The sequence below is a fragment of the Berghia stephanieae genome, chromosome 3 (assembly GCF_034508935.2).
Source record: "Berghia stephanieae isolate SIO BIC M18660-M18661 chromosome 3, UCSD_Bste_1.3, whole genome shotgun sequence".
NCBI lineage: Eukaryota > Metazoa > Mollusca > Gastropoda > Nudibranchia > Aeolidiidae > Berghia > Berghia stephanieae.
Window position 1 is genome coordinate 60,957,004 of NC_088362.1, and position 105,000 is coordinate 61,062,003.

At 36.4% G+C, this 105,000-nt stretch overlaps 4 protein-coding genes across 13 annotated transcripts in view; 1 reads left to right on the top strand and 3 right to left on the bottom strand.

Annotated features, from left to right (window-relative positions):
• Positions 1-16,789, bottom strand: part of LOC144968123 (uncharacterized) — a 71,400-nt gene extending 54,611 nt beyond the window's left edge. For 3 of the 4 annotated variants that reach the window (XM_078906130.1, XM_078906128.1, XM_078906127.1), the window contains exons 1-2: positions 16,489-16,684; positions 9,795-10,799 (exon numbers count right to left, since the gene is read on the bottom strand). In XM_078906130.1, the coding sequence (XP_078762256.1) occupies positions 9,795-10,334 (540 nt within the window). In that variant the 5' untranslated portion in view covers positions 10,335-10,799; positions 16,489-16,684. Of the gene's footprint in view, positions 1-9,794; positions 10,800-16,488 lie in introns of all 4 variants that reach the window. The other variant, XM_078906129.1, reaches the window with a different exon arrangement.
• Positions 16,790-23,321: 6,532 nt separating this feature from the next.
• LOC144968124 (uncharacterized) lies at positions 23,322-36,270 on the top strand. 6 transcript variants are annotated; one of them, XM_078906133.1, is made up of 5 exons: positions 23,322-23,390; positions 24,852-25,388; positions 30,929-31,089; positions 32,289-32,559; positions 34,151-36,270. In XM_078906133.1, the coding sequence occupies exons 3-5, from the start codon at positions 30,937-30,939 to the stop codon at positions 34,783-34,785; spliced, it is 1,059 nt and encodes a 352-aa protein (XP_078762259.1). In that variant the 5' UTR covers positions 23,322-23,390; positions 24,852-25,388; positions 30,929-30,936; the 3' UTR covers positions 34,786-36,270. The 6 variants fall into 6 exon arrangements, with proteins under 6 accessions (XP_078762259.1, XP_078762260.1, XP_078762258.1 ...); XM_078906134.1 differs by having other exon boundaries at positions 23,358-23,384; XM_078906132.1 differs by having other exon boundaries at positions 23,385-23,560.
• A 3,463-nt stretch (positions 36,271-39,733) lies between these two features.
• LOC144968126 (mediator of RNA polymerase II transcription subunit 14-like) lies at positions 39,734-83,047 on the bottom strand. Its single transcript, XM_078906137.1, has 40 exons — positions 82,912-83,047; positions 79,280-79,452; positions 76,867-76,893; positions 75,621-75,726; positions 72,176-72,270; positions 71,444-71,522; positions 70,909-71,038; positions 70,021-70,061; positions 69,116-69,203; positions 68,278-68,306; positions 67,644-67,722; positions 67,030-67,073; positions 66,409-66,497; positions 65,501-65,541; positions 64,862-64,974; positions 64,354-64,422; positions 63,436-63,475; positions 62,709-62,834; positions 61,853-61,931; positions 61,114-61,273; positions 60,278-60,473; positions 59,674-59,717; positions 58,331-58,462; positions 57,995-58,071; positions 57,157-57,268; positions 56,525-56,573; positions 56,151-56,288; positions 55,540-55,631; positions 54,813-54,962; positions 54,464-54,538; positions 51,796-51,872; positions 50,430-50,547; positions 48,992-49,279; positions 48,279-48,462; positions 46,792-46,974; positions 46,155-46,372; positions 45,458-45,581; positions 44,032-44,201; positions 43,104-43,223; positions 39,734-42,421 (listed from the first exon to the last, which is right to left on the bottom strand). Exons 2-40 carry the CDS (start codon positions 79,411-79,413, stop codon positions 42,164-42,166), a joined length of 4,374 nt encoding a protein of 1,457 aa, XP_078762263.1. The 5' UTR covers positions 79,414-79,452; positions 82,912-83,047; the 3' UTR covers positions 39,734-42,163.
• Positions 83,048-92,713: 9,666 nt separating this feature from the next.
• Positions 92,714-105,000, bottom strand: part of LOC144968127 (zinc finger-containing ubiquitin peptidase 1-like) — a 22,303-nt gene continuing 10,016 nt past the window's right edge. Inside the window, exons 3-10 of one of the 2 annotated variants that reach the window (XM_078906139.1) lie at positions 103,255-103,461; positions 102,760-102,872; positions 101,554-101,710; positions 100,481-100,672; positions 98,561-98,732; positions 97,946-98,073; positions 97,018-97,235; positions 92,714-95,052 (exon numbers count right to left, since the gene is read on the bottom strand). In XM_078906139.1, the coding sequence (XP_078762265.1) occupies positions 95,017-95,052; positions 97,018-97,235; positions 97,946-98,073; positions 98,561-98,732; positions 100,481-100,672; positions 101,554-101,710; positions 102,760-102,872; positions 103,255-103,461 (1,223 nt within the window). In that variant the 3' untranslated portion in view covers positions 92,714-95,016. The remainder of the gene's footprint in view (positions 95,053-97,017; positions 97,236-97,945; positions 98,074-98,560; positions 98,733-100,480; positions 100,673-101,553; positions 101,711-102,759; positions 102,873-103,254; positions 103,462-105,000) is intronic. The other variant, XM_078906140.1, reaches the window with a different exon arrangement.

The window sequence follows — 105,000 nt, forward strand, 5'->3', positions numbered from 1 at the left end:
CTATTCACTTCAGTATCGACTTTCCATCAATATCGAAAAATGAATACAGGTGGGGTGTGCGAAGTCTCCCAGATTTGATCTTTTTTTTTTTTACCAAGATGAGGGTCATTTTAATCTGCCAAATTTTTTAATTGCGTGTTTTTCCAGAGTACGGAAGTTAACTGGTCAACGGCGCTTCAACACTTAATAAATATTATGGTCATTCGAACGCTCTTCGACCAATGGGACAGCGTGGCTCAGCGGCACGGTCTTTGCTTTGTACCCGAAAGGTACCGAGTTCGATCACCCGCTGCGCTGCGTGGCCTTGAGCAACTCACCTCGCCTTAGCTCAGTTTGCAGCGCTGCACTGCACTTTTAAAATTTGTCCAGAAAATTAGTCCTTCAAATATCGATCAATTTTGAATGACCCTCTTCTGGCAAAAACTCTCAAACCTGTAGCAAATCGACATGATGGGTCACAATTATCAATATCTATTTTAAATATAAACTAACTGATTCTCTTCTTAACAACAAGAAATTGATGTTCTATGTATAACAGACTTGCCAACAATTACGAAAATTTCGTAGAAATACGAATTTTTTGGGTCCTCATCGACAATTATAATTATATAAAGGTCTTTAATTCAATAAATTTCTTCAAAACGAAGTTTTCTTGCCAGAGCTAGTAAATAAAGGAGTTAAAGCAATAATTTAATGTATTTAAACAGAAATTGATCATTTTTAATGGTAGGTAGTTGAAATATCTACTATGGAATTACAGATGAAAACTTCAATTTTTTTCCAATTCTAAGCAGGCAGATCTGGTGTGGCTATGTGGTCTTGTGGTATGACACTTGCTTTCGGATCGGAAGGTCCTGGGTTCGAGCCTCGCTCGGTGCACAGTTGAGTCCTTGGAAAAGGCTCTTTACTCACATTCTTTCAGCGTACTTAGGTGCAAAATGAGTACCTGGCCGTTAACAGTGTTGTCTTTGTCGGAAAACAATTGTAATATCACCTAACAGGCATCATGTCTCGTTCTACATGTTATGTGTTGCTGTTGGTTTGTACTCAGGTGTAAAATGAGTACCTGGTCGTTAACAGCATTGTATCTGTCCGAAAAATTGTAATTTCGCCTAACAGACTTAGTGTTCTTATTAGCCAGAGACGCACTGTGAGCGCTTTGAGCATGTTTATTGGATATTACGCTATATAAACGCTCAAGTTTTTTGTTTGTTTTTTAAATATTTTTTAAAAGGCATGTCTGGTTTGTATTTTCAAAACTTGAATCCTGTGTCATCGTACAAAGACTTTTTAGATAACCGGAATAGAATGATGGTGTCGTGTTCTCTACATTTCGTAGATAAGCCTCGACATTCGCGATATTAAAATATTAGTTTACCACTTAAATTACATGGGTCGTGTTACAGTGGGCTATCATATAATAACAATATGATATCGCTGCCTCATATGGCCAAAATTCACCAAAAAAAAATATATTTGGCAAGAAAATGTGTTCTTATATAGAAGGAATGAAATTGACCTCATTCAGATTTTTGTTCGTGTAGTTTATTTATAGCCATTATGGGGACGACTTGTCATTGAATTCTGTAGATAGAACGAAGTTGACGTCACTCAAGTCTTTGTTATTGCTTTTTGCCATCCATTTTTATGAGTCATTCTCACTTAACTGTATTATCCAGACTATAAAAAGTTCATGGTTACACAGAGTTTTGTGTGTTGGTCCGTTATACTTTCGGATGGCAATGTTGTGAGCTTCTTGGTCAAGCGCACATTATCTATCAATCAGACTATAGATGTTTAAGGTTACACATAGTTTTGTGTGTTGGTACAATGTATCCGGTTGACGTATGCTATGAGTATTTTATTTAAACGCATAGTATCAATAGTGTATTTCCATGGATTGATCACGTTCAATGCGCTTAATATTGTTTATTCATTAAACCTCCAGCAGGACACACGAAGACATATTTCCATATCTTACAGTACCAGTCGCCTCTTATGTGGCTATGTGGTCTGGTGCGACTTTGTGGTCTTGTGGCATGACACTCGCTTTCGGATCGGATGATCCTGGGTTCGTGCCTCGCTCGGCGCATAGTTGAGTCCTTGGAAAAAGGCTCTTTACTCACATTCCCTCACCCTACTCAGGTGTAAAACGAGGACCTGACCGTCAACGGCGTTGTCTCTGTCGAAAAAAGTTTGTAATATCGCCCAACAGGCGTCATATGTCATTCTACGTGTTATGTGTTGCTGTTGGTCAGGGACCCTGTGTAAAGCGATTTGAGCACGTTTAGTGGATATTGCTCGACATGAATGTTTAAGTTTGTTTGTTTGTTTGTTTAGGTAAGTACTAGCACTCTTACAATTTCCAAAACTCCCTATAGAAAGGTCCTCGTCACACCTGAGTCGAGTGGGGTAGTGTGTGCAAAGCAACTGACACAACATCGGGACCAGAATTTCAATGATTGTGGTGATAATGGAGATGAAAAATTGTTAGTGTGTATCAGTTTTTTTGGTTATGAATGGACTTCAGCATCTAATTCACCCCGACATGATCGTGTTTTGAATCACTAGGTTACGTCATATAGATTTGATTAAAACGAGCATTTATATAGCGCAATATCCACTAAACGTGCTCAAGGCGCTTTACAAGGGGTCCCTAGCCAACAGCAAATCTTTACATGTAGGAAGCATGCCAGACGATAATAGGCCTACAATTTTTCCGACAGAGACAATGCTGTTCAGGACCAGGTAGGCCTACTCATTTTACACCGAAGTACGGTGAGATAATGTGAGGAAAGAGCCTTTTTCCAAGTACTCAACAATATGCCGCCAAGAGGGGGACTCGAACCCAAGACCTTCCGATCCGAAGGCGAGTGTCATCACTTTTCAAGTTCATCGGTCAACGTCTTTATATGCAAAAGGCGAAATTACCCGTCACTGCAGATTTTGCGTGCTCAAGTCGCTTTATAGTAGGTCCCAAGCCAGCAGCAACACTATATATGACGACTGAAAAACGATACTTCAGTTTATATTCTCGACAATTATGTGGTGACTTTATCCATTATTGTGTTATTGACCACATAGCCACACATATTTATATATGAACCGAAAACAATATTAAAAACAAAACCCACTCAATATTCCCAATTTATTATACCAAATTCCAACATTTTCCTTGACGTGATAATAAAATATCGACTGGGCTGAAATCATTGTTTGACTCAAGTCGATAAAAACGAGAACGATACCCAAGCACAAATAATATTAATTTTAGTAATCCGATCTTGTGTCAGCCGTATCGCCCAGCAGGGTCAGTATCGCATTGGCACGAACATGTGACAGACGATACCCGTCTCCGATTCCAAGCGAGATGGCTGGCTCCATACATAAACCCAGGTTATCAGATAGCAAATTTCCTCTTCGTCTCTTGTGGCAAACGCTCACAAAACACTTTTTTTTCTTCCTCCTTTATGGTCGGGGATTATTTAAGTAAAACAAAATTAATATGGACATTAATATAGATCATTTCTATGGATTTTCCGTTTTCCATAGCTGGATGTGCTTCAAAATGTTTCATTTATTCCCTCAGCAGACTATAGTGAATGATATTTCCATTTTATACAGTACCAATCGCCTTTAAGGCGTTCTTTTTGTATTAACACTCCTACAAATATCCGTCAAATAGCCTGGTATTCATTCAACCTGAGTCGAGTGGGATAATGTCACAACGTAGGACAAGAATTGTGTATGATCACTGTCACTTATCCAGCCATTTACCATGGTAAATATTGCTTGACTCATATGACAAGACGAGACAGTTTACCAGCTACCTCGCCACATTTCACACATTGAAGAATGGAAAAAAAGGGTTGAAATCTATACAGAGCAATATCCACTATGTTGCGCGCTCAAATCGCTTTATAGCAGGTCCCAAGCCAGCACCAACACTGTACATTTTCTCCACGGTGACAATACTGTTATTGGCCAGGTCCTTATTTTCCTCCTGGGGTACAGTGAGAGAATGTGAATAAAAGAGCTTTTCCAAGAATCCAACTTTGCACGCTCACAGCGGGACGTACGGGTCGAAGACAAAGAGTCATTCCACAAGACCACAACGCCTTATAAGATTCTATCTTTAAAAAAAAAAGAAGCCAAAACATAGGCTTGTTCAACCGCTTTACAATAGTCCCAATTGAACAGCAACCCTTAACATAAAGGACCTTTCTTTACATCACGACTGTTAGGCGCTATTACAAATTTTTTAATCGATAAAAACAACCCTACTGACGACCAGGTATTCCTTTTAGACCTGAGTAAAGTGAGAGAATGTTAGTAAAGAGCCTTTTTCTAAGGATTGAACTTTACGCCGCACTGAGCAAGACTCGAACCATGGATCTTCAGGTCTGGAGAGGAGTGCTATGCCACAATATAACAAAAGCCTTACAGGATTGTTGCTATCTTACTCAAAGGTTTTTAAATATGAAGTTTTTAAAAAGTCTCAGGTTTAAAAATTCTTGACAAGTTGGCGTTCATATCAACACGCAGACATGGTACCAATTCTACCACTGATCCTATGACATACACAATCAACAGATCAAACACAACATATTGGCAACAGAGCTATTTCCCACGAACCTAAAAAAAATTAATTAAAATTGAGGTTTTATATAATAGGGCAATGTCCATTAAAAGTGCTCAAAGCGCTTTACAAGGGGTTCCTGGCCAACAGCAACACTTAACATGTAGGACGAGACATGACGCCTGTTGGGCGATATTACAAATTTTCGGACAGAGGCAACGTTGTTAACGACCAGGTACTCATTTTACGCCTGAGTACGGTGAGTGTCATACCACTGGACCTCATAGGAATGGAACAATCTGACAAAAGATTTTTATAACAATAAGATAGTCAAGAAGGGTCTTTTTGTGTTCAAAACGGAAGACTTTAAACTCCTCAACATAATTGTGATGCTGAAGTTGTGTCAGTGCGGTAAATAAATTGCTTCTTTTCTTTCTAATCAAGGCGCGCTCTCACGCGTTGTATTATTTACACCAAAAGGCAACGTTCTATAGAGAAAATAATACTCTATGTGTATATTAAATCTATGAGTAAATGTTAATTCATGGATATTGTTCCAGTAGTTGTGGTAAAACCTATTTTTAAAAATACAAAATTTGAATTACGGCGTTTTGTCAGATACGGTAGCGTGTCTATTTTAGTTCTTTGTTTTCTTGTAATCGACTCTGGTATAGAAAGATGCCCAATGGAGGGATGGTTGGGTGGGGCGTGGATTGTTGTTGTCTTACTGAAGTATGTACTTATCGTTGCTGTTGTTGTGATGGTGGTGGTGGTGGTGGTGGTCGTGGTGGTAATAAGGATGAGGATGACGACAAGGATGATGATGATGATGATGATGATGATGATGATGATGATGATGATGATGATGATGACGTGATAATGATGAGGAAGAAGAAGAAGAAGAAGAAGAAGAAGAAGAAGAAGAAGAAGAAGAAGAAGAAGAAGAAGAAGAAGAAGAAGAAGAAGAAGAAGAAAAAGAGGAGGAGGAGGAGAAGGTGGAGGAGTATGATGAGGAGGTTGTTTGTTTGTTGTTTTTTTAAAAGGGTTTTATGGCGCTTGCAACACATATCAGCGCCAGTAAAACGGAATAAAATGGGATAGTAAAAGGTTCTAGAATTACAATTAAAGTACCCAAGAAAAAAGTGAGGGAAAGGGGAATTAGTTCAAATAGGGAACAGATGTAGCTTCCAAGAGCACACTATCAGTGTACTTAGTTTGAGATCACGTAAACGTCTCATTCTGACATAGGCTCATGATCCCACTAAGAGGAACACACTCAAATGTTTACAAATAATATATTAATATTTAAAAAAAAAAAAAGAATACAGCGCAAAACAGAGAGTCTAGAGAAGACCAAAAAAATATAATCTCCCAGAACTATTCTATAGATTTGAATGCTTCCCTCCCAACCAGGGTATCCAGCAGCTAGGGCCAGAAAAAAACAAGTAATCTCATTTCAAGACAAAGACAGAAAGCATGTTGGAAAACAAATATCAGGAGATAGTAATAGGAGAGACAGTAGGTGCCTCCTTGCCCGCTATGGAGGAGGAGGAGGAGGAGGAGGAGGAAGGGGGAAATGATAAGTATGAGGATAGGTGATACAAGTGAATGAAAGCTCCAAACGTTTGGATTCTAGATGAAATATCAAGATATACGTAACTAAATAAGGTTCTTTCCAAACTGTAGTTGTGGTGAAAGAGGAGGAGGAGGAAGAGGAGGAGGAAGAGGAGGAAGAGGAGGAGGAAAAGGAGGAGGAGGAGGAGGAGGAGGAGGAGGAGGTCAGGTGACGAAGAAGACAAAGAAGAAGAAGAAGAAGAAGAAGAAGAAGAAGAAGAAGAAGAAGAAGAAGAAGTAGAAGGGGAGGAGGAGGAGGAGGAGGAGGAGGAGGAGGAGGAGAAGAAGAAGGAGAAGGAGAAGAAGAAGAAGAAGAAGAAGAAGAAGAAGAAGAAGAAGAAGAAGAAGAAGAAGAAGAAGAAGAAGAAGAAGAGAAGGGGAGAGAGGAGGAGGAGGAGGAGGAGGAGGAGGGGAGGAGGAGGAGGAGGAGGAGAAGAAGAAGAAGAAGAGAGAAGAAGAAGAAGAAGAGAGAAGAAGAAGAAGAAGAAGAGAAGAAGAAGAAGAAGAAGAAGAAGAAGAAGAAGAAGAAGAAGAAGAAGAAGAAGAAGAAGAAGAAGAAAGAAGAAGAAGAAGAAGAAGAAGAAGAAAGAAGAAGAAGAAGAAGAAGAAGAAGAAGAAAGAAAAGAAGAAGAAGAGAAGAAGAAGAAGAAGAAGAAGAAGAAGAAGAAGAAAAGAAGAAGAAGAAGAAGAAGAAGAAGAAGAAGAAGAAGAAGAAGAAGAAGAAAGAAGAAGAAGAGAGAAGAAGAAGAAGAAGAAGAAGAAGAAGAGAAGAGAAGAAGAAGAAGAAGAAAGAAGAAGAAGAAGAAGAAGAAGAAGAAGAGAAGAAGAAGAAGAAGAAGAAGAAGAAGAAGAAGAAGAAGAAGAAGAAGAAGAAGAAGAAGAAGAAGAAGAAGAAGAAGAAGAAGAAGAAGGAGTAGCAGGAGGAGAAGTAGTAAAAGAGGAATAGAATGTATTCTCATTTTAAAGTTTATAATCGTTCTTAACATTCAAATCTTAGACGACATAGTAAGAAATTATATATAACTCCATAGGGTTCTTTATGAACTGCTGTTGTGGTGTCGGCAGTAGAGGATGAGGAGGAAGAGGAGGAGGAGGAGAAGGGGGAGGAGTATGATGAGGTGGAGGGGGTGGGAGGTAGGAGAAAGAGGAGGAGAAGGATGGGGAAGATGAAATGAAGGAGGATGTAGGCTACTGGAAAAGTAATAAAAGACATTATGGTGAGTGTTCTCATTTTCAAGTCAATTGTTGTTCTCAATGTACAAATCCGAGATGACATTTCAAGATGGATTCAAGGGTAATCAAATATTGGTAAATTAATGGATTAATAAACTGACATGATGTAATACCTCAGATCAAATTCAGTTATATTACAAATTCATTAACTCGTTGTTTAACGAATTGATTTTTTTCCTCACGCCATCAGCTAATTCGTGCTCGTGTTATTTAAATTTGTAGATCTGATGATAACCGAACTGATATGAGTTTGTTTTAATAACAATATTATTGAAGACTTAGCGGAGTCTTAGGTTTGAGAGTTTTTGCCAAGGTGAGGGTCATTTAAATCGGTCGATATATGAAAGACGAGTTTTCTGGCCAAAAAAAAAAGGGGAAAAAAAAAGTATTTAGAAAGGGTAATATCCACTAAACATGCTCAAAGCGCTTTACAGGGGAGCCCTAGCCAACAGCAACACTTAACATGAAGGACAACAAATGACGCCTCTTAGGCGGTGAGAGAATGTGAGTAAAGAGCCTGTTCCAAGGACTCAACCAATGACTCAGCCCAGAGCGGATCTCGAATCCTGGCGCATAGTTGAGTCCTCGGAAAAAGCTCTTCACATTCTCACACCGTACTCGGGTGTAAAATGAGTACCTGACCGTTAACAGCATGTCTCTGTCCGAAAATGTAATATCGCCTAAAAGGCGTCATGTCACGTCTTACATGTTAAGTGTTGCTGTTGGATAGGGACCCCTTGTAAAGCGCCTTGGGCATGTTTGGTGGATAGTTCGCTATATAAAAAACTCAAGTTTGTCGTCACATTTATTGTTTTACATGATACCCAAGGAAAGGGGGCGTTTCCTCTCACCGGACGAATGGTGTCTAATGGCGACTTCCCGTTTCCGGTCGTGCTCAATTAAAGCGTCTCGGATCGGGTTCTTGAAAATGTTGAAGTCTTTGTTGAATCTCTACGGAACACGAAGCCAATCCGGGTCTCTTTGAGAAACCCGATCCAGTTTTTGATTGGATGAAAGATATTTTATTCTTAATCAACGTGGAAAGACTTGGATGATTAATTCTCGTGGATTAAGTCAACAACAACAACATCTGATTACAAGCAATATGTGACCCAACCTCGCTATCCGGTAACACGTGACCCAACTTCTCAAAACGGTGAATAGTAACCCGGAATGCGAAAGATTTAGTTTCATATTTATGGTTGCACAATCAATTTCCAGAATGGCTCAGGGGGACCCGATGACAGTTGGTAGAGCACTGGCTTCACAAGAAAAGGGACCGAGATCGATTCCAGGTGCAGTCGAGATAATTTTTTCTCGCCCCCTTGTCCACCCAGCAGTTAATGGGTAACTGGATCTTTGGATCTGGCGGAAAGTACATTGCAAAGGGTAGTAAGCAATTGCTATTGTCCGTTTCACGCTTTAGATACCGGATAAACTCTGGCCCCATGAGCCTCTGAAGGACCAATTTACTCTCTGGAAAGACACGTCATTAAATTTTTTTGCCAGAAAACTCATGCTTTAAACAATATGTATCGATTTAAATGACCATCATTTTGGAAACAAACAAACAAACCAACTCTCAAATCTTGGACTTTCTCGAAGACTTCGGGAAGTCCCAGGTTTGAGAGTTTTTTACTCTGGATGACATAGTCTTATTGTTTTACATGATGCCCAATGTAAGGGGGCGTTTCCTCTCACCGGAGGAATGGTGTCTAATGGCGACTTCCGTTTTCCGGTCGTGCTAAATCAAAGCGTCTCGGATCGGATTCTTGAAAATGTTGAAGTCTTTGTTGAATTTCTACGGAACACGAAGCCAATCCGGGTCTCTTTGAGAAACCCGATCCAGTTTTTGATTGGATGAAAGATATTTTTTTCTTAATCAACGTGGAAAGACTTGGATGATTAATTCTCGTGGAGAGTATTTCCATTATAAAAATGAGCTCATAACAATCTGGGTTATCAACTAGTAGTACTAGTACTAGTAGTAGCAGCAACAGTAGTAGTAGTAGTAGTAGTAGTAGTAGTAGTAGTAGTAGTAGTAGTAGTAGTAGTAGTAGTCGTCGTCGTAGTAGTAGTAGTAGTAGTAGTAGTAGTAGTAGTAGTAGTAGTAGTAGTAGTAGTAGTAGTAGTAGTGGTAGTAGTAGTAGTAGTAGTAGTAGTAGTAGTAGTAGTAGTAGAAAAGAAGAGAGAAGAAGATAGAAGAAGAAGAAGAAAGAAGAAAGAAGAAGAGAAGAAGAAGAAGAAGAAGAAGAAGAAGAAGAAGAAGAAGAAGAAGAAGAAGAAGAAGAAGAAGAAGAAGAAGAAGACGCTTACAGTATTGATGGAGAATAACAAACTTATGAAAAGCGTTACAAACCGCCCCTACCTTAATATCATCTGGTGGTTCTTGCTTGATCCCGACGCCTTTACGGCCGTTTGTTGTCGTGATGCGATGTGGATCATCTCTTGTAGAACTGGCGGGCTTGGATGCTTGATGGATGGGTGATCGAATCGCAGACTCCAACCTGGAAGGCGGGAAAGATTCCACCGTGGAGAGGAGCGATGTTGTCGTGTGACTCGTAGTTACGTTTTGTGCCGCCAACTGCGATGATATCGTTACTGATTCCTTTTTGTGCGTTGGAGTTTCTCGCCCTTGACTAGGTTGCACCTGATTGGCTGACGGTGTTATTGTGTCACCTTGACCTGACGGCGATGGTGATGAGACAATAAAGGCTGGAGACTGATTAGCATCGACGTCTGAATTTGTTAGACTAGGTTCAGCAGCCATCGAGTCTCCACTTGCTGTCGAGGAGTTTGGAATTGTGGCGTTGTTGGGGAATCGAACCAAAGTCCTTGTTAACCCTGATTCTACCACTGGTTCAGATGTGGGGATTTTCAATGTGTTATTTTCCTCCGTGTTTTCCATAATTCCCAGTTTCTTTGTACTTTGTTCGTCTTCACAATGAGGTTTTTGTTGACGCCTGTGATTGTATTTTATCTGGAGTCATAACTCTTGTAGTTATATAAAGTTTACACATTTTAGGAAAAATAAAACATTAGGAAGTCAGACTTCATCTCAGGTTACGCCTCGGGTGTTTCTCTTCCCTTTTTTTAAAAACAAATTTTAAAAACTCTTTTAACTGAGTGCATTTGTACTGATTTAGCAACAAGCTAAATTGTCATACCAGAAGAGCACAAGCTGCACACGAAAGGTAACGCGTTATAATGTTAAGTTTACAAAGACAACATTTATGACGCGAAATTGTCAGGAATTACATATTTGCAAATGTTTACTGGATTACTGGTATCACATCACATCTCCAATGTTTTTTTTTTTTTATTACGTGTAACTAAACACTCCTCAGTGAATCTCCTGTCGGATGTGAAAGTTCTGAAAATGAAAATTTATAAAACAGTAAAAGATGATTAAATATGTAAATTAATGTAAATCATAACTAGTAAACTACCATTTCTGTACTTTGCCATACACCATGTACAAAATCTATTTTGTATGAAAGGTTGATTGCAGAATAATATTATCTTTTTTTAATCTGGAGCTTATATTTAGCGCAAAATCCACAAAACGTGCTCAAAGTGCTTTACAAGGGATCACTATCCACCAGCAACACGTACCAGACTATAGTAATTGATCGTTTTAGTTTTACAGCTTTGATGTGCATGACATGGGTACATATTTTCAGGTCCGATAACCCTTCATATCTACGGGCTTCGTTTAAAATTGTTGACATACCCTTATGGGACAGCGTGGCTCAGAGGTATGGTCTTTGCTTCGTACCCGATAGGTACCAGGTTCGACTACCCGTCGCGCTGTGTGGTGTTGGAAAAGGCTCTTTACTCACATCCTCTTACCATAATCAGGTGTAAGATGAGTACCGGGCGTTAACAGCATTGTCTCTGTCCGAAAAAAATGGTAATGTCGCCTAACAGGCATCATGTCTTGTCCTACATGTAGAATGTTTACTCCTGGTAAAGCGCTTTGAGCACGGTTTGTGGATAATGAACTATATAAAAGCTCAAGTTTGTTTTTTTGGGTCTTTTTTTAGCAGAATATTTTTACTTACGCTTGGAAGAAAAATAAATTGAGCTTTTATAAAGCGCAATACTCACTAAACGTGCTTAAAGCGCTTTACAAGAGGTCCCTGGCACTTAGCATGTGGGACGTGACATGACGCCTGTTAGGCGATATTACATCTTTTTTTTTTTTTGACAGAGACAATGCTGTTACGGTCAGATACTCATTTTACACCTGAGCACGGTGAGAGGAAGTAAGGAAATAGCCTTTTCCAAGGACTCAACTATGCGCCGAGCGAGGCTCGAACCCAGGACCTTCCGATCCGAAAGCGACTGTCATACCACAAGAACACACAGCCGCACGCACAGAATACCGTGTAGTATCATCTCTCAGGAATTAACGTGAGGGTTTTTCTCATAGAAAAGCAATATCACTGCATATAGAAGGAACGAAGTTGGTGTCACTTAGCACTTTGTTATTGTTTTTAGACAGCCATTTTAACGATTAGCTCTCACTAAATTTTATCAATCAGATTATAAACGTTCAAGGTTACACATAGTTTTGTGCGTTCCTACGGTATATCCAGCAGGCAGATGTTGTGAGTATTTTACCTAAACGCATAGCATCAATTTACGGAGGTTAAACAAAGTACCACCACTCTCTGCCGAGAGAGACTTATCTGATGTGCGTGTAGTATCACAAGAGTTAAGTTTCCTTGGAACGCAAGCCTGGAGAGAACAGGTCGGAAACTGGATCTCGTCCTAATTATGTCCGTATTTTGCTAGTAATGTAATATTTCGAGTCCGCGCTTGTATTATTGACAATATCATCACGTTATGACCCGCAGGGACATATGACTATGGTCATGTCTCACCGGCCAAGGATGTTTTTTTTAAACAAGTTAACTGCCGGACAATGGAAAAAAACTCGTGTTTAAAAATTTGGCCAGAAAATTCGTTCTTTAGATAAAGATTGAATTAAATGACCCTCATCTTGACAAAACTCTTAAACCTGGGCCTTAAAAGAAGATTTCTCGAAGTCCCAAGTTTGAGAGTTTTTGCCAAGACGAGGGTCAATTAAATCGATCGATATTTGAAGGACGCGATTTCTGGCCAAATTTTTTTTATGCGAGTTGGGTTTTTTCCGGAGTCCGTCACTTAACGGGGTAATTTAGGATCAGCTTACAGATTGACTTGTCCGTAAATGTCATAGAATACAGACCTGCCTGCTGCTACGAAAATTTCGTAGAACTGCGGATTTTTGGCTTCAACCCGACAATTATATAAAGATATTTGATTCAATAAAACTTCTTGAAATCAAAGTTTTGTTGTCGTCATCACCATCATCATTGCCTTTTTCACCCTGGGTCAGGATATAGGCCACAGACAAACAGTTTCAATCCTTCTCTAGCCTGAGCTAACTTTTTTTTATCTCGTTCCACGTCTTATCACTTCTCTGTATATCAGCTTCTTTAATTCCTTAATAAAATCTGTCATTGCAGAAACTCTTCGGTCGCCAAAGCTAAAAAAAAGGATTTGAGTTGTCCGTCTGCGTTTCTGTAACGGTTTGAGTTGCCATAGTTGTCTATAAGGGAGTTGAAAGGCAATATTTTAACATATTAAAGACAAATTGGTAATTTTTACTAGTAATTCTAGTGTTTAATATGTTAAAACCTCTGAAAACTACGATTTTTTTCAAGTCCAGGTTGGCAGGTCTGTGGAATTAATATAACCTATAATGCGTTAGTGACTTGACTAGGGTGTGTGTTTGTGTGTTTATATGTTAGTGTGTGTGCATGTATGTATGTATGTGTGTGTGTGAGAGAGAGAGAGAGAGAGAGAGGGAGAGAGAGAAGGAGAGAAGGGGAGAAAGAGAGAGGGAGAGAGAGAGGGGGGGAGGAGAGAGGGGAGAGAGAGAGTGTGTAGAGAGAGAGAGAGGGTAGAGAGAGAGAGAGGGTAGAGAGAGAGAGAGAGAGAGAGAGAGAGAGGGGGGGTAGAGAGAGGGAGAGAGGGAAAGAGGGTAGAGAGAGAGAGAGAGAGAGAGAGAGAGAGAGAGAGAGAGAGAGAGAGAGAGAGAGAGAGAGAGGTAGAGAGTGGCTTTGTGGTTTTGTGGTATGACATTCTCGATTCTATTCTGACCTGGAGGTATCTGGTTTGAATCCAAAACTGGGCGGTGCAAAGTTGATCCTTTGGAAAAGGCAAGGCTCTTAATGCACATTATCTCTTCGCACTCAGGCGGAAATGAGTACTGAGTCCGTAACATGGTTGTCTTTATGAAGAGATAAATTGTGATAGTCTTACAAGCATCATTCTCTTCTTACATGTTAAGTGTAAATGCTAGTTTGGGACGCCTTGTAAACGACTTTGAGCATATCAGTAGATAATATACTATATCAAAGCTGGTTCTTTAAATGTAACTTTTATATAGATTGAACGAAATTGACGTCACTCAACTCTTTCTTATTGTTTTAGCCAGATTTTTTTTTATGTGTAGTTCTCACTAAATTGTATTAATCAGACTATAAACGTTTAAAGATACACATAAAAATTGTGTGTTGGTACGTTATATCCGGCTGGTGGATGTTTTGAGTATTTTAACTAAACGCATACCATCAATATATATATATATATTATATATATATATATATATATATATATAATATATATATATATATATATATATATGTCTTATTACAAATCATCGGCCATCGACTGAATCAAAATTAATCCCTGCACCCTTACACCTCAGTTCATCTCACTACCATGCTCTCATGAATATTAATGAGGCATTTTGGAAATTCTAAACCATTCGATTATCGATGTCCCAAGAAATTCAACACCGCCAATGGTATTTATTCTAACGGTTGCTTGCCTGATATGGGGGGAATATTGTATGACAAGTCAAATATCAAACCATGGAGAATAAATAGAATTGGAAACCACATTATTCTGAGGGTTGAAATTGGCATGATATCAAACGACGTGCACATTTATTGCAGGTCTGATAACCCAATTCCAGACCTGACTAGAACTACGAAAAATTCGTAGAAATACGAATCTTCTGTCTCCAGCTTTACAGAGCTGTATAGATCTCTTTGACTCAATAAATCTTATTGAGAAGGAAAGTCTAGATTCTTAGAACCTATATTCAGGACTTTGGAGCATTTTTGGACCATGCTGAAAGCAAATTGTTTAATTCTAAAGCTATTTAAAGTGAATTTGTTTCTTTTTTTTTCCCTTGGAAACTACGATTTTTTGAAATTTCATGTAGGCAGCTGACCAATTCCTTACGGGCTCATTGTTGTAATGGAAATCTCCAAAAAAGAGATGGAAAATATTGTCCATTACAAGGATGTTAAACTAGGCCCATAAGTGGGTTCGGGTGTCAGATCTACATATCTGTCCCACTCGGTATCAAATCATGAAAATTTATTTCCCTTTATTCATCCCATAGGGGAAATTTGTCTCTCGATCTATACCAAGGGAAGACTGGAATAACCCAGGCGTCAGCCGCAGTGCAGCGCCGCAAATCGAGCTAGGGCGAGGTGACTTGATTAAAGCCACACAGGTAATCAAACTCGGTACCTTTCTGGTATGAAGCAAAGACTGTACCACTAAGAAATTAAATAGAGTACGGAAAAGCACTGTCCTAGAGGTTGCAAACTCTATTATTATGTGCGGCTATGTGGTCGAGTGGCATGACACTCGCCTTCGGATTGGAAGTTTCTTGGGTTTGAGTCCGGTTCGGAGCATAGTTGAGTGAGTCCTTGGAAAAGGCTCTTTACGCACATTCTCTCATCGTACTCAGGTGTAAAACGAGTACCTGGCCGTTAACAACTTGGTCTCGGTCGAGGGAAAAAGTGTAATATCGCCTAACAGGCGTCATGTCTCGTCCTACTTGTAAACCAACATGTATTTGTTCACGAGTCTGATGCCCCAAATTGTTTTATAGTCTTGATAATTTTAATGGAAATACTCTTAAACCAACGTGTATTTATTTACAAGTCTGGTAACCCAAATTGCTATGGTCTCCTTTTTTTTTATAATGAGAAGAAGAGTAGAAAAAGTAATAGTAGTAGCGGTAGTAGTAGTAGTAGTAGTAGTAGTAGTAGTAGTAGTAGTAGTAGTAGTAGTAGTAGTAGTAGTAATAGTAGTTGTAGTAGTAATAGTACTAGCAAAAGTAGTAGTAGTAGTAGTAGTAGTAGTAGTAGTTGTTGTAGTTGTAGTAGTAATAGTACTAGTAATAGTAGTAGTAGTAGTAGTAGTAGTAGTAGTAGTAGTAGTAGTAGTAGTAGTAGTGTAGTAGTAGTAGTAGTAGCAGTAAGTAGCAATAGTAGTAGTATTTATTATTATTATTATTATTATTATTATTATTATTTTATTATTATTATTATTATTATTATTATTATTATTATTATTATTATTATTATTATTATTATTATTATTATTATTATTATTATTAGTAGTAGTAGTAGTAGTAGTAGTAGTAGTAGTAGTAGTAGTAGTAGTAGTAGTAGTAGTAGTAACAGTAGTAGTAGTAGCAGTAGTAGTAGTATTTATTATTATTATTATTATTATTAGTAGTAGTAGTAGTAGTAGTAGTAGTAGTAGTAGTAGTAGTAGTAGTAGTAATAGTAGTAGTAGTAGTAGTAGTAGTAGTAGTAATAGTAGTAGTAGTAGTTAGTAGTAGTAGTATAGTAGTAAGTAGTAGTAGTAGTAGTAGTAGTCGTAGTAGTAGAAGAAGAAGAAGAAGAAGAAGAAGAAGAAGAAGAAGAAGAAGAAGAAGAAGAAGAAGAAGAAGAAGAAGAAGAAGAAGAAGAAGAAGAAGAAGAAGAAGAAGTGGTGTCATTGTAACTACCAAGACACAAAACTATTTGTAACCTCAAACGTTTACAGTCTCATTGAAGTACGTTAGTGAAAACAATCACCCAACTGGCAATCTAAAAAAAAAAAAAGAAAAACAATAATAAAGAGTTGTGTGACATAAAGATTTTTTTCATTATAAACGAGCTTATTCCTTTCAATATTTACATATTTTCTCAACATACCTATAAATCCATTAAATTATCCATTATCGTTTGTTGCTTTCTTTGGCATATCTCGATGGCAACGATCTACTTTCTCCGAGAAAACACATCTTTACAATGATACGCATATTATATAATATATCCTTGGTACCTTGTAATATAATCAGGATATTCACTTTATGTGCTACAGACAATAACAGACGAAATTCACTGGAGTGCAGATTGCAAATTAACTCTCACAGTCCCGCCGCCAAGCTCTCACCTTTCGCTCAGCTCAACGCGAGACGTGCGTGAGGGCGTGAGATGTGGGGCTTCGATAACTAACTAAAACAGACAAGACAGCGTTGTCTGTTTGACGCCCGCCGCCCGCCACTGTCGATGAGAAACACGGAGTGCGGTAGAATTTCACGGATGTCTTTTGTGTCGCTGTATTCTGTTTTCATAATGAGACCTACTGTATGTCTTGTGCTAAATGTTAAATGTTGCTGTTGGACAGGGACCCCTTGTTAAGCGCTTTGAGCACCTTTAGTGGATATTTCTCTATATAAAAGCTCAAAAAAAAAAAAAAAAAAAAAAAAAAAAAGCTCACTGTATCAACCGGGTGTTGTGGTGAAGTGGAACGGCCTATCGAAAAGTAAGAAACTCACAACATTGCCATCCGGAAGTATAACGGACCAACACACAAAATTGTGTGTAACCTTGAACGTTTATAGTCTGGTTAATACAGTTTAGTGAGAATTACTCATAAACGCGGATGGGGAAAAAAAAGCAATAACAAAGACCTGAGTGACGTCAACTTCATTCTATCTATTGTTTAAATTATAAAAACAAAACCGATCCAATGAATAAGTTTAATCATAAAAAGAATATATTGGCAAGTATCTTTTGGGGCACTAAACACAAATAATAAGATATCTAACAGTGCGGCTATGTGGTCTAGTGGTATGACACTCGCTTTCGGATCGGTAGGTCCTGGGTTCGAGCCTCGCTCTCGGCGCAAAGTTGAGTCCTTGGAAAAGGCTCTTTATTCACATTCTCTCACCGTACTCAGGTGTAAAATGAGTACCTGGCTGTTAACAGCGTTGTCTTTGTCCGAAAAATTGTAATATCGCCTAACAGGCGTCATGTCCCGTCCTGTTGACCAGGGACCCCTTGTAAGGCGCTTTGAGCACATTTAGTGGATATTGCGCTATATAAAGCTCAATTTTTAATTTTAAATATTTTATTATGGATTCTAGGAGTTTCATATTTATGGCATTCTTATTAATTATGGTTACTTGACCAGTGTGCTGGGAGAGTATCCACAGTGGAATGTGAATACAACTTATAAGCTTGGGGAAGGCTGGTTGCGGCTGGAAACAAAATATAAATAAAAAATAAAACTCCCTTTATTCATCCATAGGGGGAATTTGTCCCGAGGATCTATTCCAAGGGAAGACTGGGATAATCTAGGCGACAGCCGCAGTGCAGCGCCGCTAACTGAGTTAGGGTGATGTGACTTTCTCAACACAACCTAGCGGGTATTCGAACTCGGCAATTTTCGTGTCTGAAGCAAAGACCGTACCACTGTGCTACGCCACCCCATTTTATTTTTTCAGTTTTTAGTCAATCGATTCAATACCAAAGAAACACAAATGTCATAATGTTTTGCATCTTCGTCGTCTTTCGCTACGAGGCATCAAACGTCATTTCTTTTGTCGTTACTTATATTATGCTGAATGATTTCCCTCACAGGCTTCGAGTTCATGAACCCAAGGGACGTAATCAATATAAACATTCATTTATAGAATTAAAGAATGAGTCGTCTTTCTTGCAGTTAGTTGTCAGCAGCCTAAAATTTTAACACCCTGTCCAGATCGAACACTTTAATTAACAATCATTGACACGCGACAGCCTTTAAAACAGAAAGCAAACACATTTGAAAACAAACAAACAAAAAAACACAGTGAAGTCTAATCTGCTAGAAATCGTAGACTGTAAAAAAGTTATGTATAAAAATAAATAGTCCATAACAGCTTCCAAAAAACAACAATAATATAAAAATTGCCAGCCAATCACAGATCGTTACGGGTAAAGAAAATAATTTTAAAAACAAAAACAAAAAAACAAACAAAAACAAAAAACAATTGGATAAAACAAAAACAAAAAAAAAAAAACAACCAAAAGCTTCCTCAGCTTTTAGCAACTTAGTTTTTTTGTTGTTGTTCTTTTTTATTTATTTTTTTTTCTTCGTCTTTTTTTTTCCTAACTTTTATATGGCGTAATGTGATCAAAGCGCTTTATAAGGAGTCCTAAACAAAGAGCAACACTGGACATAGAGGCCGAGAGATGACGCATGTGGTGCGCTTTGATATTTGGTTTCTAGAAACAAGACTGTTATCGGTCAGATACTCATCCAATGCCTGGGGGAAGTGAGAGAATGAGAGTAACGGCTCTTTTTCCAATGATTTAACTTTACGCCTCTCACAGTGGGACTGGAACCAGGGACCTTCGGGTCAAAACCCGAGTGTCATACTTCAAGACACAAAGGCACGTGATCAATTTGTGTCAATAAAAAAATGTCCTTCAGAGCCATGAGTCCCATGAAGCCGGGGTTTATCCCAGTTTCTATGGCGTGAAACGGACAATTGCAATTGATCGCTATCCTTTGGATAGGTCGCTAGTCAATCGCAAAGTAATTTCCACAGATCAAACAGATCCAGCTACCCAATCACTGCTTGGTGGACAGAGGGTTCAGAAAAAATCTCGACTGCATCCGGGATCGATCTTGGTCCCTTTGCGTGTGAAGCGAGTGCTCTACCAACTGAGCTATTGGGACCCCCATTGATGTCAATGGTTTAGTAGTTAAGTCTTGTTTTAATTTCAAGCAATCTTGAACATAATCAGTAAGACCGATTGAGGCTACAATGATCTCAAAACTCTGATCCTGGTGTTTTGATTTTGGGAAAGGCACTTTGTATACTTTACTAACTCAACTCAACTATAAATGAATACCTGGTTATAGGTACTGACGATTGATGTTGTGCGTTTATCCAAAATGCTCACAACATCCGCCAGCCGGATATAACGCACCAATACACCAAACTATGTGCAACCTCTTCATATAGTTTATAGTCTGTATGATATGAATTAATGAGAACTAATTATAAAAATTGTTGTCTAAAATCAATAACAAAGAGTTGGGTGGCGTCAATTTCGTTCCATCTATATAAAGGAGCGACACAAACAAAGAATGATTACAAAAAGTCACGCTTTAATACCGAGCATAATCTTTTGGAATAACAATGTCAAACGTTCCACTGTGCGACTTCTTTCCAGACCACAAACAAAGAGATGAAATCTTGCGAAGAGTTTGACAGTGGCGGCTATGAATGAATGGCATGTCAGAGAGATATGCCTCCTCTCATCTTGTGGTGGAGTAAAATGATGGGGAGCTTGATCAGCTACAATGATTTTAGAACTCTGGGACGGTGATGTACTCGTATCATTAGGTAAAACAATTAAACGAGATTACCCCCACTCGACTTAGTTGTGAATGTGTCCATTGCATAAGCGGTTTGAGGTTTTTTAGGAGTGGTATATCAAATTAGTCCTTCTTCTTCTTCTTCTTCTTCTTCTTCTTCTTCTTCTTCTTCTTCTTCTTCTTCTTCTTCTTCTTCTTCTTCTTCTTCTCCTTGTCCTCCTCCTCCTACTCCTCCTTCAAAAAGCAAAGAGCAAAGAGATACACATTACCAAGAGTAAATCAGTGGCAGCTAGAGTTGACATACTAGAGAGGCATGGTGTCTTGTCCTGGGTAAAAGAGTCGAGTTGTAAGTTGTAAGTGTTGTCTGTTACCAAAACGTAAGATGATAATGCTTGCAGAACTCTGACACAACAATGTGTCTTTTAAACACATTAACTCACTCGACTCAGTTGTGAATGAGTTCATGGATGTCATAGGCATCTACAGATTTGTTTAAGAAGGCTAAATCATATTAGGCATATAATAGGCGACATAAAGCATCTCTCATTCGTATTTTATTACATGTATGGCTTGATGGCGATATACAGGGTTAGAACTGGCCGGTAACAAGATCTCTCTGTGACTCTTCTCTCCCTCATTTTCTCTTTCTCCCCCCCCCCTCTCTCTATCTCTTCTCTCTCTCTCTCTATATCTCTCTCTCTCTCTCTCTCTCTCTCTCTCTCTCTCTCTCTCTCTCTCTTACTAAAAACAAAAAAAAAAAAAACAAAAAAAAAAAAAAAAACAAAACAACAAACAACAACAAACAAAAATGAATGAATAAATAAATAAATAAATAAATAAAAACTAAATAACGATTTAAATGTGTTATGTCTCATCCAACACCGTTAAGTGTTGCTGTTGGCTTGGGATCCCTTGTAAAACGCTTTTAGTTTCGCTATATAAAAACCCAAATTTAGAACTAATCACGAACATGGACTCCCACTCTAAATATTTGGGATCCCGACTAACTGCGCAATCTTTTATCATAGAAGAAAAGTAGAAAACGGTAAGGGCTGCCTCTTTCGTTAGTATTGATCTTTTATCATACATTTTTGTGTTCCATTGTCTTGCCTCTCATGGTTTTGGTCCTGAGAACATTTCATGGAAATTGCGCTATCTATCTAAAAACAAAAGTCTAAAAAAAAACACAAATCAAAAATATATCTAACTCAGGAGAGAATTTTGAGTTCCACTTATATTGGGGTAGATATAGACACTTAGATAACAACTCTCGGACAGTCGTCATAATGAAAACAATGGTAGTGATTGGTAAACATAGCAAACAACACGGATTTTACTATCGATGGTATGTGTTTAAGTAAAACATCCGCTATTCTACTATTTGGTCAAAAGAACTAATACAGAAAACTATGTGGAAACTCAAAACTTTTTTAGTATTATGTGATAACTAGTCACTCATTTGGTGGTATAAAAAACAACAAAAATTATCAGAGATAGGTCGATTTCATTCACGTTATAGTTTATGAACAACCAACTATGTTTGTCCGTGTGAAGGTGAGTCAAAATTCCATGTTTTGATTGGTCAAAAATCTACTGGATAATTGGACTATATTACAGATCATGGTTTAATTGCTGGGATCCCTGGGCCGTGCCTATCATAGTCATAGAATTTCTAGATCCAATTTCTTATCTTTCTATGGTTTGAATCCAAAGGACATTAAATGAAAATTGCGCTATATAAGAGATATCCCCGACCGTGCATGTCAACAGCATACAATTTTGAGTTCCCATTCCTTGCCTGGCATGGCTTGAGTCACGGCCGATTGACTTACCCAATGAAGCGGCACCGGACGGACCCAAGCCTTCGGTGTGCTACAGACCAACGACTTAATTCCACTGTAACTTACTGTTCTGTTACACACAATGACAAAATGCATTTGTAACATTTTGGCCACAAAACTTCAACCCTCAACATCAATTAAAATTAAGTTTTTAAAAATCTTAATCCCGGGGACTTCTAAGTAACTGACTCTTCAGCTCTTATATAAAGCAATTTCCATTTTTAAATAAAAATTTTAAAAATATTTCCTGTATTCATCCTATAGGCGAAATTTGTCTCTTGAGGTTTATTCCAAGGGAAGACTGGAATAACCCAGGCGTCAGCCGCAGTGCAGCGCCGCAAAATGAGCTAGCGCTAGGTGACTTGCTCAAGGCCACACAACGCAATGGCGGGTGACCGAACTCGGTACCTTTCGGGTACGACGCAAAGACCGTACCGCTGATCCACGCTGCTCCCTGAGCTACGCGGCACTCTATTTTTTAAAATGTGCTGAGGGCTCAAGTCATGAGAGACAAGGAGTCCCAAGCCAACAGCAACACTTCATTAAACATTTAAGAAGACAAGTCATGACACTTATGTGGGGAGCTAATATGATTTTCTTTAAAGATCTTAGACAGAGACAACAGTGCGACTATGTGATCTTGTGGTATGAAACTCACTTTAGCCATCGGAAAGTCCCAGGTTCGAGCCTCGCTCGGCGGATACTTGAGTTCTCGGAACACATTCTCTAACCGTATTTAGGTATAAAATGAGTATCTGGCCGTTAACAGCGTAGTCTCTGTCGAAAAAAATTTTTGTTAATATCGCCTAACAGGCTTCATGTCTCGTTCTACATGTTACGTGTTGCTGTTGGCCAGGGACTTTTGTAAGGCACTTAGAGCACGTTTAGTAGACATTGAGCTATATAAAAGCTCAACTAATTTTTTATTTATTTATTTATTTATTTATTTATTTATTTATTTATTTTTTGTGGCGTTTTTTCGGCATCCCCCGCCTGGCCAGGAGAAGGACGCTCTATAATCAATGTCATCCATGAAAGACTGTAAGGGCTAATGTGTGAAAAACGCTTTTTGTCAGTTGAGGCTGGGAATCGTGATCTTGTGATCTTGATGGTGGCTGACTCGGATTAAAGCTGCGGCGTCGTCAATTGATTTTTCTTTTTTCTTGTTATAGCCCAATAACAATACATACAATCATGTATAGAGGTTTTGTGGTACGCTGAAAAAAAAACAACACATTAAAAAAAATTTGGTCAGAAAAATTGTCCTTCAGATATCGATCAAATAAAATGACCCTTGACTTGTTTAAACTCTCAAACATGGGACTTAATTCAAGACTTTCTTGAAGTCCCAGGTTTGAGAGTTTTTGACAAGATGAGGGTCATTTTAATGGATAGATATTTAAAGGACGAGTTTTCTGGCCAATTTTTCAATAAATGTGTTTATTCAGATTTCTTCAGTTTTTTGTTGGCATTATTGTATTGGTGCATGCATGGTAGGTCAAGAACACAACAATATAATATATTATAATTGCTATAACGGCAGGTGGAGTCGAAAGATTATACAGATAAATACGTTGTATTGTGGTGACACTTGAGTAGTGACAAAGACAGAAGTCTGTGTGAGTTTTTATTAAGTTGTTGAAGTCAGTGATCTTTATATTATGTGTATGTGTATGTGTATGTGTATGTAGAATTTAAATTGACAACCTGGATTTTTGCATTGGAATTATTCAATAATTATATAATTTATTGGATGATATGTTTAAAGGTGGCCTCTCATTTCTAAACGGTATTATGTCATTTCGGGTTATGTCATTTCGGGATGATTTAGATGCTAAAAACAATTATTAAAGTCCAAACTGTATAACTTAGGTCAATAGAGATTCTACTTCATTGTCGAAATGTGAATATTATAGTGTTTTTAACCTGTTGACTGTCGTACTCTGTATAGACACGTATTTAAAAATTTGGCCAGAAAACTCGTCCTTCAAATATCGATCGGTTTAAATGATCCTCATATCATCTTGGCAAAAACTCTCAAACCTGCGACTTCGTGAAGTCCCAGGGTTGGAGTTTGTTTTTTTAAAAATTTTACAAAGAAGAGGGTCATTTTAATCGACGGATATTTTGAAGGACGAGTTTTCTGGCCAAACTCGTTTCTTTTGTTTAAATACAACCGTTTTGTGGTGACACGTTCGTGTAGTACCTACCATTAAAAAAAAAAAAGATATAATATAATGTGAATTTTTATAATGTTGTTGTCGGAGTTTGAGTCACCGGACCTTTAAACGAATAATTGACAGAAAAACATGGAGTTTTGTATTGGAATTGTTCGATATTTCAATCAATATTATAACAATTCCTCAGATGAATAATCATCGTCAATCGGTGGCATCTAATCTCAAAACGGTGTTATTTCGGGATAAAACTGATCATTAAATTAATTAATTTTAAGCTCACCTTAAAAGAGCTGAATTAAAATTAATGCCTGCACTGAAGTTAGTGAGATTGAGTTTTCTTTCTCATACTCGAAAAATAATTAATTAATTTTCTAATTTTCCCAATCTGATCCTTTTGACCCGAGTCTTTAATGGATGGCGTTGATTGTAGAGTGTCCTTCTCCTGCCCAGGCGCAGGGTACCGAAACAGTCGGATTCTCAGTTCAACTCACCATCGGCGCAAACGTTTTTATTCTTCATTGTCTTCTGACACTTCCCTATTCACTTTATGTCTTGTTATTGTCAGTTAATTTCTATATCTGGTTTATTCCGGCATTGGACACCAGGTCGAGAGAAAAATAAAGGGAGACAATGCGACCCGTATAAAAGGGGGACAACGCCAGACAAACAACGTCTCGGCCCTGGGCCTTAAGTCAGGAGACAAACGACGGCCAAGGGTCGAAACGTTGTTTTTCTTGTGTTGTGTAATATTCAATCAATTTACTTTTAAAGCTGTTGATTAGAAATACATTTCGAGGGACAGGATTCACTTCCTTTATAATGTTATCCGAGTAACATTCAGATTCAGTTGTTGAGATATAATAATATAATATAATATTCAATCCTTTTTTTTTTTTCCAGTTGTTGATAAAAATTGAAGACTTTGCAAGTGACAGGATTCACTCCCTTTGTGGTACTAGTTGGTGGTGAAATACAGTAAAACCTAGAAAATTCAATCCATGTTTGAGATAATAATATTGATAAGAACTCTGGAGACCATCAAATTTGCAAGTGACAAGATTCGCTACCTTTGTGGTTCTAGTTGGTGAGATACGGTAAACTCTAGTATATTAAATTAATTGTTGATTTATTGATAAGAACTTTGGAGGCCATCAAGTGACAGGATTCACTCCATTTGTTGTATTAGTTGGTGAGCTACGGTAACCCGTAGGATATTCAATCAATGGTTGATTTATTGATAAGAACTTTGGAGGCCATCAAATTTGCGAGTGACAGGATTCACTCCCTTTGCGGTGCTAGTTGGTGGTAACGTAATGATAATAATGGAAATGATAATAATGAACGCTACCGCCAGCGAAGCGAGATAAGGAACGAAGGGAGGTTAAAGGACACTATTTTACACATTTCACGGAGTGCACAGAACAAGGAGTGAAACGGGTAGGTATTGTGTGTAAATGGATTTCTGATAACGGAGATATTATGACATATTGTAGTGTGGTGTGGGAAGTATTATGTATTGAGTTATAATATTTATATATTTTTATCAATGTGTTGTGATCAGTGACGGCAATTCCGGGGCGACAGGGTAAGTTTGAATAACTAACAATAAACTACAAACTTTAAAAACTTATTAACTTGAGCGTTTCTATAGGCAGTGGCGTGGCTATATTGGTTGATTTGGTGCCTGGCACCGCTCCATCTTTTAAAAATGGATTACAACATTAAAAAAAAAAAATGACTAAAGGTATATACCGCCTCTTACTTATTTGAGTAAGTCTTTTCTTTATTTTTTTTCTTTGTATTTACGAATATAGCATGTTTTAAGTAATTTTCTCCTGATTCTGGCACCACCTTATATTGTAAGCATACCACGCCACTGTATATAGGGCAATATCCACTAAACGTGCTAAAAGCACTTTACATGGTGGGGGGGGGGGGGGGGGTGCATGGTCAACAGCAATACGTAACATGTAGGACGACGGGACATGACCCATGTAAGGCATGATACAATTTTTCGGACAGACAACGCTGTTAACGACCAGGTACTCATTTTACACTTGAGTACGGTGAGAGAATGTGAGATAAGATAAAAGCCTTCTCCAATGACTCAATTATGTGCCGCTCAGAGCGGGACTCGAATCCTGGATCTTTTGATCCGAAGGCGAGGGTATACACCATAATACCTCATGGCCGCACAATAATAGGGATTAAAACGACTCGAGCATAGAAATCGAATACGATTTATAAGGAAACCAAACAAAGTATACACTGTAAAAACTAAACAATCATAAAATATGTCAAGGTAACAATGATATAACATATCAATCATTTTTTAATACAAAACCTCTCTCTGGGGAAGCGTGGCTCAGAGGTACGGTCTTTGCTTCGTAACCGATATGTACCGAGTTCGAATACCCGCTACGTTGTGTGGCCTTGAGCAAGTCACCTCGCCCTAGCTCAGTTTGCGACGCTGCACTGCGGCTGACGCCTGGGTTATTCCAGTCTTCCCTTGGAATAGACCCTAGGGATAAATTCCCCTGTAGGATGAATAAAGGGAATTATATTTTATTTTTAAAATTTAGTTTTTAAAGGGATTTTTGCTACGTGTACTTATTAACAAGTTTAACTCCCATAATTGTTATGATGTTTTTGGTGTAATGGAAATACTCGCAACTCTACGAGTACTTATTTTAAAGTCCGATAACCCAAACAGGGATAAATAATTTGATGTCAAAATACTGTTTCCAATCCCAATGGAAGTGTGAAACCAGTCATCCGGAGGACTGGATACAAACATTGTAGAACTGATCTTCTGGTTTCAGAGTGATGGCATCTTAGTTTAGTCTAAATTAAATATATGCTGGTCGTCAATAAAGATCATCCATCCTCGCTCTTTTACGTCCCGTAATCCTAAAAACCTTCCTATACATCCTGCTACTAAAATAGTTATGCCACCTTTTGATTCAATATGTAAACTATTCATTTTTTATTCATTGTGCGGAGGACTGGTTATACACTTCCAATATAAATTAACTAAACGTCTAAATGGGCCCTTATAACCCAAATTACATCGTCTAATTGTTGTCATGGAAATACTCGTAAACCAAGGTGTAGTTATAAACAAACACAATGCATACATCTTCAGAACCATGTCATAGCAGGCCCATTAATAAGGTTTTGTTACCAGACCTGCAAATATGTGGTCCATCGCCCCAAAACGCTAACACGGCGAGTGATACATATGCTCAAAAAATTGAAATGATACTAAAAAAAATATGTATTATCTATTTGGCAATTGGATTTTTTTTGTAACACGAAGGTTCCGAAACCACAGGACCATTCGTCACCAAATTTTGAATGGTTTGTATGTATTATGAGATTGATTAGGCATCGAGATGATTTAATCGAAAAATCAAATTAGTTTCGTCAAATTCCAACGAAAACAGACGCTATCGTATTTAGCACGTGGGTTGTGTGTCAACTTGCGAGAGTTATAATGAGGTGGGAGTACTTGCATTGAATCGATACCAATTAGTGGTTCCTCTCAATAGAACAGTACAGTTTGCTGCCCCAAACGTAAACAATAACAAGTTGCTAGTGATTTCCGTTAGGGACCGGAATAATTTACGCACAATATAGGTCTCCCAATTTTGTAGTTTGAGTTGTAGGCAATACACTTTCAGTATTGAAAATATGTTTACATAAATCTAACAGTTGCAGAAATAATAATATAAGACTAAATTATTATGAAAATCAGGCTCCGAATAATTCTCGTTTTGTTCATACCAGCGCAATAATTTGCTCTGGTCTAAAAATAGATAGATGTAACTTTTGATAAATTTTACCTTTTGTTCCATAAAATATCCATATCTAGACATTATTTGATGCATGATCGAGTATTTATGAATATGTGTTTCTTTTGCCACCTAACAGCCAAATTTTAAAGGTTATTTTCTTTCTATTATTTACATTGGAACGTGAGCTGTCAAGACAGGAACATGTGGTTTGCCACGTGCTTCTCGACCTTTGTTTACGTTTGGGGCACCTAACTTTACTGCTCAATATTTTGAGTAAAATCGATTTCTTAAAATTTATATCCACCATTTTACGTTTCTTAACACCGAGAAAAATTCTACGATGAGTGAGAGTGAGCGAAATATATGAGATATTAAATGCAGAAACTATCTCTCCGGATGTTAAATGCAGAAAATAAATCTCCGGATGTTAAATGCAGAAAATATCTCTCCAGATATTAAATGCAGAAAATATCTCTCCAGATATTAAATGCAGAAAATATCTCTCCAGATATTAAATGCAGAAAATACCTCTCCAAATATTAAATGCAGAAAATATCTCTCCGGATTTTAGATGCAGAAAATATCTCTCCGGATGTTAAATGCAGAAAACATCTCTCCAGATATTAAATGCAGAAAATATCTCTCCAGATATTAAATGCAAAAAATATATCTCCAGATATTAAATGCAGAAAATATCTCTCCGTGTCCAAATAAAAAGCTCCACGTCAAAAAATGAAATATATTATCTATTAAGAGAATAGAAATTGAGTTAAAATTTTATTTAAAACTTGAATCAAAAATTGTGTGTTGAATGGACAGCTAGATATACTTGTAATTATAATAAATACTTTTTTTTGTTAAATGTGCACGTGGGATGTTAGCTAGGGTAAGTCTTTCCAATGAAGTCTTACTTTACTTCTACCTACAAAAAATGAAGTCTTTTAAGTTCATGTTCATTTTATTAGCTTTGTTGATGTAAAGAAGGTCGATGACAAATGAGCATTAAATGTAAGATTTGTTCTTAAAAGATGGTGAGAACCAAATGTAAATATCTTCAATGGTTTTTAGAATAATACGTTTTTGAAATCAGGGAAAGACTTTACAGATACCCTGTACCAGACCTCTCTACAACAACGAAAAATTCGTAAAATTACGAAATTTTGGCTCCAATTTCAGAACTTCATGAGCATTTCTAGGTCATTAAAACGTACTGAAAAAGAAAATTGAAACCAGAGTGCATACTTTTTGGAATTTTGAAGTGTTATTTAATCAAAATTGTTAATCTATAAAGTTAAATAGAGCGACTTTTATCTTTATTTCCTAAAAATTACGAATTTTTAATTTTTCAAGAAGGCAGGTCTGTCGTACATAGATACATCTGACACGTCATCATTAGAATTGACATAAATAACATCGTTTTGAGATGATGAATGACAATTACAATTAAAAATAAATAAAGAAATAAAAGTCTTGAGCACGCCAGGGCGTGAACACGGTCCATTAACCAATCAGATGGAATATCATTAGGCAGGCAATGTGTTATAACTGTGGGATTTTACAAGGAGTGAGAATCCTATGACGGCATAGTTGTTGGGATTAGCTGTGTAATGATCGGTCCTAGCGTTAATCCCACTCTGACTTCCCATACAACCAATGATATCATTGTGGTGTTAAGTAATGATTGCTGCCACCAACGATAAACTCGATTTTGTTGATTAGAATCTAATTGGTCAATCCTAAAAATATTTCGTCATGATATGCAGGACGTGTTTACGGAATAGAGTGGAGTGGATATACTTTGGTCTGATCAAATAGAGAAATTAAGGAGCAGGCACCGGTGTAAGATATAGATCTGAACAGGTGTGTAGGAAAGGTGTCAGACAAAGCAAGAAAGAAAAATACAAGAAAAAAAAAACATCCTAAAAAGGCAGTCGATCTCGACAGGGGAGGAAGACTGAATTTTTGGGGGATTTTTTTTCTTGCATTTTCTTTATTGTTTTGTCTGGTACCTTTTTTCATACACACTTGTTTAGATCTCTGTGTGGTCTTGTAGTATGACACTCGCTGTCACCAACAATAAATTCGTATTTTTGTTGATAAGATTCCTGTAGAAGTTGTCAATCATCTAAACATTGCATCATAAAGGAAAATATAAGGCGTGTTGACGGAATAGGGTAGGTATAAGTCTAATGTACAGTGTGACTATAATATTATGGCACTCAATCGGAAGGTTCTGGATTGGGGTCCCGCTAGCTGAGCGGCGCATAGTTGAGTCCTTAGAAAAGACACTTTGCTCACATTCTCTCACCGTACTTAAGTGTAAAATGAGTATCTGGTCGCTAACAGTGTTGTCTCTGTCGCAAAAATAAAAAGTGTGATATCCACTAATTCCTCATGTTTTGTTATGCAATATTACATTTTATTTCCGACAGAGACAACGCTGTTAACGACCAGGTCTCAATTTGCTCCTGAGTAAGGTGAGAGAGAATGTGAGTAAAAAGCTTTTTTCTAAGGACTCAACAATGATCGGGTCTCGAACCCCAGACCTTCCGATCTGAAGGCGAGACCAAAAAGCCGCACATGGAAATTGTTATAATTTCATTGAAGACGAAGAGTTCGTCGTTTGCTCACCGGTATAGTTTCAATGCAATGTGTTTTATTTTGAGCGACATGTCGTCTACTTATCGATAATAAAGATATGTGCACGTAGGAGGTTTTGGAATATTTCTCTTTTTTTCAGTTTTAGTTTATTGGTTGTTTGTTATGTTTGTTTTAAATGTATTTGTTGTTTTGTTAATGGTTGGGTTCTTTTATTTTTCTTCTTGTTTTTTTTTTTTTTTTTTTTTTTTTTTTTTTTTTTTTTTTGGGGGGGGGGGGGGTGGGAGGGGGCTGGGATTTGTTTGTTTTTTTGTTTTTTGTTTTTTTTTGGGGGGGGGGGGGGAGAGAATTTTGTTTTTGTTTGTTTGTTTTCGGTTTGTTGTTTCTTCGTTTGTTTTATTCTTTTTTTTTTAAAGTCTTTTTAAATTTGAGTAGTATATTTTATAACTGCGTGTTTGCTTGTTTGCCGTATGGTTTACTATTTACTGTTTCAATTTGATATCTTTTTTACAATTAATAAGTAATCAATTTTCTTTCGTAGTTTTGACTTATTTATCACATATTTTAATTTCCCATTTACAGCCCACAAAATGAGGTTGTTTTTACCTCAAAGCGTGGAGAGGGATGAGGAGAGCACGCCCCCTTTCCTGACAGACAGAGAAGAAGACTCAAGATTCAACCTACTCCGGGAGTCCACCATCCACGTCAAGGAAGGGAAACAGCGACTTCCAACTCCTGAAAAAGTATATCCAATGCATTATTTACACTCAATTATAGCTTTAAAGCGTGGGGCAGCAGGAGCTGTGGGGGAAAAAAAAAAAAGGGGGGGGGGTGTATTGAGAAATTTTTTCTTAAAAAAAACAACAAAAAAACTTGAGCTTATAAATGACGTGTTGGGGGTCCAGTTAGCTCAATTGGTAGAGCACTCACTTCACCCACAGAAAGACCGAGATCGATTTCGGGTGCTGTCGAGATTTTGTTTTTTTTTGGACCCCTCTATCCAGCCAGCAGTGATTGGATAGTTGAGTCTGTTTGATCCAATTGCTATTGTCTGTTCCACGCTACAGAACCGGGTAAAACTCTGGCTCCATGGGTCTAATGGCTCAGGAAGACAACTATTATTTTTATAAATGCGCAATATCTACTAAATGTGCTCCAAACAATTCACAAGGGGTTCCCAAGACAACAGGAACACTTAACATGTAGGATTAGACACGAGGCCTGTACAGCACTATCATATTTGATTGTGTTGAACCCGTGACCTCAAGAAATCGGGGGGAAATGGCTCTAAATAGACTAGAATTTGAAGCGACTTTTTGGTGGTCGTGGATAGCTCATACTACGGTAGAGTCACGATCTCCCCGTCCAGGCGGAGTTGTCGTACCAGTAATGTCGCGGGTTCGAGCACCCATCGCCGCCCCTAAGTTTTTATTCTCTGTTGTCTTCTGGCACTTTCCTATACTCACTTCATGTCTTGTTTTAGCATTTAATCAATTTTTCGACAGGAATAATCGCTGCTGCCTGCTAGGTACTCCTTTTAAACGTGAGTATGATGAGAGAATGAGAGTAAAGAGCCCGCTCCTCACGATTTTATGAATTAGATGCGCCATTAAAAAACGTTAGATCCGATTTTGAAAACCGCTCGAAACAGTGTCATAACGGCATTATGACAGATGGATACGATGTTTAAAATTCAGTTATAATCTTTTTAGGTTGTATCATTTCAGTAACGAGGATAGAGAGGGGGGGGGGGGTTGATCAAATTTGGTTTTGCACGAAGAGGCAAAATGTTTCTGCTTTAACGTTTGCTTCATATCAGAGCCATGTGTGAAACATGTGTGTCAAGCAGTGACAAATTTGATGGCCTGGAGGGCCAACAAGAAAATAAAAAATGGTGAGACTCATAATAGTATATTTTAAACTATTTATTTATACCTACCAGAATGCAATCATGGAACTCTCTACAAGTTTCGAGAAACGACGACTGGGCAAACAGCAACAGATTTTATCGGAAATGACGCAACGATGCCGTATTCAAGAGGTCAGTGACCTCTCATCCAAGATGTCGGCCAAATGTGACCTCAAACTACACGCACGCGGCCCAAATTTCACCCAAGGAAAAGACAACCTGTTCTACCCCAGCACAACTAACACATTCAAGGGAAATAAACACAGATTGTCTGAGGTCAACTTTGATCAAAATATCGAACCAGGTAAACTAAATTTGGTTGAGTGTGTTTATCGTAAACATGAAGTATTTCAGATCGCTCTCGCCCCCCCCCCCCTCTCTCTCTCTCTCTCTCTCTCTCTCTCTCTCTCTCTCTCTCTCTCTCTCTCTCTCTCTCTCTCTCAATCTATCACTCAATCAATCAATCAATCAATCAATCAATCAATTAATCAATCTATCTATCTATCTATCTATCTATCTATCTATCTATCTATCTATATATTATATATATATATATATATATATATATATATATATATATATATATATATATATATAATTTAACTATGTATTTATATTGAAAACATCCTAATGCAAGAATTCTAACATGAGTATCATCGACACATCGTCACCATAATATATCCGCTTGTTGTTCAACTGTACTTTTTATGACTTTAAATTTTTTTTGCTAATGTTTAGTTATTCTTTACATTTGATATTTCTTTTATATATATTACTGAATTGTGTTGTGATACATAAATATAATTTCCATACAAGGATGAATAAAGTAATATCTTATCTTATCTTTCTCTCTCCCTCTCCACCTCTTCCATAAAATGTGATGTTTGATATAGCGCAAAATCCCTATAGTATGTGAGCTAAGTGCTTTAAAGGGTGACCTAAGCCAACGGCGACAACAACCATGTAGAACAAAACATGACATGAGGTCTGTCCTATAACATGTTATTTGTCACTTCTATTTTTCCTTTCGATAAAAACAACGCTGTTACCGGTGTGCTCCAAACACTTCACAAGGGGTTCCCAAGACAACAGGAACACTTAAAATGTAGGATTAGACACGAGGCCTGGACTATAATATTTGATTGTGTTGAACCCGTGACCTCAAGAAATCGGGGGAAATGAACGTACAAACTTATTTTACACACGGTGAAAAAAAGTATTGGGAGCAGTGTGGATCAGCGCCATGGTCTTTGCTTCTTACCCGGAAGGTACTGAGTTCGATCACCCGCCCCTGCGCTGTGTGGCCTTGAACAAGTCACATTGCCAATTTTATGGCGTTGCACTGCGACTGACGCCTGGGTTATTCGAGTCTACTCTTGAAATAGACCCTTGAGAAAAAAAATTACTCTATGGGACGAATAAAGGGATTTTTTTTTTTTAATTGTGAGTGAAACGCTTCTTCATATGAATCAACTGTTGTGTGTGTGTGTGTGTGTGTGTGTGTGTGTGTGTGTGTGTGTGTGTGTGTGCACCAGCCACAGCAGGAATCAAAATCGGGACATTCATGTTAAGACAAGTGTCAAATTGAGAAAATAGGGAGCAGGCACAGGTGATAAGATAAAGGTCTGAACATGGTGAGTATGAAACGGTGCCAGACAAGACAAGAAAGAAAAATACAAGACCCCCCCCCCCCAAAAAAAAAAAAAAAAAAAAAATCCAGAAAAATCAGTAAAACCTGTGTCGGTTAATTTGAAGAACGAGTGTGTATGAAAGGTGCCAGACGAAGCAAAAAAGAAAAATAGAAGAAAAAAAAACATCCTTAATTTATTTAATTTGATATTGTGAAAAGTACATTTTATTTTACTTATTAATCACGTTTCTTTCCTCCATCTCAGGCAATAACAGTCCAGCTTCCCCCAGACGTAACAACGTTGACCAAGCTTATAAATCTTTCCCGGCCCGCAGAATCATGAGACAGCCCACCAAAATACACGTCATTTCTACAAACCTACCAAAAGTCAACAGCATGAGCAAGCATCGGAACGGTAGATTACCGGGTGAAGCTTTCGCCGATTCCTACCGGTCACCGAGGTACACGGACCGAATGGAAAACAGTAATCGCCGAGTGTCCCATCCATCCTTCAACACGCCTCAATACGTCCCGCATTCAAAAGCAGATCCCCTAGCGCCCATGCAACTACCACGACTCAGTATCGTCGACGCAAATTATCGAGACAGAATCGATTCTTACATATCGTCGAGTCGAGTGGCGTCCTTCCCTAGAGCAAAAACATTTTTGGACACAGCTTCAACGAGCGGACGCAGTTATAAAAGTTTGCTCAATTTCAACGCCACCATCAACAAAAACAAATACAGCCACAACAATACGAATGGTATAAGTGTTAATAGCAATAACAACAACAACGGATACGATCGATCGGAGTTTGACGTCATTCCAGCGATACCACGTGTTGGTGATGACGAAATGAATAGCTTGACGTCAGCTGCTGGAATCGGAATGAGTCAATAATGTATTATTACGTGTAAATATAAAACGAAAACATTATATTATCACTGCAGTCAACACATTTCAGGACACTGTTTATAACGCTGTAACACTATCTTTATGACGTCATCTTCAAAGTAATCAATTCTCAAGGTCATTTGAGCCTTTGGAAGTTGAAATACATGACTTCCTTTGAAATGGCCTTCAATGCTTTCTGCAAATTTTCTTTTTAACTATTTCAGTGCGTGGAAACGTTTTATTTATCAATGTCATTTTCGTACTTTCGAGGAGGAAAAGGTCGCATATGGAAAACCCGATAAACAATGGGGAGTTATGGAGGACAGTTATTTCAGCCAATTAATTTTACAAAGGCAGTGTTTACTTTTACACATTCTCTCCTTAAAAGCAACCTTCAATGATATATTAGAAATAAGAAACAAGTTATGTGTTTAAAATTCGACAAAAACGTATTTGATTTAATATTTTTGACCCTCTATTAAAATCAAACGAGTGAATTTTCTAAATTCCCGTTTTCTATCCAAAATTTGAAAAAGTTTCAACTTTGTGAAAAGTATATGATCATAACAATTTGGTTGTCAGCACGGATGCAATGGAATCGATGTATACGGGTTTCGGTGGGTTTCGTAAAAAAGTAATTGCTTTTTTACGAAACCCGCCAAAACCAAGTCACATGTTCACTCCCCAATGCTGTACACTTCCCTGAGTCCCAGGTTCACTCCCCACTGCTGCCTACTTCCCATAACTTTGTCGGGTTTCGGCGGGCTTCGTAAAAAAGAAACATCGTGAAAGTAGATTGTAACATAAATTTATTCATGTGTCTCTAACAAGACCACCCAACCCATAGATGCGGGATATGTTTGTTTTCAATGACCTGGCATGAATTTCGTACTGTATGGATTTAAAAGAAATTCAGAATTAATTGGTATGTATTGTTTTCTTGAGAGATTGTGAAAGAACAAAGGTTAACAAGACGGCCTTGTCTCATTCCCATCAGGATATTAAATTCGGCAGAAAATTTTCCATGCGAATTACTTGGAAAGATAAATATTCATACATTGTTTTGAACATGTCTATTAAATTATTTGAAGTTCCATAATAAAGAGGATTTCTCAGGGGCGTTTGCATATGGAAAATGTCAAAAGCTTTCTCGAAATCTACTGAATACTGGAGCGGATATGTGATTTTGGTGTGCACAGAAACTTTTAAAAATTGCAACTAGGATTGTTTTGAGTACGCTGAATTCAAAAACGGAGGAAACAAATCAGTTGCTCAATACTTTCCCGCCTAAAATAAAATATTCAAAATGGCCACCATCAAAATAGGATTTATTGTAATCTAGTAGTATATGCCCCAATTTAAAAGATTCTGGTTTCTATAAACATGTTTATGAGGTCGAGAAATACAATAACCCACATTTCAAATGTATTACATTAATAGTTTCCTATCATTATATAAAAATAACACATTAAAATGTTTTAAAATCCACAACCACCACTGTTCATCGTTCTCAACTGATTACTATGACCATGACTTTAGTACTCACTAAGGCAAATACATAAATTTAAAAAAAAATCCCTTTATTCATCCCTAAGGAGACATTTTTCTTAACTTAAGGGTCTATTCCAAGGGAAGACTGGAATAACCCAGGCGTTAGCCGCAGTGTAGCGCCGCAAAGTAAGCTAAGGCTAAGTGACTTGCTCAAGGCCACACAACGCGGCGGGTAGTCGAGCTCGGTACCTTTCGGGTACGAAGCAAAGACCATACCGCTAGGCCACGCTGTCCCATAATGTTTTAACTCTTCCATAATTAGTTTCGCTGTTCTCGCCCTGGGGGAAAATATTTCGATTTTGGTTTATTGTGAAGGTTCTTATCATTTCGAAAATCACAGCAATCTGAAGCCGTGATGTGTGACCTCACAGTTCGACCATGTAACTGCTAGTACTGAAAAACTATTATTCTGATTTATAGCTACTTTTTTTTATATATTGAGAAACAAAACTAACTCTTCTCAACAAAGATGATGAGTTGAACTAATAATATTATAAAAGCAAAACTTAAAGTTCAACCGACAGCATCAAGTTCACCCTGAGATATTTCCGTTTTGAGGTGATCGGTCACATTTCTGTTACAATTCGACGAAAGCCTCAAGGAAAATTGTCTAAGTAATATTTTCCCATAAAATCCACAGTGAAAGACATTAAGAAAGGGAGAAAAAAAAGGATAGATAGAAAGATAGATAGATAGATAGATAGATAGATAGATAGATAGATAGATAGATAGATAGATAGATAGATAGATAGATAGATAGATAGATAGATAGATAGATAGATAGATGAAAGTATAGATAGAGAAAAGACAAGATAAAGACAATGTTTAAAAAACAACTCCCTGACAACTATAGTCTATGTTGTTATGTCAAGAACAGAACCCACGGCAATTCACATAGAACACAATAGGACATAAGGGTGGTAATAATTGTAATAGGGGAAAAACTTATGTGAGCCACTAAGTTGTAGGTAAGACCACTTCATCGTTCCTTGGAGTGTGTTCCATTGTTTACGCGCCCACTTCACACAAAGCGACATAAAGACATTGCACTTGTTCTCTTCTCTTCCTAATGCACAGAATGCTATGTGGTGCATACCACGCACTGCCGCGCACACTAAAAAACGCCATTACTAAAAGCATAACAAGTGCGTCACATACTTACTAAAAATGCACCAAACTCAAACTTGACCTTTTTGGCCAGTCATTCAAAAAACCTTTAGCAATCAAGCGTGATAAATAAATTATGACAGGGATTAACGAATCTGGTTCCAAATTGGTCGGCAAATTATTAATTGTTAACTGCATATTCTGGAAAAACGCGTATTTAAAAAAATTGGCCCAAAAACTCGTCCTTCAAATATCGATCGATTTAAATGACCCTCATCTTGGCAAAGACTCTGAAACCTCGCGAGGCCCCAGGTTTGAGTCTTTGCCAAGATGAGGGTTCTTTAACTCGATCGATATTTGAAGGACGAGTTTTTGGGCCATTTTTAAAAAATACACGTTTTTCCAGAGTACGCAGTTAACTGGTTAAAGACTCCATATAATACATCTGTATCCGGGTGAAGTGAAACAAATCACCGGCTAGTTATGGCTATGCTCTCTTAACGCTAATTGGTCCGTCCATATATAGAATGAGAAATTATATAATCGTTGTGTGTATTTGTGGAGGTATTTACAGGATTTAGTGAGACAAAGGTGCTTTTGCGTCAAGGTCCTGTAGATTTCTCGAGTCTCCGTCTTTGGTTTTGTTGCTTTTTTTAAAAACTGACATTAATTTTATTTTGGTTTTAAAGGTTTTACGGCGCTTGCAACCCTTTTGGGTCATTTCAGCGCCAGTATTAAAAAAAAAAAAAAAGAAAAGAAAATGGGATTAGAGAAAAAGAAAAGAAAGGTTGAAATAGAGAACAGATGTAGATTCCAAGAGCACACTATCAGTGTACTTAGTTTGAGATCGCATAAAAGTCTCATCCAGACATCAGCTCTAGACCCCATTAAGAGGAATACAATCAATCAAATGCTTACAGAATATATCCAAAACAGAAAACATAACCAACAATTTAAAAATTACAAGGGAAAAAAATCATCTCCCAAAACCAATACTTAACATTTGACTGTTTCCCTCTCGGCTAAGAACCCCAGCAAGGACCAGGGCAAAACAATGCAATCCCCCTTCTAAGACAAAGACAGAGAACAACTCGGAAAACAGGTGACCTGCTGCCAGTGTGGGTGGTGACAAATGAATCTATCAAATGAATGTTTGTTTTAGTTTTTAATGGTTTTAGGGGCTTGCAACACTTGTAGATCAGTTTAGCGCCAGTAAAAAGGAAGAATATAGGGTAAAATGTCAACAAAAATTTAAAAAATTAAATTAAAAATCAAAATTTACAATTTCAAATCTCCCAAGAAAAAGTAAGCCAAAGGGGACTGGATCAAGTATAGGGAAACAGAAGTAGATTCCAGGAGAAAACTAGCAATGTGCTTGGACTGAGATCACTTACAAGTCCCATCCAGACAAAACCATAGGATTCCACTATAAGGAATACACTTAATTTCTTAAAAATATATTAAAAACATAAAGAATAAAACAGCGCATAACAGACTGATGATTCACAAGAAAAAATAAATCTCCCAAAACAAACAGCATACCATTGGCCTTTCGTTCTTTGCTAAGAACTCAGGCCGGAAGACACCTTACTTCAAGACGAGGACAGAGAAAGGGACAATAGATAAGATAGGGGAAACGGAAATGGCCCCCATCAACCACCCATGAATGGTAAAAGACTTTGATAAACACAATTATTTTTTGTTCTTATTTGTTTTCAAGGGTTGTACTGCCCTTGCGGCACGTTTAGATAATTTCAGCGTCAGAAAAAAAAATAAGAAAATGGGATAGTCAAAAAAGTATAGATTTACAATTACTTATACTTATATTATAAGCAAACCAGAAAAAGGAAGACAAAGGGGAATGGCTCAAATAGGGAACAGATGTAGATTCCAAGAGCACATTATTAGTTTACTTCACTTGAGATCATCTAAATGTCTTGTCCAGACATAAGCACAGGTTCCCACTAAGATGAACACACTCAAATATTTACAAACAATTATGTATTCAAAGAAAAGAAAAAATTATAATTGTACATAACAAAGAGATGATTTACAAGGAAAAAAATATCATCCCCCAAAACTATAACTATACATTTGACTATTTCCCTCCCAGCCATGGACTTCGACCAGGGCCAAAACAAAACCAAGTAATCTCATTCAAAGACATAGACCGAAAGCAAGTTGGAAAATAGATATAGGGGGATATAAGACACAGACAGGGTTCTCCACTATGGGAGGTCAAAAGACCCCACCCATATCAACACAACAAGTAAGATATGAAACAACAAACTGGTCAGACTTTTAACAAATATCAAATAATTTATTTTGATTCATTTCATTTCATATTGTATTATATCTCCTTTTTTTTGGGAGATAAGAGAGAGTAAAAATGTTGAATACCAAATTCTTCCTTAGAATATTACAATATTTACACTTGGGCATCGTCTGGTTATTAGTATTGACAAGAAATAAGAGGAAAATGCAGATACCCAATCACTGCTGGGTGGACTGGGGGGTCTGAAAAAAATAATCTTGACTGCACCCGGGATCGATCTCGGTCCCTTTACTTTGCATGTGTAGCGAATGCTCTACCAACCGAGCCATCTGGATATTGGGAAACCCCACTGTAAATTATCTCAAACTTCCACTTTAAATCAAACAACTTTCAGTACACGGAATAGAAGCTCCAACTTCATTCATAAGAATAATTGATGTGGATGTTTCGGATTTCCCCCTTGTCAACAAAGCGGACATCAAATAAGACATGAATGACATTGAATCATTCTGCAAGTTGTTAAAGAGGAGAGCTTGGTATGTTTGCACTGTTTTCTTTGTTAATTTATATATTTTAAAAGTAGTCCCGTCAGTCATAAGGCTCATGGATCTGGAGTTTATTCTGGTTTCTATAGCCCAAAATGACAATAGCAATTGTTTGCTACCCTTTGGATAGGATGCAATTCTATCCCAAAGTACTTTCCACCAGATCTAACGCACCCAGCTATTGCTGGATTTGACAAGGGAGGGGTGGGGGGATCGATTTCAGCCCCTTTACATGTAAAGCAAGTGCTCTACCAACTGAGTTATTGAGACCCCCCCCCATTGTTAATTAAACCCAAGCGTACAGTCTACTTCATTACAATATTTTCAATTGAGCTTCGAGCAACAACAATTGCACCATTCAGAGATATTTTAAAAAGTCGTCTCCCATAAAAAGAAACAACCACCTGAATGCATCTCTAAGCACAAAAGATCTTGGTCAGGGCCTTGGCAAAAAACCCTGATTCCAGTTCTACTACCACTGAAATAACAATGAATAAAGATGCTAAGCATTTAGGTAAAATACTCACAGCATCTGCCAGCTGGATATAACATACCAACACGCAAATCTATGTGTAACCTTAAATTTGTACAGTCTGATTTATATAATTTATCGAGAACTAATAAGTAAAATGGCTGTCTACAAACAATAACAAAGAGCTTAGTGACGTCAATTTCATTCCTTCTATACGGGGATAGATGTTAGAGGAAAAGTGGACCAATCAAGAATACCCCAATTAATGAGGTGGACCACTTTATCTCTTACAAGTCATACTCTCATTTCAAATGATCTAGATTTGAATTATAAACTTTTCTTATCAGCTGCAGCTTTCACAAAGGACACATTACATCCACTATAACATAACAAAATAGCAGATGTATAACATGAATCGTTCTGAACTTACACGGAATAAAGAGAAAAGAAATAATAAATAGACAACAATGATGATGATGATGGTGGTGATGGTGATGTTGATGATGACGATATATACAACACTAATACCTTAAATAGTACATTACAGAGAGATGATTTACAAAGAAAATTGTTCAATCGAATCAAAACAAAAAAAAAAAAGAAAAGAAAAAGAAACTGTACAGTTGGCTGCTTCCCTCTCAGCTAAGAATACTCGCCAGGTTCAGGAAGAAAAAAAACTGAGCAATCTCAATCCAGAACAAGGGCGGAGAAAAACAAGGAAAGGCTAAATAAATGTAGGGCGATAGAAGACACAGAAAGAGTGACCTCTTTGCCCACCATGGGAGGTCAGTCACAGGACCCCACCAGCGAGTGACCTCTTTGCCAACCATGAGAAGTCAAATTACCCCACCCAGGGAGTGACCTCTTTGCCCACCATGGGAGGTCAAAAGACCCCACCCAGGGAGTGACCTCTTTGCCCACCATGGGAGGTCAGTCAAAAGACTCCACCCAGGGAGTGACCTCTTTGCCCACCATGGGAGGTCAAAAGACCACCACCAGGGAGTGACCTCTTTGCCAACCATGGGAGGTCAAAAGACCCCCACCAGGGAGTGACCTCTTTGCCCACCATAGGAGGTCAAAAGACCCCACCCAGGGAGTGACCTCTTTGCCCACCATGGGAGGTCAGTCAAAAGACCCCACCAAGGGAGTAACCTCTTTGCCCACCATGGGAGGTCAGTCAAAAAACCCCACCCAGGGAGTGACCTCTTTGCCCAGCATGGGAGGTTAAAAGACCCCAGCAAGGAGTATATCTTTGCCCGCCATTTTGGTGGTCTGATTTTATGGGATGGTTTTTTTTCTTTCTTGTATTTTTCTTTCTTTCTTTGTCTGGCACCTTTCATAAACACTTTTCCAGATCGTTATCTTACATTTCAAAAGATCACTGTATATTGAAAATACATTTCTCCTAACCAAGTTACAGGTTACATTCCAACCTTATCCAACTGGCAAGACTAAATTGTTCAACAACTCCTTGACTGCGGGTAAAATGGCGCACTCGTTGTTGTGGTTCTGCTGCTGGTAGTGTTCAGCAAACCGGTTCAACATGGTGCTGACGGCTTGCATGGCTGGAGACGGCACGGGTTGGTTCTTGTCGACGCGCGTCAGCTTGTTGGTCCCTTTGTCGTACAGCAATGGAATGATGATGGACTGCTCACCGGATCCAACGTTCAGGCCAATCCGTGTCAACTGGAGCTGAAAGAAGAAATACAGAATTTGAAATGTAGTGCTAGAGAGTTGTGCCTCAAAAAGATGGTCCCTCACAAAAAAAAAAGGAGCAACGACCCAATTTTCTCAGCTAATGCCTAGGCCAGATTATTTTCAATGTGTTATATTTAAAGAAGACATTTTTATTCATCAACAAATCCATTTATTCTACTCTTTAATTCACTTTTCCTGGTTCACCCTTGCATAAGAAGATTGAGCTTATGAAGCATATACAGTCGCGTCTCTAATCCAGAACTCCATGATTCGGATGTCTCCATTAACCAGACAGGTTGCCTGGAGACGGATTTTAAAAATTCTTTATTTGTACACTTTAGGGACTGATTCCACTATCCAGATGTCTATAATCTGGACAAAATGCTGGGAATGGAGGTATTCGGATTGGAGAGACGTGACTGTATTTATTGATGCTGTGCGTTTAGTCAAAAAGCTCACAACATTTACCAGCTGGAAATAATGGTCCAACACACAAAACTATGTGTGACCATAAACGATTATAGTCTGATTGATAGAATTTATAAAAATGGCTGGCTAAAAACAACAACAAAGAGCTGAGTGACATCTATAATTATAAGGATATACCTGTTGGGCAATAATACAAAAATACTACAAAACAAAAGATGGTTTTTGTCTATGAATCCCAAATACTCACAATGAAAATCATTTTGTTCTTGATGACGAATGCTGGAATTCCAACCTGAGACATGGAGTAGAGGGACGGAGGGATGGTCAAGCACCAGTGGACAGTCCACTTCATGGAACGATCTGGCATCTGGATGGGAAGAACAAGAGGATAAGTACATAGTGAGGAAAAGATAAACATCTGATGCACACTGTGAGCTTGGTAAACCATTACCTGGTTTAGTGGAATGACACTCACCTTCGGACCGGAAGGGCTTGAGACCCGCTATGAGCAGTGCATACTTGAGTCTTTGGAATAGACTCTTTAATCTCATTCTCTCACCATACTCAGGTGTAAAATGCATACCTGGCTGTTAACAGCATTGTCTTTGTCGAAAAAAAATTGTAACACCGCCTTGCAGGCATCGTGTCTCGTACATGTATGTAAAGCGCTTTGAGCATGTTTATTGGATATTGTACCATATAACTGCTCAGATTTTTGTTTTAAACCATCACTAACCTGTTCATCCGTATTTCAAATCAACAATGATGAGAGTTAAAGGGAACAGAAAGGTGCCAGATGAAGATAGAGAATGAAAATACATCACAGTTTCAGGGAACTAAAGTGGTCCTTCAGAGCCATTGGCCCATGGAGCCGGAGTTTATCCTGTTTCTATAGCATGAAATGGACAATAGCAATTTCTTGCTACCCTTTGGCTACACTATTTATTTTGTTTGTTTTTCCTTTTTAGTGAGTTTTCGTGAGCTGAAAATTAATAGAAGGCAGGGTGTGCAACAATTCTGAAAAACAAACAGATGAAGTGGGGGGGGGGGGGGGGGGAAGAGTCTATTTGATACAGTAGAGTAAGACTGTTATTATCTGTAGATTAGTTATCATATTAAAATTCCAAAGTTCCAAAACAAACCAACAACAAAGAACACACAAGTTTTAGACTAACCAGCTCTAGTCTCATGATCTGAATACAATCCTTGACAATCCTGAACGGAGCCGAGGCGATCCGACAGGCCGCTGTGATTGAATTCAATTTGTATGGTGGGCAGAACACGCGTAAGTCAAAGAACCTCTCCAACACTTGCAGTTCCTCCGCACTCCATTTGTCTTGGTATTCTGTGACAATAGAGAAATAAAAAGAAGGCAATCAGACTTTTCCTTTTTTTTTCATGTTAATTTAATAAAGCAGACCTACCAACCTGAATATTTTAAAATTTGCAATTTTTAGGAGATAAAAATAGGAGTTGCCATAGTCAACTTTATAGATCAACAATTTACACTCACGATGATTGAATTACAATTCAAAAGCCTAAAAATGATGTAGTATGGTATCAACTTTCTTTTTCAATAAGTTTAAATGACTTAGAGATGCTCATGCAGTTCTGAAATTGGAACCGAAATTTTGTAATTTTAAGAATTTTTCATAGTAGTACGGAGATCTGTTAAAGTAGCCTTTAGTGACATAGGGCCCATGGAACCTGAATCTATACCTGTTTCTATGGCTTGGGGACAATAGCAATTGCTTGCTACCCTTTGGATAGGACCCTCATCTATTGCAAAGTACTTTTCCACAAGATCTAAAAGATCCATTTACCCAATCAGTGCTGGGTGGTCAGAACGAACGAAATTTCGACTTCACCCGGGATCGATCCTGGCCCCATTAGGTGTGAAGCAACTGCTCTACTGACTGAGCTGTGAGGATCCCTTGTTTAAGCATAGTACAAATCAAATGTTATGTCTACAAGGATCATCATGTTTCATCAGAAACAACATTACCTCTTACTGTCAAAATATAATAAATATGGCATTTTTGTTCTTTTTTGAAGCTGTTATATTCACTTTTGTTCACAACTTTTTAAAGTCCACAGTATTGTGAATGAAAGTTGTATTCAAGTATCTAAACTTGTATCGTCCATCTAATAATAGTATCGTTGATTGTTTTGTTTGTTTTTAAGGGTTTTACATTCTGTACACATGTCTCATAAGTTTATGTTGTTTAATAAACGTTCTTTACTGTAACAATTTGATTGTTGATTATTGAAAATATATATATGAAGAGTGGTTTTCCAAAACTGACTCTGTTATTTCCCATTTTGAGATATTGAGGATTATTTCCCCTGAACTTTCTCATTCTGTCTATTATTTTATCATATTTAAACTTCAAATTCACACAAATCTAGGGAAATTCTTGTGCCATTTGATGCTTAAAATAATATTTACATCCCAATTTATCTCCTGGATGGAAAATCTCAAAAAGTAGAAAAATCGACTTAACGAGTTTTGGAAAACCAGCCTTCATATCTAATTAATAAACGATCTAAGAACACAACACACAGGATCCAGCAGCTTAGTATCACATTGACTTTCCTTACCAGGAGTGGGAGAGACTTTCATATGCAGAGACTGGGAGCTACTGCTTGCTACGGAGATCTTGAACTGGAGACTTTCCACCTTGAAGCACAGGACATTCGGCTCCATTGTGTTCACCAAAGTCATCTGGAAAGGAAAAATTTTTAGAAGACTATAAGGTATGAGATGATGGCAAAAGACGAAGAGGCAGACCCAAGGAAATCTGGAGGAGATCTATGGATAAAGAGGCCGGCCAAACCTGGTAAAACGTTAGTGTCCATGCAACTGAGCGACAGAAATAGAAGTCTTTAGCAGATGCCACTTGCAACCAGTGGGGATCCTGATAGCTCGGTTGGTAGAGCAGTCGCTTCACACAAAAGGCAAAGGGACCAAGATCGATCCTGGGTGCAGTCGAAATTTTTTCTGACCCCTCTGTCCATCCAGCAGTGAATAGGTAGCTGAGTTGATTTGACGGAAATAATCCACATAACAACGTTGGATAAGTTGATATAATAGTATATAATTAATACGTCATAATAAAGAGGAAGTAAAGGAGGAGGAGGAGGAAGAAGAAAAAGAAGAAGAAGAAGAAGAAGAAGAAGAAGAAGAAGAAGAAGAAGAAGAAGAAGAAGAAGAAGAAGAAGAAGAAGAAGAAGAAGAAGAAAAAGAAGAACAAGAAGAAAAACAAGAAAAACAAGAAATAGAAGAAGAAATCCTTACATTTCCCTCCTGGTTAATAGTGATTATAATCTGTCTTCTCATGATAATGCAGGCAAAGAACCGTTCCAGGGGGAAGGTGGGCAGTTGTTGCTGGGCTCCTTGCTGTTGGTCAGGGCTTGGGGTAGGAGTGAGTAACGTGTGGAAACCCTTGTGTGACAGAATTGTGGGGGCTGCAGCGGCTGACGATCTCATTGACAGTCGGGTGGGAGGACTGACGACTGGAGCGAAAAGAAATTGAAACGGACATATAAGATAAATATATATATATATAAAGTCAGAATATGACCGTTCATGTTTATAACATATTTACTTGGAGATAGGTAAAATATACTTGATGAAATTATAAAATATATAAAAACTTGAAATTGTTATAGGGGAGTTGGAGGAGGAGGAGGAGGAGGAGGAGGAGGAGGAGGAGGAGGAAGAAGAAGAAGAGGAGGAGGAGGATGAACAGGAGGAGGAAGAAGAAGAGATGAAGTGAGGGAGGGCAGTAAGGAGGAGGAGAAGGTGGGAGAGTGAAGGAGGAAGGCGGGGAGGGCTGTGAAGGAATATGGAGAGTAAATGGGGGGGAAAAAAGGGGGAAGGAGGAAGAAGAAATTAATAATTATTGAGCAATGGATAATTGTTAATGACTTACTGGGCTTCCCATCTTTGTGTGTCTGTGGTGAGTGTAAGGATGGGTGGCCAGGGGACTGCTGGGTGTGGTGAGACGCTGGGGATGGATCTTGGACACTGGGAGACCCTACCCACCCCCCTCTGGCACCGGGGCTGGGCATGGCTAGACTAGAACCGGGGAACGGGGAACCCCCTTCCACCATACCTGAACACAATGGCAAAGGAGATTGTGATAAATAGGGTTAGTTTTTTTTTTTAAAAAGAAAAATGAAGATGAGAAAGACAAATTAAATATAAAAAACTGAATCAGAAGAAAAAAAGATAATTCGAATTTGGCACATATGGTCCCCTAAAAATCTATAACTACTGATTACCATTGTTTTGGACAGTAAAGATTATATGTGACCCTTCGCCTCAAAACGGTTTAAGTCGGGTTGGTTAAGATGTTGAAAACGGAATTTATAGTCAGAAATATCAGACTTATATTGAGTTTGTATGTTTTATTGAGGAGAATGGATACCATATTTTAGGGTGCTAATGCCAACAATTTATATTTTTGATAAGGTTAACATTCAATTCGGCTTTTAAGCATATGGTTCATTCCGACATAATACTGTTTTGGGACGATGGGTCATATATTATATACATTATATTATATTATATTATATATACATTATATTATATTATATTATATATACATTATATTATATTATATTATATATACATTATATTATATTATATATTAAATCTGAATAAGCGTCAGATCTAAGGCATTGATAGTGATATCGGTGGTTCCAATCGCAAACCATTCAATTCGGGGAAATCCCAACTCTGCTAGAGATATTTTTAAAATATCTTAAAATACAACTACAGACAATATATTAGCTCAAAAGATATGAATGGTCTTTTTAGCAAGCCAAAATGGAGTATATACAGTGCTTTACCCAGTATTTATATAAATAAAATATAAATAAACTCCACAAATTTACCAAAGCTCAATGTTTCATTGACCCAGTATTTATCATAGTCATGATGCGTCATTGTTTGAAAAATGATCTGAATCTGAAATCAGAGACCTGCAGATTCTTGGAGTTGAGTGATTTGTGACTGAGGCCATCATTATATGAGGTTGTGCCAAAAGGTCATTTTTGGGATGTTTGCCACAAAAACATTCCAATACTAAGATATTTTAGAAAACTACGGGGGAAAAAATCGCTTTAATCAGGTTCTCTGTATTAAATTATGAAAAATAAACCAAAAACTGACAATCTATCAACAAAATTATAGAAGTTATAGCTTTTTAAAGTGTTGAAAAAGTGTGGACAATGTTGATATTCTGTCAACAATTAGTTGAACCTTTGAGAAACTCTTCCTGCTATTCTATTGGAAAAAGATCGCCAATTTTCGTTTTATTTCACAATATTTAAAGGATAGAAATGGATGAAAATGAATTTTCACAGCCTCATTTAACGTATGAAACTAAATTATCTTAAGCAAGAAAATTCTTACCGGGACTGATGAAGGAAGCTGCTGGTGACTGCATGTGTAAACCGACCAATGACTGTGGAGAGGGGGCAGGGACAAAGGAGGATGGGGAGGGAACATGGAGGGGTGGGTTACTGGGGGAATTGGCCGTCAGGAGGGTGCCCGGAGACGGGGTGCCCATCAGAGTTGCCGAGGGGGACGGGTTCACCTGATAAAAGAACATTTATGAAAAACGCTTTAGTGTCTAATTTCAGAGCTGCCTACTTGAAATTTCAACAATTCGTAGTTTCCAAGGAAAAAAAAAAAGAAAAAGTCACTTTAGATAGCTTTAGAAATAATTTGATTTGCCCTCAGCAACAAAAATTCATATTTCTACCAATTTTTTGTAGTACTGGACAGGTCTATAATCAGATTTTCACTTTTATAGTTTAATTTCAACTTCGTGAGAGAGACATCTAAATTCCTCCAAAAGTGCATAGCTTTTCAAATGACGAAATAAATAAAAATAGTCAAATAGAATGGAAGCTTCATCAGCAGCATCCTTTCATTCGTCTTTAGTGTTTCATTCATGATGTTTTGTTGACAAAGGAAAAAACCTGAAACGTCAAAATGATCTGTGGTTTCATTAATTAAATTGAAGTTTCCATTCCTTTTGACTATTGTGATTTATTTTTCGAGCTACAAGCAGCAAAATTTGCATTATATCAAATTTCAAAGCCCAAAATCTGGCAACTCACCCCAGCAGGCAATCTGGCCGATCCAGGAGAAGCAGGTGTGTGTGGGTTGGAAGGAGGAGTCATAGGGCTGTGAAATCGGAAGCTGTCCTGTCTCTGCTGTTGTGCTGCGGCAGCGGCTGCTTGGTTGGCTGCTCGCTGGGCTGGTGAGCCGGTGGAGGGCAGGTGGGTCATGAACATGTCTGTTGGGTCGATTCCCAGCGGAGACGGTTGGTCGTCATCTGTAACTGAAGACGCTGTTCGTCCTAATCCCATCGTAACATTCTCATCAGCAAAGATGGACAGGAAGGACTGTGGACGATTATAAAATGTGTCAGTGCATGACATAATCAGTCGGAAGTGAAAATTTTGGATTTGCATTTTTTTTGCATTTTCTTTATTTGAAGTAAATCGGGTGATTTTTCATGAAGTTCTGGTCAGATGTATGGGAAAGGTATCCAGCAATTTTTCTGCTGTAAAAAATATTTAGAAGTGAAATTAAGCTTTGATATTTCCCATAGATGTACAAAAAGGGTTGATTTAATTATTTATGACAAGAAGTCATTTTTGATAAAAACTGACTTTCTAATTAAACTTTGCAATATTTCAGTTCAAACCTGTTCACCATCCGACTGATTATGTCATTCACTGTAACAAATTTGTAGATGTTCATGACATTATTCCATTGATTTTAAGGGTAATTAGCTTATCCTATAGGATGGACAGCCCAACACAAATTAGGAAAGCTGAGGACAGATCAGGATGGAGGGGGGCCTTACTGCAGACTTACTGCTAACTTCAGGCATTTAAAAAGATTAATCACGGAAATGTTTCTCAACCGCCTGTCTGGATATTAAGTGATGCATTAATGTCCTTTTTACTTTTGTAATTAGCTGAAGAAGGGTTTTGAGCCTGAAGCGTTCTGTGTTTGATACTTTGTTCTTTTTCAAATCTGTATATTCATTTTCATTCATTTCTCTCTATTTTTTTTAGTATCACTTTGATATCACAGTCACTGGGTTTAAAAATATTTCGTTTCACCTATTGAAAAAGTGTGGACAAAATTGATAATCTGGCCACACTTTCTTTGAACACTTTGAGAAACTATTTCTGATATTCTTTTGGAGCCAGTTTTTGGTTTATTTTTTACATTATTCAACTGATAGAAACTGAAAAAAAAAAATTTTCTCCTTAGTTTACCAAATAACTTATCATTGAAGTGTTTTTGTGGCGAATGTCACATAATAACCTTTTGGCACAGCTTCATATATATTTAATCTCCCATAAACAAAACCATCCACACAACTGTTTCCCTCTATGTGAAAGATGCCAGCCAGGGTAAAAACCAATCATCTCATTCAGAGACAAGGACATAAATCCTATATTTAAGATGACAAGAGATAAAGGAAATAAAAGAGACAGAACACAACAGAACATGTTTGGCTACCACGAAGACACCAACCTTGAGTCCAGGGGAGGGTTGGAGTCCCTCCAACACCTTGGTAGGATCAAATAGACTGTATGCACCGTCCCTGACTGCCACTTGTTTGTTGCCCAGGAAATGGACATCGATGCAGTAGCTGGGAAGAACAATAAAAATTTAACGGATTGCATGATTTTCCACTTGTGAGCCAACTGTCAGACATCAAGGGAATTAATCACGTTTTTGTCATACCATATAATTATTGAGTTGTGTCCCTTGTCTGTGTTGGACCACATATAAAGACAAGAGTTCTCTCTCTCTTGTTATGCGGTTCAAAACAATGGCTGTCGTTCAATCATTCATGGCCAGCTAGAGTGATAGTAATACATTACACCAATGTATACTAGAAATATACAATGTAAAGCGCTTTGAGAACGTTTAGTGGATATTGTGAATAAAAGTTAAAGATGCTGTATCTTTAATTATTGTGAGGAAATTGACAGGGTCCAATATATTTCCATGAATACTTTGAGACATTTGTTGTCTGTTAATTTCTTATTTTCATGAACAGGATTTCAATCTTTTTTTTTATATTTGAAACCTTAGTTGTGAGCAACAATTTGTTAACATTAAATTTGTAAATTTAAAAAAATTGGTGAAAACCTAAAATCATAATTCTCGCTAGTCAGGAGTTTTGCAACAATTCTATCAAGGTAAAGATTGATGAGAAATAAAGGTATGTTTGTTTTTATTTGGGAGGGGGGGGGGGGAGGAGGGTTGTGAGCTTTTATATAGCGCAATATCCACTAAATGTGCTCAAAGCACTTTACAAAGGGTCCCTGACCAACAGCAACACGTATCATGTAGAATGAAACATGACGCCTGTGAGGCGATATTAAATTTTTTTCTGACAGAGACAACGCTGTTTACGGCGAGGTACTGATTTGACAACTGAGTACAGTGAGAGAATGTGAGTAAAGAGCCTTTTCCAAGGACTCAACTAGACGCAGAGTGAGGCTTGAACTCAGGACCTTCCGATCTGAAAGCGAGTGTCAGTTAGGCCAAATAGCTCAGTGGCTAGTACATCCACTCGCCAACCCCTCTCTCTCTCTCTTAGCCAGGTGGTGGGTGTCATAGAAATGTGACCCTAGATTTGGCTACCTGGCACTGTGATATTTTCATTATCTGTCTTCACCTGCCACTTCTCTCCATTCCCTTTATCCCTCATCGTTATTGATATAAATGCCCGCTACACACTTTTAAAAATATCAATATATAAAGAATTGTTGTAGGTTTGAAATTTTTGCCTATTGCTCATCCATCACTGATGGACCAGGTAAACAACCATCCTGATACAAACTCAGTTTGGAAAAAGGACAATTGACGTGACAAGTAAGACACTCACCTGTTTCTGAATGTGATTCGTACATGAGAGCTTGTTTGTGGGATGATGCCAAAGTACTGGAGATGCTGGCGAGGAATCTATTAGATACAAGAAATATGAAAATATATTGCATAACATTCATTATTTTCTCGCAACAGAGGGAAATTGGGGTGAAAAAGATTTTCAAATATTGAAGGTCACAGATACACCATAGCATTTGATTAAGATGGAAGGAAAAAATGTTGTCTTTTCCTTTCTTTTTTTTCCCTTTTCCAATCAATGAATTCAAAATTGAAAGAAAGAGTAGACAAAGAATCAAATCAATTAATTTTCAAAATAAAAAGAAGAATCAAAATAGCCAAACAGTAACTACATTAGAATAAATCATGATGGTTGTAGTAGAAAATGCTTTAGGTAATGGGGATATGGAGGGAAGAGACCATTTAAATACATACATGTTAGCAAATTATATTAAGTAACAGAAACACATTAGTAAATGTAAAAAAACAAAATGATCAAGTTGATAATTTTTTTTAAAAAAGATTACCCATGTTTGTCACAAGATCAAATTTATTACTTTTTTTTTCAGCAAATTCAATAATCTGAAACGTGCTGACAACAAAACAATAAATTTGATCATTTGATCCTTTCATATTAAAAAATCGTATGAGACAAGTAAATGGCTAAATTTAAAAAAAAAAAAAAAAAAAAAACATGGGAAAAAAAAACCCTTCTGATGAGAAAACAGAATTTCAATATAATTATTTTTTCTGATTTTTTAGAAAAAGAAAACAAACTTTATTTGATGGGAAAGAAATTTTTAAAAAAAAATTTGTCTCTCTTTGGGGACAATTTGAGTTTAATTTGTCTGGGGAAAATGGAACAAATATCTATCTGCTCATTAACTTGAAAATCAAAATGTATTTTTACAGAATGGCTGAACTTGAAAACAACTGATATTAGATGAATATTCAACGAACAGAGTGTCAGTGTCGTGTGCTCTATAACCAGTAATACACCTACTTGTAAAGGCAACCCCTGTGTGTTGGTAAAGAAAAGAAAAAAGTAAAATTCTTGAGCTTTTATATAGCGCAATATCAGTTAAGTGCTCTAAGTGGGGCAGCATGGGGCAGCGGTACGGTCTTTGCTTTGTACCCGAAAGGTACCGAGTTCGATCACCCGCCGCTGTGCTGTGTGGCCTTGAGCAAGTCACCTCCTCCTAGCTCCATTTGCGGCACTGCACTGCGGCTAACACCTGGGTTATTCAAGTCTTCCCTTGGAATAGACCCTAGAGACAAATTTCCCCTATGGGATGAATAAAGGGAATTTTATTTTTTATTTATTTCTTTAAACTGCTTTACAAGGGGTCCCGAGACAACAGCACCACAAGGACAAGTCATGACGCCTGTTAGACGATATCAAAATTTTTCCAACAGAGACAACACTGTTAACGGCCAGGTACTTATTTTACACCTAAGATTGGTGAGACAATGTGAGTCAAGTGCCTTTTTCCAAGGACTCAACCATGAGCTGCTCAGAGCGGAATCCAACCCAGGACCTTCGGATCCAAGTGTAATACAACTAAACGAAAAAAGAAAAATGAAAATTTTCACTTGTGGGTGAATGACAACAAAATAGTTGTTATTTCATAAATGTACCATTGATAATGAATATCCTGACGAAACATGAAATAAAAATAATACAAATAGGGCAGAGTAGTTGTGATGTCAACTTCCTTCATCTCTTCCAGTTCCAAACTCATTTGAAGTGTGTATTTAACTAGTCCTTCGGAGGACTAACAATGAATAAGTTACATATTGAATCATAATCATAAGGTGGCAATACTATTTTAGCATCAGGGTGTATAGGCAGATGATTACGGAATGTAAAAGAGTGTGGATGAATGATCTTTATTGACGACCAACATATATATTCAGACTAGAAAATAAGATGCCATCACTCTGAAAACAGAAGATCAATGACACAAGGTATGTATCCAGTCCCCCCGAAAGAGTAGCTTTAGACTTCCATGAGAGTGAAACCAGTTTTTTTGACATCACACTTTTGTTCCATGTAAAAGACCCATTAGGTTTTTATGGAAATCTAAAATGAAGCACCCTCATCAAAGTCTTGTAACAATTTTTCTTTCTTTTTAAAATAAATTAATAAAAGTGTTTGCAACGCTAAATCCACAGAGAGTCGTTCATGATCTGATTTTGAGGGTAGAAACTAGACATGAAGCTTCTCTTACCCCCAGATTGGCATTGTGACAAGTGGCTTCTAAGACACTTAGTAAAAGCAAATAATAATAAATGACATTTGTAGAGTGCCTTACCCTGATTTCAACAGGCTTCAGTGTATGTACAAATGGGGGCCCCAAGAATCACCAAAATGCCCAAAGTGCAACCAAGCACCACAAGATGCAAACCTACTCGTACTAGATTGCCCAGAGACAAAACTGGAAGGGGGATTTGAAACCATCAACAAATGTGATGATGACTTCCGAACCTGGATTGATACCTTGAACATAGAAGTGTAGCCGAACGATACTACTACTACTAGTGTATGGAGAAAATATAAACCAATCATAAAGGCAAACTAATCTCTAGAACATAGTCCATCGCATTTGCATTCCTAATGTCATTTACATTAATTTTATAATATAAATTGTGACGTCTATACAAATTACCTCTGTGGCTCCGAGCACGGCAGCTGATGGCAGTTTGTGGATGGACATCATTGGCATCCAAGTGTCGTGAAGGGTCTATTAAGGTTATAAAAAAAATAATTTAAAAAATAAATAACAACATAGAAAACAATATCAAAATTTCCAATATATATTTTAAAATATATAGAATATGGATACATCTAGATTGCACTTTATGGTAAAGCTCACACCTATTTAGTGATATATGGGAAAAAAATCACAAGTAATTTTTTAAAATTTTGACTTGTTACCCAAATTGTAAATTTAATAAAGAAAAGGTAAGTTAAATAACGATGATTAAAAAAAAAAAGAGATAAAAATGAAGATTTACCTGGGATAACTGAGCCAAACTACAGTGTAAGTTAAACTCCTCTGCCAGGGTAAGCAGCATGGGGATGTGTGGATTGGCTGATGAGGATGGGAGACGAGTTCCCAAAGACAACTGGAATTTCTTGGTAAACTGGTTCCATTTGATGCTTACCTGGGTTGTTACAACATAGTGGGGGGGGGGGGGGGGGGGAAGAGTAAATAATGATATCAGCTTTGACAAACTAATAAAGATACAATCAAAGAATGCAATTAAACAATTTATAAAACAAATATTGCAATAAAAATGTTTAAGTGATACTAGGCTGCTAGAAGCTGTGGACTGTAAAGAGTAATAAACAAAAATGAATATAACAGCTTCAAAAAAGAACAAAATACCAAACACGGAACATTTCAGACTCAAAACCCTTCTTCAGCCAACAACAAAAAACAATAAAGACATAAATATATTACTAAATTCCAGATAAACGAAAGAGATATTTTAAGTGGAATCAAAGAATATTTAAAAACTGTTTTCCATTAAACAACTGAGATTTCCATCGATATTCTTTCCAAGCATCGTCGTTCACAGTCAACGTATTGTTGGTGGAATCAAGTACAAGTGTTGGGGGGGTGAATTGAGTTATAAAATACCCCAGACTACAATCTTAAATCTTCTCAAACTCTAATAATTAATAATGACAACAGAGAAAAGAGACATTTGTACACAGATGATGAACACAAAAACTAACCAGACTACACATGTTTGGTCCATATGCCATGGTCAGCTTGCGGTAGTTGTACGACTGGATCTCAACTATGGAGGACAGGCCTGTTCTGGAGTCTGAGGACACAAGAGATTATAATTTTTTTTTTTTTTAATTTGTTAAACCAGAATTTTATTTTTTTTTCAAAGAAAAAAAGTCTATCCGGTTAATGGAGTGATAATTTATCCTGAAGTCTGTAACAATTGTTTTGTAAAAATAATAATAATAATAATAATAATAATAATAATAATAATAATAATAATAATAATAATAATAGTAATGAGGAAGAAGAAAAGGAGGAAGAAGAAGAAGAAGAAGAAGAAGAAGAAGAAGAAGAAGAAGAAGAAGAAGAAGAAGAAGAAGAAGAAGAAGAAGAAGAAGAAGAAGAAAGAAGAAGAAGAAGAAGAAGAAGAAGAAGAAGAAGAAGAAGAAGAAGAAGAAGAAGAAGAAGAAGAAGAAGAAGAAGAAGAAGAAGAAGAAGAAGAACGATGAAGAAGAACGATGAAGAGGAGGAGGAGATAAGGAGAGGGGGAGGAGGATGACGACATGGAAGAGAAATAGGGTTACTGCTACAACAACTAAAGATACGACCATACCATTCAAGCTTTCAGCAAATCTTTGTACAGCCCCATAGAGGTAAGCAATGGAAGTCCATTCATCTAACACATCAGACACTGTCTTCCTTACGTTGTCCCCGGTCATCTCTTGGAGCATACAGAACCTCTGAATTGATCCTGAAAAACAAACAATACCAATCTGTCATGAAATACAGTGTGGCTATGTGGTCTAGTGGTATGTATGTATGTTTTCAAGACAAGACACCGCACCACTCTACCAACAACACGACAAATAGAGAAGAATACATTACAATCCACTTGAATATTAAACAAATGGGAATTTTAGAGCTTTTCATATCAAATCCAGAGGATCAAAATCACTTTCAAGATTTTTCCATAGAAACATTACATACCTAGCTCTTTGATATGAATACTTGGCAAGGGGGATTTTGCAAACAGGAACTGTAAAATAAGAAAAGAAAAGAAAGATTACAAATTATCAATAATAATTAAATCACATGGTAAACAGCTTCACAAAACGTTCAGATCTCTTGGAGACAAGTATTTTATTTATAATAATATTTATCATCTGCAAAATATTTTTTTATTATTAAACACACTTATCACTTTCATCACTAAAATACCTCACCCCCAACCCCTCCCTACCATCAAAATCAAAGAAAATAAATCATTTTCTTTCAGCTAGACATTATTTATCTCTTCCATTTGTCATTTGCAACAAGTATTTAGAGTTGACTTCATCTTGGGGTGGGGGTTCTTATAATTCAGTTAGTAGAGCCCTAACCCCACTATCAAAGGAATTCTGGGTGCAGTGGAGATTATTTCTGACCCCCTTATTCATCCAGCAGCAATTGGGTAGCCATCTATTAAATCTGGTGGAAAGTACTTTGCAATAGACTGGAATCTTATCCAATGGGTAATGTGAAATTGCTGCTGTCCGTTTAACACTACAGAAATCAGGATAAACTGCAGCTCTAAACTTTTTTTACTTCTTTAAGGAGTAGTTTTAAAAATCATATCTTACCTCAACAATCCACAGTTTTGACTGTCGATTCTGAATTCTAAACTTGCACTGCAACAGTTGTTTTCTCAACCCATCATTTACTTCTTCTGGCAGACTCTTGATTTCAGGAAAACTGAAAGAAAGTTTGTTTGATATTTTAACTAGTTTTGACATTCTCAGAATTGTCACCAAATTGTTCAGCAATATTCTCCCATTACAAATTGAAAATCATGTTTTCTATTTTTTTAAAAATCATTTTTTCACTAAAACGTTGCTGCTTTATGGTCATGTGACCTGCAGGTCCCTGGTTTGATTGAGTAGTGTAGAGTTGAGTCCTTAGAAAAGGTTCTTAACTCACAATCTCTCACTATACTCATGTGTAAAATGAATACCTGGTCGGTAACCGTGCTGTCTATCAAAAAAAATACAATAGCACCTTGCAGGCGTCACATCTTGTCCTATATTTGGGACCCCAGGAAGTGGAAAGCGGGGATCCGAATAGTTCAGTTGGTAGAGCACTCAACCCACTGGCAAAGGGATTCTGGGTGCAGTCAAGATTTTTTCTGACCCCCCTATTAACCCACCAGAGATTGGGTAGCTGGGTTTGTCAAATCTGGTAGAAAGTACTTTGTGCACATTTAGTGGATATATAGCGAAATATAACAGCTCAATTTTTTAATGCATCAGAGTCATAACAGAGTGAATACATTATAGTGTTTTCTTGGAAACATGCTCTAACATTTTGAAATACCAAGGCCTTAAACAGCCTCGTATTGCTCTTTACAATTATATTCACAGGTCACAGAGCATTCTGTGTTCATAAGAACGAAAATGATACATTTTGACACTAAATACTCACTACAAGACGCCAAGAGCAAGGCAGGCACCGCTGTTGTCCACAACTCCTCCATCATGGCTGAACCCTTGCTTAGATAACTTGAAATAAAGAGCAAATGGTGAATGTGATAATAATAAAAAACAACAACAGTAGTAGTAGTAGTAGTAATAATAATAATAATAATAATAATATAATAATATATAATAAATAATAATAATAATAATAATATAGAGCAGTAATAAAATAAATAATAATAATAATATAATAATATAATAATAATAATAATAAATCATCACCATCATCATTACTATCACCATAATCTTCATCATCACCAACATCAATATTTGTAAATCTAACCTCTTCTCCCAGGAAGACAAAGGGCATTTTCTCTTCAGTCCTGGCCAAAAGATAGGCCAGCTCACTGACAAAGTATGGGGAGCCTTTGGTCTTCTTGGCATCGGAATGATCACCATTCTCCCCTAGGAATATCTGTGGATTGTGAAAACCAATATACTTAACAGTGTGAAATCTACCAAAGTTGGTTTGTTTTGTATGTTTTGTTTTTAAGGGTTTTACGGCGCTTGCAACACATTAATGTTATATCAGTAAAAAGGACGAAAATGGTATAGTAAAAAGTTCTAAAATTACAATTAAAGCACCAAAGAAAAGGAAGATAAAGTTGAATTGGTTTAAATAAGAAACAGGTGTAGATTCCAAGAGCACACTATCAAAGTACTTAGTTTGAGATCACCTAAAAGTCTCATCCAGCACAGGTCTCCAGTAAGAGGAACACACTCAAATGCTTACAAATTATATATAATAAGAAAATAAAACATAATACAGTGCATAACAGAGAGATGATTTACAAAACAAAAAAAACAAAAAAATCATCTCCCAAATCTCTACTTGTACATTTTACTGTTTCCCTCCTGGCTAGGGTATCCGGCCAGGGCCAGGACAAAATCAAGTAATCTCAAACCAAGACAAAGACAGAGAGCATGTTGGAAAACAGATATAGGGGGATAGGAGACACAGTAAGTACCTCCCCGCCCACTATGGGAGGTCAGGAACCCCACCCAGAAAAGTACGAAAGTCATGAATGCATCACTGACATACTCTGAAAAAAAAACTGTATTTAAAATCTTGGCCAGAAAATTTGTACTTCAAATATTGATCAATTAAACTGACCTTCATTTTGTCAAAAACTCTCAAAACTGGGATTTCTAAGTCCAAATTATGAGAGTTTTTGACAAGATGAGAGTCATCTTAATCAAATCGATCAATATTTGAAGTACTAGTTTTCTGACCAAAATTTTAAATACATGCTTTTTTCAGAGCACGGCAGATTAATGAACTGGGATGCAATAAAAAATAATTACTACTTGAAGAAGTATAAAATAATGAGAAAATAAAAAATAAGCTTCTGTTTCATTCGCAAAAGACAAAAGATGTGAACATTTCCGGTAATGCCTTGGCCAACAAAATTAGTCAATAAATGAGACTATTAAAGATATTTATCTAATTTCATATCAATAATCTTTTATGTCAAATTTTACAAAACAGATATATGAGAATGATCTTCATTGTCTGAGATAAAATCGTAAACAATGTTTCAAAGATACTATGTTATAAGAAAGAGAGCAAAAAAAAAAAAATATTTGCGATAAATAATTTTTCAAAAGTATAAAAATTTCACAAACCTTCCTCTTTCTCGTCAGACTATCCATGTTCAACGGGATACCCTCTGTTGAAGTTATATGAAAATTAGGCTTCAAAGAAAACTTATTACTTATTCATTCGATAAATATAAACAGGTAGTGCAATTTACATCACATCCTGTATTAGACATAAAGAAAAAGAAAATTTTCAAAAAACAAAACAAAACAAAAACAACAACAAAAAAACCCAAACATCAAATTATTTCAAATGTTAGAAGTGATGGGTTATGGTTAAAAGTATTTGAAATTATCAGTAATTTGATTAAGAAAATTGGAAATCTCTAGAAATCAGCAATGACAACAAAGGCACTGGGAATAATTTGATGGCGTGTTAAAATATAAAAGTATTGAGGGCAAATTCAATGAAGTTCAATAAGAAGAGGCATTTCACAATACCAAAATATTCTTATCATTCTTCTTCATATTCATAACTTCAATATTTTCATGAAAATGGGCAGATCATGTTAGCCATCTTGAAGAAAAAGACTGTATGTGGCTACGTATTATAAGTGAACATAAAGTCTTTTTCCTTAAGACAACAGAGGTCGAGTCTTTATCCCACAGAACAAACAATTCCAAGCCTCACCAAAGACCTTGCAAAACTCTCCATGGGTGAGAGAGTACACATCAATGGGGGTGAGACGTCCTGCCTTCATGAACGCTTTGACGACAGCCTCCTCCCCGATATCGTCCTCCACCCCTTCAGCCGTGCACTGGGTCGTCTCCAGCATGTAGTAATTCACTTCCACCTTACGCTGGCCTTTCTCACAAACTTCCAATACCTGGAATTCAAAGCAATAACTAATGATGACGTGGCCCATAAAAATCCATTGCTCATGTTTAGCAGACCTGTATACTTGAAAATAAAAAAACTCGTAAATTTTGGGAGATTGTAGTTATTTAGTTTATTTCAAAAATCAACAATTTACCCTCACAATGATTAAGTAAGACTTCAAAATACTTAAAATGATGTAGTCTGGCATCAACTTTCATTCTAAATAAGTTTTAATGGCTTAGAGATGCTCATGTTTAGCAGACCTGTATACTTGAAAATAAAAAAACTCGTAAATTTTGGGAGATTGTAGTTATTTAGTTTATTTCAAAAATCAACAATTTACCCTCACAATGATTAAGTAAGACTTCAAAATACTTAAAATGATGTAGTCTGGCATCAACTTTCATTCTAAATAAGTTTTAATGGCTTAGAGATGCTCATGAAAATCTGAAATTGGAGGCAAAATTATCATTATTATTATTTTTATCAAAGGCTTTGAAGATTACTATCATTTCTTCAATCAAATATTAACACTACAAAGATAGAATAAATCAGCCGATCACAGGCAATGTTTCATATTTCCTGACTGAAGAAGCAACTTGGATTCATTGATAAACCTGAGACATTTCTTCAATTCCAAACCTTACCACGTAATAGCCATGCTGTTTGGGCACTCGGACATAGAGGCGGGTTGGGGCCAGTTTGCTCAGGGGATGATTCTCTAGGTTGATGAGAGGCAGGGATGGCCAGCATGTGGTCATCATTAACTGGACGCATTTCTCACTACGCTGAAGAACCAGCTGTACCCTGGAATTCACAATATCAAATCATCAGTGACAAAAATAGAATAAAAGCGGAATGCAAGGTTGTGCCAAAATGTGGTTTTCATGACATTCGCCACACAAAACTCCCCAACAAAATCCCTTTATTCAAACAAATTTAACAGTAAAGCTTTCGGTATCAGTGCTCCTCGGTTATAGAACAGCATAAGTTTTAAAACTAGATTCAGCCCTCCATTTGAAATTTTTTTAAAGAATCTGAAAACAGAACTTTTTTTCAGTGCCTTTTAGCCTGTTGTTTATTTTTAATTTGTACATTGATTAACTATGGATTGTAACATAACTGTTTTTTTAAAATGTTTTTTTTTCATAGTGCCATGAACACCTTTGAGTGGAAGGGTGCGCTTTATAAATGCTTCATTATTATTATTTATTCATCCCAGAGGGGAAATTGGTCTTTAAGGTATATTCCAAGGGACGACTGGAATAACCCAGGAATCAGCGGCAGTACAGTGCCGCAAAATAAGCAAGGGCGAGATGACTTGCTCAAGACCACACAGTACAGCGGGTAGTCAAATTTAAAAAATAATAAAATTTGAACTCTTACTTGAGTTTAGTCAGCAATCTTTCCATTCCCCTATGCTCAGCATTTAGACTGTCTTCAATATTTTGTACAACAGAATGAGCTGGAAGAAAAGAAAAAAAAAAAGAAAAAGAAAAACAATTGAAATTTAACAATTATAGGATTTAATAGTTCCTTATTATTTTCAATAATAAAGTTTGATCTTTTGGGGTTTGAATGCATTACCAGAAATAAAACAATGTTTACATTTATTTGGTTTTCAAAGAATAACTTGATAATAAAAAACCAACAATTTTATAAAAAAACAAGAAAAACATTATACCAGATCATTTTTTTTTTTTTTTTGGTTTGTTTTTGGAAGCACACATTAAATAAAATATTATAAGGGGCTCTGATGAGAAAAAAAAAGTCAAATGTAAGAAAAAAAATGTCAACAAATGAAAAAGAAAAAAAGCGTCTGTTTTCTAAATTTAACTTCACATTAGAAATTCTTTCCTGTTTGATATTTGATTACAAAGAAACCAAAGGAATAAAAACAAAATATTAAAAATTCCTTATTCATTATCACATCATCATGGTCAACAGTGTTTTAAAAAATAATTTTGATAATTTCCTTCATACAGCAGCTTTCTCTTTATATTACAGCAGTGCTGATGCAACCAATGAACAATGACATCTGTCAAAAGGAACCTGCAAGTACAATAGATCTTTTCTCCCATATATCTGGATTAAACACTAAGAATTACCATCTAAATCATTTCTGTTGTTAGCCGTAGAAGGCTTTTAAGCTCAAAACATTCAGTGATCATTATTGAATTCTTTTATGAAGCTGTTATTCTCATTAAAAAAAAGAAAAAATCAAATGTTCGCTTCCGCTTACAACAAGAAGGGACTGAAGCCATATACGATCCGGTCTGCACATCGATGGAAATACGCAGGACCTCGGAGGACATACAGGGGCTGAGCACACTGACATGAAGGGCCACCGGCATGTCGCAGACTTCACCTAAATCAGGGTGAAAAAAATATACAGCAAAATTTGTCATCCATGCAAGTTCAGTCGGAAAATAAATATGATTGGATAAATGCAATAAGTTCATTAAATGTCAGTTTAAAAATTATGAAAAAATTTGTTCAAATTATAGCTAATAAAAGGAGATCGCAATAGCTCAGTTGGTAGAACACTTGCTTCACACGCAAAGGGACTGAGATTGATCCCTGGTGCAATGGAGATTTTTTTTCTGACCCCCCTTTCCACCCAGCAGCAAAGATTGCGTAGCTGGGTCTGCTCTTTGCAATAGACTAGCATCTATTAATCTAAAGGCTAACATACAATTACTATTGTCTGTTTCAGGCTATAGAAACTTGGATCCACTCCAGCTCCACAGGCTAAAGGGCTCTGAAGGACTTTTGATGACTAATAACAATGCTAAAACTGGGATATTGTATATATATAAAGAAGAGAAGTATAACCATAAAATCCTTTTTAGTGTTTAATTGATGAAAACAAAAAAATTTTTAAACCATCTTGACAATTTTTTTTAAAGTAAAAGAAAGCAAAATAAAATTCCTTTTTTTAAAAATTGAAAAAAATATTTCAAAATTACATTTTCCATCAACCATTCTCTGTAGTTCTCTTGCTAATTCCTGTAAAAGAAAGAAAGAAAAAAAATATCATTTAAATTTTTACATAGTTAATAATTCCTGATTTTTATTTTTTTTTCTCTCTCTTTTGAATTTGTTCTTTTTTATTTTCAAATTATTCTTTTCTTGTCATATTTTTTTTCAAAATGAAAAAGAAAAGAAGAGCATTGGAAAACAACTGACTTGATTTCTATCTCCCAGGGATTTCGTGGAGCAGAGAATGAGAGGTGGGGGGAAACTTGACAAGAATGTCAAATGACATATGAGTTTCACATTAAGTTTTTTCTTGTCTTATCATCTTTTAAATAAGTGCTTAGTTCATGCACAGATGAAACCTACTTCAGCTATTTTATTCCCTTATACTCCTTTAAACTTTGGACAACATGGGTGATTCCTGTTGACATCAGGCATCTTGTTTGATAGATTATCTATATTCCTTCGTTGAATGCCTAGGTTACGATATCTAATGGTACCGTTGCGAAAGGGCGTAATTTTTTTCTTTCAATACTCCTTTCAGACAGATTTGTTGCATTCCTTTAGATATTATGTTTTTTCTCATATCTAAAAAATGACACCCATTTAATTTTAACTGCTGATAACAGAAAATTTATGCTTTCTGTAAATTATTATTAGGTGATACACGAAATAAATATTTTCGTATTCTGATAGACTAAACTTCCTAATTTGAAATCATCAAAACTATTATTTTAAACATGTCAAAAAAAAATCCTAATATTCAGGATCAAAGAAGGGAAGGGAGGGAGGCGGGGGAATCACAGAAAACAAAACAAAACAATGTTCTTTGATTGTTTCTAAATGTTCTTTTGTAGAGACATAATTCTAAATAAAAGCAGTGAGAGAAGGACAAGGATATCACCTACCTTAAGTTTTGAATGAGTCCTGACTTCAATGGTTTGCATCAACAGTTTTTCAATTGACAAGTGATCACTCTGTGTGGGAAGAAAATAATACATTTAAAAATAAAAAAATGTTTGGGAAAACTAATAAAATTTTAATTAAATATGCGTCAATAATTCTAAACTGACAACGAATCACCCTGTATAGAAGAATATAATTAATACAAAAAAATATTTCAGAATACAAAAAATAATTAAATCATAAAAATGTATAAAAAATAGTTAGATATATAAATCAATTAAGGAAGGACAACAAAAAGAGAATTTTTAAAACAAAGGTGTCCATAGAGCATAAAGAGGCTTTCTAGCTCACTGGCTAATGTGTCCGCTTGCCACCATTCTCTCTCTCTCAGCCAGGTGGGGAGTGTTGCATCAATTAGCCCTTCATAACCTTTATTTCTCATCTTTATTGACAGAAGAGCCAGTTCCACACCTTTTCTGAATATATATTAAAAATGACAACGTGCTGTACCTTTATAGCAAGTCCCACTTTCCGACCTTCGACTGCCGTCATGGGTGGCTGGTGGGAAATTTGTAAAGGTTGTCCTTCATCCTCCTCACACACGTGCACACTCAGCTTGTGGACTGAAAGACAAAACAGTGTGAAACTGTTTTTACATTTGTCACCAGACATTATTACAAAGACATATAATAAAGTAAAAAAAAAATAATAAAGTAAGAAATTAAGCTCTTTGATTTTGAGATTTAAAAAAAAATTTAAAAAATAAAGAGTTGTTCTTCATATCCATGCTCAAATGTAACGAAATGCAAGTATAGTGCTGGGGAAATTGCTAATAAAATTAAACGAATTTCTTCTCATTGATCAATTTGAAATTATTGTGTCCTCTACTGGAGGAAAAATAAAAATAAAATATACAAGGGGTCCACAAAAGCTGGGTCCATGAGGTACTTTTATAAAAAATTTATTTTCATTTATTCATTCATGTTAAAATTTGTGAGAGGTCGTGTGAAAATATTATTCATTTAAATCCCAATTGAATAAAAATGTTTTTTTTTTCTTTCTAGAGGAATTATTTCTCACCACTATGTACCCAGATTTTATGGACACACCGTAGATTAAATTGTTAATCAATTGACAAAATAAACTCACTGATGTAACCATCTGCAGGCTTCTCTTTCTTTAGTTGATCTCTGGATATAGAAAGCGAGAAGAAAAAAAAATGTCATTTGAGTTTGTAGCAATAAAAAGTTGTAAATGATATAGCATTATAATTATTGTTATAATAATAATAATAATAATAATAATAATAATAATAATAATAATAATAATAATAATAATAATAATACCAATTATAATCATCATCATTATTATTATTATTATCATCATCATCATTATTATTATCATTACTTCAAAAAATGACCCAATTACTATTTTAATAAGAGATACATCGAATGCACAATAATCGACGAAAGACAACTATCACGACACACATTCTAACTTTAAATTGCGTTTTGTTTGCATTCCAGAATGGATTTCTGCTTTGTTAACATAAAAAATTAGAACATACCACATGCCTATTTCTGTTACAAAACTCTGTCAACATAAATATTCTAAATTCTAAAATATTATTTCATCAGTGCAGTTAATAATATTATTATTGTTATCCTCATCATCATCATCATTATTATCAGTACAATTGTTATTATAAAATTGTATTTCACAAGTCTATTTTATCCGAGGAAAAAAAAATCATCATTGCTTATTTGTTTTAATTAAAAAATATCAAGTTTTACCCTAGATTTGCAATTGGAACATTCCAGGCATCAGACAGACTCCAACTCCTATAGATAGTGTGCAGTTGGCTGAGAATCTCACAACATTGCCATCCAGAAATATAATGGACCAACACACAATACTACGTGTAACCTTAAATGTTTATAGTCTGGTTAATACAGATTAATGAGAATTACTTATAAACGCGGATGGCAAAAAACAATAACAAAGACGTCAACTTCATTCTATCTATAGCCCTACCCTATCTACAAATCTGGACCTACCTCCAGTATGATATGGTCAAGGATTTACTGAGAGCGTATTCTTCAATGTGAATGCTGTCTCCGAGTCTGTCACTCATCAGCCGCTTGGTCTGAAAGTACAAAAATGGTTTGAAGTAGTTATGGAGATATAATCATAAAGGCGACGACTCTGACTCTAAATGAGTCTATGTCTATTGATGCTATAAAAGAGTCTTATGCTATAATGATAATAATGATGATACAACAACCACTAATACTACTACTATGTACTACTACTACTACTACTACTACTACTACTACTACTACTACTACTACTACTGCTACTACTACTACTACTACTACTACTACTACTACTACTACTACTACTACTACTACTACTACTACTACTACTACTACTACTACGAAGAAGAAGAAGAAGAAGAAGAAGAAGAAGAAGAAAAAGAAGAAGAAGAAAAATATAATAATAATAATAATATTAATAATAATAATAATAATAGTAATAATAAAAATAATAAATATTAGCACTTATCTAAGACTTTACCCAATAAAAACAGCCTCAAAATGCTCTACAATTGGAAGTATTTGAGCTAAATAAATTCTCAAAAGTACTATAACCAAACAAACTGCAATTAAAAACGATACCTGTGAGTGTAGAACTTCGAGTTGAAGAGATTGGCAAAATGAATCTTAAAACGAGTCAAGGAAAAACAATTTGTTCCATAAATATCTTAAGTCTGAAAAAATATACGCTGTTTAAATTTTAAACTTGAATTAGTGATGAATATTTTTTTAATTTTAGTAAATACGACAGCTTTCATTAATTATCCCATTTGATGACAACCATAAAAATCAGTGACACGTCAATTTTTCTCAAAATCATTTTGATAACAAAGTGTAAAGGAAGTCAACATATACACACTGTCGTGCACACAGACATCTATGATATCAAAGTTGGCAAATCACAAGTGGCACATTAAATTTCATACCCACCAAAAATTTCTTCCAACAGAACTTTTCGGAATATTTTAAAACTCCAGCTGGAAATTCTGGATGCAGTCCAAATAGTCGGATGTCCAATCAAAGTCTGGAAACTGACATCTCTGTAAAATGCTTTCATATATCAAAATAATGACTACCAAACAAAACTATAATCACTATGTCTAGAAATTACACTGAATGGATTAGCCAAAGCTGTCAAAGAATCGAAAAAGCGTTCATAGATCAACAAAACAAACAATAACATCTGTAAAGGATACGCAAAACTTTGTATAAATCATGAAGAGGTTGATCCACATGAAGGAGCCTTGATTGAGCCAATTCATGAATATAATGAACCTTGAAAGAAAAGAAAAAATATAGTAAAGATCGCAATTCATTTATAATTTGTTAGCTTTTCAAGTAGAGTGAAACAAAACCCAAAATACTTTCATATTTTTGTCATGGATTTCCAAATTAGAAAATCAAAACATTACCCATGCTTTATGTTTTTAATTTCATAATTTTATTTTATAGTTCAATAGATTAAATTGTTCAAACTTGAAATTTAACAATGTTTTTGTGATCTTGAAGATCAAAGCAAAAAGCAAAAAGTGACAAAACTGAAACTGAAATGTCTTCTGAGTCGTAAAATAGTTGTTAAACAAAAACATTTAAAATTGGAAATGACATGACATAATCTTTTTATCTTTGCTAAAATCAAATGCTGTATGATCCACGTTAGTAATTTCTTCCAAAAACATATCTGCACCCCCCCCCCCCCCCAACCATTCTTTACATAAAGCTACCTATTCTGCATAATCTTGTTTAATCTTTTTCACACCAGTAGGCAAAGTCTAGTATCCCTGATCCGATAACAATAATCAAATAATATCAATTACACGGGATACATACCTGCATGGAATGGACGAGGGATTTACCATCTGAAAATAGAATATAACGCAAATAAAAGGTAAAATGACAAACAAAGAAAGGAATACGTTAAAGTCAAACTTGTAAGTGTAAGATACAAGATAGCCTTTAGCTACAATCAAAAGTTGTTACTTTGTACTATCAGCTGACATGTACAGCTTCATTCATTCAATGTATATGAAAGGATTTCATCCAGATTGCTAAAATACTTGCAGACCAGTATATTTAAACATCTAAAAAATTTGTAGTTTACAGGTTTTAAAAAATAGTAATCACAATAAATAACCTTATACACTATTGCCTTCCTTCATTTTTCTTTCATGGTGTATGCGTGTACTTCATATTTTTGTAAGTGACAAATATTTTGTAAATTTCCTTTTTGAATGGATAAAATTTATATGATCTTATCTTTAGAAGTTTACAACTGAAACTTAATGGTAAAAAAGTAAAACTAAAATATGCACACCAGTTAGTGGCATTGATAAAGAATGTTCAAAGTATGCCCAGAAGGCAGTACTTTCACCAACTTGAAGTTCAAATCCTTATTTAATGTTGGCAATATGAAATTTAAAAAATAACATTTACATTTTTACATATCAAAAATACAAAATCTGTGGGAAATTGTAAAGGCAGTATCCTACCAAAGTTACTTTTTGAATTTGAAAAAATGGGGAAGAGAAATATGACATTTAAAAAAGTCAAACTTACAATCAAACAAAAAAAAAACAACACCCAAACCCTTAGACGTTAAAGGTATTTCAAAATCGTTCTTCTAGGTTTAAACAAGAGTGTTTTGTTTTGGTAGAAAAAAAATCCTTACGTCCGGTCTCATTATCTTCAACAAGGAAGCTGACATCCAGCAGACGCCATGGTATGGTTGGTGTGTCTCCCATTAGGGTTAAGGTGACCTGAAAGAAAATGGGAATTCTCATCTTCAAGGATTGTCAAAACACAAACAAAGCATCTCAAATTCTTTCCTACCCCTTAACTTGCAATAACGACAATTTTAAACAAATTTAAGTACAAGACAAAAGTTACTTGTTCTGGTAATGAGAAATGAAAATAGGTCGTTTAGAAAATCATGTATATCACAGTCGCAATTAACTTCAATGCACAGAGTTACGACTTAATGACAAGACAAGCAATATAGTATATATATGACATACTCATTAACCAGAGTGATAATGAAGGGATCCCAATACCTTGGGGCAGAGAAGTCGCTTCACAAGAAAAGGCACTGGTATTAAGCCCAGCTGCAGTTGATAGTTTTTTCTGCCCCCCCCCCCCCCCCCCCCCCATATTAGTGATCAGATAGTTGGGCCTGATAGATGCCATGGAAAGTCATTCTTGACATTAGACTAAAGTCTGATACAAACACTACAATAAATGGGATAAACTCAGCCTCTGAGGACTTCTGCATAGCATCCAACTTTACAAAAAGCTAAAACGGGAAACCCTAAAGTGCACTACTGTCATTATCCAAAATGGCAGTTTGTTTTGGATTATAAAATATAATCTAGATTTAGAGATATACTCTCTATTTGTCTGTTCCTTGTTTTAATTTGCTAGTCAAAATAGCATAATCCTGAGACATGCCAGGATCATTTCCAAACATATAAACAGTCCAATATTTTTTCAAAAATCTAATTTCTCTTTTTCTCCAGTTTGCCAAATCGGGACAGTTGGCTGCTATGCTAATGTAATGATATAAATAGTATTTTATACCTCAAATTCGTGTTCCACAAAAAACTTGACCCTTCCTTGATCTGAAATTTAAAAAAAAAATTTAAAAAGTCAGTTTTATATCAAGACTAAAATACCTTTTCACACAACCAACCATGCTTTACATGATTTAAATCGCTGAGAAAACGCGTATGCCTTTATTTCAAATCTATTTATCAGGATTGTGAATTGAAGCTAACTCATTTCCAGTCAATGTCTGCCTAAGAGATAACATCAGATGGAAGGATTGTGAAGCACCTCAGATTTTCAATGGGGTGACATATAAAATATGTCAATTATCACCATTAAACCAAAGCAGGTCCAAGGACCCACCTCCTCATTATGGGAAATTTTGTCAGGTAAACCAGATGAAAAAAGAGAATTATTTGTTAAAATTATTTTTAAAAAATAAAAAAAGAGAGAATTTTATTCTTCAGCCATTTAAGAACATCTCCTCAATACAAGAAGTACTTATGATCCAAGTCTCATCTTCAGGCTACAAACATAACCATCAAATCACCCTGGCATAATACTGTTTTCATGTAACAAGTCACATATATCATTGTATTTTTGAACACTTCGAGTAAAGCATACAGAAATAAAAAAAGAGTAAGAAAATGAAATAACTCAACAAACAGATAATTAATAAAACCAAAGTCAATACAATTAGTTATATCATATTCAATCATAACTCCACAAATAGATTGTAAAGAAAACTACTTATTAATGTTTTTTTCATAAAAATTTATTCACTTTCTTTTTGTCAAGTTATGAAAAAAGCAGCTAATTGTCTTGTCTTTGGTTTTTGTTAATTATCAGTTTTCATTGTCTTGGGTTTTTTTGGTTTCTGTTTGTTTCATGTACTATCAATCTATTTGTTGAGACAATTACCAATCTTCAGTCTCCTCATTTGTTTCGGCAGCTCGTTAGAGACGAGCCTGTACTGGATAACTTCGTTAAGTCTTTGAAGTGTTTGTCGTTTTTCTTGTGGTGTGATGGGGTCTGGTGGAATGATGCGTTCCTGATGTACAAACAAAATGCAGAAGAAAGTGTTATAAAATTTCATCTACAAAATATCAAACAGGTTATATTGGTTTAGCTATTAGAAACATGTAAATACTACTTGTTTGGAAAGAAAGCAACAACTCAAAAAAAAAAATTATAAATGAAAGAATTAAAAATATAAACTAAGATCTCAGCAACACTAATCACCTTGAACAACCTTTCATGGGATTTGGAGCTACACAAATTATAATTGTTATCAGTATTATTATTATTATTATTATTATTATTATTATTATTATTATTATTATTATTATTATTATGATTTCAAAGTTCGAATTTAAGTAACAAAATTAAAAATATATGCAACTAAAAACAAAAATCTATGTGAAATTGAAACACAAAACTAAAACAGTCCACATACCCTGATGCAGGAGGGAAGCCTTGGGTAGCTGCCAGTGGTGAGGACATCAATAGCACATGGGAGGGAAAAGTTGGGCAACCTGAAATCACAAAATTCATTTGCCATTTTATCATTATCCTTCTCAGCAAATACATTTTTAAGAACAAGAGCTAAGAGTATTATATGCGTATTAACCAGAAGTAGTGAGTGGATTGGCAACTGATGTTCACCTTATTCTTTTCAAAACCTCTGACAAGTGACTATCATATTATGCTAATTTTAGTATCATTCATTCAGTGCTAATGGTGACAAAAGGTGAAAAAGGAAAACAATTTTGAACAATCGTCTTTAAGCCCCATTTTTACTGCACTAATCCCCACTTGATACTCTACTCCTCTGACAAGTGACTATCATATTATGTTAATTTTAGTATCATGCATTCAGTGCTAATGGTGACAAAAGGCGAAAAGGGAAGACAATTTTGAACAATTGTCTTTAAGCCCCATTTTTACTGCACTAATCCCCACTTGATACTCTACTATTTCTGAAGAGTGGGAAACTGCACCTGCTTGTTCCACCACACATCAAGTCTCTCACTGTCAGTACATTTGATTTGGGGGAAATGTAACTTTTTAAAAGAAGGAAATTCTTCCTCTAACACCCACATTGCGGAATTGTGAGGAAAACCAGAAGCACTGATAAGTTGATGATTTGGCAGTTGGTCGCTATACATTGGTATGTCACCCAACCCACCTGGCTGAAGCAAGCGTTTCTTTGGCCATCTTGTGAAGACTGTCAGCTGTTTCTACAAAGTACATGGATTGCTGTTCCAAAAAGTTGCAAATGTCCTGAGCAAAAAAAGATCAAAACCCATAAATTATTATAATTAAAGTCAAAATAAAACACTAGCTGTAATTTCAAAATAATGTAGAAAAGGAAGATATAGCATAACAACAAAACTAATAAGGAACAGAAGAAGAAGTAGAAGGAGAAGAAGAAGAAGAAGAAGAAGAAGAAGAAGAAGAAGAAGAAGAAGAAGAAGAAGAAGAAGAAGAAGAAGAAGAAGAAGAAGAAGAAGAAGAAGAAGAAGAAGAAGAGGAAGAAGAAGGAGGAGGAGGAGGAGGAGGAGGAGGAGGAGGAGGAGGAGGAGGAGGAGGAAGAGTAAGAGTAGGAAGGTATGTTATAACTCTTTATGGGTACATTTATCATAGCTTAAAATGAACATGTCAACAAAAAAATATTAATAATTCTGTATTTCACTTTACCAGTAACACCCTCCCCCACTTATATTGTAAAGCATACCTAATTATCATTTTAGGCCAAATCTGAGCACTGTTCACCATTGTTTTACCGTCTGATTGATCCTGTTATCTTATAAATTTGTATGACTTGAGCCAGGCATACTATCCTCAACCTATTACTGATTAAAGTTGTGAAGGGATAAAGATAATTCTAAAAAGTAGTGATTTTCTCCCCTTCTACAACCTGTCAATGCAGACAGAAAATTGACATCCTGCTATTACAATCACAACAAAGTTTGAGATTAAACCCCAAAAGACTGTACGTAGTCTTTCGGAGACATAAGGCTCATAGAGCCAGAGTTTATCCTGGTTTCTGTTGAGTTAAATGGACAGTAGCAGTTGATAGCTATCCTTCTGATAGGATGCTCCGCTGATATATCACAAAGTAATTCTCGTCAGATTTAAAAGGCTAAGCTACCCCATCACTGCTGAGTGGACCTCGAGTCTTAAAATCTTGACATCATCCAGGACAATAAATGTCCTTTTGCTTGAGAGGCAAGTGCTCTACCAACTGAGCTATGGCAGAAAACACAAGAAGGCCCAAAATGGGGGTCTCCTTTTGAAATAAACTTATTTCTATGAAAAAATCCAAATTCACTTATTTTTTTGTGTGTTTTGTGTTGATTTATGGTTAAGGAACCTGTGTGAGCAGTTTGAAAAAAAAATATTTTGTTGTTATTAAGATATTGTTTGTTGAAGTGTTTTTTTATGGGTTTTGGCGACAACAACGTTTTCATTTCAGCCACGGTAGTTTCGGAAAACTGCGTTAAAGAAACATGAAATCAACTCAGAAATTCTTTGAATGGCCATATTTTGTGAAATAAAACATTAAAAAATCGGAGAATGAGTTTCATTTTTAAAAATAATTATGATTTCATGCTTAAAATAAAGAAAAACTGCCGTTTTCGAAAACACAAAGTTTTGGGGACTTCGTAATTCTTCCATAGCGAGGCTCTTACTTCCTGTAAAATACGAGTCAAAACATCCGGTGTCTACATCGTTTTTCCATAGCTGCAGTTTTTGTTTACGGCCCTAAAACGTTATCCGATAACTTTGACGAGTGAAAATTGGTAAGTTGACTATTTTTATTATAATTTTAAGTATTTTAGTATAATCATTGTGAAATTCAAAGGATTTGTGTTAGTTTTAATGCCCGTTTTTCTGTGTGTCGCTCTTCCATAGCAGTTTTTCCATAGCAGAATCAAGCCGGCTTCGATTGTTTTGATTCTGATAATTCCATTTCTAACCCCTGAAAGTCGATAATCGACTTATTTTATTGTAAATATATGATGAATAACAAGATAGAAACCCACAACTACGCAGGATGATGTTATTTTGGCTTGAAATGCCTTGATTTAATGTGCGATACGGCAAAGTTTGGAAAACTGCTATGCCACAGAATAGCGAAACCAATATGGCGGCTGATTCACGATAATGGCATGGCTGGCGACCCATAAGAAATCAACTAAATTTAGATTAAATTTATGAAAATGATAAACAGACGTTATTTTTATCAAATTTGAATAGAATTATGTTCCCTTTCATTTAATTTGATTCCCACCATTTTTCTTTCTTGTATGATTCAGATAACATCAGTAAAATTTCTCTAATTAGTTGTACATTTATTTCAGCTACTTTTCTTCATATAAATATTTCGATGATTATATGTTATTAGACTCATTATTAATATTATTTGCTAATTTGTATATTTTTCTTTGGGCAGGTTCTTTTATTATTTCATATTGCATTACACTTCTTAACATATGAGATATAAACACAACTTTCTATTTGACTTTAATGTAATACCAGAACCATATTTACCTATCTTTCCCAGATCAGACTGTCAGTGGTGAAGGTGGGGGAGTACCTCAAAATAACATGCGAGATAAACAAGCTCACAAAGACTTTTTTTGCTGTTGTAAGAAGTTTTTCATACCTTTAATGCAATATTTTGTAATATTTATAACTCATTTTCATGTTTTCTGAAGTTGCAGGTGGTAAGTAAGCTGTTGTTTGACTTTGAAATTTGAATTTTTTTTTTATGATAAGAATATACCTATCATCTTGTTTCTTGTAAATTTTCCACAGGTTTCAACCCCACCAGAGCCTTCTTCTGATGCTCCATTCGTGCGATTCATGCGGAAGGGCCCTGGCAAGAGTTATGTGTTTGGTGATGTTCCAGATGAAAGCTTCATCAGTCAGGGCCCTCCGGACAACTACCGCTGGACAAAAGTGCCCTCGGAGCAAGTTACGATTGATAACAGGGGGCACTATTTTTTAAAATTATAATTGATTGTATATATTAACCTTTATTTGTATTTGCTGTATATATTAGATTTATTGATTATTTATAACATTTCAAAGAATTTTATACTTTAAAATAAAAAAACATGAAAACTTCAAATTTTTCCGACTCGTGTCCTTTTGTATTTTTTTTTTTTACATTAAAAAAAAAAATATGGCAAGAATCCTGCTATTATTTTGAGAAAAATGCATGGGCTGCTTAGTTATGCTGTTTTAAGATGATTTCAAATGCCTGGGGGCAGGTTTGCATTGAAATTTTGGTGATCCTGAGAATTACCAGAAATTTTCAAAAAAACGGAAGAGTTGTCTTTCTTTGACAATTTCTCTTCATGTAAGAGGCCTGCTGCTCTCAAAAGCTATTTTTTCGGAATCTGCAATGATTAACCTTTCATTTGATACCAAATATGATGTGTTTGGAGTATTTTGAAAATTGGTCAAAATGGGCCCCAAAATGAAAACCCTCTGAGACCCTTTGTGTTTTCCGCCCTATCAAAAACTCCAACCCGCCACAAAAATTAAAAACAAAATCACAAACTACACTTTTTGCTTTTAATCAAGCTCTGCAACAAAAATTGAGAAGCAGGATTACATACCATACACTTGTCTACTTTGGAGGCACTGTTTGCCCATTTCACCAAGGCCAACAATCTGACAAATAGCTGTCTGGTACGACTAGCAAATTGGAAAATTTCAATTTTCCTGAAAAATAAAGCAATTAACGATGGTTATAGTTGACTATGAATTTCGTGATAAATCATTAAAACAGACCAACTTATCTACATTATTTTGTGGTGATCAATACCATGACATAATTTATCTTATTGGATATCTGTGGTGAATGCTTAAATCAAACAACACAATTTGACACTTATATAAAAATAATGTTGTTTTTGTTGTTTTTAAGGGTTTTACGGCGCTTGCAACACATTAAAGTCATATCAGCGCCAGTAAAAGGGAAGAAAATGGGATAGTAAAAAGTTCTAGAATTACAATTAAAGCACAAAAGAAAAGGTAAGACAAAGAGGAATTGGTTGAAATATGGAACAGATGTAGATTCCAAAAGCACACCGTCAAAGTACTTAGTTTGAGATCACCTAAAAGTCTCATCCAGACACAAGCACAGGTCCCAACTAAGAGGAATACACTCAAATGTTTACCAATCATATAATAAACTAAGCATAAAACAATGCATAACAGAGAGATGATTTATAAGGAAAAAAATATAATCTCCCAAAACTATAACTAGACATTCGACTGTTTCCCTCCCAGCCAAGGAACTCCGGCAAGGGTCAGGACAAAACTAAGTAATCTCATTCCAAGACAATGACAGGAAACAATTGGAAAATGGGTATAGGGTGATAGAAGACACAGCATGTACCTCCCTGCCCACTATCGGAGGTCAGGATCCCCACCCAGTATAAAAATAAGACGAGTATATTTTCAGATGGTGGAAATATCAAAAAAATGTTCACATGCATTTAGGTGGTTAGTAATAAATAAATAGATAAATTAATAAATAAATCAAAAATAATATATTATACATAAATATCTTTTTAAACACTTACATAAAAAAAGAAATAAAAATGGATGATAAAGGAAAAGCATTTTAAATACTTTTTCATTTAAGAATTTTAGCCTCATAAACCTTTAAAGTTTAATCAACAACATAGATTAGACAGATGATTGTCTCTAAACTTCAAAGAAAAATAAGGGAAGGATCTTCTGCTTTTGTAATTTCTAAAGCTCCATAAAAAAACACATTAAAAAAAATAGAAAACACAAATCTGTAAAAATCATTTTTATAAAATAAGGTTATTTGGCTTGAAAGAGTTAGTATACCTGTCCATGTCAGTTTTTCTTGGCAACCTGTGAAAAAAAAAAAAAAAGAAAAAGAAATTAAAAGAATAATACAAAACAAAAATAGAAATCAGTTTAAGATATAGGGTCTATGGAATCAGAGTATCTAAGTTGCTTGCTACCCTTTGAGGGTCCCGATGACTCAGTTGGCAGAGCACGCAAAGGAACCGGTATCGATTTCTCGAGTAATTATAAGAGATTTCTTTCTGCCCACTCAATAGTGATCGGGTAGCTGGGTCTGTTAGATTTGGTTGAAAGCAAAAAATTGCTACCATCTGACAGCTGGATAATTTCAGCTCCATGGATCCTACGGCTTTGAAAGACTTCATAAATCATAAAGTTGTTTAATTCAGGAGGCAAATATTCACTGAACTATTACACAAACACATAGACCGACCCCTTTCTGAATGCTGAACTCCAGTAAAAAGACATTATGTACATACTTTTTTTCGTTTAGCAGGTGATTAGAAAATATACTGAGGGTTTATAATATATTGAATTCCGTAAATATACGGAAAATTGGCAACTTTGCAATGGAGAAACTAAAAAAAAAAATATGCACACACACACAAAAATAAAAAACATGAGCTTTCACAGAGGCTCCTACCCCCAATAGCCCCAAAGAGGAATCATAGCACATAAAAAGCGGAATTTGAGACCAAAAAGCAGAATAAACTTACTAATATTAACTATGACATGATTTGCTGCAGATAATGTAATAGACAATCCAAAGTCCTCAAATGATATACTATAAAATGTCTACAAAACTGCAAATTGTTTAAAGACTAAAAAGGGGGTCAAATAATAATAGAGGACACAGGCCCTGGCAGTCAGAGCAAATCATTAAACGGTTGGATTTAACCTTGTCAGGACCTCCTCCCCCCCCTCCCAACACACACCTAATCAAACAAATTTGCATGCCTGCACATGCACACACACACACACGCACATACATACACACACACACACACAAATACACAGCGCTAAAATTAGATAAGGAAAGAAGCCTACTCAATAATACTACAGATTGGAGCCAACATATAATATTACTAGGTCATTTACCTCACATTGTGGAGCCAACAATAATAATAATACTTCAGTCATTGACTCCTCCCACCCCCTCCCTAAAATATAATATTATCTGACATCAACTGCACAGACTATGAAGGAAATAGTCAGACACACAAAATGTGTGTTGATTGACCATAGAGGATGATGACGAAATAAACCATAGCTAACATTTTAAAATTATTTTTCTTGATTGAAAAGTGGAATTTTTGCCTTGAAAGCGGAATCGCGGAATGTAGACCAATTAAGAGGATTGATTCCGCGAAAAGCGGAAGGGTAGGAGCCTCTGCTTTCATATAGCACAATACCGACTGGTCATGTGATGAGAAGAGAGGACCAGGAAAACTGAGTGTGACTAGAAAGTCAACAGGAGAGAGAGCCCCTGGAAGACAGTGATAATGATGGGTTCTCTGATAGACTGGCTGGGAATGGAAAGAAACAACAACACCATAATAGCAACGGAAAAAAAGAGAGGAGTAGAGAGCTATGACCACCGACACCACTAAGGAGGGCACAAGATGATGATACCCCCTGAATGTGCTTAAAGTTCTTTAAAAGGTCCCAAGCATATGATACCCCCTGAATGTGCTTAAAGTGCTTTTAAAAGGTCCCAAGCAAACAGCAACATTTACCAGGTAGACTGAACATGATCTTTGTTAGCCTTGTTACCATTTTGGCACACCATGTCAAAACAAACCTTGGGATAGGATGGAATGCAGCAGTGCTGCCTACCCCTCCATGTAAAAATGTACAATGGAGAACCAAAATGAGTAAGATTTTGATAAAACGCATATAATCCTTCAAAAAACTACAATTAGAGTTAAATCTGATAATGGACAATTAGACCATAATAATATTACAATCAACATTTAAATTAATGAATAAACTTTCTTTATAAACTACATATTATATTATCGACTACCAGAATCCACTCATAAATATGATATGACCAAGCCAGATAATATTATATTGAACTTCCGGGTCACAAAACAGATTAAAGTGTTTAAGAGCTCTAAAAGAGTGTAGGAGTAGGATTGTTAAAATGCTTACATAATAAAAATATAATAATTTGCTAACGATCCTCAACAAATTTCGTACAATTAACGAAAATGCTCAAGAATATACATTTTTAATGTACAGTTGGCACAAATGATATGGGATGAATTGATGTAATAAGTTGATAAGTTGATAGACAAAAATTTTTATCAACACATTATTTTTAAAAGGCCAAATAAAATAAAAAATTAATTTAAAAAATAAAATAAAATAATTTGAGACGAGACAAAAATTTTATTCAGAAAGATATAAATATTCAAAGAAGACTTACAGTTCTGACAACACCATGAGTTCATGATGAGTTCGTTGCAATCCATATTCAATCAACACAGCCAGTGGGATGGTTCCTCCCGTTGGTTGGGAGGGGGGTGCTCCACCCATCATTAAACCCCCAGATGGAGTCATTGTGATGTGTTAAGTATCCAATCCTATTTCACTCTTGATCTAAAAGAGAGAAAAGCATGAAATGATAAACAAAAAAAATTCTCTAAATCTAATTAAACCCCTCAACCTTTACCCCCACCATCTTAATTTCTTCGAAAGTCTCTAAAACTTTATTGATCATGATCAATACCAAGCTGCTAGAACTAGAAGCTGTGGACTGTAAAAAAGGTAATAAACAAAAATGAATACAGCTTCAAAAAAGATAAAAATACCAAACACGGAACATTTGGGGCTCAAAACTGTTAAATTTGGGATCATCCATTGTAAAGGATAATGATAAGTAGCTTATGAAATTCTTAATATCATATAAGAGAATATCATGTTTTTATTTCAAATTCCATGCTTTTCCCCTCTGTGCCAAATTCACCATTCATTTATGTGATACAGTGTTTCGTTTCATCACAAAACCAAGTGATATTGAGTCATGGTCTGTGACTGGATGGGTGACAGTAATCGTGGAAAATTTTGGCCCTGATGTCATGTCCTTTGGTAAGGCACATTACACACATTACCCCATTCGACCCAGGTGTGAGTACCTACTTGGCTATATGCAGTGATGGGTATTAATAATGTTAGTACAAAAAGGACGCTTAATCGGTAGCCGGTAATGTCTGATATGGAAATATATTCCATATATTATATGGACTGCTGGGTGAATAAATAAAACATTGTGAAGCGCATAGAGCATGAAAAATCAATGGAAACGCACTCTATAAAGGTTCTTTTTATTAATTTGTTCATTACAATTATGATCCCAATGTACTGTACTGAGCTACCCTCCTCCTATCGCATCCCATCATTTTATTTGAGATGTTTCAAATCTAACAACACGCTTGTCAATTTCATTCATAAAATTCCCATAATATACATTTATGGAGTTTTTCTTGCGTTTTATTTATTTTTAAAAAATCATTTGACGATTGGCCAATTTTATTGTCAAGGTCTTAGAAAATCACTATCTTTTCTTTTTTTTAGACATTTCTCTTTTGAAAAGCAAAAAAATAATACTACTTCTCTGGCTATCAAAGCATCGTTAAAAAAACAGAACTTTTACTTTTAGTAGTAAAAAAGGAAGGACTTTGGTAGTTCCACAGCACGCCTAAATAGGGGAACATTTTTTGTTGTCAAGGAACCCCCTGAACCCACCCCCCCCCTCCTTTTTTTTTACCAGGGGGGGGGAACCCTCAACCCTAACTAAAGATGCTATTGCTATACACTTTTGCGATCACTTGCAAAATCGAAACTGATGGGAAACAGTAAGTAAGAATGGCGTGAGCCGGAGTTTTAAACAACATCCAACTCAGCAAATTGTTTTTTTTTAAATTAGATAAATCACACCACTTATTATAAAAATGAAACTTAACTCTCACTAAATTAAATCACTAAATAATAAATAGTAATATATATTGGAATATAAAAACTTATTGAAAGTCCATTCATAATGGCTAAAAGATTACTAATATAGGTGTTGTGAAACTACAGGAGTCCTCCCGTGTAAAAATACAATTAATTACTCCGCTTGGAAGAAGGAGTACTCCATTTAGTTGTTTTTTTGTGTGGGACGGTAGGTTGTGATTTTTCTTCACTGACTTTTAATTTTAAGGCCGGAACACTCAGGAAAATAAACTTGAACTCAATTTCTCAGAATGGTCGGCTAGCCTCCATTAGCTGATGGGTTACGAATGCGACGTTGATGCAAAAGCAAATTCTCAAACTCAAACAGAGTGGACAGGGAATTCTCACGAATCATCAAGCTAGGGTTTTTAAGGCACATTGTTGTATTTATTATCAAAAAGTTGTGCTATCGCGAATACTCCATGGCATTCACTTTTGCACTTCTCACTGCACGGTCAAAGATAGAACAGAAGTAAACCTTAATAACAAAGCCAAAGTCTCAAGACGGGAACAGAGGTTGAAAGTGAAAGACATCATCATCATCATTGCCTTTTTCACCCTGGGTCAGGGTATAGGCCACAGACAAACAGTTTCCATCCTTCTCTATCCTGAGCCAACTTTTTTATCTCATTCCAGGTCTTACCACTTCTCTGTATATCAGCTTCTTTAATTCTTCTCCATGTTCCTCGTGGCCTTCCCCTTGATCTTCTGCCCTGAGGGTTCCAGTCCAATACTTTCTTTGTTATAGTTGAGTCATTCTTTCTAAGCGTGTGTCCAATCCACCTCCATCGTCTTCTTCCTATATCCTCTCCCACTGGTTTCTGCTGTGTTCTTTTCCATACTTCTTCATTTTTTATTCTATCCATCCATTTTATTCTGAGTAGCTTACGCATGCACCTGTTTACGAAAATCTGTACCCTCCTTATACATGCCTGTGATGCGTTCCAAGTTTCACATCCATACAGTAGGACAGACTTCACGTTTGAGTTGAAAAGTCTTAGCTTTAGTTGAAGGGAGATATCTTTAGTTCTCCAAACTCTGTTCAAAGATGTGAATGCAGCCTGTGCCTTTCCTATTCGTGCTTTCACCTCTGCTTCCGTGCCTCCATCCTTGTCAATTATACTTCCGAGATAGCAGAAAGTGTCTATATCTTCGAGTTCCTGATCTTTTACTTTGATCTGCTCCCTTTGACGCGTACCTATCCTCAAGACCTTTGACTTTGCAGGGTGAATTCTTAGACCAATTGATTCCGACAGGCTGTTTATAATTGTGGTTTTTGCTTGCATCTGGTCCTGGGTGTGGGACAAAAGAGCCAGATCATCTGCAAAATCCAGATCATCCAACTGTGTCCAGGGGTCCACTGTATCCCATTTCTTCTCCCTTTGGAGGTTTCCTTCATTAGCCAATCAATGGCAAGGATGAACAGGAATGGAGAGAGCAAGCATCCCTGCTTGACACCAGTCTTAATTTCAAAGCGAAAGTGAAAGACAGGATAAGCACAAACTCAAGAAGTCTAAATTCTAAACAGAACGTTGGGAATAAACGACAGGACAGGGCCCTAACAAGTTCAACAAGCGCTGGAAAAAGAAAACTAAAAAAATGCATGGCATACCCATTCACCCTTCAAATAGAACACTCTCGCAAATAACCAAAAAAGTCTTGAGAACGGAAACCGTTGGGAGAAATAGAGATCACAAGGCACAACAAGTTTATTTCCCCGAACATTCGGAGAAATAGATTAATAGATAGATAGTCACTTCGTAATTTTAATGCCAAATTAATGTGTTTTTATGAGTATTATGTGCAGTGTTTAAACAAGTTTAAGTTTACAATGTAGTTATACCCTACAAACTGTGGGGTGAGCCTCGACAATATTGGAGGATTCCACAAGAAAGAAGAAGACGCTAACTATCGATAATAGGTAAACAATAGAAAAATATTATCTAAATACAAAACTACGTCTACACAACGGTAACATTAAAATATGACATTTACATTAATAATTAATTTAATGCTGTGGCACATAGCACGGGAGGCCTTAAGGCCTCTCCATAACACTATTACCAATAATAAATTGCGCTTCACGATCTTTTACAACAGTCCAAATAGGATAATCCTAAAAATACAGTTGTTCGTTTGTTTTTGTTTTCTTCTTTTCACTTTCACCGGAACCGGTCTAGACCAAATAAAATGTCTCAATACAAAATCTTCGTAGGGATCTACCACAAAGTGTTAGCTCGCCAACTTCTTTAGATGACCAAACACGGGATGATAATATCTTTATCCTATCTTTCCTTTTCGTTTTTATTCCCGGCGTTTTCCCCCATTTCTTATCATTGATGTAAATGATTTTCCCTTCCAAGACTATTTTTCCTATCTATCTCTTTTATCTTAATTCTCTCATCTCAAATTTATAGTTGTCCATTGCACTGTTTCTGCATGTTCTCTCCGGGCGGTCTTATTCTTAACTGTAATGATGTATATTTATATTGAGTATACCTTGTAAAATATGCTATAAAACAAACTAAATTCTTCTTTTTTTTGAGATTTAAAATTAGGATAACACTTTTTTAATCAATTAAATAAATATATACATAGATTATAAATCTATTAATTAACTAACTAGCTAATAAATAAATAGATGTATAAACAACTAAATAAATAAATAAACAGATTTAACTAAAGAATAACTTTTAAGAAGATACTAACTGAATAAATATATATAATTTTTATAATGGTCTAAATTAATAGTAAATATATAAATAGATGAATAAATAAATCTAAAAAATAAATAAATACATAAATTGATTGTTAAAACACTAAATGAATAAATAAATCGATAGTTTAAATAAAAAAGTATTCAACCTTAGTGGAAATACTTCTTTAGGGTTTATCATTACGGAAGACTGAGATAACCCAATTGTCAGCTGCAGTGCATCACCGCAAAGTAAGCAATAATATGGGCTAAGTCCCTTGCTCGAGGAAAAAAAAAAACGAAACACAAAAGAGGCATTCGAACCCAAGACGATGGAGGTGAAATGCCTTGGTGAATAAAAGGGAGGTCCAATCCTGAGTATGCTGAAACCATCGCGTCCTTATTCCTTTTAAGTTGGGCCCCTCAGATAACTAAAAAAAAAAAACCAAAAAAAAAAAAACTTGAGCTTTTATATAGCGCAGTATCCACTAAAAGTGTTCAAAGCGCTTTACAAGAAGTCCCTAGCCAACGGCAACACTTAACATGTAGAACGAGATATGACATGACGCCTGTTAGGCGATATTGCATTTTTTTTCGGACAGAGACAACGCTGTAAACGGCAAGGTACTCATTTTACACATGAGTAAGGTGAGAGAATGTGAGTAAAGAGTCTTTTCCAAGGACTCAACCCTGCGCCGAACGAGGCTCGAACTCATGACCTTCCGATCTGAAAGCGAGTGTCATACCACAAGACCACATAGCCGCAAGTCTATCTAACTATCCTAAAGTGAGAGCATAACTAGCCCGATACCTACAGTCAGGAGGGCTGAGGTTCGATTCCCAGTGATATTTTTCTTTGTTTTGTCTGGCACTGTTTCATACACATTTTTCCCCATCTCATAATCGATGATGGAAGTTGTGACCCTAAAGTAATTAATTATTGTCCTAATCCCACAAGAGAGAGCAGGGCTACCAACTTGACTGTCTCCCTCCCAATTAAGGATCCCCAGCAGGACAAGGCAAAAAACCAAACAAGTCTTAATCCAGAGCAAAGGCAGATGAACATGGAAAGGACAAACATATTATAGGGGATAGAAGATACAGCAAGTGACCTCTTTGCCTACAATTGGAAGTTAGAAGACCCCAAGCAGTTTTGAGTCATTGGTAATAACAAGAAATGAAGTGAGTAGGAAAGTGACAGAAGATAACAAAGAATAAAAACTGCGCGGCTATAGGGGCTCTAACCGTAGCCACCGTTAACATATAGCCTGACACTAGAACCCTCTAGGACTGTGAGTTTGGCGTCATTTTTTAGGTTTGTGTAGTGTCTTGTGAGTTGTCGTTAGTAGAGCTCATGGATACAAGTTATTTCATTGGTTGACCTATTGAATATAACTCACGACTTGTTTTCTTTTGTGGCAAAAGACTGGCATTTTGACGTCATTTTTTGGTCAGTGTCAGGCAATAAATTTACGATGGCTACGCTCGAACCCGCGACCATACTGGTACAACAACTCCTCCTAGCCGGGGAGATCGTAGCTCTACCGTATGAGCTATCCATAACCCTCAAAAAAGTCGCTTCAAACCTTAGTCTAACTAGAGCCTCTCTCCCCGACTTTTTGAGGTCAAAGGTTCAACACACATAAACGCCGCCAAGTTAGTTGGCCAGCATTTAAGCTTAATAGCCAATATTCTCAACACACACATTAACATAGAAATGATTGAGACATTGAGTAAAAGACATTTGGTAACACTGTGGATACTTTTCCATACCAAAGTTCAAATTATCAAGTTAAAGAAAGAAAGATTGATCTTTTATATAGAGCAATATCCACTAGACATGCTCAAACTCAAAGCGCTTTACAAGGGGTCCCTGGCCAATAGCAACACTTAACATGTAGGACGGGACATGACGCCAGTTAGGCGATATTACAATTTTTTTCGGACAGAGACAACGCTGTTAACGACCAAGTATTCATTTTACACCTGAGTAGGCATCCTTCCGCCTCAAGAGACGATGGTTTGCGCCCTGTATGGCTTTGGTCTCATCAGTCTTGTTGAGAGCAGCGACGGGTGTGACTCAGCAGACCAATCCTTGCATGGCAGTCTCTACCGCAGTTGTTGCACACGTAGTTTGACTGTGTGTTTGGTTTTTGGATCTGCTGCCTCTCTTTCCTCCTTGCTCTCCTCTCCTCAAACTTCTTCTTTCTCCTCTCCTCGCCTCTCTTCACTCCCTCCATCACCGCATATCACCAGCCGCTGCGGTCGTCAGCAAGCGATTCCCATATGTTTGAGTCGATGCCTGTCAGTTTTGTGTCTCGTTTGCAGACACCATAGAAGCGCAGAACTGGGCGGCCAGTTGGTCGCCGTCCAGAAGCTAGTTCACCGTACATGATGTCTTTGGGTATGCGTCCATTGTCCATCCTGTGTATGTGACCAAGCCATCGCAGAGCATGAGATGCATACTGAGGGAGTTAGCTCTTTCTAGCACTGCATTGTTAGTGAGTCTGTCCTGCCACCTGATGCCGATAATTCGTCGTAGACAGCGAATGTGGAAGTTTTCCAGGTGGTTCTCCTGTCGGGCATATGTTGTCCAGGATTCACTGCCATACAGTAGGCTACTGAGTACACAATCCTGGTAGCCTAGACTTTGAGTTTGGTGTTCAAAGTGAGTTGGTTGTTGGTCCACACTCTCCTGCTCAGTTGTGCCATGACAGCGGCAGCTTTGACGATGCGCTTGTCTAATTCTGCATCAAGTGAGAGGTTGCTGGTGATGGTTGTGCCCAGGTATGTGAAGTGATCAGTGACTTCTGGCTCCTCGTTGTCAATGCGAATTGCTGGTATAGAGGGGACATCCTGACACATTACATTTGTTTTCTTGATGCTGATCGTCAGCCCGAATTCCCTGCATGCGTGGGAAAACCTGTCCATCAGCCGCTGGAGGTCTTCCTCGGTATGCGCGCATAGAGCTGCATCATCTGCAAATAGCATTTCCTTTATGAGGACTGTGCGGACCTTGCTCTTTGCTCACAGCCGTGCCAGATTGAACAGCTTTCCATCACTTCTGGTGTGTAAGTGGACTCCTTCTGGGGACTCTTTGAATGCAAATTTCAACAGTAAGGAGATAAATATACCAAACAAAGTCGGTGCAAGGACACAGCCTTGTTTCACGCCGCTGCGCATGGGGAAGGGTTCAGAGGCGCCACAGTGAGAGAATTGTGAATAAAGAGCCTTTTCCAAGGACTCAACTATTCAAATATTCCTAGACCATACCGTCAATGTTCTTTCTTTGAGATCAGCTAAAAGTCTCATCCAGACACCAACAAGGATCCCACTAAGAGGAATACACTCAAATGTTTACAAATCATTCGTTAAAAAATCCCCCCAAAAACAGTACATAACAAAGAGATGATTTACAAGGTAAAAAATATTATCTCTCAAAACTATAACTATACTTTCGACTACTTCCCTTCCAGCCAGGGTCAGGACAAAACTAAGTAATCTCATTCCAAGACAAAGACAGAAAGCAATTGGAAAACAGATACAGGGCGATAGAAGGCACAGCAAGTGATCTCCTTACCCACTATGGGAGTGAATATATTTGTGTTCACAACTCTGAATTTGCAAGCACACATGAATAGTCAAGCAGTGACTTCATCAAGCGCAGTGATCTGAATGTGAATATAAGACATCATCGCCTTTAGAGTGAACCAGCTTTTAAATTTACTCAAAATGCATTTCAAGGGCTCTCACGGCAACAGCACCAAAACACGCAGGACAAGTCATGACGCCATTAAGTTACTATGTTAGAATTTCTTTTTTCAACTGTGACCAGCCTGGGATTCATTTTACACCAAAGTACAGTGAGAAAATGTGAGTAAAGAGTCTTAGTCTTATCCGACAAATAAACTTTGCAGTACACCTCCCACTGTGAGAGTCGACCAGGATCGCTAGTGAGGCCTGAAGGCAAATGTATTACTACAAGACCACAAGACCAACATTTGATTGTCGACGATGTTTTATGAAAATAATAATAATAATAATAATAATAATAATAATAATAATAATAATAATAATAATAATAATAATAATAATAATAATAATAATAATAATAATAATAATAATAATAATAACTTATTTGATTTTTTCCAGACTTGCTGGGGAGTGATGAGGATTTTTTAAAGACTGAAATTTCAAAATATGCTTTCAAGTTATTTTCTTGCTCTTTCTTCATGCAAGTTCTTGGTATTCTGGAACTGACTTGTATCAAAGCCTTTGCACACCAACATCATTTGAAATAATTATTCGATGTCCACAAGATTTAGCAATAGAATTGTTTGTTTTTGGTATATTTTTAAGGGTTTTACGGCGCTTGCAACATATAAAGGTCATATCAGCGCCAGTAAAAAGGAAGAAAATGGGATAGTTAAAAGATTCTAGAATTACAATTAAAGCGCCCAAGAAAAGATTAGACAAAGGGGAAGTGGTTCAAATATGAAATAGATGTAGATTCCAAGCGCATACTATCAGTGTACTTAGTTTGAGATCAACTAAAAGTCTCACCCTTACACCAACATATGATCCCACTAAGAGGAATACATGCAAATGATTACAAAACATGTTTACAATACATAACAGAGAGATGATTTACAAATAAAAAAAAATATCATCTCCCGAAACTATAACTATACATTCGACTGTTTTCCTCCCAGCCAAGGTCAGGACGAAATTAAGTAATCTCATTCCAAGACAAAGACAGAAAGCAATTGGAAAACTGATAAAGGGGGATAGAAGACACGATAAATACCTCCCTGCCCACGATGGGAGGTCGGGAACCCCACCCAGGCATAAAATGGTTTGCTGTGCGAATCAATAGAGCATATTTCACAGACTTAAACCAGTAACACAACTCTTTAACACATGAATAGTCACTCATCCATCCATATAAAAATAATGCAACAATATTTAGACGTTTCATGAATATCAATTTATTCAATATTCTATTTCATCATCCAACAAGTTGTTCATTGCTTCTCTCAAGGCACATCATCAAAATTAAATACTGACACGATAAACAACAAGGCGCCAACTCAAAGTCATGCCATCTTATGTTTACATGTTTACCAGTAAAAAAAAAAAAAAAGATTAAAAAAAAAACAAACCAAAAATCATGATTTGAATATTTGTGATTTAATATTTTTGTTGTCAATCATTCTATGCAAACATCTTTCTAATAATAGTATAGCTTTTAGCTTATGTCAAAATGGGGTAAAGCAGTTTATAAGCTCTATTTAAAATTATCATTATCATAATAATAATAATAATAATAATAATAATAATAATAATAATAATAATAATAATAATAATAATAATAAAAGTGATAATAATAATGATAGTATTATTATTATTATTATTATTATTATTATTATTATTATGAAACTATGACGTACAAGGGAACCTGAATTTACTTTTGAAAGTATTGCATATTAAATAATCATCAATTAAAATATATTTTAAAAATAATCTTAGAGGATCCCTAACAGGCGTCATGTCTCGTCCTACTTTTTAAACGTTACTGTTGGCTAGGAATCCCTTGTAAAGGGCATTGAGCACGTTTAATGGATATTGCGCGATATAAATTCTCATATTTTTCATTTTTGTTGTTGTTGTTTTTTATTTTTTTTACTGTGAATACCGATATAATATTATTTTTGCATATGTGGTAGATAAATAGAATTGTTTACAAAACATTCAATGTCACTGATGTTAAGTTATATATCTATGTTGTTTTTGTTTTTGTTTTTAAGGGTTTAACGGCGCTTGCAACACATTAAGGTCATATCAGCGCCAGTAAAAAGGAAGAAAATGGGATAGTAAAAAGTTCTAGAATTACAATTAAAGCATCCAAGAATAAGGCAGACAAAGGGGAATTGGTTCAAATAGGGAACAGATGTAGATTCCAAGAGCACACTATCAGTGTACTTAGTTTGAGATCACCTAAAAGTCTCATCCAGACACCAGCACGGGTCCCCACTAAGAGGAATACACTCAAATGTTTACAAATAATATCTCTAATACAGTGAATAACAGAGAGATGATTTACAAGGAAAAAAATATCATCTCCCAAAACTAACATTTGACTGTTTCCCTCCCAGCCAGAGTATCCGGCCAGGGCCAGGACAAAACCAAGTAATCTCATTCCAAGACAAAGACAGAAAGCATGTTGGAAAACAGAAATGGGGGGATAGAAGACGCAGTATGTACCTCCCTGCCCACTATGGGAGGTCAGGAACTCCACCCAGTATAAATCTATGTAAAATGCCATGAACTCTCAACAATTTTAATAGGACAACAAATGGTTTTATCATAGCCTTGATGTGTTCCAACTGTGCTTATTATTAATTCGCCTGAATTACATGGAAAATTGGCAAAATAGGTCAGGGAGGCGGAGGATATTGGATTGAACATTCCATCATATCTCAGTGTTAACTCACTCAACCCTAACACCGACTTTATCCGTAATTTACCTGGTTTACTTTTACCCCATGCCTATTCATTTCATTTTTCTGAGACAAAATATAGGTGCAGTATCAAAGCTAATGTTTTTAGTTTTTGCATGTTAATGATAGTTGAATAAAACTTTTTATGTGCATGCTCAATTTTAATACATTTCTTCCAATTTTGAAAAGTAGCAAAAATCTCTAGGATTGAGTGAGTTAATCATATTATCATATCATATCATGTAAAGGGTGATTGTGGTCAACTGACCTTTTAAAACCTTGTGTATTTAACTCACTCAATCCTGGAGACTTTTGCTACTTTTCAGAATTGGAAAAAAATGTGTAAAAAATGAGCATGTATATAGTTTTATAATACTGTCAAAGAAATGATCACACCATCGAATACAAAAAATCTACCTACAAATACATCTCCAAAAGAACTCTGTGACAAATTCAACACCTTTTTCATTGAGAAAATTTCCAACTTCCGACAGAAACTAGACAACGACAGCCCCACAAATTTACATCCCAGCACGACATCACGAGTTGAAACAAGCATGACTTCACCAATGAACACAACAACAATGACAAGGCACGTGACATCGCCTGGAAGATCAACATCAACGGAAGAGACACTACAGGAGGACACAACACTTACCTGCACGACACGACCAACTAAATCTATGAACACCCGTTATAAAATTTTAACGTCGTTTGAACCCGTAAAAATAGAGGAAGTTAAAAATATTTTGTCAGATATGCCTAATAAATCATGCCCGCTATATAAAACACCAACTTGGCTCATAAAATCATGTTCAAAGTATCTTGCTCCAGCAATTGCATCTATCGTAAATGTAAGTCTGCAGGGTTTATATATAGCCGCAGCCAAGTCCATGTCTAAAAAGTTGCCTCTAAACAGTCCAACTTTGGTATCTTTGTCAGCTCTGGACCCCAGCTTGACAAAACACACTGCTGTCAAAAAGAACGTGAATAGGCTGGTTGGGATGTCACATTTTTATTTGTCTAACAGTAACAGTGATGCATGTCTTGATGAGGTCAGGGCTTATGTTAATGATGACTAGTAGCCTGACTATAGGGACGATGAAGGAAGAGTGGATATGTGGTGGACCCAAGATTGTCTAGTCAGTAAGTATCCTAATTTGACAAAAGTTGCTTCTGCTATGCTTTCAATTTTTCATGGACCTCAAGTAGAGTCAATTTTTTCTGTTATGTCTAGAATAATGATAGACCAGACTGCAAGCACAACAATACCATTTTTAGGAGAGGTGAAGCAGAAGCCGTGGAGAGAGTAAAAAAAGTCATTGACAACAACCATAGCTTCTGCTGTTGTTCAGACAGCCCTGATTTTGACTGCAAAAAATTCGCCAATTAGATTATCATACTACCAAATGCAGTCAACCACTTGCAAAGATAAGAAAATTTTCCAACCCACAATGAAATGTCTTAGTCTGCATCACAACACAATATGTAGATTCATTCTGTCTTGGTCATGTAAAGGCTGTGGACATCATTGACAAGTTGTCAATATTCATGGATTGATTGAACAGCTGTAAACTAGTCCAGTTGTCCATGGATGGACCTAATGTCAACTTGAAGGTTTTAAATGATTTCTTTAAATCTCTTGAAGAAAATTATGGCTTCACTGTATTGAATTTCATGTGGACTCCATGTACTTCATAATGCATTTAAAGATGGGGTGAGTGAGTCAGGGTGGAAAATAGATACATTACTGCTGTCTTATTACCTCTTTCATGATTCCCCTGATAGGAGGGATGACTTCTTTCAGTTTACTGAAGGTAGCCAACTACCTCTCAAGTTTGCGATCATAGACGGTTAGTGAAAATCCCATCCCAGTCAGAAGAAGTTAAACATGCCGTAGGCCGAACAAAAACATCATGCATTGTAAAAGAGATGGCCTGCCAATACAAGTTGGAAATCTCAACAAAATTTGAACATGTTCTTTTCGCCCTTTCCACTGATGGCAGTCATAGAAAATTCTAAACTCTACCCAATTATTATTTCATTCCCAGACACTGTCACTAAATCCATTAAGCTTCAAGTCATTTCAATTCCTAACCTTGAAGAAAAATCAAGTGGCATAAACATTCAAAATCTAATAGTGAATGAAATTGAAAAACTGAATATACCCATATCCAACTGCATCGCGATATGGACTCAGATAATGCCCCAGTTATGTTAGGACACACTTCAGGTGTGATTTCAGTCCTAAAGAACCACAAATCGGAGATATTCGCTCTTAGCTGCCCATGTCACCTTCCAAACATTGCATCCCAGAAAGCACCACAGATCTTACCAGTCTCCATTGATTCAGTTTTAATTGATCTGTTTTACTATCTGGAAAATCGTGTGAATAGAAAGCAGAGGTTAATTGACAAGCAGATAGAATGTGGCAATGAGGTGAGGAAGATGGTAAAGCATGTTTGTACACGCTGGCTTTCCCTTGGTCAGGATTGGCAACTCAGTGGGACACAATAACAACATCTATTGATGGAGAACTTGAGGTGGACAAAGACGTCAAAATTAAAAGTAATGCACAATTACCGGGTTTCAATATTCTAAAAAAGACAAGATGGTGAGAGAGCATCAAAAAGTGTACAAATTAATGAAAAGCCGTCACAAGTGAAAGAGAGTTGGGTCTGGGGAAGGACAATCAAAACAGGACCAGCTAGGGAAAACATAAATCGTGAAAAATGAGGACAGTAAGCCAGAAAAAAAGAAAATAGTTAAAATACATAAAATGCTTCATAACAGCTCCTGCAGAGCATATGCTGAACATCTTCTTTTCTCTATCAAAATGTTTGAGAAAACCAATGCGACTTTGCAGTCTAGTGAGTCAATGATTCGCAAACTCAGACAAATTTTGACTGCATTCTTGAAAGAGCTGCAATTGTGTGCTTCGTAAAACATGATGCCGTCAGTGACAAAGATCCTATTTACACTGATTTTAATGCAAAGGATATGCAGAAGAAAGACTTAGACATGAGAATAGGAAATGGTGCCTTGGACCATGTAGAGAAATTGGAAGGAAAAGACGTGATTGAATTTTTTGATTCCGTGAGGCAATATTACTATGCTGCTTGCGTCTATACAATAGCTAACTTCAATCTTAGATCAGATGTCCTTAAACATGCAGAAGCAACAGTTGTTGAGGAGAGGATAGAATCTAGCTTTACATCTATTAGGTTCTTTATTAAAAAACAACCATGTCTTGTTTTACTAAATGGGGACACGAAGGTTGAAGCTATGGTTGGATTAGAGGAAGAGTTTTCACAATTCCAAATAGAGTGCTTTGATTCTTCGTTCTACCAACAATCAATCAGTAAACAGTGGTTTGAGACAGGGGAAAGAAAAGATGTGCTTGGAAAACATGAAATTTCAAAGATTGTCCTTTTTCATGTTGGGACAGATGCACAACATGCAACATGAATGCACCCTCACAAGCACCACCCCTATCACCACCGCCCACCCCGTTCGAGAAAATATTTGCTGACTTTTTTTTTTTACCTTGGAGGACATCACTACTTTAGTCTTTCGGGCTGGTCAGAGCTATGGATGGATTAGAGGAAGAGTTTTCACAATTGATTCTTCGTTCTACCAACAATCAATCAGTAAACAGAGGTTACAAATATACTGTGTTAAGAAAACATGAAATTTAAAAGATTGTCCTTTTTCATGTTGGGACTGTTGACCATTCCACATAGCAACAGTGAATGCGAGGGGATTTTTAGCCAAGTTAGGAAAAACAAAACAGACTTTTGAGGATCTCTTTCAAATGATAAGCCTGTCAAACATTCTAGTTGCAAAATCGTTCATGGAGGGGAAATGTTACAAGTAAATCTTTTCACCACAATTGCTTAAAAAAGCAAAAGCTGCTACTTAGGCTTATGTAAAACAGAAATAAAGAGTATATTGGTAGAATGACCCAATTTGTGGTTTTGACATCTCCTTAAACAATTACTTTAACCCTTTTGACTTTGAGGATTCTAATATATGCCTGACGAGATGACATATGATGAAAAACCAACTTTCCAACTTTCAAATCTTAATGTAACCCTAATAGATTATTATTATCATCATCATTATTATTATCATCACCATCATCAGCACCAAATGGGGATACAATGATACCAATGAAGATGGAGATACTGTTGAGGAATGGGCTGACCAAAATAATCTGACACTCTTCGTGACGCAAAAGACAAACCATCATTTTCAAGCACTCGCTGGAGAAGAGGTTACAACCCAGACCTTGCATTTGCGTCTTCCAGACATCTCCAAAACTTTCAGAAATATGTCAGCAACCCCATACCAAACCTATCAACATTGAGGTAGGACCAGTCATTAGACCCCGCGAGAGCAAACCTCTACCCTGATTCAATTTTGGGAAGGCAAAGTGGGAAAAATTCTCGTCAGACATAAATGACAGCATCAACACCATTGATCCAGTTCCCAAAAACGACGACCAGTTCCAAAAGCGTGTTTGGAGAATTGCCAAAAAACACATACCATGATAATCATATACCTGGGAATTGCCCCTGGGATCCAATGGGGGAATACAGCGTTCCCTCATCCTCGGCCAAATGGGAGTTCCTTATTTTATTTTTTAAAAGTTGGCAGCTATGCATTATTATTACTATTACTAAGTTCATTTAGCTTCTGGTTGGTTGTTGAATAATATGTTTATCGCTTACGTCTTCTCCGCAGAATGTTTCACCCCCCCCCTTCCTTCCCAGTTAATTATGATGACAAACAATATGAAAAAATAGCAGTAATGTGATATTCGAAATACCAATAATTCATCTAAAGCATGCTAGTTTTAAACCAGTATAGTATGTACATAGCTAGTATCACAGTTGCAATGTCTCCTTGACACAAGAGAATGAAAGACTTTCTCTAAATCCTTTGGATATTTTTTCCACTTCTCTTGGAAGATCACGTAATTACTGTGGATGTTAGTCTTTTACTCTTCTGCAGGAAAAGATACAAGAACAAAATAAACTGGGCATTATTTTGAAGTATGCAATAGTAAGAATAAAATGGGCCAAAAAAAAAAAAAAACAACAAAAATACAAAAACAATCATAACTTTTATATTAACATAATATGTACAAAAATTCACTTAAATGTCGTCCCAAGCCATCATCAACCCTTAACACGTTGTGCAAGAGGTGCTTTTACAACTTTTTTCACCCAAGAGAATGTGGTTAGCAAGTCTCTGAGAGAACATTAGTAGAGGACTCAATCCAGGGACCTATATTTACGAAGGCGAGTGTCACACCATGAGACCACAGAGCCTTGAGGATAGAACCGATAAACAAAAATGAATATAACAGCTTCAAAAAAGAACAAAAATACCAAACACGGAACGTTTCAGGCTCGAAACCCTTCTTCAGCTAACAACAAAAAACAATAAAGACATAAATACATTACTAAATTCTAGATAGACGATGTCTTTATTGTTTTTTTGTTATTAGCTGAAGGAGGGTTTCGAGCCCAAAACGTTCCGTGTTTGGTATTTTGTTATTTTTTGAAGCTGTTATATTCATTTTTGTTTATTACTTTTTACAGTTCACAGCTTCTAGCAGCCTAGTATCACTTTGAGGATACAACCATCAGTTTTTAAAAAATTTCATGTAATGTTTTACGTCTGATATCTTGTGACTGGTATTTCTTACTAACAATTCCATCAATTATCAAAAAATAAAGCTAGTATTTCTTACTAATAATTTCATCAATTATCAAAAAATAAAGCTAGTATTTCTTACTAATAATTTCATCAATTATCAAAAAATAAAGCTAGTAGTTCTTACTAATAATTCCATCAATTATCAAAAAATAAAGCTAGTAGTTCTTACTAATAATTCCATCAATTATCAAAAAATAAAGCTAGTATTTCTTACTAATAATTCCATCAATTATAAAAAAATAAAGCTAATATTTCTTACTAATAATTCCGACAATTATCAAAGAATAAAACTAAGTAAATTGATCAAATGGTTGTTGTGAATACAAGATCTTGACTAAGTCAAGGCTAATTTTTGGTGATGATATTTTTATTTGCATTTCTATTCCAGAAAAATGGCCGAGTCTCACTAATTTTCAATCTATTTTGAAAATATCGTAGTGACAAACTAGGGTGCATGCACAAGTGTGAGATAAAAATCTGAAAATGTGTGTATGAAACAGTGCCAGACGAAGCACCAAAAAAAATACAAGAAAAAATCTTGCCAAAAAAACCCAGCATGCCTGGAGGTCGAACCTCAAACCCCCTATTTACCAGAGTTTTGTTGGGTTTTTTTACTCGTATTTTTCTTTCTACTTTTCTGGCACTGTTTGTTACATATCTTTTCAGATTTTTGCAAACCTAATGCTACTCTTTAGGTGTTGATGTAGTGTGGCTCTTTTCAAAACTGTTTTAAAAATTAGAAAAAAAAATAAAATCATAACACAATGCACAGAGTTTGTACTGAGGTGCTGGCATCTCTAGGAAAGAGAGAAAGAGCACTTCCGTGTCATGTGGAGGAAATATCTAGAAATATCCCAACTCAAAAAGAAATTACGGCATCATTCAGTGTAAGAAACATTTAAAGGGGGCAGCGTGACTCAGCGATACATTCTTAGCTTTGTACCCAAAATGTACCGAGTACCACTGCGCTGTGTGACTTTGAGCAAGTCACTTCACCCTAGCTCAATTTGCGGCACTGCACTGCAGCTGATGCCTGGGTTATTCAAGTCTTCTCTTGGGATAGACCCTAGAGACAAATTTTCCCTATGGGATGAATAAAGAGATTTTCTATTTTCTAAAAAGCATCTTACGACTTTGTTCTATTCCAAATTGAACTGTTGATGACCTGTGATATGGTAGAGTGCTCAACAAATACAATGTATCACCATTATTATTATTATTATTTAAATAATTTTGTTTGCTCATTACCTCATACTCATTTTTGTTGAGTAATCCCACCACAGAAACAATCTGATACTGCTTGGCTTTGAATGCAGCGAGATTTCGACGGAATGATGACATGTGCTTCCAGTTCAGCTGGTTTTTTCTTAAGGAGGCCACATGTTCTTTGGAAGAGCCAGGATCAAATAGCAGTAGCCTTGTGGTCCCTTTATCGACTTCCACACCAACTATTGTTCTGCTGTGGCCTGGATGAAATGGAAACAAAAATAAAGATACATAAACCATAGTACAAGTTCTCTAAAAACTGTTTATGGTGGGATGAATCCGGTGAATTTAAAACTTAACCTTAAATATTAGTAATAACAATAATAATAAGAATAAAAATAATAACAACAACAACAATCTTAGTAATAATAATAATAATAATAATAATAATAATAATAATAATAATAATAATAATAACAATAATAATAATAATAATAATTATATTATTATTATTAATTTATTCATTTAATTTATACAGTGCCTAAAGTGCTCTTTGGTGCTGAACAATACCAAAATGGCTCAGTGCCAGTGCCCTCCCTCTCAAAACACACACACACACACACACACACACACACACACACACACACACACACACACACATACTCTCAGTCAGTCAGATAGAGAGTGCCATACTCGATCTCCCAGTCGAGGTTGACTGATTTTTTTAGGATGGATTATTTCTTGTATTTTACTTTCTTACTCTGTCTGGCACCTTTTATACACACTTGTTCAGTTCTTTATCTTATACTGGTGCCTGCTTCCTAGTTTCTCAATTTGTTGGGGAAAGGGTGGGTTCTAGTTCCTATGATATTTTTATTATCTGTTTCCATCTGGTACTATTTTATTCTCTTTAATAATCATTAGTGACATCAAACACTTTCACACAATACGAGTATAAACCAAAACCAACCTTGGTGTTGAAAATAAAGAGCAGGTTTAGCATTCTCATCCTTGTAAAAATAGTTCCTAACCCACTCTAAGAGTCGAGGATGTGTTCCATCAGGAGAGGAAGGGCAAGGAAATTCTACCAGCTCACACCTTCAAATAGAATCATACACAATATAAGTCATGCTTCACAGTGGAGGTTTTTTGATTAGAGTGTTTTATCACTTAAACTTACAGCAATCACTCCCTGAATTTCACATTAGTAAAGCTAAATTCCCTATGGGTAATTAGAGTTTATTTATCTTGTATACTTATGGAGAACTAAGAGGCAATGACAATGACGATGATGTATCTGATAAAAATGATGATTCTAAAAAGGACTCTTGTGATGATTGTAATGTTGATGAAACGATGATGGTAATGATAAAGATGGTCATAACCATAATGGCAATGGTAACACGAAAAAAAACTTAGTGTCAACTCAAAATAAACGAATTCCACCTTTATTTACAGAAAAAAAACCTCAACACCATCCGGGATCAATCCCCTTCCATTTGTGAGTGAAGTGAGTGCTCTATCAACTGATCTATTGAAACCCCAATATAAAAGCTTACGTTAAAAAAATTATAATCTCACTCACTTAATCCCCAAGGAAGACAATGTGGCTACAATCTCAGTGGCACCGATCCATTTACGAGTGTCCACAAGTTTTGCTTCAAGCTGCAAACATCCTTCCACGTCAAACCCCTTCTGCCAGGCAGTCTCGATCATTTCTTGAATTCTGGGAACTGAAGGGATTCTTATCCGGCCATCTTGTGATAGACAAAAAATAGAAGGAATTAATGAATCAACTTTTTAGAGATAAAATTCGGGAATGTTTTTTTGTACAAATTTGGAATGTGATGAAGGTGGTGATGGTTATGATGGTGGTGGTGATTATGATGATGATGATGATGATATGGTGGTGGTGGTGGTGATTATGATGATGGTCGCGATGATGATGATGATGGTCGCGATGATGATGATGATAATAATAACGATGAAGGCTTTTCTATAAATTATAAAATACTTAATAAATCGAGGTAATAGTTGTAAAATATGAAAATTTGGAATGAGAACAAATTATAGAAGGAACATCCTGATGAAAAGGGGAGAATTGACAGGAAAGCATTCATCTCTGGGCTATTGTTTTTAGTGCAACAGTTTGGTGATTAAATCTCACTGATTTCTCTTAATCAGACTATATAAATGTCTAAGGTCACACATAATTTTGTGTGGTGGTACAATCTTGTGGACAGAACTGGTGAGTATTTTACTTGAAGGCATATATTCAATAAACAGATTATTTTGCCAACAGTTACTATCTGAAAACACAAAATTCCCATGACCACATGTACAATGATGCACTGACAATATGCCTTTAGAACTTTTAGCTAAAGCGGCTATGTGGTCTGGTGGTCTGATACTTGCCTTCGGATCGGAAGGTCCTGGGTTCTTGTCTTGAGCAGCACATAGTTGACTCCCTGGAAAAGGCTCTTTACTCACCTTCTCTCAACATACTCAGGTGTAAAATGAGTACCTGGCTGTTAACAACGTTCTCTCTGTCAGAAAAAATGTTAATATCGCCTACCAGGCGTCATGTCTCGTCCTAAATATTACATGTTGCTGTTGGCCCCTTTGTAAAGCATTTGGAGCATGTTTACTGGATATCATACTATAAAAAAGCTCAAATGGAGCTAGAGTTTATCACAGTTTTTATAGCGCCAAACGGACAATACCAATGCTTGTTACCCTTTGGATAGGATGCTAGTCTATTGATAAATACCGTCTATCACATCTACATAATAAGACACAGCTACCCAATCGCTGCTTTGTGGATGGAGGGTCAGGAAAATTTTTTTGACTTCATCAGGACCAATCCTGTTTTGTTTTTTGTTCGCATGTGAAGCAAGAGCTCTACCAACTGAGGTATCGAGACCTCACAAATATAATCATTTCTAACATGTATCAACTCTTACATTTCTACAATATCATCCTGACCTCATCAGCTCACCTTTGTTATTTTTGTTTTTTTGCTTTTTAAGGGTTTTCCCGCGCTTGCAACACACTAAGGACATACCCGGCCAGTAAAAAGGAAGATAATGGGAAGTAAAAAGTTCTAGAATTACAATTAAAGCACCCAAGAAAAGGTAAGACAAAGGGGAATTAGTTTAAATAGGAAACAGGTATAGATTCCAAGAGCACACTATCAAAGCACCTAAAAGTCTCATCCAGACACAAGCACAGGTCCCTACTAAGAGGAATACACAATATAGAAAACATAATACAGTGCATAACAGAGAGATGATTTACAAGGGAAAAAATATCCTCTCCCAAAACTAACTATAACATTTGACTGTTTCCCTCTGAGCCAGGGTATCTGGCCAAGGCCAGGACAAAACCAAGTAATCTCATTCCAAGACAGAAAGCATGTTTGGAAACAGATATAGGGGGATAGAAGACACAATAAATACCTCCCTGCCCACTATGGGATGTCAGGAACCCCACCCAGTCGGCTCACCTTTGAAAAGCTGCCTGGAGTAGACGTCAATCCGACTGAGACATGAGAGTATCATTTGGAAGTTCCGATATCCACACCCCCAGCCCCTGTCCCCATAAGATCCACAGTAGTAATCCACCGGACCACAAAACACAGCGGTCTGGCCTTCACGGGAACGATTGCGATAGAAATGTTCCAGGTGTTCAATCAAACCTGTAGCAATAAACAAAAAAATTTTTAAAAATAATTATGCCCTTTCGCAACGACACTAAAGATCCTGTCGCCTAGGCATTCCATGAAGGAATATAGACAATCCATCAAACAGGATGTCTGATGTCAACAGGAATCACCCATGTTGTCACAGTGCGCAAATTGGGGGGTTAATAATCTTGCCCAAGGAAAAAAATCAAAGTGCCTGAAGAGGGGCTCGAACCCGGACCTTCTGGATCACAGTGCAATGCCTTAACCACTCGGCCACTCCGCCCCTAAAGGCAAAAATAAATTCTTTTTATATCTTAAAAAAACTAAAACAACTACAACAACAACAACTAAAAAATGAAAAAAAAATTTTTTTTAATGGTACAGATCATTGGGCTTATGGAAAATCACATGAAACATTTTGAGTTGCAAATATGGAAATATCAGAGATGACCACTCGCTGTTTGTCAAATCTGCACCTGAAGGGAAAAAAAGAAATGAAAAAAAATGAAAAAAAAAAAAGTACAGAAATATTATTTCCTCTCTAAAATAAAAAGGGAATTAAACAACATTCTGCATACAGTTTGGGATCCCAATAGCTCAGTTGGTAGAGCATTCGCCTCATATACAAAGGGACAGAGATCAATCCCAGCTGAAGTTGAGATTATTTTTGTTACAACCCCCTAATCCATTCAGCAGTGATTGGGTATTTGGGTCTGTTAGATCTGATGGAAAGCACTTTGCAATAGTAATAGACTAGTGTCCTATCTAAAGGGTAGCAAGCAATTGCTATTGCCTGCTTCATGCTAGAGAAACTGGGATGTCAGACTCCATGGGCCTAATGGGTCTGAAACAAAAACAAAAACAAAGTCACTAGCGATACTTGAACCTCTAACCTTCTACTTTAGAATGACCATCGTCTGTACCGCCAATCAGATCCTGGTCCTGCATTCGTACCAGATGTTCATGATAGTCTCCTGGCGACATCCTTCCCTTCACCACGGCTGACTCCAGGCCTTGTCTGTACTGATGCTTATAATGGTAACCGTTTCGCTTTGGAGAGAATAAAATAAGAAGTACATCATCAACTATCGACAAATAATGCAAATGAATAAATCATGAAGCAACAGTATAAAAGGTTCTGAAAAAAAAACAACCCAAAAATAACCTGCCAATAGAAAACATGCTCATAGTGCTTTGCAAAGGGTCCCTAGTTAAAAGCAACACTTAACATGTATGAAAAGTCATGATGTCTGTTAGGCAGTATTACAATTTTTTTCCGATACAGACAATGCTGTTAATGGCAGGTACCTATTTTACACTTGAGTATTGTGAGAGAATGTGACTAAAGAGCTTTTACCAAGGACTCAACCATGCATCGCTCAGAGCAGGACTCAAACCCAGGAACCTCCGATCCAAAGATGAGTGTCATACCAATAGACCATATAGCCAAATATACAAGAAAAGCTGCCAAAACTACAAATTGAAAAATGCTGATGACATTGTATTATCCCCATTAACCTGCATTAAAAAAATAATGCAAAGAAGTGTGTTTAAGTTTTGTTGACAAGTACAATGTTTAAATGTTACCCTTAAGAACTATTTATTGCTACAATGCAACCCATGTACAAAGACATCATCAGGACCATTTAAAAAATATTATAGAGAGTTGTTGTTATAGTAGAGCAATCAATAGTGGCGCTTGACCATGGCTGTCTCTTTGCAGTCATCCACAGTGGAAGTTTCAACCCAAGCAGGTTATCTTGAATATAATGCCATGTCACCTTTGATGCATAGGGCCGGCCACTGCTTGCTTGAAAACTCGTCACTATTGGCATGTCTACACAGTCATCTGATCTATAATGATGAGGCATGACATTGGTACATTGGTCGCTCGACTCTGCTTGAACTGTGACAGCAAAGGAGTATCGAAGAAGAAGAAGAAGAAGAAGAAGAAGAAGAAGAAGAAGAAGAAGAAGAAGAAGAAGAAGAAGAAGAAGAAGAAGAAGAAGAAGAAGAAGAAGAAGAAGAAGAAGAAGAAGAAGAAGAAGAAGACTATTCTAAATGAATTTTTGTTGTTGACTATGGATTCCTTAGCTTACCTTTCTTTTATCTTTAACTTTATTGTCGGATGATGAAGATGTTGATGATGTTGAAGAAGAAGAGGATAAATGAACTGAGTCTGCCTTTTTTGAAGTGGATGGAAAAGATGGATCTGTGAGAAAAATGCAAGTGAAAATATCATAATTGTTATCATTAATATAAATGCAAGAAGTAGGAGAAAATGAGGAAGAAGAAGAAGAAGAAGAAGAAGAAGAAGAAGAAGAAGAAGAAGAAGAAGAAGAAGAAGAAGAAGAAGAAGAAGAAGAAGAAGAAGAATAATAAGAAGAAAACTAATCTCTGACAACACCATTGTTACTGGATAGAAAGAGAGTTAATATAACATAGGGCTGCTCGTCCAAAACTCAACAACAATGATGACCTAATGGGTGGAAGTTATGATTGGAACGCTTATCAAAAAAAAAAAAAAAATTTAATAGAATTTTCTGTTTAATAAGACAAGAACACAACAACAAAATGTGAAAAGGAATACGTACAGTGATTTGAACCATTTGGTGAGTCGAAATGAAGTTCGATGTGAGAAGTGAGTAAATCTGAATCGGGTTCCAGCAATCCGCAGACAGGACACGTTGTCACACCCGAGGCCAATAATGAACTGCTGGCAACTGCTGTCACATGTCCAGAATTATTTCTATGGGATTCTTCTACAGATGAATGGTGTGTTTCAAAATGCTCCTGCATTTCTGGATTATATAAAGAAGTAGAAAATCATGAGACTGATAAAATAAGTTTCTCAGAGCCTTAATTAAGGCATTTAGAGACAGAATTCATCCTGGCTTCTCTTGCAATAATAAATAAATGGACAATAACAATTGTGCTACCATTTTGATAGGGCACTAATCCATTGCAAAGTACTTTCTGCCATGTTGTGCGGCTATGTGGTCTTGTGGTATGACACTCGTTTTTGGATCGGAAGGTCCTGGGTTCGATCTTTACTCACATTCTCTCACCATACTCAGGCGTAAAACAAGTACCTGGCCGTTTACAGTGAAAAAAAAAAAGTAATATTGCCTAACAGGCATCATGTCTCGTTCTACATGTTACATGTTGCTGTTAGTGCGGGATCCCTTGTAAAGTGCATTGAGCAAGTTTAGTAGATATTGAGATTTATAAAAGCTCAACTTTTTTTTTTTTTAAAGCTGGTGCTGAAAAATGTGAAATTTCAGTTTTGTGCAGTTTAAGAGAATGTATTCATTCTCCTCCTAAAGACACAGAAATTTAATCTTATTCCATATATTGAACTGTTATTGAAATGCACATTTTTGCAGGTCTGGTAACTGAACACAATTTGGGCTTGATTTACCATTGTTGTAATAGACAATATCTTGCATTACAGCAATGAGACCATGAAACTTTGGGTTGTCAGACCTGTAAATAAATACACATTGACTTAGCCTAATTTTCATCATCCAATTCACCATAAAAATTTGTGTTATCAGACCTGTAAATAAATACACATCGACTGCAGTCTAATTCTTGAAATCTAATTCACCATGAGGTAGCGGGACACAATTTTGTATTGCCTTTTCATTTAATAATAATAATAATAAATAATAATAATAAATGTACATTTATATAGCGCTTATGTCGAAGCTTCAAAGCGCTTCACATTGACCATCAGTAAAAAACATTACACACTGCAGATTCGGACATACGAACAAAAGCTCACACACATCCAATTACACTTACACACACACACATTCACATCCATATACACACTGTACATAAATATATTACTCACACACACGTATATATATATATAATACACACAATCATACACACACAAAGATATACATACATGCATATAACATATATGCACACACGTACATACACACACACAATTAACTAAATGTATACACGAGTGCACACACACTCACATACATACATATGGCGGAAAACAGACTAGATCTGAAATTATCTACTTTGACAGGCCCATTTTTGTCAATTTTCATCTTTTATCTACAAATAAGTGTCATATATCATTTTAAAGCTTGAAATATGAGGATTCTGAATTTGTAAAAATTATGAGCGGGAGACGATTATGTAACTTTTAAAAGTAGGTCAATTAACGGTGACCCTGATTAACATGGAAATGCAAAATGAAAAGAAATGTTAACAATCTGAAGTGAAAAATGACTCAAAATACACGTACACAGGTCCACTTTTTAAAAATAAATAACAAACAGAATATTTTTTTGTACTTTGTATTGAAACTAACTTTA

Excerpts from the sequence above, each read along its gene's own strand:
- LOC144968124 (XM_078906133.1), top strand. The coding sequence starts at position 30,937 with ATGAGGTTGTTTTTACCTCAAAGCGTGGAGAGGGATGAGGAGAGCACG. Across the intron at positions 31,090-32,288 it reads GACTTCCAACTCCTGAAAAA|AATGCAATCATGGAACTCTC; the intron begins GTATATCCAATG and ends TATACCTACCAG. Across the intron at positions 32,560-34,150 it reads TGATCAAAATATCGAACCAG|GCAATAACAGTCCAGCTTCC; the intron begins GTAAACTAAATT and ends CCTCCATCTCAG.
- LOC144968126 (XM_078906137.1), bottom strand. The coding sequence starts at position 79,413 with ATGACTCCATCTGGGGGTTTAATGATGGGTGGAGCACCCCCCTCCCAA. Across the intron at positions 68,307-69,115 it reads TGAAGATAATGAGACCGGAC|ATGGTAAATCCCTCGTCCAT; the intron begins GTAAGGATTTTT and ends TTCTATTTTCAG. Across the intron at positions 44,202-45,457 it reads GAAAGTCTCTCCCACTCCTG|AATACCAAGACAAATGGAGT; the intron begins GTAAGGAAAGTC and ends CTATTGTCACAG.